Raw genomic sequence first — 144179 nt, 5'->3', positions numbered from 1 at the left:
ATTTAGTTTGGAATACTTTGCAATTTTCTAAGATCATGTTTCCAGCATTTTTCTGTGATCACAGGCCCTGGAAAGGCAGCTATCCCTAGCAAAGATGGATTTGCTATGGTGTCTTTCTTCCATCTGCTACAACTCCCGTGTATCTGTCTCATAGTGTCAGCGAGTCATGTTACCACTGCTCCTCCTTGTGTCCCACAGTCCCCTCAGTGCCAGCTCAGCCACAGGCTGCTGGGATTTGTGGCCAGTTGCTGGCTACAGAACTCACACTGTGTGTGGTAGCAATTCATGTCTCTCCTCTTTACCTAGCCACAGATTTTCTCAAAGCTTGTCAGAATACCATCTCTCTGCAAAATCTCTCTGCTCTGGCCAATGGGATCACCAGCTGGGAAGGACAATGGTGTGTAAACATCATCCTGTGTACTGAGGCTCATACCAAAGACAAACCCACTCAGTTCTGGGGTAAACACTTTTTCCAAGGTTCAGGTCTCAATGATAAAAGCAAAGCCAAGAGGTAGAAATGATGCAGTTACTTCTGCTCGGCCCTGACTGCTACCTTTATGGATTCTGTGTTCAATACAAATAATTCAGTGCCAGATTTTGTCACTGTCATTGCTGCTGAGCAGTGCAATAGAGTTGCTGCCCTGCCTGGCAGAGCAGGTTTTTCTTGCTGCCTCCACATACCATTACTCATGGGTGCAGCTTGTCTCTGGAAGGAGAGATTGCTGCTGCAGGAAACCATCCTCAGAGGAGCCAGGGTGCCTCCATCAGCAGTGCAGGAGCTGCTTGGCAGGAGTGGGGTCCAGCACTGGTCCCCCTGTGAGCCAGCCCATTTGTGTGGTGGTGTAGCAGCATTCCCCACACTCATGGACCTCACCTGGGTCTGCCTGGGCCAGTCACTGCCCCTTTGGGAGCATGGGGCAGGATTGGAGCCTTCTGGGTCAGGACCACCTTCATGCAGGCATGCAAGAGCCAGAAAGGAATAACACAAATGTGCTCATGAAGCCACAGAGGAGAAAGCAAAATTAGAGAGCCTGTGTTTGCAGTTGTCTTATTTTGGCAGCATTTTGGATGGAACCCACTCCAGGCTTAGGGACAGTCCAACACCTGGGTGTCCATTACCTTTTCTAACCGGGTGTCCAGATGAATAGTTATGTGGAAGTCCATTCCTGACACAGCAATTTCATCCTGCATTCTCCCAAAGGTACAGACTTAGGTAGGGTGAGCACAATAGATGTCTCCATCACCCCTCTAATCCTTTCAGTGCTGTGCAGAAGGCTCTCAGCAGATAAAGCGACTGCACCCAGATTTGTTTTTCAGCATCACTTTAATAAATATGAGGATGGCAGTAGCTTTCTTCCAAGGCATGCTATCCGGTGTGACCTCCTTTTTTATCATGGGCTATAAACTTGGGTCTTCATTTTGTGTCCTGTTCAGCAGTGAGCACTCTGCTGTCAGTCAGGAAGGGACGCTGGCAGGGAACAGCACAAGATAGTGCTGCTGACAGTCCTCTGTAAAGGGAAGTGGAGAGCTCAGTGCAAGCATTTCCCTCTCCTTCACTCTCAGAATTCAATGCCTTGCCTCTGGATGGGTTCTGCTGAGACCTCTCTGGGGGTGATGTAAATCACGCCAGTGCTCCCAGCCCTCTTCTGCCCGAGTAGTTGGGAAAGGGCAACACAAGCACTGTTCCCTCCCTTGGGCAGACCAGGTGAGGGTCAAGGAAACAGCAGGTAGCTCCTTCCTCACGTGGCAAGGGAGGTGGTGCAGGATGCAGGAGGGATGGGCTGGGTGCCTGGGTGGGCTAATAATGTTTTGCCTCAACTCTTGAGGCGTGAGAAAGCAAGGATTTCTGTTTCATCTGTGCCTCAGCCACCACAAAGATCCTTGAGATTCAAGAGAAGATGGTAAACAACTTAAGATCTGATAGCTCATTTTTAACCCTCTGCCCATACCATTCACTTCTCGTCAGTGCACCGGGGCCCTGCCGAGTGGGAGGGGGGATCTGGTGGATGCGGCAAGAGTGGTGTGATTGTGTTGCATCACTCCTGGAGAGGGAGAATTGCAGCTCTCAAGGACCAGTGGCACTGAAGATTTGTTACATTTACCTTTTGTCTGTATTACCAGATTGCAAGTTGCTCTAAAAGGAATGAAAAAATAAAAAAGAAAAATTCTTGAGGAGCTATGCAAGTTAAAACAATTGAGTGAGAGCAACACATTTAAAATGGAGATGTCCCCTGTTTAATCACAGGCAATGTCAAAGGTAGTCTCTGTTTGTGTTCCCTCCCTGGCAGGGAACAGCACTTACTTTTCTCTTCTGTCCCAGCTTTTCCATTTTTGGTTTACAACATCAAAGCTTAAAGAGCCATAGTTCTCACCCACTAAAAAAAACCCAAACAAAACCAACCAACCAGCCAAAAACAAGAAAAAAAAGAAAAAGAAAGAAAAAGAAAGAACAGGAAAGGCAGGTCCCAGCCTTTGTCTTTGAGGGTGCCTGTCCATTTACTGTCCACTCTTCCCTGCATTTTTAATAAAGCAGCATAAGCATCTTTGAGGGATTCTCCCTGGTGTGTACTTAGTTGCCTGATACTCACAGACCTCCTTCCGCTTTTCTGGCTGGGGTCCATGGGGCAGAAAGCAGGCACAGGCTTCTGGTGAGGATGCTGAGCCTGGATTTAGAGATCCTATTACTCTAATATAGTGGCTGTGAATACACAAAGGAAAGGTAAATGAGCATGTGTAAAGGAGGAAATTTTTTTTCAAATCATTTTGTAACCATGGTGGCCACCAGGTGCCACCAGGTGCCCACCCAAGCTGCTCAATCTCCCCTCTCTTTGCAGGACAAAGAGACAAAACATAAGGATGGCTAGTGGGTTGGGATAAGGACAAGGAGAGATCACCATCATGAACAAAACAGCCTCAACTTATGCAAATTAGTTTAATTTCTTAACAAACAAATCAAAGTAGGATAATGAGAAAATAAAACTGTATCTTAATCCATCTTCCCTGCACCCCTGACTTCTTCCTGGGCTCAACTTTACTCCCAAATTCACTACTTTCTCCCCCTCAGTGGTAATGGAGGCTGTGGTCAGTTCATCACAGGTTGTCTCTGCCATTCCTTCCTCCTTATTCCTTGCACTCTTTCCCTGCTCCAGAGTGGGGATTGTGCCACAAGAAACAGTCCTCCACAGACTTCTTCACTGTCAGTCCTTCCCACTGGCTGTAGTTCTTCACAAACTGCTCTAGTGTAGGTCCTTCAGGAACAGAGTGCTCCAACATGGGTTCCCTATAGCGTCACATGTCCTTCCAGGAGCCTGTTCCAGCCTGGACTCCTCTCTCCATGGGCACACAGGTCCTGCCAGGAGCCTGCACCAGCACAGGCTTCCCACAGGGTCACAGTCTCCTTCGGGCATCCAGCTGCTCTGGCAAGGGATCCTCTATGGGCTGCGGTGGAAATCTGCTCCACTGAGGATCTCCATGGGGCTGCAGGGGAACCTCTGTTCTGGTGCTTGGAGCACCTCCTCCTCCTCTTTGTCCACTGACCTTGGTGACAGCAGAGATGTTTCTCGCACACACTGCCACTCCTCTCTGGCTGCAGTCACTGTTGCATGGTAACTCTCCCCCCCTTCTTAAATCTGCCATCCCAGAGGTGCCACCATCATTGCTGGCAGGGATGGACTTGGCCAGCGGTGGGTCCATCCTGCAGCCAGCTGGCATTGGCTCTGCAGGACATGGGGAAAGCTTCAGGCAGCTTCTCACAGAAACCAAACATCACTACCAAAACCTGGCCATGGAAACCCAATAGATCACCTCTCTTTCTTTCCTTAAGAATTTATGAGTTTGTCCTAGCAATAATAGTGTGCTTGATCTTTCCTCCTTTATTATCAGTTTTTAGCAGATACTAAGCCTGTCTGATAAATTTAGACTTGATTCAAGTCCATATTTTAAAATCTTTTGTATTTTCTGTGAAGGCCGCATGACTGCTGTCTTTTAAATCCATTCTTGGTTTCGTGCTATAGACATCAAAATTTTGCTTATGATTTAATTCAGTTTCTGTTCCTTGTTCTCATCAGTCATTAAAAGCTCAGCCATTCATCGGAGGTTTGTCTTTTGTGATACTTTTTGGTCACAGCTTCTTTTTCTCTGAGGAAAGGGTCTCAATGAAGAGCTGTGATTTAAGAATTAAGGCGATGGCTCGGTGCAGAAAGCATTTCAGAAAGCTCTTTTGATTTCCTGTTTCCATATGAGGGCTTTTAAGGGATTTTTTTTTTGTCGAAATCCTCTATTTTTGTTGAAATAGAATTGACAACAGACTTGGTGATGCTGTCTTGATTATAGGGGAAAGTTAATCTTAATTATTAGAAAGAGGGGCATTTTGTCACTTGTGTTTGTGCTGTTTTCTGTTTCTCAGGTGGTAATTGTTCCTCATGTTCTTTTCTTGCACAGTAACAAGGAAGAAACAGTATTCAGGCAATTTCTTCTTAAACACTTTGTATCACTTATTCTATTTCCCCTTTTGTTGACTTTGCCACAGTTTTTCCACAGTTGTTTTACAAAGTAGTTTGCAGAGCTGGGAGGTATTCTTCCATAAGTAACATCATTTCCCAGCCTTTTCCAAAGCCCTCCTCCTGCTGTCGATGTTACAGATGGATGAAAGCACTGTGCACTTCATCGTCCCCTGAGCCGACCTGGTTCCCACGGCACTAATGCAAAGCTAACAGGCAGAGAGAAGTAGCTAAAAACATGAATGAGTGCTAGGGAGGAGCACTGGAGAGCAAGAAAATGAGAAAGTCAAAAGTTCAAAATGCCATTTTAGGACAATAACTCTGATATAAGAAGTAGACATATGACCCTTACAATTGTATGATATATAAAAGCTGGTGCAATCACGCCTTAATTTCTGGCTTCCAAAGGGAAAGACATGAGTGCACAGGCTATTTTTAGTTTTTCTTCAAGTAGAAGAACCAAGACTATTTGGGGTTTGTGTTTCCTTTGCCATTTCACCATATTCCCAAGAAGGCAGCAAGTCCATGGCTAGGTTTCTTTCAGCTTGTTAAGCCTAGCACTGATCTGTTAGGATTACCCCACAAAACCAATCCTATAAAATAGTGCAGCAAGACTGCAACTTGTTAAAAATACTGCAGACTCTGCTTCCAGGTAGTGGGAATACTCAAGGCTTACACCACTTGGCCAAATTTGGCCACAGCATTCATAGGGCACATCTTTTGAAACTGTACCAAACAAACAGAAACATGAAACAAAGAAGAAACATTGGTACTGTGCATCTGCAATGCTAAATATTCAGGTGTGAAGATTTTTTACTCATTATGCTGTTGTAAATCAATGGGAAATAAGTCACTGAAGTCATTCCAAGCTGAGGGAGGATACATATCCCTAGAACCTCTCTGCCTCAAAATATCTTCATGGCAAGCAAAAGCCACACGTAATAGTTAAAAGAATCTAAATCAATCTCCTTAATATTTGTTAATTATGTTCTAGGGTATATGCCAGAGGGAGGGAGGGAAGAATAAGCCAATTTTTTACTAGGCCAGTGCTTTTTAAAACATGCTTCTGAATTTAATGTAATACCCTCATCACTTGTCAGACACAATGCTGGTCACCAGTGTGACTGAGGGAGAGAAATAGATTTCACTGCTATGTAGTAGGAACTGTGCTTAGCTATTGTTCTCTGAAACAGCTGTCAGCAAAATCCCTCTGCTACACAGGGAGATTTCAACAGCTGGAATAGCTGTCAAATAATTGTCAGAAAGTGTGGTGCAGTGACTTTCTCCTGAATGGAGACAAGTATAGGACATGAGAAAAATAGGGTAGCAGGAATGGAAAATTACTGGGGTAGGACATTGATCAGTTCTTTTCTTACTCTCTTGCTAGGCCCTAATCCTGGTCACTGCCAAGAAACAGAGAGCCCAAGGGTCCTTTGGTTTGCACCTGAAGAGCAGCTTCATTGCTCTGTGTGAAATGTATCTGTCATAGCTACCGTGACATTTAGAGGCTGTAATTTCCACAGGCTTCCATGCTCAGTTGGTGCACACCTGACTGATGAAGTTCTTAACACTTTTCCTTGGCATGTGGAGTCCCCAGTCTTTGACACAGGGCTACCTGCCCTCCTTCCTAAGGGCAGCGCACACCTTGCCCCATAGGGGCTTTGCTAGCACTGCTCACACTCTTCAGTCTGTTTTATATTCCTGCAGCGTAAGACCAAAGGTTTCCACCAAAACAGTAATCCTGAACAGCTGCAACCAGGCAGACAAAATGCTTTGAAACAAAGTATAAGTCTTACTTACTCCTTTGAGCAAAGGTAGACGGCACAGTGAGCATTTCAGCATCATCAGTACAGTTTCTGCTACTGCTGAACATTGACTGCAGGAATCTAAAGCACAAAACTGCTTTAACAAAGCACCTCAACTTCAGAAGTGAAACTGTCCATCAAACTTGTTGGCGTATGCTTCAGCTGGTTGCCAAAGTGAAGCAGATGTTCACCCTACTTTCTCTAGCAATGTTTGTCTGTTTTTGCATGCCTGTTAGGTCACTGCTGGGCAGGCACTGGTGGTTCCCATGCAGTTGGGTTTGCTGGTGGTGGGGGCTCACCTAACTTCATCCAGTTAGGGAACAGTTTGGCTGTAAAAACCTTAGGGACTGACAGAAATGGCTGCTGACAGGGTGCACTGTGCCACATCTGCTGGCTCTGGTCCCACCTCTCACCCTCCAGTATGTTTGTGTCAGTTCTGTGGGGTTTCCCAGGAAGGCTATAGAGCTGCAGCTGTAAATGCTCCTTACTTGTTGTAGAGGCCAAATTGATTGCTGCTGAAGATGGCACTCATTGCCATCACAGTTTAAGTGATACTTTTGTGCACTGGAGGAGGATTATCAGAAAAAGTACAGTATTCTTTCTAAGCAAAAAACTTGGATAATTTGAAAATACCCCATTCAATGATATTTTCTCTGTACTCTCTCTTCCTGTTCTAATTACTATATATGAGATTTAAAAGATAATAGCAGGTTTTTAGTGGGTGCCTACGTGTTTCTTTCCCTGAACTTCATAGCATTTACTTTATTTTTAAGAACAGTGCTTTTCTACACCAGCCCATGCCAGATCTAAAGCTGCCATCAGTGGTCTTGATCAGCTCCCAGCAGTGAGACCCCAGCCCCATGCATTTACGAGGTGCCTGCAATGAAGAATTAGAAGCTAGGCATTCACATTGAGCTTCCCTGAAGAGAGGTCCTGTTTCCATGAGCAACAGAGGCCAAGATTGCTGTTTGCAATAGAGTGGTCACTGATACTTGACTGAGTATTTTGGCAATTGTGATAAAATTGTGCCCACAGGAAAGTGATAAAAGGCTCGATCCTTCCTATGAATCTCCAATGTCTGAGCACAGAAATACTGGTTAGGCGATTCAGCAACAAAATATTAGATTTTTAAAACTCCTGAGCAATTACCTAAAAGGTATTACCACAAACATATAATCCTTTTTTACAGATTTTAATTAGGTATTGTTTGTCTGGTGCTTTGGAAATGCAAGAGCCAAAACATGGTTCTAAAGTGTTCATTTTCTAATGGGACCACCCTGGAGGTGGCAGAGCCTCCAGGCAGGATGTTTTGCCTGCTTCCAACCAACACTGCTGGTGCCAGCTGCTTCAAGTAGCTGTGATGGGAGAGGAACAAAGCCATCAGCTCCAGCTGATCCAGAAGAGTGCTTTAGAGTCTCCCATTTCCTTCCTGCCATTTAAGTGTGGTGTTCTCCCTTCTGCCTCAGCCACATGTAGTGTGTCTCTGATATAATGGCACAAAAGCCTTAAACTTTGCTGATATCAACTGTAGATCTTAGAGAGAACTCAGGAAATGTCCTTAATTATTTAAAAGGAAAGCTGTAATAATAATAGCATGCTATCTGTGATTAAGCAAGCAGTGGCAGCATGATAGATTATTTAAAATGCATTGAAGGAGAGTGGTGGCTTGGTGGATTCTTGAGGACCATGAAAGTCATCTGATGGAACAGCTCTGGTTAGTCTGGACACTTTGTATAAAACAGCCATAGAGGAAACATTTTGCACATCTCTGAGGTTTAAAGAGAATATAATGCTTGTGGAGCTGATGATTGGTGGCAGCAATCAGAGATTTCACCCCAGTTCACCCTACTTGACTGTGTCTGTGCCAGTAGGCCAGCACGGTTTGGCAGAGCAGGTAGGTAACATTACTCAATGGTGCCATTCACCCAATACAGGTTTAGAGGGAATGATCAGGTCTGTGCCATGGACTGAATGCCCACAGCACTGGAGAACATGAAATGCCTCTCCCATAGAGCAAATCTGCTCTGGGCATGAGCTGTGGTGAGAACCAGAGCTCTGTAAGTGGAGCGCAGTAAAGGCTTACGGTGAAACCACCCTCTGGATCTGAATGGAGAGGCTGATGTGGACTCATCCTTCTGCTAAATCGGTGGTGCAGACATCCTCCCACCTGTGATGTTTTACATCCCTGGCTCAGTATTCTCTTAGGTCTGGAGGAGCCTTTGTCCTGGAACGCTAGTGCAGTGGCACAAAGGCTGTCCAGGGCTGGGTGTGTCTCTGTCATGTCTGCTGGAAATATAAATGTCTAAACCCTCACTAATAAAGAGAAGTGGAATTTGTCATCACAGCACCAGGCCCCAGCAGGAAGGGGTTGTTACCAGAACTATTGCAGCAAATGGGATTGGCAAAGGAGATAGGAGGTTCTTCATTTGAAAGTGCTATGAATACTTGTGGGTATTAAAAGAGTCTTTCATAAGACTGACATACAATGGACAGAATTAATACTCCTTCTATTACTTTCTTGATCTTTTTAAACTCCAGATTTAACCAAATTCACTGTTGCTTGTAAAAGTTTAGGCATTACATCAGATATCATCAGTGTGATGCTATTTCATTAAAAGTCTAGCAAACAGAAACCTGTTTTAAACTGCTTTGGATAAAATAATAACGATGATGATGATGATAACAGTAGTAATAATGATCATATTGGTAACCACCTGTGATTATATACTGCTGTAAATGGAGGGGAAGTGAAAACATTTTGCTCAGAGGTCCACAGTACAATATGGGAACAATTAGTTTTAGACTGTGCCTTTCTCAACAGAGGACACATTTAAAAATTTGAAGTCAGTGGCCTTAGAGAACTTTTATGCACAGCTTGTGAACATTAAGCCCCTTTTACAACATGCAGCTGGCTAGGACAGCATGGCAGGGTCCCACCCCAGTCTCTTGGGGATTGATGGCAGTCATCTCCTAATGAGAAAGGCACTGAAACCCAGCACCGATGTCAAGGTGGAGTCCCCACTGAGAATATGACATCAATGGAGAAAAAAGTTCCTCTTTTGGCAAGGTGTATGAATATAAAGGAACTTATAATTGGATTTCCTTAAAGACTTGTAGAACTAACACTCTTACAACTCTTCACATTGAAAGGAAGTTCTTTTAAATTCTGTTAGTTCTCCAGCCTACATTTTTTAGAAAAGTAAGATGTGCAGCTTCTGAAGAAAGCCAGGAACAATGAGGTGAGCCGTATTTGCATTCATGAGTTATTCTGTGGTGGCACATTGTCATCTTTTGTTGAAATATCACAACTTTCAAAAAGACTCCTTTGAAGCTAAAGAATTATATTTCATCTTGTTTTCTAAAAAGTTACACTGAATACACACTTTGAAATGACAACGTGAGATCTGACTGCCCTTTAGCATAGGTCTGTCACCTAAGGTGCCTGTGTTCAAATCAAGGTCATTGTGTTTTCTGTTAGCTGTGGATGATAGTACACATCACATCACTCTGTATCCACACCACTGGCATCTCAGCATTTGGTATGAAGTCTGCAAGATACTCTATTTGGAAGATGAACAAGAGTCAACTAATAAGGGCATTAGATCTAAACACTAGTCTCTGCTTTGAGTGGTTTCTCAAGATCAAAGTTGAGGCTGATGCAGGGCTATGTGCCATACAGAATTAATGCTCTACAAGACTGAAAAGAAGGTATTTTAAATGTCTGAGTTATGCAGTGCTGAAAGACTTCTGCTCTCACTAATCAGTGGGACAGAGCGGTCCCAAACTTTTAAGACGAAGCAATCATGGCAGAATTAGGAACCAAGTGCCACCTCCAGCCTGGAAGCAGTTTCTTTCTTTAAACAAATTGAGAACAAATAGCAACAGTTTACAGCCAATCTCAAAATGGGCATTAAGAATGTATGGGCAGTAGGAAAGCACCTCAGCTGCAAATGGACATTCAAGAACTTGCAAGGGATTGAGATCAGGTTCTCTGAACCACTCTTCTCTCTATGGTATGGTTTTCATGCTGGTCTGCACTGGTGACTAATGTAGGCACAATCAAAATGTACTTGAAACTTTCAGTGAAAAAGCCCAGTGAGCTGCTTTGCATATCCTAGATTTTAATGTACTCGTTGACTGTCTTGCTGAAGTGTTGTCTTATTAACAACGTGCTTTTATTCAGGTAGTTACCATTCTGCAGAGGTCTGAAGTCCCGCCCAAAGCCTACTGCTGACTTTTCCTTCATGACCCAGGCAGAAACTCCTGTGCTGCTAATTTCCCATTAGCTAGAAGGAGAACATTAAATTTTTGGTAAGCTTGTGAGGCCTGCTTCAATAATCTGGGAAAAAAGGCTTTTTAGCATTTCAAAATGAGGTATATAGGGGATTTGGTTTTCTTCTTTGTTATTTTTGGGCTAAGTCCTGAACCCCTTACACAGGCAAAACCCTGTTCTGGAGTACTTCTGAGAAGAAATAGTGACCAAACCAGCATTTGTTGCAATGACTTCCACAGCTCTCTGGCTATGATGCCAAATGAGCACACTGCTTTCCAAGAACATGCCCACTATCTGGCAGAAACGTCATTTCAGGACTGACTTGCTCTTAAAGAGGCATCAATTTTGCTCTAAGTGCTATTCCATTAAGAAGAGCTGCAACCGATGCTAGGACTTTATGTTAATATGGAGTCTGAAAGCTTAAAAACATAGACTGCTCAGCAATTAGGAAACTGCACATCAATTAGATCTGAATTTGGTGCCTTGCCAGCCTTACAGATTTCATATATGACCCGGAATAATCATGGGACCAAATTTGTAAAAGGGTACAATTAACCCCAGTCGAAATTTGCCTCACTTTGCCATGGCTCATCTAAGCAACAGCTTCTGCTCTATGCAAGACATCTCTGTCTCACAGAAAGAAAGAGGCATCCCACCTGGTTTTCCAGGCAAAGGAAAATAGCACACTTTTTGCTATTGCTGATCATTTTTGTTCTGTACTGAGGGAGCCTGACCCACTGGGCCAAGAACACCTTCCTCAGCCCTCAGGGACCCTGAGAGAGCCCCCTAGTTTTCTGCTGCTGGGTTTCTCTGGTTTTCCTCTGCACGTGGGCAGAGCATCTGCATTGCAGACTTTTGTGGTGGAAGGGACCACTGGGGTACTAAGCCTTTCACTGCACTAATCCCAAGGGAATCTGGCCCTTCTCTCCCAGCTGGGAACTCTTCTTCTCTCTGTGTGTCTGTTTCTTATTTGTACAGTGGAGATAACGACACTACCACATCCCACAGGGATTTTGCAAACAGAAATCTATGAATATAGTCCTTGGGATTAGCAGAAAGACTGTGATGATTGGGATCACAGAAATACTCAGATAGATCTCTTAGGGAAACAGCTGGTAAAGGTATTGGGAGGGATTTAATTGCCCTCTGAACAATTAAAATAAGAAAAGGCCATAGCTCTAACTTACTAAGTAGGAGTAAAACTGAACTATTGGATTTTACTCTGCTTAAATGAGAAAAACTGCAGATTTTGTGATTAGATAGTAGAATTCTCTGATACATTCAGTTGCTTTTATTATCCAATGGTTTACAAAATAGGAGTAATCTCTGAGACCTCTTGTAATGTGTTTAAATAAGCCTAGTACCAATTAATATGAATGGAAAAGGTTGCACCCAAACAATCACAAGCCTGGAACTGTTAGCATGGTCATTTATGGAGAAATCAGTGCTGAAATAGGAGCAGCAGAATTTGCTCGAGATTTGAGTGCATAGCCCACTAATGTTTCTGTCTCTAAAGGTCAGCTGTGGAAACAGATGTTCAAAAGAAACTGGGTAGAAACCTTATTGCAGTGGATACTAGCAGTGAACATAATTTTTAAATCCTCAGAACAGAAGGCAAAAATATTATGATTTGTGATCACAGTCCGCATTGCTCCATTTCCACTCTCCTAAGTTCTTTTACGTGCTTCCATGAGTCTGACCAGACTTTCTGTGTTGAGACACCCCAAAATCTTGTGGCATGTCTTCTTGCATGGGGCAGGGGCATCTTGAGGCCCTAGGACCTGAGCTTAGTCATTGCCCAGGGTTTCTCTTGGTATCAATGTCCCAGGTGAGTAGAGCAGCCCCGGCCATCTCCACACGCTCCTGTCTCTGCTGTGGCAGGTAATGCCATGGAGCACCAGCTGCTGGGACTCTGTGTGTACTCTTTGTTTGGGCTTCAAAAAGTGTATTTATTAATGCAATCCTGTTTGGGTTTGTTTTGGGGTTTTTTTTTTATGCTTCCATATGCTTTTATTATGAATTCTATGAGTTTGCATTTATTAGAATTGAATTCTGGTTTTGCATAATCTGTTTTTGCTATAATACTGGCATTGTGCTGGTATTGAATGATTCTTAATTCTGCCACTGCTTATTTTCTTGACCTAAGGAGAACTACAGCGTGTGAACAATGCTCATTAAACCCTGTCTGCAAGCAGTTTACCTTGCTGTTTCTGTCAGTCCCGGGCTTAGTGAGAGCGTAGGAGAACATCTGAGAGAGCACAGAGAAGTAGATAGGGACATTTCCAGGCACTGTGAAAAGCAAGATAGTGGCATGTCCCACTAAGAGGGCTGAGTCCAGGCAGTACATATAGTTGATTAATTGTATATCTGCATGATGCTAGGCACTGTACAGATGTACTGTATCTCTCTAAGCCCTCACGGCCAATGCCCCTTAAATCATCCATTCCAATGGTGTCATCCACTGCACAAGCTGGCACACATAGTTACATGAATATCAACTGACATTTCACATAAATAGGGCGATCAAAGGCAATACAAGGGTTTTTTTTGACTATGAAATTATGAAATCATGACTCCAGAAGACACCCTGTTCTTTCGACAACTGTTCCCTGAGAGATTTTGCCATCTACAAAGTGTGATTCTCTAGATACATGATGTGGAAGCAGAGTTCCCAAGAGCAGGCTGTGCAATTAAGAGCAACACATTTATCCCAGGCTTTGACACCCTGTTATGTCTGTGTGTGTGATGACTATTTCTGCAGGATGAGGGGCTCAAGAAGATCACTTCTTGAGGGATGGTGGGGGCCAGGAGCTGGACCTGGTCAAGAATATGGACAGGCTCATGTTTTGTGAAGAGTTTTAACATGAGGTGGGGAGGCTGAGAAATCTGTGCCTGGAGAAGGGCTGGATGTGGCTCTGATGAGGGGAAAACAGACACTCTGGACATCCAGTGATGCTCATGCTTAAACTAGGGTTGTTCCTTAGCGGGCGATTGCCCTGGCAGAGCTCTGGCTGTGACCACCTCGTGTCTGCACAGCTCTGTAAGGGTGAGCGTGCCTCATGCCTGAGTGACTGGCAGAAGAGAGTGGCAGCATGTCACTGCCTTCCAAGCCTTCTGGGGAACCCTTCACACGCGTCCTATTTCCTCCAGCCCCCAGACAAAGTGGCAGAAACCGAAATCTGATTTACAGCTTCCGTTCGCTTGCCTTAATAGACCAGGGTGTGATCTGAGCTCGCACGCCTTGCTGCTCATCGCATCTGACAGTCCAGACTTGCACCTCCAGGACTAGGAGTGTTCTCATCCTGCAGCCGCTCTCATTATTTCACTCCAGTTAATAATGTCTGTCTCTGTATGGGAGGCCTTTTTTTTTTCTTTTTTTTTTTTTAATGGAAAAGTTAGGAAGCAACTCAAGTCCTGTGATTTTCTCAGATATTACATTCATTATTTTCTCATCAATGTAATAGCCAGATTCTCCCATGATACGACAGGAGCATGAACAGACATTACAGCTGAACAATCCCCTTTTACAAGAACAGGCCCTTTATCACTGTCTCCTACCCCCTTTTGCAATATTCTGTGGTTTTGAGAGAAACCCAGTTTCTGAAATCTTGAAGAACTGTATTAAATACCACTATTGTGATTTCTTTTCACTGAGCATTTGGCTTCCTCTTTCTTATTCTGAAAAGAGAATCCTCAGTTCTGATATAGGATCTGCATAACATGAACAATAAGGGGAGCAGCAAAGCATGCGGGAGAGCCTTTCACAGTTTTTTTCTCGTATTTTTCTGTCTTCCTCCTCCTCCTGCTTTAGATTCTCCAAGTGTTCAGCTACTTGCCATCAAATAAACAACCCTTGTGAAGCTTTGGGCTCAATTAAAGTGTTAAATATGCTACTACAACCCTTCTTAACTTTGTTCAGAGTTGATTGTATAGATCTAAAGGTAAAATTCTTTTTTCAACCTATATATATTCAAGAGAACACCAAAAAGCATTCTAAAACGGGAAGAAAAAAGGCTGAGGTTTTCATGTTACAAGGCAATTTTGGGAGCATTAGCTAAGGAATCTGCCACTGTGCTTTACATACGATGTTATTGTGCTTAAGAAAGATGTTACCACACATGTAGCATGACTGGAAGCACGATATAAAAGAATAATTAGACAGGTACTGCCTATAATTATTTTGGTAATTTTAAACCTTTGAAAATACTCATGTATTTATATTTGTTACCTCTTCTAATTTGTCTTGAAAATAGGTCTGTTTACAACACAGAACCAAAAGCATCTGAAAGAAGGAAAAAACTCCTCCTCCCATTTCTCCCAGTTTCCACTTACATTTCAAAATCTACACATCCCTCTACTTCAGATCCCAAAGTTGGAGGTGCTAAATTTCCCTTCCAACCCAACACTTTGATTCATTTTTCTTCTGTTTTAAGAAGTAGAAGAAAAGGAAAAAAAATATTCCATGTTCTTGGTGGTAGAGGTACAGAGTGGATATTATCTAAACTTCCAGTGAATCACAGCTGACAGTGTTGCTATTTCTAGGCCAGAGAATCACTCTTTGAACAAAATGCAATTGCTGTGTCTTTTCAACCTGCGCTTCAGCAGAGTGAAACAGCAGGATTCCCGTACTGTATAATAACTGTCAGAAACAATTTCTGCTCTGTAAGTGAGGTGAAGCAAAATGTCAAAATATTTGAATACATTTCATTGAGGATATCTTCTTTTAAATTAGTGAAGGCTAGAGGAAGAGAATCCTATTCTCTTGCATAATAAATATGCATGAAACAGTAGGGCCAAGTGAATTCTAATAAAGCTGGGTCCTTGCTCGTTAATGTGTTAGAGAACAACAACAATAAAACACAATAATTATTAGTTAAAGAAATGCCAGCACTGGCCTTTTACCAACACTCCTGAACATATAAATCGCAATAAATTTAGACTGTCTGAAGATGCTGCGTTAATTACCATATTTTACAAAATGCCTTGTGTAGGGGGGAGCAATCACAGTGACCGAGAAGGATCCCAGCCTGAGTGTACACATCTCGTTATTAGTACAGCTGCTTTCCTTGGAAATCATTAGCCAAACCATGTTACCTATGCTCCTACCCAGAGAAGAATGCTAAGGAAAGTTTACTAACAAGACCTCATAATTTTTTGTGATTTTGCAGCCCAAAGCAGCTTATGAAGAAAATGCTTGAGAGTCTGCAAACACCTAGAGTTGAGATACTTTCAGTGTAATTGTTTTGAATTTGCAAACAATTCTCTTGTGCTCCCACTTACTGCTTGCAAAGAAAGGCTGCACAGGTTAACATGTCTCGAGCACAGTAATAAGCAGCAAGGTGACACATTTGTGCCCAGGAGGATGGGTGAGCAGAACACCTAATTCATGTGCCCCAAGAGCTGCCAGTCATGCAACCCTTTCAAGCAATTTAATGCAAGATTCAAGAAAGCTGCAAAGGACCAGAAGAGATCTGCAACACTGAAAGGCAGAAGCTTTATCTGAAGTCCCACAACAGTGAGGGAATTACATGGAAACATCTCAGCAGCCCTAAGATGTGGATCACTCTTAAATGCCACGGACAAGTTGGCTCCCTGCTTTTCTCGAGTCCTTGTCAATGTGAGGTGGAACACCAGAGCACTCAGGTGAATGAATGCATCCAGCACAGGGTTTTGTCCAGCTATAGCCAGTCTAAACTGATTCAGAGTAAAGCAGAAAAAAGCTTGCCAGAAGCCAAACCGCATGGCCAGGAAAGGAAAAATTATCCCCAGTCCCTGCAGGTCACCTGTGGAAATGGAAACATCACACTAATGTTAAGTAAGGGAAAGGTCAGTGAAACATATATTTGTGCAGGTATAACTCTAGAAAGAGGAATATGAATGCCCATAAAAAACCTCCCTCCAGTTTCCTGAGTAAGTGTTCTTGCTGACTGTATTGAAATGCTGAAGTGGATCCATCATTAAGGTGGTGAGCAGAAATAATAAGCACAATTTATAATGACACGGGCACACATACACACACACACACACACACACACACACAGAGGCAGGAATTCTCTGTATCAGTGAAAATAAGACTGGCCCTGAATTGATTTAGGATTCATTAGTTCACAGAGCTCATTATGCAACATCATGAGATAACAGTTCAGTCCTATTTTTGGTTTTCTACTATAACCCAAATAAAGCATTATTTTTGCTGTTGATGCTAAAATGTTCACATCTGAAAAAGCCCATTTCTAATAACTTTTTAACTTACTGTTTTTTAAAAAGTATTGATCTGAGTAGCTAATACTGATGGACTGCTATGTAATATACTGATCTTCCCATAAATTTCCACTCTGCTTGGCATTGTGATCCTTTACCCATTTAGGACCCAGGAAAAATCTCGTAGGAGATGATCAGAACAGGCTAATTTGAATTACCATATTTTTCTGTAATGGAAACTGGAAATCTTTTTTGGTAAAAGGTTTATACTTACAGAAAAACTGAAAAATACCTAAGTTGCAGGGTTTTCTACTGAATGTAATACCAGTCAATAGCCTTGTTTAGAAATGTAGACCAAATTTGTTGCATTCCAAACCTCTGCTAGAGAAGGAGATTAAATCTAGTAAATTTCTATCCAGATGCCCACTTATCAGAGGGCATTTTGATAGCAGTCCAGTGTGTAATGACAGATTACAACATATTGACTGTGCTGAGCACACTGCCAGTTACACCAGTTCTTCTGAAATGTATTACTTTTAGTACAGGGCTTTTTGTATCTATCCTATGTGTTTCCTCTGCAGGGAAAAAAACCCCAGAATTTACACTTGTTTACATTCTTAAGATGCCTGGGTGATTTTATTTTGAAGGCAAGTGATAGAAAATAAATAATGTTGTTTTCTTTCAGATAAAATCTTCCTAATTTGTGAGGATTCTGCTTGTAGATTTGATTGCTGGGCTGCATTATTTAAAATAGTGTAGCTGGAGATTACGGGTTTCTTTAGTAATACTGAGATAAAATTACAAACCATTTTGCTGGTGTTCAGAGAAGATAATGGCAGCCCTTGGTAATGTACAGTGGTCTGCCAAAATTGCTGAAAAGAAAGAGGAAATTTCATCTAATCCACATAAATCGAGTATGGGGATTATCAGGCTCTCCGAAACATGCTTACTTTAGTTCTGGCATGTGGCAGGTAGCTATCCAAGATGAAATGTGCATCTCTGCTCATCTAACCATAGAATATACAGGATTGGTCTCAATCGTCTGTTTGCAAGTATTTTGAGTAAATTCAATAATCATAATTGCCTTGTTTTCCTCATATTTTCTTTCTGTTACTGCTCAGCCTAATGTCTCTCTTCTTCTTGTGTTTTCTCACCCTGGGGATCAAGAGATTGTCTCTAATATCTTTTAATTTCTCCCTCATTACCAATTTTTGATTCTCTTCTCCATCCCATTAAAACTCTGACTAATTGAAACCTCTTCTGTATGTAATATTCCTTGCTACAGACTTCTTGTTGATTGTTCTTTTACCTGTTTACACTGTACACATCCTGTAGCTGAGCATGCACCCTGCTCACAGGCTGAGTGAAAAAAAAAATGGAAAAAAACATGTTATTTTGTAGCAGTTTTTCATTAATAAATGCCTTCTTTTATTTGAAGATAACACAGGTGATAATGGTTCTCTTACTTTTCTTCCTGGTCTATGAAGAAATTTAAATAAAACAGTTGTCTTTCAGTGAACTTTTTAACTAGTTTCAGACATATATACACAAGGGTAACACATTGCTTTTGGAAGAATCAATCTGGCATGTATTCAAATGGCTCAAATTCATTGAATAGTATATTTTTAAGGTATTAAAGAACAGGCTCCTTGGTAAGCATTAGGAAGCACACCATTTGCAGTTCAGATGTCAGTAATTTTTGCTGTTACTGTAGCCCCAAAAAACAAGCAGAGTTGCCATAAGCCTTCTAAAAGCTTAGAATTGTTTTCATTTTTACTTATCTAAAATTGTTGAGGGGACTCTGTTCATCTTTTCCAGAAAATGCTCCACCAAGGAGTGAATCAATGCTTGATGAGGTAAATGTTTTGACGAAGTCATAACCTTTTCTTATGGTTTTACAAGAAAAAAGTAATACAGACTTGAATGGGAGAGTACAATGCACAGTGAAATAAAGATGACTCTAAACAAACATATAAAGGAGAGGGTACCATAGGACTGCTGTTGCCTTTCATGTGGCTTCACAGTATCTCATAAACCCCAAGTCCCTCTGAGAAGCCAAAGCAAGAGCTGATGAATATAATTGACCCTATTGCAATTTAAATTTCCTGGCTGATGTGATATAAAAGGTTTAGATCGAATCTGTTGAGGCAAGATTGCAGGTTTGGATCAATGCTTTTTCATATTACTGTAACAGATGAGCATCAAAATTCCTGTAAATATTTCTCTCGCAGTTGCCAGTAATTATCTGTGTAAATGACAACTGAATGGCTTTAAAATAAATTTAAATCATGAAATCAGGTGCGATGTCTATGTTTCTCACTCATAATCTTTTATCTTTTGTTCTTTCCCACCCTTGTCTGTGTTTCCTTCATCACTTTTCCTTCAATCTTTATCTAAACATGTTTGGTTTTGAATGCCAGTTGCTCCTCAGGCCTGCAGTCTCTGTCAGGCCTTTCATTTAAGCAACAAATGGAGTGCAACAGATGGAAATGGGACTGGAACTACTGGATCTATAAATGAATTGGAAAACATGTCATGTTGCTTTGTGGAAGAAGGCTGGGATGAATAGTGGTGAGTGTCAAAGTGAAGCCTCTGTTTTAGAGAAAAGAATATTTAGCCTGCCCGGAACACTAAACCCTTTGCAAAACTTCAGCTGTAAGAGGGGCCAAAGTTGAGTCAGGTACATGAGTGACTCTTGTCATCTGTGTGAGGTTTAACCCATCAAGATGCAAAAGACAGCTGAGAAGGTGAACAAATTCTTTCTTCTTGAGGGTTTTCTCTGACTGACACAAATACACAAAAAAATCACAGATTCACAGAATAGTTTGGGTTGGAAGGACCCTAAAGATCATTTGGTTCCAACTCCCTGCCATGGACAGGGGCACCTTTTACCAGATCAGGCTGCTCAAAGCCCTCCCAATCTAAAAATCTGTAAGCAGCCCAAACAAATATTTCCTTAATTGTGATATATATTTAACTTGGATTAAAAACAAAACCTGCAAATGAAAAATTATCCCTAATACATATATTCTGAAAAGCAGATAAAGTAGGAAGAGGTGACAATGAAACAGAACTATCAGGAATGGCAAAAGGCAACTTAGCTATGAAAATGAGAATAAAAATGTCTCTAGAAGCTGAAATTGAATATACAGTAGACCAGCACCTGAAGTAAAGTCTCACACCCTTTCAGAAGGATTTTGTTGTAGACATAATTCAGGAAAAATGAATTCATTTGAGACACTTCCTTAATCATAAGATTCCGTCTTACAGGAGAAACAAGAACTAAAAAAATAATTAGGGGCATGGAGTGAATTCATTTACAAGGGGAAAGATAGCTAGTTATCTTTGCTAGGTGATGATTAAGAGTGGGAGAGGGATGCATAATAAGAATTTACAAATATTAGAGGCATAAATATACAAAAAGCAGATTATAAATATGCAGCAAAGTATTTTTAAATCCAAGGACCAATGTTTGGGTTGTAGGTGACTTATTTGCTAAGGGAAAAAACACATGATGTAAAGCCTTGTTCTATGTAGGCTACTGGTTCAAATCTGCCCCTGGCATGACATGACTTATAAGTTAAAGACTATTTAGAATTCTCCTTGAAATAAATTTTCTCCTGTTTCAGGAGAAAATGTCTTCATTACAAAGGCTGAAGGCTGGACCAGCACTGCTGCTTGATGACTCAACAGAGCAGCAACTGGCATGCACAGCCCCTTCCCAGGGTGGTGGAAGTGAGGTTGGTTGGTGTGGGAAGCAGAGGGAGACTTGCACTAACCCTGTGCACCTGCCCCTTCACTTTGTCCTGCGGGATCAGGATCCTGTCAGGATCTTATTTGTGATACCGTGTGCAGGTAAGTAGCGAAACGATGATTAGTGAACGTGATTTTATGGAGCCAGATTTGTGCAAAAATTGCACATATGTTAAAGCCTATGGGAAGGGTTTTGCAAGAACAGATTTGCATTTATTGCGCTCACATACAGAGTTATGGATACGCAATTTCAAACAGATGAAAAATTTTATTATGTTCCTCTCTGATAGAATCCTAAACTCTAAGCATGACACTGTTATGTCCCCATGGACAACTAGACAAGCACTAGGATTTATCAAGGGCCTTTGTGTAAGGACTGACCCAGGTGCTGCACTGGCTGATGCCTGCAGCACAAAGAAGCATTACAACCCAGTACCCTCTTCTCTTGCCTCACTAGCCACCATAAAAAAAAGTCTCCAAATCTGCAAAGTTTTAGCCCATTCTGTTGATGTAATCACAACTGAATTGCATACATACTGTTTGACCTATATGGAGAGCCAGAAGAAAGGCTAAAAAACCCCTCCAATAATAAACAGCAGTAGCAGGGGATCTGGATGCTTCTAGCAACACGTGTAAGTGAATCAGAATGCTCTTGCAAAGCAGACTGACAAATACTCCCTGTAGAAGTAAAAGCTGCTTTTTAAGCTACCTCATACTTGACAAAGGCAATCTGCTATATACACCTATACTAATCAGAGTGTCAAGAAATATCTTTCTCTGAAATTCTGCACATAATTTGACTTAGAAGCGGGAGAACAAATAAGTCATTTGCTAAATCTGAGAGATGTTTGTAGCACTTCCTTTTGCTGAACCAAAACATACATTGCATTAGGACTCCTTAATGTAGGTATTGTTTTGCTGTGGAAGGTTACTGAAAACACGAGTTTCAGAGAAAATGGATTTGGTAATAATTAAATACATTCTGTGCAGGAATAAACTCATCTCTTCTAAGAAATATAGTAGTGTATTTAATTTTCCAGTTCTCAGGTTCCTTTACAGACCATAACATGCATGCTCCTTTTAGGCAGAAATCTCTGCTGGTTTGGGTTTTACTGTCTTTAATCAAGTAAATCCACCTCCTGCATCAATTAAGATCTGAAGAATTAGCACTTAGTGTCATAAAAGTATGTATTCTAATTTCATTTACAATGCACAAATTGATGACATAAGGCAATCTGTACCTCTCATTTTCTGCCCCTCTCTCTCTCCCTCCATCCTCCCATCTGAATAATGTGGCTCAGAGCAGGAAAGGTCAGGATTTCAATACCTATGCGAATGAAGGTTTCTTTTTAGTGTGACACAAGGTCTCCTTTTCTCACGATTTGAAAATTCAGAATAGATTTTTTTCATGACTTGCCCTTGACTATAGTTAGCCCTTCTCAGTGTAAAATAAGATCTACCCATATTTGAATTATCTTTATTATTGATAATGAAAGGTTTTAAGAGGGAAGATGGAAGGGATGAATACCAGAATCCTTGACTGAAACTGGTGCTCTGAGCAGAGATTCTTCTGGAATTTCCCCTAACGTGTAGAGGATCTTTTTTTTTTGTTCGGGTTTTTTTTTGGGGGGGGGGGGAGGGGAGGGGAGGTTTAACCTTTTTTTTATCTCTCTGTAGAGTTCAGTTTATGGAGTTCAGAGAATGGGGAGATATTATCTTCTGTCCTATCTGTAAGTGAATGACTGTATCTACCGTCCGTGTGGGTCGAAATAATTCTTTTTCAGATCAGTCAGATTCTGAGTGTCTTTTGTTGCCAGATTCAGTTCTAATATTCATATTCCCATCTGTTTTTCCTTGCAAAGATGGCAGTGAACATGCATGAGTGGTATAAAAGGACATACCTGCCCTGACTTGAAAAGGAAATTGCTTCATACCAGCTGAAGATTTACTGAAGAGTAGCTTCTCTGCTGGTTTGGGGGAGGTTGGATGGCTGATAACAACCAGAAAAAAGAATGTCACTACTCGTTTTGCTCTCCATTTTATCAGGGTAATAATGCTTGTACTGTTCAAGGCTTCTCTTTCAGTCCTTTTCTGTCAATACATTTCAAATCCAGCATCTAGTGGTACAAGCCAATTAAATCCCAAATTCACTTGTCAGAGCATTCTCTCTATGTGTCTGCCATATTCTGGAGCCAAGTTCTTCAGTTTCTTGGGAATAGTCCAAGAGGAAACATTAACAATAAATAACGATGAAGATCTGTATGCTGGGAATTAAAACAATATCTATTAAAGGCACTCCACAGAAATGAACTTGAAATGCACGATGTGAAAATTAAATAAAACCTGTAAGAATATTAAAGCTCCAAAGAAATATATGGGATGACTGCTGAGAAAAAATGAAAATGAGGTGCCCAGTGTTTTTAAACTGTTTGGATTTTTGGCAGCTTGCACAGTAAGTAAAGGCTTTGAATCAGAAAAATTCCAAACAACTTTCAATTGCCCTTAAGCATATTTTGGACTCGGTTCTCAGTATGGACAAATGTCACAGAGGGGAAGAAATCTGGCTCAAAACTATGAAGTGTAAGTATTGAAAAAACTTAAATATGCAAAATGTGTGACTTTCTATTATATTTTTAACAACATTTCAAGGTTGGATACATAATTCATGGCATTTTGGATATCTTGAGAGAAAGTACAGTGTTGTAAAATTTCTGGATCAGCATCTCTTGGCTTGAGAACAGACCCATACCTCTGAAACACTTTCAGCTCCCTTAAAACTGTTCTGACTATAAAAGCTCCAATGCCATGATCCAAAGACCACAGAAAAAAAAAACCTTAAAATTATCCTTATTCCAAAATGTGCTCTGAATCTGCCCGCATTGTGTAAGGGAAGGGATTCATCCTTTATGTGGAATGGGCTGTTTAGAAATACAAGGCAACAAAGCAGCCTGCACTTCAGCAATTTCCTCCTTAAGAAGGCAGAAATCATCTCCTTGTGGAAGAGACCCATTATCTCAGAGAGTTCATTTGTTGTTGTTGCTGCTTTTTTATCACAGCAGCCGCCACAACAAAGCACAGAATGGCAGGTACCAGGACTGGTGAGCACCTTGGCTGGCTGCGCACCGCACCAAGCCGTGTTTTTAATGTCATGTTTGGACAGCTTTGTCCTAAAGCTGCCTTTGCATGTGGATGGTGTGGTGTTCATGGTGCTTTTCCCTCTTTTCCCTCTGAGACTCTTTCTTGAAGCATCTAGAAGGAAATAAACTTCAGTACTTGCAAACTTTTTTTTTCCTACCTGGTGTTTTGAATCCATTCATTTTTTTTTTTTGCTGTTGAAAATGAAAACTGAGCTGTATAATTGTACACAGCTCCCAGTCCCTGCAGTGCTGAGGTCAACCCAAGCTAAAACATGAGCTGCCTCTCCAAGCTCACCCTGGAGACAATCATCCTAAAACCGATGGAAAACAGAGCCCAGTGCAAACACTTGAGCTGCAGTCCCTTTCATCTGCTCTGAAAGGCTTTTGGCGAGATGTCAGATGGCACCTCCCGGCCCCGCCAGTGCCTGGCAGCTCTGCCGTCATGCAGGGGCTGGCTGCCTCACCAGGGCACTTCACCCTCTCCCCATACAGCCTCTGAAAGTGGGAGGCACTGCTGCCCTCCTCCCCACAGGGGCCACCGGGGTTGCTCTTCAGCATGTTCTGCTCAACAGTTGTCTCTCCACTGGAGACATTCAGGGAGGTCCTTCAGCGGACCCAGCCGTGGGATAAAAGCCACACATTAAATAATAGCTGTTACTCTCAATCCCCTACACACAGACTTTAAGGGACAAAAGAAAAGAAGAAAGGGAGAGCGAGTGCTGTGAAAATAAGTAGTGTTCTGTGTGCTTTAGACTGTGACAAAAAAATGTTGCTAGAAATGAAAATAAATAGCAAGTAATGTCCTCACCATTAGGAATTAAATATTCCTTTAATAGCTGTTTTCCTAGGTAGTCTTAGGGCAACTTCAGAGCCTTGTGGTCTTGATGTTTTACACCTATTTTTGGTGGATTAAGTATGTTCTTTCCTTCACATAATCCCAGAATCAAATCAGGATCTCAGAGGACTTCATTCACCGTGCTCCTCTCCTGGTGCTCCCTGTCCTCCCCAACAGAACAATTTACAGCTGGGTAATGCTATGAACATCTGGCCAGAGGTTTTTTAATCCAGACCTTGAGGGCAACTGAACCTCCTGGATCTACGTGTCCTCACAATTTGCCTTATTTCCTTCTGGTACTGTGATGATAAGTAGCTGCAACATCTCCAGGGCGCAGTTCTGCATGTTGTCTTCTTTCAAAGGAGTCATTGAGGGAACAAACCTGTCTGGGGCAAGAAGGAGATCACCCATACCAAGATGGCTTGCTTGACTATCTCCTAAATTACCCTCTCACCAGCACTAGGGAGTGCCAAATTAAGAGCAATGTGAAATCTTTGCAAATGGTGACTAAATGATGGAGACAATAACAATGTAAATAACTTGGTAATTTAAATAGCTGGTTTATAAATAAACCAAAGTCAATATATATTCCTGCTGGTCTCTAAAGAAATTAGACCAGTAAATTCCTGTGAATCACAATAAGGAACATATTTTGTGCTTTTAAAATAAATCTCCAAGCTGCATGATTAAGTACTTTTAATTATTGTAGAGTGGTACAGGCAGCAGCTTTATATATTATATCTCTCCAATCAATAACAAAAGAACTGCTTTGCAGGAACTGATGCTGTACTTTTGCAAGAAAATTAGTTGTACTTCAAAAGAAAAAGTCAAATGTTAACTTTAGTTTGTCCTTGATAGTCATTTTATTTGACATGTATTTTAAAATTATGTTGGTTATTTCGTGAAGAAACACACTGCTTAAAAGAATGCAGTGTGCCTTGAACTGGGTAAAAAGTTTGGCTGGTTTTTGCATTTTAGTTGTAGCTGATGAGAGAAAAAACAATGGAGAAATACTTTTCTTTGACTTCATAAGCAACATGCATGAATGCAGAGATAATTTCTCTAAACTTTCTTTTATTTAAAAAAATATGAAAGGAACTCTGAAAGGTGGGCACTTGAGAATGGTATTTTATTTTAAAAGAAACGAAAAAATGCTCACAGTAGGCAAAATCCCCATATGAAGCCTGTAGCCCGTTGCATTCAGCAGGTAGCCTGGATTGTTAGCATAATAGTAAAACTCCAACAGTGACACTTGAAGCAAAACTTTATGCATTTTTAAAGACAGCTAAAAAAAAAAACCACCCTCAACTTGATTCTTGCATTCTTGTTTTCAAGCATGGCACTGGAAATATAAGCCAATACATAGTCTTAGCTACCAGTATTAGCAGCCTGCACTTTTCTCTGAATAGCTCTGTGCACCATGAACACTGGAGAGATGTTAGTCCCGTTCAAGGTCACTGTAGACCTGTTTTTCAGAAAACCCACCTTGATTATAGGTGGCTTCATGTTTAGACAACCACATTTGTCCCTCTGTTGCCCTTTGGGATCACCCTTTTGCTTTGCTGAAATTCCTAAAACAAGTCTTTTACTCCTCCTTACCTGAGCAAGTCGTGATCATGCTATCAGAAAGGAATAGAATCCTGTGAAAATGCCTTAGTGGCACAGGAGCACCCGGCTAACATCACTGCTGACCACACTCAGAGGAGCTGGGCACCTTGGGCCTGCTAGCAGAGCTTGACCCAGACACGTAGGAGGGAGACTCATCCCCTGACCTGGAGCTAAACTGCATTATCTTTCCTTCTCTTAGCAGTGCAGTTTTTTTTTTCTCAGAAGAGAGAGCTGCTTACTGCCAGTAGCAGAGTCCGCAGCCAGAAGTGCTTGCTTTGCTTTTGATATTGGCAGGTATTTTGTCCAGGAAGCAGCCACTATTAGCTATTCATTGTGTCATTTCACACCTCAGGTCTCTCTCAAGCTCCAGCTGTGTTGTGGATTACTCCAAACCTATCGGAAATGGGCATCAGCTCATGATGGCTTCAAAGACATTTTCTCCATTTAACCATCATAGAATATTTCAGCACCTTCTTTCTCATCTTTGTCATGTTTTGCACATCTGGCAGAGTGGTTGTATTCATAACAGCTGACATTTCAGTGGCACTCCTGCACAAAGGCACCCAGCAAACTTTGCAGAAAGTGTCCAGCTGCCCCCAGGGCAGCAGTTATCTGTGGTTCCTCAACTGCACCAGGCAACATCCAGCCTGAGGATGGGCAGAACGAATTACAAAATTTTATATTGACCCCAGGGCAAACATTATACTGGAAATAAGTCTTTGGTAATTTTAATGACTGTAGCAATTCAGGAAAAAGTCTCTCCACTAGATCTCATTCTAGTGTAGCATCTTCTCAATGCTGCCCTGAATAGCAAACAGCACTGAGGAGGCGTCCTCCACCCAGCTCCTCTGTCTCAGTTCTGCTCCTGCTGTCCCTCTTGTCCCACAGGGCTCTGCATGCCCTCACACATTCCTCCCAGGGATGGAAGAGGGGTCTCCCAAATAAAAAAGGTAATAGCTGGCCCAAAATATTCAGATACTTGCTCTGAATTTCACCTGTACCTGTATTAAAATTCACTGCCCACGTAGTTCTGCCAGTCAGGAAGGTGGGATTTCTCATCAGAGGGACAACAGCAAAGTGGCACTTTCCCCAAGAACAGCTTGTATTTTGTCTGTGGGAGGGAAGGATGTTGATTCCAGAAGATACATCTGAATGTCCACAGGAGTGCCTTCCCAGCCCAGTGTATCAATCCTCGCAGTCTGATAGACACAGATGCACTGCTTCCAAGTGAAGGAGAATTATGTCCCGAGCAGTGCTGCTTGCTGCAGCCCTCCCCCTTTGCCTCCACACCCTGCCAGACAAACTGCTCACAGAATGACTCTGTTTGGTTGACAAGAGTCACTGTGATCACAGTCCAAGGTGACAGATTCCCCCTTTGCAGGGAGCCATGGGTTAAAGTACAATTGACCTTCAAAACCCACCAGCACAGGCAGTGCTACGCTGGAGTGAAATGCAAGGCTAATTTATGAATGGGGCAACTCATCAGCAGCATTTTAATGAATAAACGATGTGCCCATTCATTATTTTTCCATTTCCAAGTGTTAATAAACAGGCCGGTGATAATTAACTGAAATTCTACCTTTATAGAAAAGTGGCACTTCATAAATATCAAATTGTGCTATTATCGTACATATCTGCTGGATTTCCATGAATATATAAATTCGGCAATTACCTCTGGAACTGTTTGCTAAAACATAAGAGCAGGTTAGCGAAGAAGAGGAAAGTCATACAGCAATTAAAATTTGAGAAACAAACAAAACATCCTCCTGATTCAAGAATTCAATGACAGTAAACAGGGCAATGCAATCAGGAAGGAAAGCCCTGTCCTAATCAACAGAGGTGATTTTTCACATAGCTTGAGATGTGAGCTGAGAGAGCAGCGGGGAAAACTGCCTGCAATCAGCTGAGTGAGGCTTTAAGGCACTGAGCATCTGAAATTCCTCCTCAAGGAAGCAGAGCCTGGAGTCACACAATTGTATCAGAAGGGCAACTTCCTTACAGAGAACAAACAGAAACCCCCAAATTTTTGAGCCTTCCTAAAAAATACTCTAAAAAAATATTCAAAATTTAGAAAATGATCTGACCTTTAGCAGGGGTGGGCTCTGCACATTGCTAGCAGAGGTGGGAGCTGCATCTCTCATCTCAATGGTGTTAATTCCTATACTCTTTCTGCAGGGAGAGAGCAGGTCCCAGTGGAGCGGGAGGCTGTGGGAGCAGGGTGAAAGTGAGGAATGGGACCCTCAGGCAGCAGTCTTGGTTTGGCTGAGCCCAGTACAGCACAGTGACTGGCTAGGTTGGGTCTGAGACCCTACACCCCCTGGTCCTGGCTTTGGTTATTCAGCATCTCTGCCATCGAGTGGGGTGGTGGGGGACACCTGCAAAACTAGAGACTAGTGGCTAAGTGACATCAGGGCAGAGAGGTGACACAGGCATGTTGGACATGGTTAGGGCTAGAATTTAATGGTTGTTGCTCCTTCTTATTGCAAAGAGGTGCTGTGCCCTCCCCAGGGACAGTGCTCCTTCACCGAGTGGAAAAACCTGTATTCTCCCACTCCCAGGCAAGGGAAGGTATCCGAGGAATAGCACCGAGACAGGAGAGATGGGAAGGGACTCACATTGTTATTTCAGCTGCAAACCCAAACTCTGTCTCTGGGGCGCAGGGTGGTGAGCACAGGGACCTGCTCCTGCTCTGTATTTACAAACACAAGCTGTGCAGGACAGTGCTGTGGTCAGACCACGGCTACAGAGCACTTGCCCGTGTGCAGCAGCTATCCCCCAGCCTGGGCGACGAGGAGATTATCCTGCCCACAGCAGGTGACAGTGTTGATTCATGGCTCAGCCAGCCCCGGCTGCTTAGCTATGCAGCTGCCATCCCCCGGCTTCCCACATCTCCATACAGTTCCTGAAGCCAAGACTACTCCAGCAAGGGAATGCACTGGGCCTAGAAGGGCAACTTCCTTTGATGAGGACCTTTCAAACCTCTTTGACCTGACCTCACTGACAAAAGAGCCCTTCAAAGAAGGTGAACTGTTTCATGTGGCAGCAATTTCTCATGTCAATCAAAAAGATTTTTTTCTTACAGCAACAACTCTCTATCCTTTCCCCACAAAATTATTCATTTTAATACAGCTATCCTCCTCTCTGCAGTGAACACCCTTGGGTAGCATCTTCCAGTGTCTCACAGATACACTCTTCAATTTGAATTTTCATATTTTATTTTCTTTCAATGGGGGAGAAGGGAATGAAGTGAACTTTCTTTGATTAAGATTCTTCTTTTGCATTTTTAAAACACACAACTTCTAAAAAGCAAATTTCTGCATAAGATCTGGTGGTCTTCTGAATATCTTTTAAGAAATAGATGCTTAGCTTCCTTCCTTTTTTTTTTTTTTTTAAATGATAGAATATTTGACCTGTTGGCCTCAAATTTTTAACTCAGTTTTCTCCCTTAAAATATTACTGCAGCAGTATTTGAACTTCTATGACATTGGGAGATACAAGTGAAACAAATATTTCTGATGTTGAAGTAACTATTAAACTTCAATGTGGATCCATAACCTTGAACCACAGTTTTTCCAGGAAGGAAGTAACATAGATCCACAATCCAGAAGAAGCCATAAAAGTTTCTTGAAATAGCCTACAATAGATTTTAACCCATAGAATTGTACTGCATTGAAAGTCCATTCTCTCACACATTCTTCTCAGGCTTAAAGGGAGCCTCAACCTCCTCTGTGACTCTGGTAACCTCTATGTCTTTGGGAAGGAGAGGTTTCCTTCCCAGTGATATAAAGCATCTGTCCTGATGCTTGAGCAGGAAATACAAAAGAAATGATATAGCAAATTAGTTTAGAAGAAAAGCTTTTATCTGTTTAGAGATTTGGAACATCTCAAGAGCTTCAGCAGAGATGGATGGATGGTCAGGGAGTCAATGAGGTGGTCAAATCCACAGGCATGATTTAATCAGGCTGTCACTCCTGGCAGTTCCACGTTTTGCCATATGGCCGTCATTACCCTAAATGTGCGACTCGTGTGTTTGTTGAACTTGTTCATAAACACAGCTCTGTTCAATGCCTGCAGTTAGGACCATATAACTATTTCACCTCCTCACCTTCTCCTGATTTGTTACTCTTTACCTCTTCCTTTGCATCTGTCAGCATTTTCTCAGTTCTGTAATTATTTATTTATCCATTTATTTGGAAAGGTGGTTGGCTTAGGCATATTTTAAACTTTAAAAAACCTAACGCTTTATTAAAATGAGACCAAACTTGTCAAAACAAACACAAACTGGACATTTTTTGAGAAAGAGGATGTGTAGAAGAGCAAAATGGGTTTCCTGTCAGCTGGTGGAAATTAGCTGTGATTTGAAAAAATGGTAAGGGTTTTTATAAAATGTCCTGGTTTTGTCATGTTCTCTGCATTTAATAATGTGCTATGATCACAGCCTAGTGGTTCTGTGGGAATGCCTAGTGTAGGAGTATATAAATCACACTTTGCTTTTCTCAATGGCTATTGGAGTTGTATGGAAATCTTTCCAATAAAGTGCCTGAGAGATGCTTTTCACTGCTAGTGTCCAAGTTTTATCCATACAACTCAGGAAATTTATCCATATAACTCAGGAAATTTTACATTAAATGAGACAGAAAGTTTGATCCCAGGTTGTACCTCCTGGCCCTAATGGATCTATGTATGTGGCAGACCAGATCTATTCCAGTTATTTTAAAGAAATAAAAAAATACCCTTAAGCATGCTCTTAGAATATTACTAATGAAGAAAAAAATAAAGGTCCAAAAGAAGGGAAAAATCTTAAAAGCAGCAGATGAACTTTAATTCTGGTCTCTGAATTAGACTTTTAATTATGCCATCAAGCAGTCCTGTGCAGAATCCTGGGTTGCTGTGAACGCTGAAACCTCTTGATTGCTATTTGTGTAATATCTGCCTCAGTTATCCCCAGACACCCTGGGATGAAAGAGTGGGAGCCTCATGACTCCACAAGTCACAGTTAAAATGAGGAATATGGCTATGAGCCAAAGCTCAGGCTGAGCTGAACATGCAGCTGCAGTTTTTTTAGAGGTCAGCACTACTTTTTCCATGGCATACCAATGGCTGAGGAAAACTGAGGCTGTTTTAGTTGTTGATCTTATTTGCGTGGACTTCATGTTATGCCAAAATGTAGCTAATCTGACTGTCTCTTTAAAGGGAAAATGAACTTTTGAAAGAGGCTGTAACTGAGACTTTTGATCAGAACTGTTTGTTGTAGCTCTCATTTGGAAAAGTACAGGAGATACAGGAGAGGAACTCTGACAAAGTTTCCCTGTTTTGCAAGAAAAAAAAAAAAAAAGACTTAAGCCTGTACTTCCTAAGACTCAATCCCTCATTTTATCCCATCCCATTCCTCATAACTTTTTTAATCCACTGATGATTGATGTAAACAAGTTTTACAGACTGCAGCTCTCAGATATGCAGTTTTATCAGAAACTGTGAAAAGCAGCATCTGCAAAAGGAAGAAGGATCCAAGGCAGTGCTGTGCTGGAGATTTCCTCCTGGAGGAGCTCAGTGGCAGAGCCCGAGCCCAGCAGTTATCTGTGGGGCTTGTTTGCCAGCTGGCCAAGCAGGAGGTGATCATGGGCCAGACAACAGGCACCCTCATCCCTTGGGACAGGCCAGGACAGCACATGCTATCACTCAGGCAATGTGGGGCATGGCAGAGAGGTGACAGTGCTGGCAAAGGACGAGGGGATGTGGGGAGGATGCTGCGAGAGGTCATCCAAACCATAGGGAATGCGGTGAGGATTTGGGACGGTTGGTTGGGAGGAGGAGTGGAACAGGAATATAGGACACAGTTTCATAGTAAACTAGGCTTCATTAACGATTCGGCTCTCAGAACTGCTTGTTTTCCAACTTGCAAAGAGTCTGTCAAGTGCTGCCTTTTTTTCTCTCTTAGACTCTTCTCCTCATTACTGTGTTCTTTTCTTTATTGCCATCCCATGCTGTGACTTTGATTCTCTGCTCTGAGTCACAACATATCCACTGCTGCTTTATATTTTGAAATGTCTTCACATCAGCATTAATATAAGAATGCATTTTGGCATAATAATTGTATCCAGTTATTGCCCACATAATCAATAGTTCAGAGTTGGTAAAACCTTTGCTGACATTTAAATCAAATCATTAACCAAAGCAATAAGAACCTAAATGTATAGATCTGTAAATGTTCCTAACAGCTGCTTTATATTAAAGGGGGAAAAGGGACTCTGGTTTGGGTTTTTTTTCCTCCCAGTCCTACCTAAAGCTGCCAAATAAAATGATTTCATCCTGTTGTTCATCTCTTGAGCAACACAGGCCTAGGCACAAATTACCACAAGTGTCAGGGTGGGCTCCCAGAAAGCAGAGGGCAGCAGTGGAGGGGACTGTGGCTGTGTCTGGATTGCACTGGCAGAATGATCCAGGAGCCACAGTCACACATTACACCCCACGGATGAGCCTGGTGCTTGCTCTCAAAGCAAAAATCAAGTTGTCACAGGCTGTGTCTGTGCTGCTGAATTACACAGGGCTAGGGAGCAAGCCTGACTGCTGGCCATCCGGGCTGCTTAGCGATTAGCTGTGCACTCACACCTTGGAGAGGTCTTGAGATGCGCCGGCTTCCCTCCCTCAGGGAACACCGGGATGCAGCTGCACAGTCAGTGAGGCACACCAGGTTCTGCTGCTTCTGCCCTGCAGGCACCCGGGATGCTCTCTTCAATGCCTCATCCCATGCAGTTGCAGCAGTGTCTGGAGTTCCCGCTAGGAAAACATCACCGTCATGGTCTGCAACCCTCGAGATTCAGCACCAAATACAGCAATGACAGAGCCAGAACATCACATTTATGTCCCAAGCCTGTGGGAGCATCCTGCCCATGGGAGAGCCAGAGCCTAGTGCCTATGTGCTACTGGAAAGGCTGTGCCTGTCTGAGCCAGAGAACCAGAGAAAGGTTTAATTTAATTTAGCAGTACAGATACAGCTGCTGTGACAAGGAGTGCAAACATCTCAGGTGGAGTTATTTCTGCAAGGGCTGGTGTAAGGTGATGCACTGAGCCCTCTCATCCCTTTTGCATAGGTGATTTTTGAGGCTAGAGAGGCCTTTCTGCAAGTCAAGCTGATAGCTTAAGTTTTAGGCATTGTTAATTCTCAGCATTATGGAAAATAAGACTTACACCAGGTACCTAGGAACTGAGGAGCCTCAACTCATAGGTTACTTTTGAAATTCCTGGTCTGAATCTCTGGTTCACCAAATCACAGAATGGCTTGGGTTTGAAGGGACCTTAAAGATTCCAACCCCTCTACCCAGTAGACCAGGTTTTGCAAAAACCCCATTCAGCCTGGCCTTGAACCCTTTCAGGGATGGGGCATTTACAACTCTCTGGAAAACCTTTTCAAGTGCCTTTTTACATAATTTAATCTAAATCTCTGCTCTTTTGGTTTAACTGTTCCCTGTTGTCCTATCACTAAGTGCTCATGTAAAAAGTTGCTCTCTCTTTCTTAGAAGCTCCCTTTAAGTACTGTAATGCCTCACTGAGGTCTCCTCAGTCTTCTCCTCTCTATCTGTATGATACCTCATTATGATATGTAAGAATATCTCACTGCTGTACATTCTCCAAGGGCTGACACAGTTCTTGCTCATTCCAATATAAGGAGAATTACACGCACTAAGGGTGAAGGGGTTTCATCAATGTAAAGTTTCACAGATGTTTCAGGGGTCAAGAAGAAATCACACTGACACTGGTGCTGACACTCCCTCTACTTGCTGCCAAACAGACAAGACAGCCCAATATTGTTTTGCACTCTGTAGCATGTATTGGCTGTGATGGACATGTGCACATCCTAAAAACACTGCCATGCTTTTGAAATCATTTGTTTGTATGCAGTGCTTTAGGAAGGGTGTGTTTTTACAAGGCTGACTGAAGATATTTGAGAAAACAAAAGACAATACACTGCTTTGGTCTCTTCAAGTCTTCTTTTTATATAATGAAGACAAAATTGTTTCTGCTCTCCAAAGTCATCCTTGCAGTGCAAGCATCACACCCAAAATTCAGTATTTATGGTCTCACACTCTCAACAGAGATCTTGCCCTGACTATAGGCTCCTCTCATTCCATCCTTTCTCCACCTCTAGGATCAGCTGAGGAGTTGTTACACCACAACCCAGAAGAAAGGAAAAGAGAAGAAGCCTTCAGAGATTAGCTGAAGTTCACATCTGTATCCCAGCCAGGACAGCTCCCAGATCCCCCTCTCAGGCATCTCTCTTGTCTCTTGGCCTCTCACCACAGGGCTGCGTGACTTTTCTAAAATCCATCTTTTTTTATAGTCAAAGGCTCACCTATAACTCAGATGTCAATTTAATGTACAACATAAATGTATACCGCACATATAACAGAGAAGCACTAAGTCTAAGATTTGATGATGAGGGCGATCTGGAACATTTTATATGTGTGCTTTTAAAACCATAAGCAGACCATAAGTGGTCCTTCCCTGGTGGTTCACAGATCTTTTTGAAATGTGACTGCAGCATCTGCTAGCAGTGTTGTCTACATATATGTAAGCTTTGCTTTTCATGCATATTCATGTGGTAGGTCATTTAAACACAGCATAAACAATAACAGGCCAAGGACTATGTCTGATGGACCCCAACAGGACTAGGCTGAAAAGAAGATTTAGTGCTTCTAGTAACAATATTTTGTTGGCAATTTGACAGCTTTGACCTAAGCCAAGTGACAGCGTTAGGTGATACACAGTGTGCTGACAACTTATTACATAAAGTATCATGGTTGGCTGTCAGAAGCTTTCTTGGAATCCAGAAATATAGCCCTGGCCAATTTTTATGGCAGTGAAAATGTGTTCAGTAATTTCTACCAAGGCAGTTGTTGAGTGGCTGAAAGACAGGACTGATGGAGAGTTATTTGATAACAACAACAAGTTGTCCACCTGCAATTGGGCAGCTTTATCCACATGGTTTAGTAATCTTCTTTGGCAGTGACTCAGATGTTACAATACAGTCTGGACAATTCCCTTTTCTTTCTGGGGGAAAATACAATCCCATCTGAAAATGAATTGGGAAGGACTAGCAGCACATGGAGGTAATAAAACAATATCAGTTGGATTCTGTGCCTTAGAAATAAAGGACACCCCATTTTATGCCTTGAAACTGTGAGGATTTTGAGAGCCAGAGAGCACTGCTCATCCTTGTATAGCCCTGGGAAGCTTTAGGGTATTTGCAGAGCCAAGAATCTGGCAGACCTAGAAGTCTGTTTTTTTCAGTAATGATTTGGAAACACAAAACCACAGATCTTCAATTATTTTTTCTGAAGCTTTGCTTGTTTAAAAGCAAATAAAGAGATAATTCTCCAGTAATGTCATACAGCTTTGTGAGAAGGATTGATATGACAGGAATGGTCATTTTTGAGCTCTCCTGAACATCCCTTCCTTTGCCTCTGTTAAGGGATCAGCACATGTGCAAGAAGCTGGAGGATATGCAGTGTTTTGAGTGGGGCAGATAACTGCACTGCAGAGTGAAAGTCAGCAGCATGACTCACACCTGGAGCTCAGATAGGTCTGTTCAGATCTGGGGATTTTCTTATGTGGCTTTTGTAACAGCGGTTACATTCTTTGAATTACAGAGGTACCCATATATATTTTAAATGTAAATCAAGCATCGCATAATAGACACGTGCTCTGATTTAGAAACCTTAATCTTGTTTTGACCATCAACCTGCAGTTTCTCTTGCAAGCAGAGAACATGATCTCAGGGAATTTAACAAGTTAGTGTGCTGTATGCTGGGGAAAAAAATCCAGGAGGATCCATTGCCCAGGGATGCATCAACAGACAGCTGGTCTCCAGCTTTGGCCACTTGGGTTTGATACCTGTGCTCCAACCTGGCTGGTGAGATGTGGTGGGGAAGAAAAGCAGCAAGAACCATGGTGGAAGGGAAGGCACTGTGGTTATTAGCACTGACCTTTCCTTCATGGGATGCCAACCCATCTTGGCACAGCCAGATAAAATGAACAGGTACGACGAGTGAAGCAATCACAGACAACTGTTTTCAACTGCCTGCACATGATCAGACACACCGTCCCCTTCTTCTGGCATGTCTCACACAATCTTAATTGAGAAAGTCAGGAGCTGGAGTTGAAAATACGGTATCACATTTCCCATAATGTGCGAATTGATGGTTTCCTACAGTCAGTGCTGACAAAAATCTTCCCTTCCTCCAAGTTCAAAGTAACTGTTGAATATACAGATGGGCTGTATCTACACCTTTCCCCTCACAGCAAAAAGTGCTTCAGATAATTAAGATTTTAAACTGTATTATGAGCAAGAACCTTGGCCATTTTAAGGAATAAGGGTTTCCTTAGAAACCGTGAAAAGTAGTTTAGGAGCAGACGTTTATGAGGACGAATATGTACACCATCAATTAACACCTTGTTTCTTTCACAAGTTCAGTTATATTTACAACACTGCTATGAAGCAGTGAAAGCAGACAGTTTTGTATGTGCATCAGGGCTGTGAAAGATAGACTCTGCGCTACCAGACAAACAGGGATTCACACCATATGGCTGGTTCAGGAGTTTTGACCGATTTAGAACAAATGCATAGTAATTTCCCACTGGGGTCGGGTTAGGATGAATATTAATACAGATCAGAAATGACAAACAGAGAAATGGACAAAGATTGCCCCCGGATTACATCCCCCACTTCTGCCTTACAATGAGCTTTAAAGCAGTTTTCTTGGCAAAGGCAGTGGCTTGCACCTGATTTCCATGGTACTTTACTTACATCAGGTCCCTGTAAAATCCCACCAAATGTTTCCAATTCCAAGCAGCAGATCATCAGCTGCAGTTTGACATCCAGAGGAGTTCATAGGCTGAACATGTTTAAAAAGCAGCCAAACAAGCCAAGAGCTCAACAGCTAACAATGTTGAGGAGGCTGTAGACACTGAGCTTGGCACTGACAAACGCTGCTGCCATTCCTACTTTTAGTGCTGGTTTTATCCAGAGATTGTTTTATACCAAATGCAGTGCTGGAATACCCAGCACAATGCATCTACATATCCTGAGAGATTGCAGTTCTAATACATTACATAGAACTTAGCTGACAAGCAGAAGAGTAAACTATTGTGGAGTCGGCATAAAATTAAACCTAGTTTAGTCTTGCTTTCACTGAAGGTTTATTCCCCTTCTTTGCAAGCAGGTAAGTTAGAATATAGTTCATAATTGCCTGTGAGTCTCCTCAATTCAATTTCTGATTAGCCTGTGTAGTGAAAATAATGACTTGAGCCAAAACATGAGTTCTAGATTTGGTGCTAAAATGGACATTTTGAATCATAGTCTTCCACCTATCTTGTTTCAGAGATGTGTTCAGCTCCTTGGAAAGCAAAGATGCTGCCTTTGGAAGTACTGTTCCTCAGCTTCTGAAAGAAAGCCTTTTGGGAGATGATGCCTGAATGGTGTTGTGTCACACGTGCTCACCACCTGCAGGAACACAACAGGATAATCTCCTGCTATGCTTAGGCTACACTGATCCTCTCTATGGGTGTTCTGTTTTCAGCTGACAAGCTCCAGCCATGTGAGTGGAAATTTTTTCATTCAGTGGCTTATTTCAGGATGGCTGATCTGAAAGAATTCAATTAAAAATGACTCAGCTGATTCTGAGGACAGGTTAGTAGAATGACTGTCTTCCAATGTTAAAAAAAATAATTTATTTGAGGAACTCTCTAATGCAAATGCTCTGGAGTGGTGCCTTCATATTTGGCAGGATGAGTGGCTTTTCTACACAAAATTTTCTTTTTGCAGTTATTCAGAATATTCTCATGCAAAGCCTTTTAAAAGTATAATTAATACAGACCCCCTAATATACAAGTCTGGTTTATGAAACCGAATTGTTAAGTATGTTGACATGGGGATTTCCTTGAGACTTCTTAATTTTCTTTTTTATTCATTCTGTATTTGGATTTTGGGTACCACTCAGCTAGAGTATTCATGTTAAACCCATTTTACCTCCAAAGAGAATATAGGAAGGACTATTAATCTATGAATTCAAAACTTAAACAATAGTCCAAGTTTAATTTCTTCTTGCCCACCCAACGTACATGAGGAACTGTGTGAAGCAAACCAAGTAACTCAGCAACTACGTGCATTTTAATTTTATTTTCTATATACTTTTCTAAAGTATATTCTAAAGTATTTTCTAAATGTTGTTCACATTGGTATTTTGGTCCAAAGGCAAATTTTTGGATTTTTTCCTAGTTTGCAGGATGCTCCTCAGGGGTGCACCTTCATATTTCAAACCCAAGCTTAATTTTTCCAATACTAATTTTTAAAGTCTGATCTTGCCACCTTTGAAATAGTCTCATTAGGTAAATTGTTTATCCCTTTAAAAAAAAAAATTAAAAATTCAGAAAACAGAACTGACATAGAATTCAAGGTTTCAGAAAAAAAAGTCTGTATCAGGTTTAGATGCCAAAACAAAAGGCAATTCTGAGACAGACTTAAATTCACTATAATGTATGGTAGAAAAATCAAAAACATGGCCAAGACACAGTTCCTTTTGAGCTACAGCAAAATCATTCCTTAAGAATAAATGCACGTCAAGGGCCTCCTTCTGAATGGGATCTATGCAACTGCATCTTCTGACCCTTTGCAAACGTGAGCCCTCATCTTACAAAAAATACAGTAGGCTTGAAAATCCCAGCAGCCTATCCGGGCCGGTGCGAGGCAGGCTCTGTGAACCGCAGGACTTGCTTTTCATCAGCGAGGCCGGTGCTCACCTCCTGAACATTTCCATCAGCCTGCTGGCAGATGTGCTCCCATAGCAGCCTTGTGCTCACCCCCCCTCTTTGCTCCCAGCATTGTCTGGCAGCGCCACGGCAGAAGCGAGACAAAGATAAATGGAAGTGCAGAAGCTGTATTTACACAGCATTTAAACATGCTGTATGCTGGAGATTGAAGAGCTTGCTGATAGGTGACACTGCAGGTTTCAATAGGGAGCACGTCTAGTAGAGCTCTTCTGCCTCATTCAGGTCATGTGGCCCCCACGACTTTACTTAAGGGTTGCTGTTTTGTCTGAAAAACATTTTTTTTTTTTTTTGTGGAAAAATACAAACAATGGTGAAATCTGATCCCAGATCAAACGGCAAAGCAGGAACCTTGCTCTCCCAGAAATGTTCTTCAACTATTCAAAGATTATCCAAATCCAAATAAGAAATAAACATGAAAAGGAACATACACAGAAAGAAGAGAACCAGAAAAAAAAATTACTTTTAAAATACATTGATTTTGCTCTGTAAGCCAAAAATGTGAAGCAAAAATAGAAGCATTACATCAATTTTTCATCATTTGCCATTCAAATAACATCTCCATTTGGCATACTTTTAGACACTAGTCTTGCACTTCACAGAGTGTTAATATTACAGCTGGAAGAACATGAAGCTGCAAGAAATATTTGTAATAAAACAGATTTTCACCTAGGTAGGTCTGTTTTCAAATTCACATAACAGTGACAAAACTGGAATAAACTTCTGACATTTTGAAGACTGTCAATCCATTTTTATCATAGGATGACTTTGGAATTTTATGTTGAAGGCTGGAATAAAGGAAATATCAAGAGATATTACAAGACATGTCTTTAATGAACAATATTTTACTACATAGAAGTGAAGAAATCGCTACACTTAACCACATCTCCTTTCAAGAAGACCTTTGTTCTGTTGTGAGTCACTGACAGAGAATACAGATTATGAGTGCCAATAAACACAGTGATATAAAATAATAAATAAATTTTCATTGTAAAAGTTTATTTTAACCAGGTCTCCTTGGCTGGTGAATACAGTATTTATGGTACCAAGGCAATCAAAATCTTGATGTTACTGCTCTGGGAGTGCAAGGGATGAAGGACTATTTATGTTACCAACATCTCTGTTAGACATTAAATACAGAAAGGTAGTGGGTCATGTATTCTAGTTGTGCAAGCAGTGCCTGAGCACTTTGTAGAGGTGCATCAGGTGCTGCACCACGTGGGAGGTAAGATTCAGCTGTCTGGCAGGTGTGTAGAGGTTTGTGAGAACTGGCCAGAGTTGTGGGGTGCTCTCTTCCCTCAAAAGCAGGTTCTGATTCTCAGAGGATTCATTCCTGATGAGACTTCATCCCTTTATGCATTGGGGGAATGACTATGGACAGGGATGCTGCTCTCCCATCATATGCCGGGGGTTACACCCCCTTTGGCTCCTGCAGTTCCCTCTTTGCCCATGAAACTGTGCCTGCCTTATTGTCATGCAAAATAATTCAGCAGAAATAAAGTAAAATAGTTCAACCAGATGAAATTTAAATAGTATAAAATTGTGATTTGTGAAGCAAAACTGCTGAACGGGTAAAAGAAAAAGGAGCATGAAACATTTTGTATCAGTTTTCCCATTTCGAAAGGCTTGCCTGTAGAATGACCCATCCAGCATTCTTCAGGCTTTAATTAATTAAAAGCAGGGAGAAAGTTAGGATTTTGGCACAGGATAAATATTCCAGACTTGAACAGAAGATGTTGCTTTAATGACCTGGACACCATCCAGGAAGTACGCAAAGGCTAGCAGACACTTCTGACAGCTAATATATCTGATAAAAAAGAGCATTCTGGCCAATTAAAGAACTGGAGTAGAAATAATGGTTTGTCACCAAGTGTGTAACTGAGGCCAATTGGTCCAGATTAACCAATGGGTTATCCTTTGTAAGTGAATTTAAAGGTCACGATGAGCTGTCTGGGTAGGTAAAAGATAAAAATGTTAAATTAATATGGTGGCAAAAAAATTTCAAATGTGAGACATGGAGATAAAAATTAGATTTGCAAATCATGCAAAATCACCTGGAGTGGACTAAGCAAATTGCTCTTATGGCAGAAGGTCATTAAGAAAAAAGTGTGAATAAAAGTATGAATTTCTATCCACCGTAGAAAGCAGAAGCTTTCTTTAAGTATTCATAGTCAAATGTACTCCTGAAGGACTTTATTATAAACTACCAGCTGGGTGCATATACCTCTCTGTTCCTGGGGGAAGTGAAGTGAGGCTGTTTTAGGACAATCTAGTTTCCACCTTCTACAATAAGACAACTGGTTCTATCATTGCTAGCTGACCTATGCAATACAATTTGGCCATGAAGAGATTAATCTAGCCATAAACATTATCATTTCCATGTCACAGAATGTCCCAGGACAAGTCCCACTGAAGAGGATTCTCTTTAAAATCTTCCACTGCACACAGAGGCAAAGCTTGACACTGACTCTGGACAAAGACGGTCACAGACTTCAGGATCCCTACAAGACCCATAGGTAAGATGTGCTGCCCTTGTGCCTACGGGACATGATGGATGAAGAAGCAGCCTCACAGCTCTGGGTCTGCCAGCACTGGGGGCTCCCATCAAAGCACCCTGCTGATCACCAGCCATTCCTCAACTGTACCTCTGTCCCAGCCCTCTCCAGAAAGTGCTGTAGTGCTATGAACATTAAATAGACTCTGTCCAACAAATACTTCTGATTTCATGTGCATCTCAGCCAGCAACTGTATTCAAATTACTCAGTTTGCTGCTACTTGAGAGATAAGATTCCCAAAATAAGGCAATAAATATCCAACAGTAGCTGTTGCTTATTTTTACGAGCACCTGCAATACGAGGGCCCCACATCATCACTGCAGTGCATAAAAATGTAGATGCTTATACAGGCCAAGTCTAGGCAGCCCTGTTGAGAGGCATTTTGGTGCTCACTTCCTCATAGCTATTCTTGGTGCTTTCTCCCCACACAGAGGGGTAACCTTTGTCCCCCAACCAGGAGAATGCAGCTTGCTGCTTTTTCCAAGTCCATTTTCCAAGCAGATGAATAGCCTGGGAAGGACCCTGCTTGCCAGCCTGCTGGAGCTGAGATGGGCAGGTGGGCATTTTCCTTGTCTTCCAAGTGTGCAGGTGAGAAGGGGAGCACTGATATCCCTGAGTGCAGAAGCAAAGAGCAGAACCAAGGAGGCTGCATTTGGCTGTGCCTTTCCTCGTGGCACAGTGCAAATATTTGGTTTTTAGCCTTTTTCTTCCAGCCCTGGGTCTGACTGTGTGCAGTCTGCTGCTCTGGTCTGATTTGGGTGGCTTTGAAGGCACAGGCAACAGCAACAGCTCTGACAAAAGTTCAAGCACTGCTAAACGACATAGATTTCCATTCCTGCATATAACATTGAGATCATCATCCAGGCTGTGAGATTTCAGGACTTCAGATATGGGTTACTACAAGTATATAACCAGTGATCATAAGCAGTATTTATTTTTCTTTATGGGAGTACCTAAAACACCCAAACCACACATAAAGCAGCTATTTATTTCTCTGAGGGGCATTTAAAATACCTGTTCTTTCAGCATTTAAAATACCAGTTCTTTCATGGATTACCTGTGTGAGAGGATGAACTTAAACCACTAAAGAGTTGATTCTGAGCCAAATTTTCAATGGATATTAAAAAAGATGAACACATACCTAGGAAAGTGAGCATTGCCACACGAGGCAAATGCATGCAAATGAAGATATCCAAGTACAATGGCCATAAAACGTTGATGAAAGGTATTTTATTGACACCAATGTAACCTTGTTGAATTGCAAATTTGGACTTCATTTCCTTTTCTGTAACCAGTGCAAAAGCAAAGAAAGGCTCTGATTTCCTGGAAGCAGGTTTGTCTTATCTGTTAATATATAGTCCCACCTTTTACATTGGGCCAATATATTTATATACCCTTGGTTGGCATAATTTGGGACAAAAAGAAGGAGATATCTTGATTTTTCAGAGAGGAGCAGCTATTTTGAAGACAGAATCTAGGAAAGTATTTTATAATTTCTCTAAAGAAAATGTTAAAACAAATAATGTCTAGTCATAGCATTTGATTTTCCATTAAATTAAGGGTATTAAATATTAAATTGTCCTTCCAGTAGAGGGAATTAGAGTATCAAAACTTTTAGCACATGGCTTCCTATAGCTAGTTTACTTTGTAGGGTTTTGTAGAAAGAGAGACAGCCAAGTTGAAGTTAGCTTTTGTGTGATATTCCTTATGATGGGAACTTCAGAAATAGCAAGTAGTGCATGAGCTTAATTACAAATTTGAAAGTGACTGATCTTAGAAACAAGAGAGCATGTGGCAGCGATGGCTTGGAAAATCCTGATGGTTGCTTCAGCTCAGGCTGCAGCAGCATCCTCCTGAGTCTGCCTCTGCCTGGTGGTGTCTGTGTGCCTGTGATGGAGCTAAAAAGCTCTCCTGGTACCTGTGGAGGGGCTGGTTCCAAGGCTGTGCTCATATGCTGCCATTTCAGGGATTGCTACCCAACACTTAGCTGCACTAAGGTCCCGTTGATTCTCCAGTCATGCAGACTCTCCAGTCCTCTACTCACTTTTGAAGACTCACTTAGGGAGCTTCCAAAACTTTTACCTTAAGTCTCCTTGTTGACACCATGAAAAAGTGAGAGAGCGGACAAAAGCACCCGTGTAAAATTAAAATAAACTTATTCATATTTGAAATTTCAGTGGAACTGCTGTTCTGCTTAACAATGGCATTGTCCACTCAAGTGCTAGCATCTCATTTTTAACACACACAGCTGGCAAAATCTCTGAAACCACGGTATGTCTTCCATGAGATGTGAAATATGGGGACACAAATCTCAGTCAAACCTTCCCTCCACTAAGTAACCATAAAAATTATTAAAAACCTTTCACACGAACAATAAGCAGAGTCTTCTTAACCCAGATGACTTTCCTAGTTTGTGCCTTGTTTTCTTGCCTTTCCTTAGCTGTCACTACATCTCTCCCCCTGTAAGCAGCTCAGTCTCATTAAAAGCAAAGTGGTGAAACTAGCCACATCATTATATTCACTTAGACGGGGCTTTTGTAGCCAGCACTTACCGTTCATACCGGCTGACACTTAGGGTTTGTGAACCCCCCATTGGCACCTTCCTCCTGGTTTGTTGGTTGCTTTTTTTTCTTCTTTTTCGTGTCTTACTTTGAAATTTACATGTCTTCAGAACAAATAAAATTCACAACAACAAACTAATTAATGGATTCCAGTTTTGACAGCTACAAGAAGACAGATGAGAAAGTAACATGCTTCTGGCAGCGTGTTATCAATTGGGAGGCACCAGTGCATCGCCTCTATGTGGTACAGTGAGCTGGAACCGACACTGACAGATGACACAGCCCTTGACAGTGAAGCCTGTACGAGCTGACAGCTCCACTTGCACTCAGGCAGGTCCACGCTCGGCACTGGAACTGAACCAGCTTGATGTGCAGAATATGCTTGCTTTTATCTTCCCCTGGCGGTACAGTGGGCAGGCTGAGCAGCACTGTCAGGTGGAGCCCAGGACCTACCTTAGAAAGTTAAAACTGTGACAAGTGCTAAGATTTTACCAGTAAAAATGAATTAAATCGGTTGATAAGTACCTTTATCTTCCAGGCAGTGCCTTGCTCTCCTTTTTAGAAGCAGGGTGGCTTCCTGGTCAGTAGGACTGAAGGAGCTCAGTCTCCTATGGACTGATGGGCATCTCTGGTTGGATTCTCAGGTGTCTACTGAGGGACTTGCACTGAGCAAGTCTCTGTCACAGCTGAGCACTCAGAGCTTCCTTCTGTCACACAGAGTCTCCATGTTGAAGAAGGGCTGAACACACACTCCTGGCTTTCTTTCAGGTGGAACTCCCTTCCTTGGGCAGCTGCCTTCATTCAAAGAACCGCAGGAGCAATGCTTGCATCTTCGGGCCTATTGTCTCTCTGTCAGATTTGGTCAGAACTAGCCAAAGGTTTAGGCTCAGATGGTGCTGGGGTGTGGAGAGAGGGTGTGGATGCACATGCAATTACAAAACGTGACAACATTGACCTAATTTCCTTTGAAAACAAGGGTAATACAGCATGGGTAGAGTTCTTCACACTATACATTCAAGACATATATCTACAATCTTCAGATTAGATTGAGTCTGACTGCAGAGGCCCTGGCAGCCTTATCTAATTCTTCCCTCAGGGGACAGGGATGCTAGAGGCACATGGGTAACTGCTCCATGCCGTGGTGAATTACAACCCTACATCAGGTATCTCTTCAGAGATTACTGTGATACAGCTTTGTTCCAGTCCTCCTCTTTTAGTGTATGTAGATGAGTTTAGGAAGAGACTGTATGCTTTTAAGGGAACAGAATACTGAAATCAGTATTGTCTGATGTATTTAAGAGTATATTGTCTTAATGAGGAAACAGTCTGGTCAAATTAGTTTGAATCTGCCTAGACCTTCAAGATGCTTCTTTTTCTTCATCTCAAACGCTGTAATTTTTTTCTGATGACATTACAGAGGAACTCAGAGCCCTATTAACAGAAAAATCCAAGTTTTATGGCTCCAGCGAGGGGATTTATTGCAGCCAACACATCTCTCTCCCTTGCTCCTTTACAGCTCCATGTGGCCCTTCTGCCTGCTTCCCTCCTGTTCATTACAGTCTCCTTTGGCCCTCGAGAGCAGCTGCCAGTGCTCCCTTGGCCTCACGCCGGGGTGACACAAGCAATAACGCCAGCAGAAGCCAGAGTGGCACTGGGCATACTTGTCCGCATTCAGCAGCTGTCAGCAGCAGCTATTTGAAAGATAGATGGGGGTTTATATGGCTTTGTTTGTGCACATGTGCCTCAGAATACGGCGCTGAACTAGAAGGAACATAATTCCACTGGCTTCACTGGGACTATTCGTATCCTTAATATTATGCTCGTGTTTTAGGGACTTCGCCGAATCGGGACCCAAATTTGTGAAATTTGTGCTGTGTGCACATTTGCCTGTGACATGCTGTCATTTCAGCTACTCCAGAGCTTGGTAGTACTATGTAACAGGAGTTACATTTCACACAGTCTGTTTTCAACTGATTTAAAGTGTAAGAAGAGAAAAAAGTTCATTAAAAATTGGTCTATAAAAAAATAACTGGACATTTTTTTTTTTTTTCCAAGTGCTTTTCTCTGTGAAGTTTTATGAGGATACAATTAAGATTTGAGTTAATTTATCCAGATATTTATACTTTTGCTTAGTGCTACAGATCTAGGTGATGTATAAAAATAGATCTGGTGGAAGTCTTCAGAAAAAATTGTTAGCTCGGCCAAGGCAATGTGTTGGGGGGCAGCACTGCAGGTGCTGACAGTTCAAGTCGGGCTGGTCACGTAGGGCTGAAAGGTTTTCTTTGACATCACGGTAGCAATGCCATGACTACGTCTGAGCAGTTATTGCCAAGTTCTTGCTTTCAACATCTAACATCTACCTAAAAATTTAGCTTTTAGAAAAAACGTCAAGCATTTCTTTTCAGCTGAAGCCAGTTTAGGATGCACAGAATATAGAAAACCAGTGATTTTCACCCCAAAATTCTTTTCATGGGCAAAACCATTGTATTTCCTGGATCCAGATATGCAAACATGCATGTTGCAGCAGTTTTTTTAAAAAAAAAAACTTTACAGAAAAGATGAACTAAAGCTATGTGGTTCTTTGCTCTGTATTTCATACCAGTGAAAACTAATTTTATACAAGCAAATAAAAAATGTCACAGGTGTGCTTAATTTTTAGGTATTACAAACTCCCCCCCCTCCCCCCCAAACCTCTCTGGGGATAAAATATCGTATTCATACTGCTCCTGACTTAAGAAAAATCTTCCCAAGCACAGAACAAACATGCCATAGGTGCTCAACATTGTTAAAACTGAGCACCCTGGGTGGTCAGCTGCAAAGGCCAGTAGAAAAAGCTGTTTAGAAACCAGGCCCTCACTTCAGTCCCTATAATATGAAATTGAGCAGTGAATTGACTACCTTCCTTGCAGCAAGAATCTAGGGTGTTTGACTAATCAAAACCAAAGCTATTGTCCTTCTGTAGTTTTTAATCTTTGAGGATTTTTGAGTCTCTACCGGTTGTGAGAATTACATCCTTACACACTTACAAAACAAAGCAGGACCACTGAACAGGCAATTTGTGAACTCTGCCCATCTAGATTAGGAGCTGAATCCAAATTCAAACTAGATCCAAATGAAATATTTATGAGTATGCACAGATAGATATTTACAGAGAGAGACATGGATATAGACAAATTCAGATTATCTGTTTTTCTCCTGCATGATCAGACTGTTACCGGATTGCTCGCTTAGATATATTTTAAATGGCTTGCATTTATATTCATGGTGTTGCACATATCTGTGTTCTTGCTGTTTTAGATAGATTTTAAAATATCACACTGAAATTTTGTGGAGCCTGATAAAGTTGGATAGCAAACTTTCCTAAACAGAATAAAATTGTACTATCTAACATCATACAAGGTTATCCAAGATACTCTTTAACTCCTTTAATTACAATATAGAGCATGCAGTTCTTTTTCTTTGACACTTTCTGTGCAATTCCTCTTCAGAAACCTCCATCATTTTTATCTGCAACTCAAGAATACACAAAATATTTCTTTACAGCCTTGTTTATCAAGAGAATCTAAGGCAGGGAAAACCATGGTGAGACAAATTTCCCTGTGATTTGTGCAGGGAAATTCACTGACCTCATGAAGACTCTTGTAATTTATACTACTGAGAGCATGACTCCTCTGGTGTATCCACATTATGGAGATTAACAAAACATACTTAAATTTTCAGCTGACTATATACTGTGGTACAATCTGCATGAAAAACAGTGCATTTTTTTTTTTGCTTTTTGCAATTTTTGCATTAAGACAAAAAGCTGAATTTTGTTTCATGGCATTTTTATTCCACTGACCCCCGCATTTTGATAGGTAAACGTAGTAGTGTCTCTGGTTTGTTCCTTGCTTCTATTTCAGAGCCATTCATGGAAGACAAATCTACCAATGGCTGTTAAAAACCAAACACTTTCTTTGGTTCAGAAAGCCTCTGAGATGACAATTTGTGGTTGCTAGGAGAGTATTTTTGGTAAATATCACTATGCGTTTTCTATATTCTCATGCTTTTCTGTAGCCATCTGCCCTCCAATCTGCTGAAAAAGCATCTTGGACTAGATGGCCCTTAAATTCATTAGATTCAAAGAAGCTAGAAGCAGACCAGCTAAAGTTCTAAAAGTTGCTCTGTAAGTAGGAATGTTTGCTGATTCACAGAGTGCTTTAAATCCTGATAATGGCATTTTGCTCTTTTCTAATGATCAGGTTGGTCAAGCATAATTTACCTTTAGTGAATCCATTCTGTGCACAGATTTTCTGTGGCAACTCTGGAAGACAGAAGTGGGGAGCTGAAAGTGGTGACAGCAGCAAGGGGGAAAGAGTTTTATTCCTCTGAGAGCACTAAATACTAAATAAGAAACTAGAACTGTTTTGGGTTTTTGTTGTGTGGTTTTTGTTTTTGTTTTGTTTTGTTTTTGTTTGTTTGTTTTTTTAAAAAATATATATAATGGTTGGTGGCTTTTTAGATGAAGTGAGGAAGAGATTCTCCAGTGGATGCATTAACAGGGCTGAGATCCAGGCCATGCAGCTTCAGTTTCTACTCTGTCTGAGCAATTTCTCTCATTTCTATAGGAGTTAAACTGTACTACTAAAGGAATGAAGAGGAAAGAAGGGCACTACGGCCCCAGTTATACACCCTCTAAATTGCCCTCCCACTGTTGGCTTTGCTTGGGGTCACTGCAGGCAAGTCATTCACAGACAAGGCACTTCCTGGTTGGATTCACCCTCAAGTCTGCTCCTGAAAGGCAGGATGAAAGATTTTGTACTCAGTTTTGTAAAAACACTGCCCTAGTGAGCTGCAGTACAAGTTTCATATTAATCCAGAAGTTCAAACTGAAGAAATACCTGGAGAAAGTAATGACTATGATCTAAGATCTAATTTAAGATCTGCAGAGATGCTACTTGGCCCTGAAGACACCCAGGTGGATGATCTGGAAAGAGGTGAGCAGAGTATCTCCTGCTTTTCTCCCTGAGAAATCTGAGCCAGCAGCTGTCTTTAACAAGATTTGTTAAGCAGCTAGATTAACACCTGGGAACTCTAAGCACTACTGTAAGCTCAGTAAATAATAAAAATGAGGCTAGCTTTTTCATAAAGTAGTTCTAGTAGGAAGAAACAAGACTTTCCATTATACTTCCTGAATGTGATGCCTTTAAAGAATGGCTCATCAGAAATGTATACAGCAATCCTGTTTCAAGACATTCTCAAGAATTCCCTTAATTAGCCATCCATGTTTACTGTACTTATCCATCATAATACGTGCAGTGTTATATTTGCTATCTGTAATCTCTTTGTTAGTTTTCATTCTTCTGAAATGCATTTTCTTCCTTCAATGAAAAATACCAAAAGAGTTTTCATTCAAGAAAATATGCTTGGCATCTGAAAGTTTGGGATATGTGGGAGTCACATCCTTTTTATACAGTTTCTTTTTGTACAGTGGGAGTTTAACTCCTTACTGTCTCCAGCAAAATTAAGTCAAGTTTAGGAAACTCGTAGATGCTCAGTGCAGGGGGAAGGTTTGAAGGGAAAGCCCAGCAGCTGCTGCTCTCCAGGAAAGGGCAGATGAGAGGGAAAGGGAAGAAGCTCCATTTGTGCTCACAGTGTACCAGAAAGGAGAGTAACACTCTTACCTAACTGCAAAACAGCTGTAGAGCAGCTATAATTTTGGTGCTGGATAGGGAGGATTCCCTGGAAGCACTCAGCTTTCTGAGGCTGGTGGGCTCTGCAGGCTTAACAGGCTGCATTTTCAGTTGTTATAGATCTAAAGTCTAAGGCATAGTATCTCTATTTTTTGCATGCTTTTTGCATGGCTCCTCTTATTTTCCAGTACTTCTCTGACTCCAGAGTCAGGTTAAAGGCGGTAGAAGCTGATGTGAAAGTATTGGGTATGGGAACTGGACTGAAAATAAACAATACCGTGATTTTGTTACCTTCTTAATTTTGGTTGATCTGGGTGCCACAGGGGCTCCTCCACTCCTTGCCACCTGTAGCTGTTCTATTTGACAATCTTGTGTACTGGCTATGGTCTGTGCCACTATGCACAGTTTGCACATTAAATACATTTTCTCTCACTCACGACCCACCATCTCCCTCTCTTCACTATATTTGTTCATCTGAGACTATATGGCACAGGCATACGAGCAGTACAAATATAGGAAATGTAGATTCTTAAGCACTAGAAAACTGGCTTAGCATCCCACCAAGGCCTGGATTGCATAGAAGCAAGGAAGCTATAATGCCCTCTAGCAGAGCCTCTGAGAACACTTGCCCTGTGGCAAAGGCACTGCCATGGGGCTGATTTACTCCTTCTGCACTGGGGAATTGCCAGAGATCATTACAGGAGGGATATAAAAGAAGGCAGGATCTGGCTCACTGACAAAGAGATTTCAGGCCAAATGACTCACCTCTGGAGGAGTCAAGACAGTTTTTCAGAGGACATGACTTACAAGGAAATCCAGTAGCAGGGATTTATTTATTGTTCAGGTCCTGTTGAGCTTTTTTTAGCTCTTGAACAGCAAATCTGCATACACAAAGAACACAGAGTCATGAGGTTTGAGGACAGACTTCATGAATGGTCACTTGTTGTGGCTTACCCACAAAGGAAGAGAAAGCAGGATTTTAGCGTCTTATTGTTGCCCAGATCATAAGACCCTGGTGCTTGTTCATGTGACAATAGCAAGCTGAGCATTTGAATCTGGTTACAAACACATAATTTCTGAAAGCATCCATCCTGAGAGATAGAAGTTTGCTTCTTGTGATAACTGTCTCTTTTTTCCCTCAGGTCTCATTGAAGCTTTGCCAAAGAGTTCAAGTAGAGAGCGGTCGCACAAAACTGAGTCACCTAATGTTCTTTAGTGTATTCCTAACTCAGACAGTTTCTAAATATACTGCCAAAGAAGGGCCAAGGTGTTCAGGAAAAGACCACGCTGATAAAAGTATGCACATCCAGTACAGCCAGACACAGACTGAGGTGTAATACAATGGGCTAACTGGAGCATAACTCTGAAGTTGCATTACTTTGAAATTCTTCACATTCTGTGCAATACTCTATACCTTAAGTCATTCTAGCATTTACTGCAATATGAACTATGTATGTCACATTAAACTCCTAACTCACCCTATATATCACTGAAAACTAATTTTGTTAGTTAAGTTTGTTTGCCTGTCTGAAACTGGGAATATTATAATACGGGATAGTTCTAATGAAAAGTTTACTTTTGCCATATAACTGGTTCTTCTCAAGAAGAACCTCACTAGTAAATTAAAAGGATAGGAAATGGCTTAAAATAAATTGATATTTATTTCTATTTGAGAAGTCATATAAAAATTTTGGTAGGAATTTTGAAATGTAACATTTCCATATTCAGAACAATCTCTTTTACATGGGACAGAAAATTATTTGCTCATGATAAATTTAGGGTCTGCTTCACTAAAATATGACTTAGTCTGAATTAAACTCAAAAAACAACAGTTACAGATTGACAGCTTTTGGGTACTTTGCAAGTCCATTTTTTAGTAGCCAATTTTGCTACAGATAATATAACTGCAAATGAAACACATTTACAGAAATCCTTCTGTGTTTAGAGTTTTAAATTACCAGTTGAAACCTGGCCACAGCAGTGGATTTAAAAAAAAAAAAAAAAAAAGAAAAAAAGTGGTATTTTTCTGTTACATGCATGTTAATTGGGATTTTCCTGTCACAATGAAGAGTTATACAGAAGGTGATCTGAAGAAACTTCTTATAATACACATCCCAGTGCTTACTGATGGCACTTGCACTACTACTACTGGCCTGATTTACTCATTTCACTAGGCTTGCTTAATATTACTATGTTTGTCTGTTGTAAAAGCAAACAACAGTCAGATATAGTGCAGGAAGTCTCCTAATTAGAAAGAAAAACATATGTAAGAAATTTTAAAAATATTTTACTAATAAACTGCAGCTGCATTTTACAATTACAAGAAATTGTAATGCCTTGATTAGATAAATCATGTTGCTAGTGTAAGCACAACAAGGTGATCTGGAAAAATAAAATACAACCTCTTTCTATAAATAGCTTTTGTACTGGGACCATACCTTGTATTCTGCTAATACCAGGTAGAAATGGGAGCAGCAGTGGAGGTTGACTGGGGATATATGAGGAAGGCACCATGTTCCCAAGAAGCTGAGGAATATGTAAATGAGAAATATGCATCCTTTGCATGCTGCTTTCCTGCCAGCAGCAGCGTGCAGCATTAGGCAGGCACCTATTCTGCCTCTGTCTAAAATCAACTCTACTCAGGGTGCTCCAGTTTTGTCACAGCTAGAATTTTCAGTATTTATGGATTTGTAGGCCTGAGGAAGGATTAAGATACTTTTTTTTAGAGTGTCAGACATGAGTCTTCGTGGTATTCTGCTTGTACTAAGCCTCCAGCTGCTGTTCCAGAGGTGTGGAAATTGTTCATAGTCCTGTGCAGATTACTTAGATTCCACAGAATATTTCAAGCAACGCAAAGTGCCTATATTTAGGTAACTAAACTGACACTTAGGTGTCCACATGGAATTCTTTACAGGTGAACAAGATATCTCATCTTCCTTTGTAACCTGTGGAGTTCTACTTTTTACAGTCAACAGAGACTTGACTTTGTTCTCTGTGGTCCTCTGACAGTATTGACAAGGTCTTAACTTACTCAGATGAGAGCTTACATACCTGCATCCTACACACCTATTATCTGGAGCTGAATCCCACTCTAAATTTTGGTCTAAATTCTGGGGGTTTTTGTTCTCATTGAAACGGGACATTTTTTTACTGCTGTTTAAACTGTGGTGATGTTTAATAGATGTCTGAAGTTTGAGATTAAATAGGTCATTAATTAACTCAGCTTTAAAGTCTAGCTTGGTGGTGACAGAAACAGAACATTCACCTGTGCTACACTGGCAGGATGGTAAATGTCAACAATTTACTACAGAAGACTACAGAGAGCAAATTGAGTTAAATATGAGCATTCGGGTTCTCCTCCTGCTGATGTGCTCAGTGGACTGCTCTAGAAAGCAGCATTGCTTTTAACTGAGTTTTTACTCTTCTTCATTGCAAGAGAGCAAGCTTCTCTCAGACTAGAAGAACATGGGACTACCAGAAAGTGTAGAAAGTATTCTTCACACCTAGTCATCTGTAAATAGCTCCGGCCAATTCTATTTGTTCCTTAGCTCTATCAACACCAAAATGGAATAAAAATTTAGACAAAGACCCCCTATATATCTGTCAAAAGTGAATTATTAAAGGACTTCTTAATTTCCTTCTGATATTGCACCTTAAAAGTAAAAAAAGAGGATGAGAAATAGTCTATTTAAACTAGGTACTGACTATAGATTAGAGAAAAAACTGGGGGAAATAAAAAATAACTGAATTAGACTGAACTTGAATGGTCTTGGCTGAATGAAGAAGAAATGCCCATGGACAAATTTGGAAAGCTCAAAGATGGTGTTCAATTTATCTAAGTAACTTTGTTCACTTGGATTCAGTTCACAAACTTGATGCTTCAATAGAATATAGAGTCCCAAATTTGGATGTTGTAATGGGCAATTACCCTTGGATGCATGAAAATGAGGCAGATTTTGTTCATCCTATTGCAAATACTTAAGTATGAGAAGCTGAGTTCTAAATATTTGCCTTCCTGACTCAGGACAATTATTAGACATTATATCTTAGTGAGTATGCTTTATGGCTTGCAAATAAAAGTCATGTGTTCCAATGTATTTAATTTTACTGGCCTGACTTTCACATATTTTAAGAGCTCCCTACCTCTCCTTGGCAGCAGAAGAAATTTATCTTGCCAGAGGAATATAAAGGGCCTGTAAATGAAAATCAGGGCTCAGTTATTCTATTTCTGAATATCAAGGTCTCAGGTATTAGGCTGTTTGAGATTACTGTTACCTACCCAACCATAATGTGAAAGTGAAATCATGCAATGAAGAATGTGCTACAATGAGTAAAATATTTCCCCCTTCTGTTGTTCTATTTCGTTTCCCTACAGTTAAGAGAAGCATAAAATGTGCAATTGAATCCCGTTTGCTTGATATTAAGATAATAATTTCATGCACATACCCATACAAACAATGCTGCAATGAAAACTGAATACATTCCTGCAGCCTATGAAAACCTCTGGTAAATCGCCTTACTCTAAATTAACTAATAAAACTTTCCTATTTATGCATGCTAAAAGGGTAAAGGAGAATGATAGCAGGAAATTCCTTTTCCCTCATGCTATGGGTTTGAAAATACAGTGACATCATTCCTATTGCCAGGCACTAGAGGAGATCATAATGGGATATAATTGTTGCTTGCTCATTTGATTGAACTCCAAAACTATATCAAATAACAGTTAATTATGCACTAGAATACCGTTACAGAAGAGAACTCAGAACTGAGCACTCAGTGGAAGCAGAAGCATTTAATAATTACAAAACTCCTGTAGAAGCAAAGAGATAACTTGCTGCTAATTAGTCTGGAATTTTACGCTCACAATATCCTCAGTAAATCTAGTGAAAATTAGTTGGGAGCCTGAACATACAGTTTTACTATAGCTCCATCTGGTACGTGCCCTCCAATTATCCAGCACGTTGGCTGGCTGTTTGAGGGACACATTTGATATCTGGCCAAGTTTAAAGGTCTGCTGGAGGTAAAACAATGCCCACCCTTTTACAAGGGGATCATTGTTGCTCAACAATAAAGCTCTCTGGCTTATTTGAATGTCAACAATTCAGAAAAGTTGATGTTTGGAGCCATCAAATAAAATGTTTTTGTGAAACAGTTTATTATTTCAGTGGTAATTATTTGAATCATTCATGGTAAAGGATGTTTGCAAATGAGAGCTTGGCTGCTGTAAATTCCAGGGAGACTGAATGCTCTTTGTGCTGACAAAAAGGCCCAAATCACTGGAGAGCGACTGACTGGACAAATCATTCATCTATGCAAATGCCAGCTGAAATGGTCAGATGCATTTATTACCCTGCTCATTATAGTAAACAAGGCAGAAATCGTGACTGGCAGTTATCAACTTGCCCTGAAGTGTGATTTGTTCTCCTACCACTATTTAAATGAGAGGAAGAAAGGCACGCCACCAGGGACTTTGTCGGTTTATAAAAGAGTAAATGTCACATAGCCCAGTGCTTAAAGACTTTTGATTGACAAATGTTTTATTTGACATATCAAATGATAATGGTTTTCATATCAAATAGTCCATATTTGTTAGCAGAAATTTAACCCCTGGAAGAGTGAGAACTGATTTTTCAGAATGCTCTGAATCCAGATGGAAAGTTGGACATAGAAAGAAACTCTCTAACTGGGTGGACTGGAAAGAGTGTCATGGGGAAATATATTTTTAATGGAGGCTTCAAATGAACTGCTGTCTCAGTTGCTTCAAGAAAGCATCTCATATTGGCAAGGCTAATAGCATGTAACAGAAGGAAATAAAAGAGTGATTTATTGTTGATTTTTTTTTTAAGAGGAAATACATTTGGGAGTTCTAAACAGAACCTGCCTCATCGTTAAGCTATGTTCATAGAACTCTTACGCTTACAATAGGACAGGACATAGCCTGATTTTTTCAAGGAATGTATGAATTTGAAAACCAGAAATTTTACTGGAGAAAATAATTTAAAAAAGAAGCAGAAGATCATAGGTCAGAATTCTTATCTGTATCATAAGTGTGTCATTTCTGCTACCTTTTATTTTAACAAGCACAGGCGTGCACAGGTGATCTGTCTTTTTTGAATATGAAGCAACTTTTATACAGGTGGCTCTAAGACTCTGTAAAAATATTTTAAAAATCCTAAGTCCCCCAGTATTAAATAAGAAAGAAATGACACATGATGCTTCATGTCATTTGAAGATGATGTTTTTTTCATGTTGTTTAGCTGATGCAAGAACCAGACAGAAAAGCATGTATGCTCTATCCAAATGTGGACTGTTTGAGAATGACCTCTTTCAGCTTTATAGAAGTGGGAGGGAAAACTCTGAGGCAGATCCTTTAAACACTTTCCATCCAGAAGAGTAAACTGGATCTCAAGAATGAGATCCTGAAACTGAAGAAAAATCAGAGATCATTAGGTACTGTAAGAGGAGAATAAAGCCCTTTGATTGTGACTCTTGGGGGAAGGGGAGATACTGCCTGTATCCTATAACCAATGCATATTGTTGAACTGAGATTCTGCAACCCACACAGCCTGAAAAAGAAATGCTAAATGGAAAAGAAGCAAGGAATAGGGTATCAGAAAGATGATTTGGATTATCTAGGAAATATAATGTGATTTTAATAATGGTATGAATATGAAAAATACTACCTATTAGCCAGAATGATAGAGGGAGGAATTAAAAACAAACAGTGTCTATATAATGCTTTACAGCTCTTGTGAATCAAACATTAAGTGGTTCATTCTCTCATTAGCTCTGTGAAGTAACATCATTAATCCTCCTTTGTGATGGGGAAGCATCTGCATACATAGATAAATGATAGATATTTAAGGTCACTCAGATGGCTGCAGCCAACCTGGGTATTATTACCTAGAACATTTGATTTCCACGTGTGTGTGTGTAGCTGTTTCTGTAAGCAGGAGTATGTATAGAGACATTTCCTGTGTGCTGAAAATTAACTTGCACTGCACACCTCTGCTATCAACATTTAAAGGTTCCTGCTTTTTAATGTCATAAAAAAAATACTTGTCATCGTGGTCATCACTACCATTATTAGAAACATAGGATTTTTCATTCCAAGCTGAAATACTGAATCTTATTCCCAGTATCCAGTGTGTATAGTGTGTAGGCTGGCCTGGTGCCTGAGAGTAGTATCTTTGGCTAGTCAGGCTGTGCTGCCTTGCTTATGGAAGGAAAAAGCATCCATAAATATCCTGAAACCACAAGGATATCTGTTGAGATATACCTTGCAGACAGAGAACTACAAAGATTCTTGCTCATCACAATCCAACAGTAGTATTTGATTTTGAGACATTGTGCAAGGATAACTGTCAGAAGATAATTATTGCAAATGCAGGGAAGAAAATATTCCAAATCTTTTTCTAGCATGGCTTCCATTATTAGGGCTAAGTTCCCTCTCTCAGTCTGATGATAATACATTCTGGATATGCATATTAAAAAATTAAAAGTAATTTGTTCCCAGCATCTTCTTTGTAGGCATTTTGACATTACACTTCTGTCTGGGATACATCCAGCTCTTATTCATAGGAGTCCCTGCTCCTCCCCACTCCTATGCCCTCATGTTCCCCTTTGATCATCCTCATTCTCCTGATTTCTGACTCGGTCTCTCAGTAGCTGCTGTGTTTAAATGCTCCCATTGGTCCCCTATTCCAGCTGCCATCCATCTCCTTCAGACCTGACATGACATTCTGGAGTCGTTGCTTCTGTGTGTCTTGAGGGTGCTGTCACAAGGGGCTGATTTAACACAGTGGAAGAGGCAGACAAATGGTTAGCTGCAGACACAGGACAGGCCAAGGGAGCTTTGTAAAAGCTATAAATAGCCTTCTTGGGTTTGAGGATTTTGCAGCTGAAGAAGGCAAGGTGCTAATGAGGCAGGGAGGAGCACCTGCTCTTCGATGACATTGTTGGCCTCCACCTTTTCCACTGCAGAAGGAGTTAAAGGAGTTGATTAATATAGTTCAGGAAGGTTTCAGGATTAATTTTCAGGTACGTGAAGTAATCAACATTTTCTCAAGCAGTTAGTAGGTTCAGTCAATAACAATGCCACCTTCAGAACTATGTGTCCAGAATAAGTGATCATCAGGAAGCCAGGTATAAGCCAACACTCAGTCTAAAGGGTTATAATAATGCAACAGGGAAAAAATTCATAAACAGTGCTAAATATCTTTCATTAATGAATACTGGAAGCTAACAGCAGGCAGCAAGAACCCCCAGTCCTGTTTAATTTTGCTGGTTATTCTAAGTAACTTGATGTCCCCTGTGTGGAGGCGAGTGGGCAGCTTGTACATAAGCAGTTTTCAGTGCATCCCAAAGCCATGCAGGAGCTGCAGATGTCATTGCAGCTTCATGCTTGGACTGGTGATCCCTAGCTATGTCCTCCAAACAGTAAGTAAAGTTTTTGATACAGGAACAGAGAAATCAACAGATTAAAAAAAAAACCAAAAAACAAACCAACAGATTCAAACCAAACACCACTCTTCTCGTGAAACTGCTCTATTTAAAACTAAGAAAAAGAAATCACTCTGCCCTGAAAAACATATTCCAGTGTTCTAAGCAACTGCACATTGTTACCTTGCTTTTTGGATAAACTAATTAATTGCATTACCAGTAACTCACTGACAAATCTCATGATCTGCTGGAGGAAAAACCGCCAGGAAGAACTGACCTACCTAAGTTCTTCCTTATGCTACTTAATAATGGGTTAATTCCAGTCACTTCAAAGTGCAAAAAATCAGTATAGAAGCAGGCCAATTCTTTTATATATACTTTTAGTCAAAAACTATAGAATGGTCATAATTAGGAGAAGTCATTGGCATGTGCCTAATAGCCTGAATCTGAAGGGACAATGGAACAAATAAACTGTGAAGATATTTCTACCTTAAAAAAATTGTTCCTTACACAGTCTGAGCTGTGTCCAATACAAAGACACTATTATCAGCCTTTTCATTATTCAGAATTCTTTCAACAATTGCATTCAAATTAATATAACCATCGATTTCCATGAAAGCATGAATTCATGCTAATTGTACATTAATTCCCAGGCTGAATAATTGAGGTATCAGATGCAACAGCTCAAAAAACTAAACCTTGTTTAGTGCTTAAGTAACAAGTTATAAGCCTTATGTTGATCAAGAAAACTGTACCTAGGTTTTCATTAACATACCAGGAATCAACCCACAGCTGATAAAATGAGAGACCCTGCAGGTTTAACAGTGTGTGAAGCAGTTGTGTTTGTGAACATACCTGTGCACTTAAGTTTCTCAGAGCTGCTAATTTTATTGCTAGGAACCATCACCTCCCATTATGCTATAAAAGGCCTCTCCATAGCAATCATGATGTATGGATGTGGAAAAGGAATTTAAATTATGTCTAGTTTTTCTTGTTTGGCATCAGCTAGCATTTACTCCCACTTTCCTGTATTTCTTCCTGGCCATGCTGAATGAAGAACTTACATGTAGATGTTCTGCCCATTACAATTCCTCTGTGTACTAATATGACACTGTGTTGTTTGATATTGCTTCCCATTAACTCTCTCTTTATAAACATTACCTAGATCATGAACCTACTTTATCAATTAGGAAAACCAACCAGATTTTTGCAGGAAAATATTAAAATTTCAAAAGTTAAAAGGTTGCAAAATAAAAGGAGATATCTAAATAAACTGACCCAATTTACTTGTAACTAACAGCTTGCTTGTTTCTAACCAGCTGTAAGATGGAAATAGAGCATCCAGCCCACTAAGACATGTAGAAAATTCCAGTATAATTATTAGCCAAGAATGGCAAACCCCCAGACCCACCACAGATTTTATATTCTGGTCATTTGAATGCCAACACAGTACCCATACAAACTTCAGAAGTGACTTAGTCCAGTTGTTTCTATTGCTGTAGCGAGTTCATTACTAAGCAGAGAATACTTGGGTCAGACATTTGGCTGTGCTATTTTGTGTTTGTAGTATATCTACACCTAAGGGACTTCCACAAATTAAGGAGATCAGAAGTATTTCTTGAGTGTGTGTCTACACGTACAGAATTTACAAGCACACACACACAGTGTATGTTCTATCTGTTGGTATAGTAGGGAAAAGAAGGTAGATACAAGCTTCTAGTAAGCAGCTGAAGCTCATTAAGTCTTTCCCGAAATTGGCTGCTACAAGCTTATGTGTTTAGGGAAGTGTCAGTTTCTTTACTTACACGTTATCTGCTCAAAACAAAAAGCACAAAGATCAAAACTAGAGACTTCTTGCCAGCTTTACACACCTGCCCTAGCAAGATGAGCCCTCTTTCTCAATCCATTTCCCTAGTTTGCTCTACGGTGTGGAAAAATTCTTGAATGACAAGCTCAGATGGACAACCGGAAACCATTTATTCTCAACTCTGAGAGGAGGATAATTTCTGCTGGCAAATTGACCTTATCTGTTTGAGAAGATAGCTTCCTTTTCTGTGCCCTTGCTTGCTGAAGAGGACTCATTAGGTTAACCCAGAGGTCATTAGGTCATTAACTGCCCAAGTTGTGGTAGATTTCCCATGACTTTTTAAAGCTTGCATATGTTTAGACTTTCCAGACTTTCCTTCACTAAAATTCAGGAATTTTGTTTTAAAAGAAGGCAAAAAAATAGGATGTTGAATTCTAATAAATATTCTGAACTGTTCCATCACAAAATAAGCTTTTCAAAGTGCTTTGTATATTCCCTCTTCTCTTTTTTTTTTTTTTTTTTTTTAATAAGACACAGCAAGCAGTATAACCTTAACGTTTTATAGATACCTTTTCTTATGTTGTCTTTTGATCCACCAATTTTACTTTCCATACATGTGATATCCCTAGCAATGGAGAAAGATACTAAATAAGCATATAGTTTTACTGTTGGCAAATTTACATGGCTGAAATCAGTTTTCCTGCATCTGTGGATATTTTTTCTGAAAGAAAACTTTTGCCCATCTGATCAATCATATCAGAAGTCTAAGTTGCAAAGAACCACCTCCAGCTTCTGCACTCAATGCTGCTGATAACAATGCTAACATTGATCCAATTTGAACAGCAATAGGAACTTCACAGTACTTTTCAATGCTTTCCATGTTTCTAAGCCCTTGGTGGAATCATCTTACTGTTTAGCATCTCTAACTCTTCAGCTCTGCTGAGTTCTGATTTGACTGATCATGCCATTGTGAAATGTGGCAGTGGTGGATGAGCCACAGTCCGTTTTCTAGCCATGGAACACAGCTGACCTATAAAAATATCTCTGGTCATATGAACGTATTGTAGAGAATTTAAAATGGTTATGTGATGCTTGATGAGAGGATGACAATGTATTTTTGTGTGGCTAAATAACATATCTCTATTGAGATCAATATGACTCAGATGTGCAAACACTGAAGTACTGCACTGCAGATGTATATATTCCCCTGGTTTTTGTGCTAAAAATGCAGGGTGGACATTATACACATCTTTCTCCAAACTACCCATCCTCTGCTCCTTGCTGCCAGATAGTTCATACAGGCATTATACATTAAAATATTAAATCACTGATAAATTTCTAAAGAAAAATTAATGGCATAATAAATGATACTTGAGTTGATTAACAATTACTACCAATCAATATCATAAGTCTGATAAAACACTAATTGTCCTTCTAATTGTTAGAACTTCCTTTTCATCATGAAATTACAGTGTGGCATTGTTTAAATGTACCTTACAGCTCTCCTGTTATAAAGAAGGAATAAATTGTCCCTGTTCCTTGAGTGTACCTGCCTGTGATACCTCTCTACACTCCTAGCAGGCTGCAAGGAAAACCTAGACTAGAAACAGCCAGCAGTGCACCAGGAGCACTTAGTTTTAGAAATCTGACATTCAGAAGGTTAAAGCAGCAGGTCTGGTTTGAAGAAAGTAGGTGCTTTGCCAGAATTGCCTCTGGGAAAATTTTTTATGGCATAGATACCTAGAGCATTTACTTGTCTGCTAGAATAGAAAAATGGTGGTAGCCCAAGGGCTAAGGGAATTTCCTACTTATTCTTTCAATTGTTATTCAGGTTTCAATGTTACTGTATACCTTCCTAAAATGTTATATAGGTTTTACAGCCCTGCTCTTAAATTTCAATTGAATACAGTAACAAGCTGTGCAGTGTCAACACAAAAGCTTAATAAGATTGTATCTATCTCTGTCTCTTTAGATCTCTATATGAAGCCCATTGCTGGTTAAAATTAGCATATTATCCTTACTGGATCCTACTGTTGCTGACAAAGGATTCTGATCTAAAACTTGTCTGAAGATTCATGCACAACAACCTCTTTGTATACAGTAGATTTTGCTATCTCAGATTTCCTAATCCTCATTAAAAATCTCATAAAGACTTCAGTCAGCACATCCTTTCCAGGCTTTATGATTACTGCTCATATTTCTGCAAAAAGACAAAAAGGAAAGAAGAAAGATGTTTAACCATGGTAATACTGTATTTTGATAAATCAGTATTTTCTCACTCTTTATGCTTTTTTCATAAAGCTTAATTACGTATCATGGAGTATTTACACAGTAAGGGCAGTGCATAGCCATTCAAATGCTGAATCTGTTACTGTCATATAATTTATAAATATATAAATCATGTATACTAAGGACTTTGCAGGAGAAAAAGCAAGACATCTCCCTTGCTCAGTGAATCTATAGCCTAAATTACATGTGATCTATCAAGAACTAGTAACAAGCAGCAGAGACACAGATGAAACACAGAAGTTAACAGCATATAAAATTTAAGCACATACTTGTACTGTGGCACATTCTTCTATCTTTTGATAAAATACAAGAAAATAAAGATAAAATGCTGTAAATATGATCAACTACACAATACAGATTTTCATAAAGTACGGTAGAGAAAGAGAGAATGCTACACAAAGTATTGTAACATGGGAAAAAAACTCACAGGGTTTTTTTAAAGTATTTCTTTTCAAAAAAAGAGTTCCAGCCAACATAACAGACAAAGAATTGTTAGGCCTGGCTCATGGAAACACCTAAAAACTTATTCAGTCTCATTGGGTAAGTATACTTTCTTTTCCATTTCAAAGAATATATGTAATTTCACATATCAAAAAGCAGTAATGCTGGTCCAAAAGGCAGTGAGATGTTTTCCATGCTGGGTTAACATCGTGGGATGCAGAGGAAGCCAGAAAGAACAACTCACACCAGTGACAATGGTGTTATGCATAAGCACTCAGCACTGCCTTGCAGTTAGCACTTGGCTAAGTTTGTTGTATTAAAAATAACTCACTGATTAAAATGATTTCATTATTTTTAGAGTTCAGTTTAACACTTTAACATACAAAGCTTTGCAAAGTGATAACACAATTCAGATCAGTTCCCTGCTGGGAGCAGGACCTGGTGACTTAAAAGTCAGCTGGTTTTCTGCATGAATTGTTTACTTACAAAACATTTTCTCAAATGATATGTTAGAAATAGCAACACAGGCCTCCTTTGTTTGCAAACTTAACTAAAGTGTTACCCTGTTTCCAGTAGGGGCTGTCTTCTAAGTCTTTACACAAGGCTCAGGTAAGCCTTATTGCTTCATCAGCAGATTCTTTGTTCTCACTATAAATCCTTCTGCTACAAATGCTCTTCCAACAACCGCTTTGCCTGGAAAAGTGGATCTGGACATCTTTTGTGAATGCAGAATATAAATGAGCCAATGACCAATAGCTGGTGTGGGATCTTTACCTCCTCCAGTGGAAAGCTTCCCTCTGGACATTTTAATTGGTCATCATAATGGTGCCTTGGGATGAGTTAAAGTACCTGACTGTGGACTCAAGGCCTAGACACCTGTCTTGGAAGCCAAAAGTAATTGAAATGTCACCAGTCATATCACTCCCTTATGTGCCTTTGGTATAGACACAGACATAGTCACATTTATCCATCAACTTACATGGCCTTTCCATGCTCTATACCTATTTTTGAAATAACAATATTCCTACTGACTTCAGTTAAGATTTCCACTCATAAGCAAGACATACCACTGCTTATAATAATGAGAAAATCCTGAAGGAGAAGCAGGATGCTGTTAAGACATTAATTTGGTGATCACAAGCTTTGATTAACACACAGAAGCTAAGTCTCACCCTTACATTACAAAGAGAATGTTTCCTGTACTGCTCTACCAGTGTATTTCCCTTCAACACAGTGGACTATTTCTGGGCTATGTTTAGTTTTACTGCTGTGGATATAGAAATATGTATAAAGTGTTCATGTGCCATAGCTCGCTGGAAATTATCTGTCAGCTCCAGATGTAGATAACTGTTGAATAAAAACAGATCATCAATTGATTTTTGCAAAGGCTGTAGAATGACAATTTGACAGTAATTTGGAGCACATCTTGAATGCACATAGCATGACTTTGAGACAGCAGCCTAGACAAAAAGGACACTGTCACCCAATGTCCTCTATCCCCTTAAATAAATACTAGTCTCTCTGCAGCTTTAAAATGCTACGTGCCATTGGGCAGCCTCTGAATAATGATGGAGTTGGTTTTTTAATTTCTCCAGCTTGTTAAGGATGTCTTCACACAGAGCACATCCTATTTCCTGTCCCAAAGCTTGAGGATGGTCTATACCAAGTGAAGAGAGATGTACCTCCAAACAGTGACAACTTCCATGCCCCTTAGGCACCTATCATAGGAGTGAAGGGGATATGTTGGATCACCTGGAGGTATTGATGGATCCCTATGATTTATACAATAAGCCCAGCAGACTAGACCAAACACAGAACTTTGCCAATGCTAAATTTAAGAGCAACCTGTTCCAGCCTCTGTGAGCTGGCAGATGAGTGGACTGAGAGAAAAACTTTTCATATTCATCTACCTTTCACACTGATAGAGAATTCAACCTCCATACAGTATTAAAATAAAGGATAAGAATGATTTGGCCAAACACAGACCTCTGTACAGATGTCTCTTGCTTGCTTTCTCTTTATAGCTGACAATAGACAGAGATAGAAACTATTATGTTCCTCTTCTTAGGTGATAGATTGAATGCTAATGTAAAAGGGGTTAGATAATTTGTTAAATTAACCTATTAAGTTAAGTGGGTTAGATAAATTGTGCCTTCCAAGTATTTCCTCTCTTCATTTAATTTGAAAAGGGAGGATAGCATGAGAGGTACAAAACCTAAAATGAAAACAATAACATAAGATAAACTACAAAAAAATCATTTTCATGCCTAACCTGTTTTCTGGCTCATCAAACTTATTCATAGTCTTGTTTCCAATTGTATTTTGTATTAAAAATTCAAACTTTGAGTTGGACACTTCCTGAGAAAGTGGTTACTGAAAGCACCTTTATAAATACTCCTGTAAGTTGCATCCAATTGTAGGATTGAGGTGAGGAAAAAGGATGCCAAAAGGCACTCTACATTGCCATCACTGAAACCTGAAGAGCGTAGCTTCCTCTTCTACAGAAGCAGTGCCTTAAAATTTGGGGCTTAAATTGTTATTTTAAAATAGTACCGTGGTGTCTGAGGCACATAAAACATGTGTATATATATTTGCATTTCTGTATGTCTGCACACAGGTGTGTGCAAGTGTATGAACCACCTATAAGCCGGTCATCCTGGCATGTCTCTTGTGGAAATCAGGGTTGTGTGGTGGCTTGTCTGCCACTGCAGCTAGCAACCAAGATGTATTCTATACTAAACTTAGAGATTTCTATATTTGAAATTTATTATAAATGCATAGAATTTATATTAAAGCATTATAAAAAAAGGACCTTACATAGCAATTATCTGCATATTTTCTGTACTTTTAGAATTATATTTTACCACCTAGTACAAGTCAGCAACTCTGTTTTCTACTGTACCATTTAACATGGAGCCTTGCTGGAGACCTGAGGAGACCAGTAACAGCAATTTTGGTGATCATTACAGAATTTCTGACTGGAAGGAGTAGCTGGGAGACAAAGCACTCTTGCTTGGACGCGTGTACCAAATTAAATTATGTGATACTTCCTTTGCAATACACCAGGTAACAACCCAAGAGGCACCACTGTGCTGGAGTTAAGTACTCATTAAGATCAATTAAAAACAGCTCTGCCCTGATGACATGCTAGAGGCTCAAACATGGCATTGAAAGCACAGCCTGACTCACCTGGAGCTAGGGCAAGACACACTGCCTGGTAAAAAGCTCTGTGAGAAACCAAGCCAGGGTTCATCAGGAGCGGGTGGGCTCACAGCACCCACCTCACCATGGCCTTCATATCTGCAGAGGTAACAAGTCACAAAATAGAGTGGGCCTGAGTCACAAACCACAACACTGCAATAATTTGACACCCTGGAGGGATGTCCTCCAGAGGGACCCTGACACACTTTGAGAGGTGGGCCAGTGTAAATATCATGGAGATCAACAAAGCAAAGTGCGAGGCCCTACACCTGGATTGCGACAATCCCAGACACCTACATGTTCAGTGAAGTGACTGAGAGCCACACTGGGAAGAAAGGTGTGATGGCTGATGAAAAACTCAACATGAGCCAGCAGTGTGCACTTCTAGTCCAGAAAACCAGTGGAGTCCTGGGCTGCATCAAAAGCAGTGTGGCCAGCAGGGTTGGGGAGGTGATTTTCCCCCTCTACTCTGCTCTGTGGGAGCCACCTGGAGTACTGTGCACACTTATGGTGTCCCCAGCGTAAGGAGGACATGAAAGCTTTTGAAGCAAATTCAGACTATAGCATCTCCCCTAGGAATGCTGAGCAAGCTGGGGCTGTTCAGCCTGGAGATGATTTTGTGGAGACCTCATGGCAACCACCCAGCATCTGAAAGGGCCAACAGGGGAGCTGGAGAGACTCTGCATCTGTCCTTGTTGTGGTAGGACAAGGAGGACTGCGTACAAACTGAAAGAGGGGCAATTATGTTAGACATTAGGAATAAATTCTTAACTGAGGATGGTGAAACACCAGAACAGGCTGCCCAAAGAAGCTGTGGATTACCTATTTTTTAAGACCAGGTTGGATGGAGCCTTCAGCAACCTGGCCTAGTGCAAGGGCTCCCTACCCATGGCAATGGGGTTAGGGCTAGATGAACTTTAAGGGCCCTTCCAACCCTTATAATTCCAGGAGTCCCCGACCCCACAAGCAGCTCCCCGCAGCCGCTGCCCGCGGGGCCGTGCGGGCCCGCCCCACGCCGGGGCCCGGGCAGGCGCAGCCGGCGGCCCCGCCCCCGCCGCTTCCCCCGGCTCCCGCCCCCGCCGCCCTCCGTGCGCGGAGCTTCCGGCGGCGCCCGGCGCGGCGGCGGCTCCGGCGGCCCGGGCGGCTCCGCCCTCCGGACGGGGTAGGGTGGCGGCGGGCGCGGGGGGGCCGCAGCGCCGGGCCCTGCGGCGGCCCCTGCGGCGGCCCCGGTCTGGGGCCGGCCCTGCGCGGCGGGTGCGGGCGGCCGCGGGTGTGCGCTCCTCGTCCGCCCGCCTACGGGAGGCTGGCGGGGCCGGGCCGGGCCGGGCCGGGCCGGTGCTGCCGGCGGGGAGGGGACGCGGAAGGCAGCGGCAGCAGCGGGCAGTCCCGCCCGTATCTGCCCGCCGCTATCCCTGGGCCTCGGCGGGAGCTGCTCCCCGGGGAAGGGAACTGCCCCCCTGGGGAAGGGAGCTACCCCTGTCGGTAGAGAGCGTGGACGCCCAAGGAGTGGGAAGGGGTAGGGATGGGATGGAGCAGGGAGGACGGGAGGAACAGTGCTGGAACAGACAAAGCGGGCGGGGCTGGGCACGGGTTGTGCTCCTCTCCCCTGAGGGTCCTCCGGCGCTGCTCGGTCCCTGCGCTGTTAACACACTTACACGGCTTCAGCCAGTTGTCCGATCACAACACCACGGAAAGCAGGATAGGAGCTGAACTAGCGATACTATTTTATTTTATTTTTTAGGTGTGTACTCTGGGGTGCTTCACTTCTTGTGTGTTGTTATTTGCGACCAGGAGCAGGCTGAGAAATGTCAATTGGATGTGAATGGGCACGACTAGGAGAACACAGTTTTAAGCTGTGCCAGGGGAGGTTTAGGTTGGCCATGAGGAACAATTTCTAAACAGAAGGGGTGGCTAGAAACTGGAATGGGCTGCCCAGGGAGGTGATGGAGTCACTTCCCTTGGAGGTGTTTAAGGAAACCTGGCACTTAGTGCCGTGGTCTAGATGACTTGGTGGTTTTAGGTCATAGGTTGAACTTGGTGATCTCGGGGGCCTCTTCCAACCCAATTGATTCAGTAATTCTGTGACAGGGGGAGATAACTACATGGCCTAATCGCTGCCATCCATGCAGTGAGGGAGCAGCTGACCAGAAAGTAAACACAGAGTATGCCTGCATGGAGAAGCAGTATGATACCTAAAGAGAAAAAGGAGAAGACAAATGCACACAAATTCCTTTTTAAAAGTAGTGTGGGGAATTTTAAAATTATTTTTTGACATGAAGAGGAGAGTTTCACCACAGCTGGAAGGGTAGTTGGTCAGAATGAAGTGGTATAGGACTGGTAACTTTGGGCTCTTAATAGAGAGGGCTACCTGATGATTTATTCATGTGGAGGAACAACTTCTGTTATGTGGGGAAGCTGCTTCCATAAGACAAGGGTGGCCACTTAAGTGTGTAATAGGTGCTGAAGGAAGTTTTGTCTCCATCGTATCTCAGTGCTAAACCACATGATGTGTCTGGTCCTAGCAGGAATGAAGTCAGTGAAGTAATCTGAAATTCTTGGATTTTGCATGTTTTGGTGCTCATGAAGGCAACACAAGATTTTAGATAGATAAAATTGCCATATATTTCAATTTTTTTCAACCAGTAAAATGTTAAGCTAGAAATCTGTAAAATGGCTTGTTTCAATGCCAGAATATATTATGGGAAGAAACACAGCAAATGGTGCCTGAGTTTAAAGTATACTGTAAGAGCTTATTAATTTTTAATTAATAATAGCTTCTAGTTTCAACAAGTTGAATGTAGATGTTGGTATAATCTAGGTAATTAACAGCAAGAGATGCTAACCTGTGGTAAAAGTACTCTGTTTTAGACTGTAACGTAAGGATCCAGTATTCCCTCTGTGGATTAGTGTACAAAGATAATTAAGAGATTTCCCATTTACTGTCTTTTATCTAAGACACACATAATAAGTTGCATTAATCTTTCTTCAGAGATCATACAATCTATTGTTTTTGTTATTTATACATTCTTTGTAATTTGTCAGTGTTGCTGCTTCTTTTATAGTCAAATGAAAGAAAACTGCTCACTGCTCCCAAATGTGAGATTAGCAAAGCTGGTGTAAACAGGAATTATTACTTCACTGGCTTTAAAAATCAAACCTGGTGTATGCATGACTTGCATGTACAACATTTGCTTCTCTTGAAATAGTACAAACTCTTGCCTATCATGTGCTTTTCCAGGAATGGCTCAGGGATGTAATTTGCCATATTTCTTTTTATTTTTTTTTTCTTAAATCTAGTGTCTGTTACTTGTTATGTTTTCACACACATCCTTCATTTCACAGCCCCTTGAAATCTCAAGTATTTTTCTGTGTACTTCCCACCTTTTCTCAGTAGTCTGGTTGATGAATAACTGTCCTGTTTCTGCTTGTATGGGATGAAATTGTGGTTACTGAGGAGTTGCATTTGCCAACTAACCAAAATGATTAGGTAGAATCATAGAATATCTTGAGTTGGAAGGGACTTATCAGGATCAAATCCAACTTCTGGCCCTGCACAGGACACTCCAAAAATCACACTGCGTGCCTGAGAGCATTGTGCAAATGCTTCTTGAACTCGGACAGGATTGGTGCTGTCACCACTTCTCTGCAGAGCCTCCTCCAGTACCCAACCATCTTCTGGGTGAAAAACGTTTTCCTCATACCTAGCCTAAACCTGCCCTGACTCAGCTTCATGCTGTTCTTTCAAGTATAGTAATCATTAACTGGATGGGTTGCTTCAAAGCTGGAAAACAGATTTGTATACAAAAACTCCCTGTAAAAAGAGGCAAAATAGAAGAGATCTAGTGCTTTTGAATGTTTTAACTTAATTAGTGCTTTTCCCCATGAAATCTGTACAGAAGCTGTAAGACATTTTTCATTGTCAGGGTTTGCTGTGTTTGGAAGAAGGAAATAGTGATTTACAGTCTTAGAAGCCTTTGTGTATGTATGGCACGAAGAGAAGAAGGGTTATTCAGATTAGAAAAAAGGAGTTTGCCCATATAATTGAAATAGTTACCAATTGAATGATAGTCTGAGTAGGAGATATTGCAAATACTGTGATGGGCTCTAATGTTTTTTGAAAGAAAGTATCTCTTAAAAAAGTTTTATTCCAGGTCTAGTCCGGAGTGGTTTTCTGGAGTCCTGTCTGTCTTGTAAAAGTCGAGGTAGCATTTTTGGTAGCCATTTGAGCTGGTCTGACTTGGGGCCTGTGTAATCTTGCTCCCTTCTCAAGCCAGCACTAGCACAAGATGGTTTGGGGAGAAGAACATACTGAAAACTCCAAGTGCTTGCAAGAGTATTTCATGTCTGGCTGGGCAAGCCTGAGGACTCATCTGGCTCCCCAGCAATGCTGGCTGGAAAGGTGCATGAGATTGGAGGACAGGGCTCATGCAACCCCAGAGAGCAGCTGGGAATTGGATCCAGCCTCAAAGTGCAAAATGGGCATGTAGACATAGGACAGCAGTTCACAATGTCATTGTGTGTTCATAGCATATTGGTTCTTGTTTCTAACCAAATTTTTGGCACCTTCTGTGCTGGTCTCTGGTGGCTGCTGGAGGTTTTGGTATTTAATAGCACTATTTCAGTTAATTTAATTGAATTGACAGAAGAAAAAATTATGATGTAAAAGAAAATATTTAGAAGGTTGCTGCTTGGGAGGAGAATAAAAAGACACATAAAGCCTTATATTAGGCTTTAGTTTGGCATAATTATGCCTGTGCAAAAAAAATTTAAAAATTAATAATATACAACAGGCCAAAGACTCAGCCAGAGATTAAAAGGCATAGCTGAATGGGCCTAAGTGTATCTCTTTTTAAAATAATCAAGCAATTTGAGGGAGGAGGGAGCTTTCAACATAAACTTTTCATGTACATGAGCTCCAGAGCTGTTTATCTTGATGCTTTGCATAGACCTGAGTCTGCATTTTATCTTTTTTTGCAAAGTAAAATCCATTTAATTAGAAATGAGCTTGACTTCTGGTAGTTCCTGAAAAAAACCTCTTTGTATCATCTGGCCCTACTGATCTGTATTTAATGTAATTATTTCACTAGCTTATTATCTTTAACCTCTGAAGCAGTTTTTCATTTAACTCCATACAATTCTTAATGCTTCTTATAAAATGCCAGAAGAATTCCTATTTATATTGTAGTCCTAACAGTTATTTAATCCTTCTTTTATAATTGTTTTGTCTTACTTGTTATAAACTACTATATCTGATATTGTTCTTAACTCTCATTTGCCTCTATTTCTGTTGTTTAGACTAGTAAGTTTTCATGAAAGCTTTCTGTTCCTACTTACTTTTGACCCTGTTGACCAGTGCCAGTCAAAATTGACAAAGTTGTGTCAGTGGCAAGGATTTCAAATTTTTACAGGTTTTATGAAATCATCAAGTAGAGGGAGAGTGACTCAAATTAACATTACTGCTAGTAGAAAATCAGTGTGATTTCAGGTTATTTCCTCTGTTAGGCCTGGCTTAAACTGGCCAGCTAGCTGACGTACAGCTGGGAACCGTTGGATGATTTTGCTGCTCTCGGACAAGCTTAGGTAAGGAGCACAGCTGGGTTTACAGCAGTGCCACAAGAGCTGCAGCCTGTGGCCAGAAGAAGCCTGGAGTTTGCAGTGCAGATGTGAAGCTACATAGGTTGTGTATGTGAGATAAGTGTTTTCCACCTGATCTCATCTTCCCACAGCTGAATGATTCTTAAAACTGAGATCTGTAAAGCCATAATTTCCATGGAGCAGCCTTCAAATCATGTTAATCAATAGCATTTTGAGTTTGAAAGTGGTGTATATGCTGATCTAGCCATGATTCCAGGGCTTGATAGCAGAACGTTTGTTGAAGTTTAATGTCTTGTTGCCATATTCTTTAAATAGATGTTTCTTTTTTAGAGGGGAAAAATCCAGAAAGAGAATGTATTTGTAATCTTTACTTACATCTTACATCAAAGCATCTCTGCTTTGAAGAAATAAAATAACAATTTTCAGTTTGGAGTTGGGTTTTTTTTCCTTTTTTCTTTTTTGTTTTCTTTTAAGGAGAGGTTCAGAATTGTGCTACTTTTTTTTTTTTTCCCCCAGTGTCTTTTCTGAAAGGTGGCTTAGGTTGTTTCGGGGAAATGTGACATTATTGGTTGTTGGTGTCCGAGGAGAGCTTGAAGTAAATCCAGCATGTTGTCTTACTCATTCTGCACTGACTATTAGGGAGTAATACATGTTGTTGACACCTCCATCAACATGTGAAACTAAAAAAAAGCCAGTAATAGAAAAGGCAAGAAAGTGAGAATTGAGCAGTTCATTAATAAACTTTCTTTCTGTTGTGAGTAAAATGGGAAAATAGTGCAGCCTGTCCTTATCTGTTATCAAAAGTGCCTTCTTGCTGGATACGTTCATGCGAAAGACAGCTGTTTGTACATCTCTGTGTGTCTGTGAGTATGGGAACAAGCAACTGACTCAAAAGACATGCACTGTGGAGCTGTGTAGAGACTTAAAAAAGTTTCCATTTGTTTAATTATTTACCCTGCTTTAAACTTGTGCTTCCAAAAACTCTATAGTAAGGCCTCACTTGTACCCACTGCAAACATTAAATACATGGTTGTTTGCCTGGCAGTGTGAAGCATCGTGTTAGTTGTTACTTGAGGTGTCTTCTGCAATGGAAGGGTCAAATCTGTTGGTTCAGAGATTACCACAGTGTGTATCCTGTGGTAGACTAAGTGGCAACTCCAGCACACGCTGTTGAAGAAGCATTTATTCTATTTTGAGACATGCTTAGTCATCCCTGTTTCGGCCTCTAGCGGGTTACAGGCATTACTCCTTATTCTCTCGTAGTAAAGCTGATGGACAGGTTAATGAGAAGGCCAGTTTGTGAGAAACAGTTTGTGGTGCTGGAGGATGTGAATTCATAGCCCGAGTGTGTTGTGTAGTGCCAGTGGAAATTGGAGAATGCATTGCACATTTTGTTGTGTGTTGGTAAAACTCACAGTTTACATCACGCAGGTATGGAGCAGCTGCTCAATATGGGACAGGCATATGTAAGAGGATCTTTATTAGTAGGGAATATGATACAGCCCTCCTGTGTCCTGTAGAGAACATTCAGCTATAAATGTTTCTTCACTGTTGTAAACAGAAAGCTTTAGTAAAGTTACTTACCTTTAATTTAGCTTTTTCTAATTGTTAAACATGCTTATTTGATTGTTTTACTTGTGTCAGAGTAGGCTGTGTAAAACACATTGGTATCATTAACTGATAGTATATTTTGTGTTGGGTTTTTACAGTATGCAGATCTAGTACATTTTGTGTTTAACTGAATTGTTTCTTTAATGAAAATATTTTCTCTTGTCAGAATTAAAATGCTTTCTATGGTGACTTCTGCTTTGGATGCCAGGACTCTTTTGAGGACCTCGTTTGTTGTATGGTTTAAAGGAAGATGATGTTGTTAGTGAATTCTGAGCATCCTTCAGGAGGCTGATGACCCCTGTGTCGTTGGTGTGTCATGGACAACTTCAAATGGTAAAGGCGGTATTTTTGTGACTGTTCAGATTTGCACTCTGATAGAGAAGACAGTGGGTTAAATTTAGATTAGCAGCCGAAAAGAGTGAGCCCAAAAGCTCATTCCTTTCACTCTTAAAACCATTTACACTATTTTAAAAGAAAGTAAAGGTATTCACAATGGCTTTAAGAAGCTGTATCTTCACAATAGGAAGGTGAATCTTCAGATATGCTTTCACAGTTGTTTACAGCATGGGCCAAATTTAATTTCATACTTGAATTAATTTCCCTGAATCAGTGAATTTTTTTTTTTCTTGTAATAAATCCCTAAAGATAATGCTTATTTTGACCATTAGTTTTTTTGTTGCTTAAGGGCTGGTTTTGGCTAATGTTTCTACATAGTCTTCTCTTTTTTTAAACAAAAAATAAATGGATAGCAAGGTAAAAAAGTAAATGGGAAGCCAGACTTGGTAGATTCCAACTAAACAATTGTTTCACAATAAGATACAATAATTTATTAATATTTTAGTAGCAGTACTTTGCTTAAGATGATATTCAGAACAGCACTATTTGCTTTCTAAGAATGCTTTATATGCTGACTGTGTTTATTCATTCTGTTTTATCAGCTCTTTTTCAAAACACCAGGCAGTTAATGCAACTTATAAAGGACTCCTGACTTTTTGCATCTTCCTGAGTCCTATCTAGATGTCACCAGTGTTTCCCATGTTAACAGTTCTGAGCATGTTTTACTACATGTGCCTTCGGCGCCGAGCTAGGACAGCGACGAGAGGGGAAATGAACAGTCGGAGGGCTATTGAATCGAACACCCGAGCCTTACCTATCAATGTTGAAATAGTTCAGTATGCCAAAGAAGTGTTGGATTTCAGCTCTCACTATGGCAGTGAAAACAGCATGTCGTATACCATGTGGAATTTAGCGGGTATTCCCAATGTGTACCCTAGTTCTGGTGACTTTACCCAGACTGCTGTCTTCCGAACTTACGGGACCTGGTGGGATCGTTGCCCAAGTGCTCGGCTGCCTTTCACGAGGACACCATCCACTTTCTGTAGCCAAGACTATGTGGAACTTGCTTTTGAAGAACCAGTTTATCCCACTGCAGTGCACATTCTGGAAACCTATCATCCTGGAGCTGTAGTCAGGATTTTGGCATGCTCTGCAAATCCTTACTCACAAAATCCACCAGCTGAAGTAAGGTAATTTTTTCTTCTTTATGCTTTCCTGTAGGATGTTAAATGCTACAAATAGGATTGTTTAGTGAGCTTTACTTCCTAGTATTCATCGGTTTTGTATCTGACCCACTAAAATTTTATTTCTTCATGTTTTTAAAACTGTGGTGACTCATTTTGATAGCAACTTCAGAGATGTAGACATTTTGTAGGAATTAATGCATCTCCTAATATCAAATTTAATTTGTGTAATGATAGTTTTGGTGTTGGAATTTTTATGGCAAATAATTACTATGTCTGTATAAAACACTACTTTTGAAATGGTAGGTCTGAATTCTTCCTCCAGTAGGAAGAGGAAGTTGTGTAAAAGAGGTTGAGGGATCATGGCTGCTGTATCATCCTGCTTCAAGTAGCCATGGACTCTTTCTTCTCTGCGTGCTTTAGGTTGCATGTATTGTACAATCAGACACTGTAACTAACTGTATGGAAATGAAGCTGAAACCAGAAGCACAGAACAATCAGACAAAAGGTGATGCCATTTGTCTGATCTTTATTTTTGGTCTTGACAAGGGGTGTGAGCTGCACTTGTTTTTACAGTCACTTCAGGTGAAAGAAGCAGATTTAATTCTGATGGCTTTCCTTATATTAGTAAGTCTTGATGAAATTCCAGTTGCAGGATCAGGAGCGTGCTAACCTGAGGAATGCTAAGATAGTGAAGAAAAGCACTGTGTGTGAGGTGAGAAGCTCTTAGTGAGGAGGTGAGGAAATAGAAATGGAAGGAGAAAGTGAACAGGTCAAAGCCCATAGTGGGGAAAAACTTGGGGAAAAGCCATCAGTATGTGCAACTGAAGTATTCCATATCAAAAAGAGATTAAAAGATATCGAAGAAGTAAAGGAAGGGAGAGCTGATAGAAGAAATACTTAACAAAATGTGTTCTGTTAAGATCAGTATGCCAACAAATACTATATTGCTATGATATTCACACTTGGGTGGTATAAGCAGGGCAAGCGTGGATGTTGGGTGTTTTTTTACTGATTTGCCTTTTACAGATGCTGCTAAAATGTATATTTTTAAGTCTAACTTATTATCCCTTGCTTCCTAATACTAGGCCATTGATGTTCATTCAAAAAACCTTGGAAAATCAGGTGTCATGGTTTATATTCAAAATTCTCAGTTAATATATTTTGTATTATTCTATCATCTACTGTAGTTATGGGCAGTTGCTTGTTTTACAGGTCTATTGAAAATATATTGTATAGCTCTGAAGTAAACATCTGAATTCAAGGAACAGTGATAGGTCAAATAATAATAGGCCACGTAACTTTAGAAGTATCAGTGCTTTTGGCACTGTAATACAGAACTTATTTACAGAATGGTATGTGGTGAAGGCAGCTTTAAAACTTTCAAATTCAGAACCTAATTTGAAATGACTTCTGAGCAATTACTCTGTGAACTTCCATTTAACTTTTTTTTATTTTATGATGTAAATTTTATTTCTTTATGGTGGAGCACAGAATAGAAACTTTTGAGGAAAGCTCAAAAATAGTTAACTGAAGGACCTGTTTAATTAGGTACAGAAAAAAAAAAAAAGAAAATTGTACAGAGAGGTAAAAGGATACAGAAGTGAAAATACTAATATAAAACTTTGGTGTATTTGCCTTATGACTTCTCTTGAGGTGTGGTCAGAGTGAAAGCACAGATGCCGTCCTGCATACTAAAAGATGAAGTTTCTGTAGGATCTTGCTTTTTAATTTGTAGGCAAGAATGCCCCTTGTCCTGCTTGCATAGGTTAACATTGCTGGCTGGAAAAAGGTTGTCTCAGGCATCCTTGGAAGAAGTTGTCCGTGCTGCCTCTTCAATACATGTTAGTCTTGATGCTAGAGGAGTGTTAGGAGAGTTTTTTTCTCTTTCCTCAGCAGGACTTGTCTGTTCAGAGCTGCACCTTTAGTTTGTCTCTTTTCTTCTAAAGGAAGCAAATGTCTTATTTATGATGTCTTGAAGGGAAGATGAAGGAACCCTTTTTCTACAAGAGAACAATAGGAAGAGAACAATATTTTTTCTCTGTTCATTTGCTCACCTTTATGAGGGGAATCTGAAGAGTTGCAAGAGTGCAGTCTCTTTTCTGCTTCTGTTCTTGGTCTCCTGGTTTTGCTTCCAAAAATTCTCTGAAAGACCAGCTAAGAATTCTTTTTTTTTGAAGATGGAATGCTGCTGTAATCTCAGGTGATTCCTTGTTTAGCTAATGTTTTGGTCTTGAAGTGCTGCCATACTATTTTCTTCTGTTAAAAAAGGCCATGACCTACTTACTCAAAATTCACTTAGAACTTTGTTTTCCTTTTCTGACTGTTTTGATGCTTGGTTTTTACCAATGAAGCCTTTCAGTGCTGCTTTGTTTTATGAGCTGATGCTGTATCTGTTTCTGAACACCAGTGTAGAGAGGGCAGGTCATTAGGAAGGCCAGTTCCTACTTTTGTTTTACAAAGAAGGCCAAACTATTGGTGAAGTCAAAACTGCTGAGAGGAAAAAAATCTGTGCAGACTTGCTTAAATGCTTATGTTTAGTGGATTATACTGCTTGAACTAGGAAATATTTTTTATTTTTGGTTAGTATTTAAAACATCAGGTGATTCAAAACTTTTCTGTATACAAAAACTTGTAGGCTACAAGAATCTGTGTGAGGAGCTGGTGTATCACAGTTCTTGCTCAAGCGAATTTTACGTGTTTTTGTTAAACAGTGGCTAACACCCACATTGATCAATGTATTGCTCACTTTATGCTTCAGTTGCATGAAAGACCAGCTCATGCACGTGTTCAGAAAATGGTCTTTGGTCATATTCCTTTGTTGCTGGTGCACTGAGTACTGCTGTCACAGCTTTGTATGATGCTGTCTCAGGTGAGCTTTATTCAGTATCTTTAGTGGTGGGGGCAGATCTTCATGGAATAGGAATTGACATTTACTTCTCAGAGGGTATGTAATTATTTCTAAGTAATCCTCATGCTTAAACACAACAGTTTGAAGGTTTTTTCATTATGGTTTAACTGGCATCCAGCAACTGGAGGATTCTTTATCCTCTCATATCTTTTGTTTTAAAGACAGAAGGCATTGCATCACTTTTCTCCAGGTAAAACAGTTTTTTAAAAATCGTATGTGCTAGAGAAACTGCTGTTCTAACACATGAAAACTTTTTGTGCTTTTCATTTGTGCCTCTCATACTGGTGAGAAGTATAGGAAATTCCTCAAAATATATTAACATTCCATGTACAGATTTGTTATGTGAATCACTGTAATGCAGGAAACCCAAGAAAAAATTAATAGTTTGAGATTAGGGAAATGTTGTAACATAATGTCTCAGTTTTTGTGGTGAAGAAATCAATCCCTATTTTTGATTGTGTTATGATTATTGTGGCCCTGGGACTTTGTACTGTAGTGCACATTCTGTGTTTGTAGGGTTTGGTGACAATGCTGAGTTGTCACCAAGCTTCAGCCAGTCAGAGAGGGAGAGCTTTACACATGTGTGGTGGGGGCAAATGCAGCATGAGGAGAACCCAACCAGGAGAGTTTTCTTTGTTTTTCATGGTGTATTGGATTGATGGGTAAGATTTAGCTAGCTTCTGTGATGAAAAAACAAAGGTTCTTTCCTGGTTTTTTTTTCCCTACTTTTTTACCCAGAAGGCTTACTCTTGATGATTTCCTAATGGCTTCTTCAGTGTTAGCCCTTTTGATAGATTTTGATATTCTTAATAGTTAGTTGTTGTTAGTATTTTTTAAAATGGGAGCTATCAAGTAAAAAATAATCTTTTCAGAAGTTAATATTTTCCTTTTATTAAAATAACTTTGGTTTTTAAGTTTGGAATATGAAACAAAGTATTGGTCCCTATTCCCCTGCTGGGGTCTTTTTAAATTTAATTTGATTGTTGTTCTTGTATCATATGTTATAGTAATACTGTATATTCATGTTCTTTTGTAAAAGCTCAAAATCAGAGATTCCTAACTACTCTGAAATCAGTGGCTGTACTTGGGGTGATATTTCATAGCATATGTCCTTCCTGCTATGCAGTGATTGCTTCTTCAATAATTAGAGATTATCTTGTGATTAATTTTGCTTGTTTTCTACAGATAAGGTGTGACACATATTAGGTTTTTTCTCACGGATGAGATGCCATGATCATTTGTCTGGGACCACTTCCATTCTGCCTTGTATACACATTCCTGTTGTTTATTTCTATTTAATATGTTTAATTTCGTGTCATTTAGAATTTTGCTGGAAAATTGAGCATAGCTCAGTATTTCCAGGCTTAACTGTGTTTGCTGTATGCAAAGTTTCTTTCTGCTTCTGAAAGTCTTAAAGCCTGTAGAGGCAGAAGCTGCTAGAAACCAGAGGAGCAGGCTAATGAAGATGGACAAAATAAAAGGCTCCCTCTCCTTCCAATGGGAAATTTATTGTATTTAAGCTGCCTGGACAGGGATTAAAAATGTTTGATGGAGCCACCCCCCACTCCCCCGCCTTTAAAAAACGGCAGTGAAACCAGAAAGGTAGTGTACTGAATGTAAAATATCATGAGTTCTTATGTGTAGAGAGTGGCATTCAGATGGTTCTTTCACTCTACCTTTTATTCCCTGAGAATCTCAGATGAAAACACCCAAAACACTGCTGATACCATCAACACATTAGAGTGTGATAAGGAACCTTCGGGCCTGTATCTCACCTATGTGTAACACACAAGTTCTAGACATTTGCATCCTTACTTCAAACTTGTTTTGACATCTCCAGGCAAACAGCTTTTTCTTGTTCAGATGCCTGTCATAGAAAAATGAATCGTGGGTATGTGGAATACAGTCATTTTTGAGAAACTCCTAAAAAGCTCATGTAGGCAGAGCAGTCACTTGAAGTACCTTTTGCTATTTTAAATGTCCTGAGCATTCTTGGAGTCCTGTCTGCGTCTCTGGTATTTCAGAATTGAATTATTGGTAGAAAATTTGCTTTGTATTTTCCCTTAATAATTAGACTGCTGTGAGCTCCGCTTATCAGCGTAATCTGAATGATTCTTAAACTGTGCTCATGATCTTCCCAGTCTTCCCTGCTATTTGTGTTTTTGAGCTCACAGCTGAGATCAGGGCTGCGCTTTCCAGGTTGGTTTGAACTAGTGTGCTGAAGCATCCCTGGCATGTTTGCAGGCAGGAGACGTTTTCTTGTAGGTAATCTACAGATTTTTGCCATGCAGTTGCTTGGCTAAGAGCAGCATGTGATAATAATTGATGCAGAAGTTGCATTTTCATCAAAGGTGTGGTTATATTCTCTGAGATTCTTTATGTTCTCCTTGTTGGTCTCTATGGAGCTCTCACTTCTATTGGCTTTTAACTCAGCTATTAGTTTCTTGAGCCAAGGCATTTATTGGATTGCTTGTAGTGCTTTTTTTACTTTCTACACCTATCTCAATTTGACAATACAAGAAACCTCAGCAATTGCAAGCAAAGTTTAATCTTGTATTGCTGGAGAGAAATCTGATTACTTTTCCTAGAAACCCGTTTTCTTTTCCAAAGGCTCTCTCTTCAGAAGTAACCAGGTCTGCTCAGGCATCATCTTAACGATTAAAAACCTTTCCAAAAGCATTAGGTCAACAAAAAATTGGGCAAGCTTTAAATGTGCTATCATTTGACACAGACCTTACAAGTATGATTCTCAGCCTAGAAATCACCAGACTGTATTTTCCTTCATGATGAAGGAAGAGGAATGAGAGGTTTTTTTATATTTTTTTAATTTTTTACCACATAGGTGTATGGAGTCTTTAGTATCAGAGAAAATTGAGTTCCTGTCTTCATGAGACAGAGAGAAATTTAATGGAAAAACTGAGTCCATGACTGAATGGCTGAATGGAGAAATTCACTTAATGTCCTCCTTTTCTTCAATCACTAGAGAAAATAATACAGATGTTGCTGACTCTTATTCAGGCTTTGCCTGGCACTCCTTGCTGGAAAGACTGAGGCTTTCTAATTGCTGATGAAACTGTCTTATCAAAGCATTCTCTCTCATTGTGACATCTTTGATCAGCTGTTACTCTATAGCTGCAAGACTGGAAGACAAACAGTGTACTACCTGAATTAATTTGATTCTGCTTGATATTTTGAGAGCTACCTAATTAACTCAGGGCACGGGGCAGGCAGAAATCCTTTGACTTCTTTGAAGGTATTTATTTGGATTCAGTTTCTCTTTGTTTTGGGTTAAATAGTTTATTGAGCACTGTAAGCTTGAAACAGATGCAGGCAACCTTCTTAGGGAAACTGATTTTGATACATATCCTCAAGCCAGGATTGACTGTAAAAATGCCTTTCTTATGAAAGATTTTTAAGTGGACTGCCGTAACAAAAGAATGTTCCAGAAATTCTTGCTGAAGCCTGTTGGAAAGTTAGACTTTTGATCCTGATGTGAATTCTTCACTCCCATTCTGTTTACATGCAGCCTGTTTATGTACCACAGCGGTGATCCTAGAGATAGAGATCACTTCCACTTATAGTGGGATGGATAGAGAATAGTAATGGCTTAAGAGCATGCAAAGAATTTACCATGCCTACTCATGGGAAGGATTTATGAGCCCTGACTCAGAGCAGTGCTATTGCCTGCTCTTGTGTGTAGTGCCACCAAGGCAGAGAACATCATCAAATCAACCTGATAGGCTTGAGGTTTTCCAGATAAACCAAGAGCTTACTCTTTTGAAGTTAGATTGGTGGGCTATTGATGAAAAGTAAACAGTATGACAAGGACAGTGGAAAATTGTCACTGGGTTTGTTGCTCATCAGCATTTCGTGTGCAATGTGGAGCTTCACAAGATTGTGAAGTCATGCTGCGTGTCTTCCACTTTCTCTAGTTTATTACAGAGACTGGAAACTGGTTACTGCTTGCTGGAGCTGGTTATTGCACTACAATTTGATGAGCCCAGATCTCTAGATGCGTTATTTTTTTCCAGAGCTCTGCAGCTGCTAGATAATCCTCTCTCCAGGGTCCAAAAGGAGAAGTCAATAACAGACACATTCTGCGAAAAGTTGATGGTCCAGTGTGTGTTAGATTAGTGAAAAAATAGCCTTGAGTTTCCCTAAGGATACTTTCAGTGGGTACATGGAAGTGTCTAAGCAAAATGTCAGATGGTGATCTGGATGTGTTCAAGGAAGGTCATGTGCCTTGCCAGCACTAAGTATTTGCTTAGAGAATCGACCTATGCGAGTGGATATGATAGTGGGACTACAGCTGTTGCTTTGTCATGACTTGACATTCATTTTGAAAATTAATTAAATCTTTTCTTAATACTATGTCACTCTTACGAAAACTGTTAATTTTAGGGTAGAGCTGTCCACTCTCCTAAGTTAGTACTTTGATGTGCCATGTGCTCCCTCCTCTTGTACGTTTGTCTTTAGTTCATGGCATTTTTGATTTTTTTTCCTTTGGACATACGAGTTCTGCAAATCTCCCATACATAAGGCACTTGGAGAGCAGCATGATGTAGGATAGAAAAATTTATCTGTGCATACCTGAAAATATCCATTGTGAAAATGGAAGTTTCAGCCACTAGGGATTAATTTTCTTAATTTTCCTACTAGCAAATATCAAACTTCTAGACCTTACTTACACTGTGTGCAGCGTTTTAATGAAAATCCCTACATTTGTTTTGCTTTCTGTTATGATGGAAAGGGTTTAAGCATTTGGTTCTGAAAGCAAAGCATGATTAATTTTATTTTCTAATTTATATTTCTCCTTTTATCCCCACAAGTGTTCTGCAGTAGGTACCAGTGTTGAGCAATACTTGTAAATTTAAAGTGTCTGGTAGGAAAAGCCAAGATGCTGAGGTACTGGGAAGCAGACAGAATGCTTCAGAAATTCATGTGACAGGACAAGGAGTCTGGGAGAAATCCTTGAAGCTGGGATAGGGTGATCAGAAATAGATGGCATACATGTGGATGTGTCTGGATTAGTGTCGAGGTAAGCATATTGTCAAAGGGAGTAGCAGTAATAACTTCTGGAGGCTTTCTTCTTTAGGAATTAACTAGACTTGAGGGAGGAGAAACATGGACATAAGTGACGGAAGGATCTGCATTCACTGAGTGAGGACTCATGCAGATACAAAAGAGCATGTTTTAGGCAAGTTTGGGAGTGCTGAAGATCTAAGGAATGTAAGGCTTGGTTCCTCCAGATTACTCGGTTGGCAGTGGGTTTCCTTGTCACTTACTGGAGGAGATTTTGGGTCTGTGTGTGAAAGTAAGGATGTATGTATGGTGGTTCTGTGCATGTCCTGAGCTTCTGTCCATCACTGGACCAAAGAAGAGAAAGGCTTTTCTGTTCAGCAGTTTGGAAATTCTGATGTCTTTTTCAAAGGACCCTTTCAAAAACTACTTGAAGTTTCTACTTTCTTTGCTAATTTGTCAGTAAATTAGTTCTAAAAGGAACATTTTGCTTGCCTAGGCAGATAAACAAAGTAAAATTTAATATTTTGTCTGGTAACTTGTAATACTGTAATTTGGACAGGCTTGTTATTAAAGAGCTTGGGTGGTGGGGTTTTTTGCTTGTTTTGTAGGAAATAAGAGGTCAGATGACTCTCTTTGGGTTACATGGCAAGGTTGGTCCTCGTGTACTTACACTAACATGCCATCATTGTGAAGACATCAGCAATCCATTTGTTTCGATTACCTTACCTGTGAGATGTTAGAAAGATTTGGGCACTGATAACACTAACAAGTGACTATGAGTCTGCAGTTAATTTTGTTATTCAGTGATGCAGAGAAAATATGCTAATGTCATGAATTAATGTGTCCTGTTAAATTCATCCATAGGGTATTTATCAAATCTAAGGAAAACATAAGTTTCACAAATCATTTTTTCAACCATTTTTCTTGCTTGTTAAATACTTCTAACAGAAGATGTTGCCCTCTTACTGTGCTCAGGAATTGCTTTAGTAACTTTGATTTTAATTCCTATACTGTATGTGGTTTTTTGTTTGTTTGTTTTTTTTTGTCACAGGTGGGAAATACTTTGGTCTGAGGCACCTACGAAGGTGAATGGTCCTCAGGCACGGCAGTTTACACCCTGTATAAAACAGATAAACTTTCCCACAAACTTAATCCGACTGGAAGTGAACAGCTCTCTTCTGGACTATTACACTGAATTGGATGCAGTAGTACTGCATGGTGTGAAAGAGAGGCCTGTGCTTTCACTTAAAACTCCAATGATTGATATGAATGACATAGATGAAGATGAGGATGAAGAAAAATTTGCCTGTGGAATGGACACCCTTAATAAACAGTTCAGCATTGTTACCCTCAGGGAATGGCCAACTAATGGATATTTTGATAAGCTGCCTTATGAGGTAAGAAAAGCATTTTTATGCTCAATTATTGCTTTGATCATTAATGGTGCACAGGTGCTTTACAGGGTATTGGTCAGGATTGTTGTTTTTTCTCAGTTGGTTCCTTGCATTCCTTGTGAATCTCCTGCATTTACTGTATAGGTACACCTGAATTCTCTGTCTGCTCCCATGGGTGGATGTTAGGTATTTGCATAGTTTCTGCACTCTTACTTCTCAAGAATCTGCACATTCACACAGTTTTTACATCAGTTATTCTAACCTTGAATTTCCAGCTCTTGAACTTAGAAGCTTTTAGCAGTTTTCCAGTAGGTTTTTAGTTTTCATGCTTGACAAAGAAAATACACAGAAGAGATAGGAAAAGATTCAGTCAACATCTAGAAGTGGAAAGAGTTTGCAACAGGCTAAAAGTTTGTTTTCTTGTTTTCTCTCTTACAAAACTTATGGTGCTTTGTTCTTGATTTTATTAATTATTTTTTATATTATTATTAAATGAGCTTTTCCCATCTAAGTTTTGAATTGTGGTGCAGGTAAAATATCTTATAGCTGGACTTCTTCACACTGTTTTCTTTTTATGCTTGCTGCTTTTTATTCTGTCACTAGCACAGAAAACAGTGGTGAATAAAATGTTCTTTCAGATCCCCTGGCAGCATAATGGTTGCAAGTGTGCTCAGGGTCCGTAGATGAGTATTGTCTTTCCTTTAATTTCCAGTATAATGAAATTGTGGAGTATGATTGCTGAATACCATGTACAAGCCAGGCAGCTCTCAGTGGGGTGCAGCTGCTTAAAAAGGCTGGTACCCTGACTGGAGTACGAATTTAGAGATGAAATAATTACACCTCTCCTGAAATAAACCGTTGGCACATCGTGGAAAGGGGCCTTTATTTGCTGGTCAGACCTTTGGATTTGGGCAGAGACAAGATTATTCCTGCTCTTCACTGTGCTGCAGTCTGGCAGAGGCAGCAAGTGTTCATTCACTGTGGTAACTCAGCAAATGCTCAGAGTGCTTGTGGCTTGAACCAGACTCGCTTTTGAAAGGGGAGGGAGTGTGGTGAGGTGTGCTGCCACGGATTGGAAAGTGTTAGCAGAAATATCTGATCTAATCAAATGGTATTTCGGTCTTACCACATCTTTTGACTCTATACCCTGGTTTGAAGGCCATGATAGGATGACCATGCACCCTAGCCTGCAGAAGTTTGCTGAGCTTTTAAAGAGGAAAGAGAAAGGAAGAGAATGTAACAACTCTTACTGTCTTCTCTTGAAACCAAACCTCTTGAATTTGGTTTGGTTTTTTTTTTTTTTTTTGGTTGATGCAGTAGAATAATAAATACAGATACTAACTTTATTATGACTTAGCTCTAGTGGTATTCGGTTGTTTGTTTTTCCCTCAGAGTTTCATATATGGTGTTTCATATATTTTACTGTTGATGCTTGCATAGCAGTACTGAAGTAAAGAAAGTGTTTGACATAATTGTTTGAAAGTTTGAAAACATGTTGGTTTTAAATAATTCAAGGAAATTAATTGTAGATAAAACTTCATTTAAATGTAGGAGTTTTTCTTGTTTGAAAAGGCTGAATAAATTGATTTGTAGTATCCTAGAATACCAGAGGGATTGATTAATCTCTTTTTTGTTCCACATGATCATACAATCATGAAGGTTGGAAAAGACCTCCAAGATCATTGACTCAAACCATAAATGGTTGATTACACATATTAAAATTTTAATTTTGGAAGTATTTGTGTAGTCTTGTTACTCCTATGAACTTCTGTCTCCATGTACTCTATTGTGTTTTTCTACTCTCCTGTTTGTCTACCAGCTTCCTTTTTTATCCATTTTCTAACATGTGTGGTTTCATGAATAAATTTATATGGTCTGTCAATACCGAAACCATTTTTTTTCTTTTGCTTTGATTTAAAGAAACTGAAAATATGGGTGGAATATTCGTCAGAATACTATAAAAGACTATTTCTGTACTGGTTTTGTGACAGCATAAATCCCAGTTTCCTGCTTTCTGGTCCAGCTGGAAGGGTTGGGCATTGGAACAAAATGTTGTACTTGGTAGTGTGACAGTTTTTTATCATGTTGGATATGGAAGCACTACTCTGCATGCTTTATTTAAGACTGACAAATGTCAGATTTTTATGGGAAGTGTTCAAACTGTGGATGAAGTAAGGCAATTGCTGACTCCTGTTTTTGATTGATGTATTACATGAAGAATTGTAGGTGTATATTGACTGTCAGTGTGTAACTGTCTTAAGTTTTTATGAACATACCTGTTCTTTATTTGAGCTGTTTAAAGCTTTTTCATATTACCCGCTGTAATTCACAATATATACAAGCTGAGTGGGTTTTGCTAAGTAGGCAGCAGTTCCTCCAGCCTTTGTTGTATTTCTGGAACTTCCATAGACTATCCTTTCATAGAGTATGTTGTTCCTCAGAATGGCATTAGGAATGGTTTGCTGCAGTGTGAACTCTAAAGACATTTTAAGATTGCTCCTAAAAAAGAGAAAAATGCTCAGCTTTCCGGGGCACAGACTTTTGTAGAAGAAATTGTAAATTTTTTGATGACCTAAGTGAGAGAATTTTCCTTCCCTAATCTTGGATGGTGTTAACCAGCACTTAATTAGCTGTGAAGTACTTGTGCTATATATGTTCTCTTCTCCAGAGCTACCTTAAAATTGAGGAAGGATTTTAGAGGAGAGACTTGGTGTCCTTATCTTCCTTCCCAGTTCATTGACTAGCCTGTGCTGCTTATAAGGTGGGAGTAAGGCCTTAGTCTTGGATGGCTTTTCAGGAATATTTGATGCCTGAAGGCCTTCAAATTCAAAGCTTTTGGGAAAGCTGAGGAATACCTGCCACAGCATACATGTTATGCAGTTTGAGACTCACCAAGATGTGCTGACTACTAAAAACCCAGCTTATTTTTCTCCAGAGAGGAGAGTCAGAAGACTCTATGTGCTCCTGTCCAAAACAGATTTTTTTGGTAAAAATTTTGGTAAAGGAAGATATAAATGACATCTTTGTTATTCCTTGAAGCTGATTTTTCCGAAGGCTGCCTACAAACTTTATGGGCTGTTCGTGTCCCCAGATGTTCACTATTATGGTATGCACTATTAAATGTGTCTCCATTTGCTGGTGTAAGTTGTACTGTTGTGGAACCAGGGATGTGTGTTTTCTTAAACTGTGCTGAGAAATGTCAAAAGCAGTAGAATAGCATCTTCTTCTTGCCTTCTCTCTTTGCCTCTTTGTCCTTTACCTGAGCATGTTTTAATATCAATTCTAATTAAATGGATTTGGAGCTGTAGCAGCTCTAGCTGCAAGAATCAAAAAAATTGCAAGTTATTAATTTGTCTGTTTCTGAATAAGTGGTTTGCATAGGCCAGTGTATGTTTTTTTTTCTTGTAAAATCATTTCCATATGAACCAAAGCTTCATATGGAGGAGCTGAGGAAGGAAATTTGTAGAAAGTACAGATATTGTAGGATTGACCAGCATCCAGACATTCTTTTCTGATGAAACCAAATTGTGCATTATTGTGCTCTAGCCACAGAAAATATTTTATTAGGGGCAGATGGTTGTTGCTTGCTGTTTCTCAGAAAAAAAGCCTAAAAAGCTAGAGAAACTTGTGGTTCAATAAGTATTATTAGAAATAATATATATATATATATATATATATATATATATATATACACTTCAGTAATACGTATTGAAGTATTATTACCACTGGTAAAGTTTTTTCCCCTGTACTGAGGAGTGGAAATTCTGTCTGGGCTTATAAGCAAACTTTACAGTGGGTGAGAAGCATTTTTTCCCATCTTCTTTCTTCTAAGATGTTATATTTTTTATTTGGTAGTTCAAAAAATATGCCTGTATGTGAGATGCTGGAATCAGGGACTACCATAATAAAAATATGGATTGGCTGGGAATCAGGATCATTTTTGTGCTCAGCACACAGTGGTTTTGTGTACTTCTGTTTGTTGGATTGTGGAGAACTGTGATTTGGAAACCTTCTGGTTTTGGAGGTGTTCATTGTAGTGGGCATTGATCTCACCACGCATTTGAAGCTGGCATGTACCATGTTTGCTTGGAAATGGGAGAGGAAGTACTTTGGTACTTTTAGCCCATCATAGCCTAAAAGGCAATCAGTGTTATATAAATGATATTTTGTTTTCCTCTTTCTATTGTTTTATCCAATAAACTTTGTTTTTGCTCCTTGATTTATAAGAAAGTGTGAAATAATAATGATTATCATAATTTTTCATAAAATCACAGTAAAAACTGTTGTTTGTGAGAAACTACATTATGAAATTAGCTTTCAAAGCAGATAGCTCTGTAGCATTCTTGGAATCACCACGAACACAGCGTTGCACAGTACAGCACATCATGTCACATGCTCATTATGATATCAAATTGTACTTTATGCTAGGGTACACAGACACAAAAAGCGTGTTCCTGACAGACACCAGACTCCAGGCTAATGGTGATTAATGGTTATTAGCCTGTACGTTTTGAACCTGTTATCTTTGTTTAATCAAAAGCCAGGAAAAAAAGCACTTTATAACATAATATCATAGGACTGACATTTCGTTGTCTGCTTTCATTCTGTATATTGTGAAGTACCATAATTTCAGTAAAAAATAAAGACAGATTTTTTTGATTGAGACATGGGAGATTTCATCTCAGGTGTGGAAAGACATCCTGTGTGTTACAGAACACTCATTGAAGTCATCAATTAGTGTAAATGGACATTGTTTAATCATTTATAGTTTTATTCACCATTCCCTGTATAGCTCATAAGTTACAAAATAACTTTCTTCTCATTGAATGAAATTTTTATTTGCTTTTATCAGACATTATGTCACACTAATTGTAGATATAAATTCTGCTAATTGTGCAGCTTCTGCTGAGCTTTCAGCTCTAGAAAGCTTAGTAAGTAACCATGGGAGAAAAATCTGAGGGAAAAGGCATTAATAAAATAGATATTTAGCTGAATTACATAGTGAGGGTTAGCTGAAAGTTTGCAAAAATCAAGATATTAACTTGGGATTATGTCTTTATTAGCTCCTAGTTATTTTGGGTATTGTAGGTTTCAAAATGTCGACAGATTCCTGAATGTCAGTTGGGTGCAGACTTGGCTGGTTATAATATAATTGCAGTTATTACATGTGTGTATATATATATATATATATATATATATATATATATATACACACTCTATCTGTCTGTCTGTCTATCCATCCATCCATCCATCCTGTTAAATTGAAATGTCTGTGCTGGTCCTCTGCATCAATGTGAGTTTCAGACACCTGCAGAGACAAAAGCCTGGGCTGTTTACAGGGGAAAGGACAAGCAAGGAGAAGAGAAGATGAAAGGCTTGAAACCAAGGATGAAAGAAACTGGAGTATATCAAACACTGTATTTTTGCATTGGAGTTGAACTAAATTTTTTTAAGATATGTAGCTCTTGTTGGAAATGTAAATACTAAATCTGGAGCTGAGTAGGAAGTAACATTTTCCGTTTTGCAGGAAGTTGAATTGTTTTGTTGTTCCAAAAATGAAGGGGGGAGGAGGAGAGGTGGAAAGTAGCTGCATAATAAAGTGATGCATTGGAGGTACAATCTGTTTTGATCTCACAAAAAGCTCCATTTTCATTTTACGTCACAGATTTTATTCTGACTTTTGGCGGACTTGTCTTATGAATCCTTCTAAGACATTAAAATGAAACATGTTGGTATTTTGAAAGGACCACAGGATTCTCTTCCGTTTAAGTTAATTTGTGAGTTGTGGCTTTTTAAATTTACACTGATTCATTTCAGCAAGTTACTGTTTCCCACCCTGCTTGAAAACAGTCAATTTAAGTTATATAACTTGAGTGCAGGTACTTATATTTGCTAGAGACAGCTCTGCTAAAGTAAACATTAATTTTTAGATTTCATTTTTCAAGTGCATTTTCTGTCAGTTCCTAAGCTAAAGAAGATTTATTTATTTTGTTGGGCGTTTTTGTTATTTCCTAAAGTGAGTATTTATGTCTGTGTGTGTGTTGATCTTTCCTTGGAAAGGAAAAGTGTGATATGAGAGGAGGAATATTTCTTAGTTTCTGAGTGTGACATAAGTTCTTACAAAAACTGTTACAGTGATGCTAGTCGGAAAGGCTGGTGATTATTCTGAAGCTGAGATGATTCAACTGATACAGTTAAAAAGGGGATTTGCCGTTCTGGTTTGACTCTGGTGTAGAACCAAAATGCTCTCAAAAGTATTACAGCAAGGAAGCTGTAAAAGGAGACTGGATTATGCTGAATTTTTTATCCGTTTGCATAGTCCAGAGGAGAGGTTATAAGATAGAAGACAAAACACTGATTTTTAAAGCAGAGAGAAGAGGAATAAATCTGAAATGGGTTCAGGGTGTGGGGAAACTGGGACATTGTATGGTTTTTCCATGTACTTTGCAAATATTTCCCATCTTAAAAACTAAATATAGACAAGAAGGAGGATGCCAGTTCTGTGTTCTGTTCAATGAAAGAGCAGACTTAGTGAAAGGAAATATATAAACATAGTGTTTACATATATATCACTGTTTAAATTAGCATGGGTAAAGAAACTTCTGATTTGAAAGCTTCCTGTCACTTTCATATGCTGATCTGCTTTTTCCTTTCTTGTTTAGCATGTTGTCAAATTGAGAAGTCAGTGCAGTTCTATTTAATAGTTAATTGATTTATTTGAGAAGTTGCTTTTAAGTAAAAGGTTTTACTCTCTTTGAAGTTAGAATGTATTTTCTTATTCCTTTGCAGTTTTCCCTTAACATTTTAAGTGCTATATGACCATCTGTGACTTTTTTTTTCCTGTTTTTATATAGCTCATCCAGTTGATTTTGAGTCACCTTACAGTACCAGACCTATGTAGACTAGCACAAACTTGTAAGCTACTGTATCAACATTGCTGTGATCCTCTACAGTACATTCATCTCAGTTTACAACCTTACTGGGCGAGGATTAATGACACATCCCTGGAGTACCTACAGTCTCGCTGCACTCTCATCCAGTGGCTGAATTTATCTTGGACTGGAAACAGGGGAGCCATCTCTGTTTCTGGATTTAGCAGGTCAGTGTTAAATGTACAGAAATGTTTTGACAATCTCTGCTTGCAGAGCTGCTGCACAGTAGTTTCACTAAGTATTTGAAACTTTATTAAAAGGCAAAAAATGTGTTGGATCTACTATAAAGGGTGTGATTGTTATGATGTAGAAAAAAGGAACAGCCAAAACAGTAGAAGACACTAAATATAGCAGCAGAAGTCCATAGCAGTCTGTAGAGTCTGCATGTTCCAAGCTGCTTGTGACTGAAAGGCTTCTTCCAGGGGGAGCTGTGTTTTGCTTTCTTCTGGGCTTCTTAAACACTCTGCTAGAACTGAGCTATCAAAAATCCATCTTGCAAGGAAAATGTTTATGGTTGTTCTTTGTACAGATGAGTCATCAGTAGGACTGTATTAGAATGGCTGCAGTAATAAACTGATTGCATACTAACATGGTATGAGCCAAGTAATCACTGGAGTCCAATGTAAATGCAAATATTTTCATAAAAATGATTTAAAACATTAGCCCTGTTGGAAAACAGGGGGGTTGCATGTGCATATTCCAATGAGCTGAAAATATGACTGTGGTGTAGATCATTAAAATAGCAAATTTGCAGGGATTCTTCTCTGTATAACAGCCATGTTCTCTGCTTTCTTAAGATATCATTTCTTGCTTCTTTGCTCATTTGCATTAGTTAAACAGCTTCTATCGATGCATTTCATTTAAGCAAAAGTTGTTGCTTGAACTAAGGGGTAATCAGCAATGGCAGGTGAAAGCAGAAATTGACGGATAAGAAACAGAAATATTTAATATATCTGAAAAAAGTTGTCTGAACTCTCATTTGTTTTCTGAATAAAAAGGTTAACTCAAGTATGCATTTTCTTTCCTTTCATGCCAAGTTCCTTACCTGAGGAAGTAAAATATTTTTGAGAAGTACTTTTTCAAGATGCGAATGTTGCTTCTGTTTTTCCACACCTCCAGTGTAATGCAAGAATCCTATGCTTTTTTTGTGCTTATTGGTAGAAAAAGAAAATAGACTTTGGCTAGTTGTTGAATTGAGTACAAAAATTTCTCCTAAATTTGGATTTCATGTTAGATACTTTATGCAGAGGATAAATATGCGAGCTTTAATTGAGAATACAACTCTGAAACCATGAACTGCCTGCTTTCTGATGCTTAGCTATTAAGTCTGTCTTTTCAAAACTTAACATATGTGAATCTTTTTGGCAACTTTTTTTCATTTCCATTAATTTATTTTTTTTTTTAAGCATACAGTACCGCTAAAAAGCTTTATAGGCTTGGAAGAAATTATTGCCAGATTCAGAGACTTCTAAACTTTAGAGTTTTGGCATTTGTGACTTCCACGTACTTGAAAATGACTATTTTTACTAATTTTTTTTTCTTCAGTACTGAACTACTGTAACATTTATGTGTATGCAGTGTTTTTAAATAATAAATATTCATTATTTGTCTATTTATTTTTATACAAACATTTTCAGTTTGTATTTCTTATAAGGGATTATATTTATTTGTAACAAATGGGAAAAAAATTATTGACATTGTTGCAATTCTGAAATTATTTTAGTTTTAGGAAAAAGTGTTTCTTGAAAGGGATGGATGTAGTCTGGGAATGGGAGATGCAGTTCAATTATAAATGTCAGAAGCAAAGTTATAGGCTAAATAATTTGCACGTCTAAACTGTGCTTATAATTTTCCCTTCTGAAACAAAAGTTCTCCACTGTAACTAGTGGAGAGGTCTGGTTTTAAATTTTTTTTCTATTACAGAAATAATTTTGCAATCCTTCGTTCTGTGAAAGTCTTTTCTAGTAGAATCCCAACACAAATTTTTCTTTTGACAGTCTTTATCAGCATGTTTGTCAAATTTACTGACCTTCAGGAGAGGAAATTTTGCTGCTCATTTGCTATGGAAGTATCTATTAGTCGAGGAGACTCATTAGAACAAGATTTGCTTTTCAAAGGCATTAATCTAACTTGTTGAAAAAGGAGCTTCCTGGTAAGAGATGCTGTTCCTTGACAGATAAATCTGTCAATAAATTCTTTAGTTCTGTTACCATGGGTCATTAAGATACCACAATCTGGGGAATATTACAGCATCCAGGACACATAATCAAGAACTCAAATAGTTTTTCCTTTCGTCCAAAACCAGGACACGTATATTTAACCAGGACACATGTATTTTTGCATTTTTTTCAGCATTTGGGGTTAGTTGGCAGTGTTGAGTTCAAAACCAGTAGAGTTGGTTTAATTCTTACAGTTGTACAGTTTAAGTTATGATTTCTACAAGTCAGGGTATGTTTAAATGCTACTCTTGATTAAATCTTATTTTAGAAAATATTTTTAAAAAATGTTTTTATCTGTTGTTTTTTATGACAATCTTAAAAGTAGTAGCTTGTATAAATTTGTCATTTTAAAATCTTCATATATGCATGGAATGATTGAAAATGCTAAGAAGTTATTGGAAATACAGATCTTCTTAAAAAATGTATTAAAGTGAAAAGAAGTTAGAAGTAATTTTAGGAAATGTGACTGGAGCAAATACTGTATTATCATGAGAAGACAGAATGCTTCAGGCATATGAACATCCTGAGGCAAAGCTGAAGGTATTTTAACTTATTGATAACATCTACTCCTTAGGGCTAAAAATTACTATCATACATTTTTCATTTCAGCATATAATATAAATTAACTAAACTTTATATTAGATTGAACTAAAAGTGTACAAAAAAAGTGAAAGGAGTATCTGAGCAGTCTCAGGAGTCTGAAATGCAAAATGATGGGGAATAAGCAAAGATTTCACAGCAAGCATTACATAAGCAGCACTGCATTTCTCTTGGCTTTAGAGGTCTGGTGAAACTCTTCATGCCAGGGGGAAATATGAGTGTGGGAGGGTAGGACCTATGTAGGAAGAGTGAGGAGAGTTGATTGGAGGAGTACTAAATATTGAGACACTGAATAAATGCTCTGAGGTTTAAACAGCTCAAGGACAATGACAGTTTAAAAACTGAGTTCTGCATGCAGATTTTCTTGGATCACTGATAATGTCATTAACTTGTTTAAATTCTTTTGCTTTAAACATCTGAGGAATTAGGATTTTTGTTTACATCTGACATTTTACACTGTGAAAATGAATTAATAGTGTTTTATTTTCAGGTTAGTGATGCAGTATTTGCATGGCAAGCACATCCAGGAATATTTCTTGAACAGTTTTTTTGTTGTTCACGTTTGAAGGCTTTCATTGCCTTTAGTAGAAGTGTGTTTTGACAATGTTTAATTTGGTGAGGCTTTGCTAGAAGTCAGACTAGCAGGAGGGTCAGAGAAATTACTGAAATATGCACCAGTCACAGGAAATAGGAGTAACGTGTGACTTCACAGGGATTTTCAGTTTAACAGTCAGGTCTGTCTCTTGCTTTAATTTCCAGAGGTTTTTAGTAAAACTAGGGTTGGCTGTAACTGAGACTAAGTTATAACATTTGTTTTGCATGTTTTTCTTGAAATAGTTTTATCTGTGTTGAGAACAGCACAAGATCAGGTACTTAATATTCTACTTACTTAAATGCTGTGTTTTAGAATTGGCTTACCAAAAAGAAGGTGTAATACATGAATACATGCTAGAGTAGAAAATCGAATAGCTAGAGGAAGGGAAAGTGACTTCATTTTAAAACCAAATTACCTTACAAAGTCTCACTCTCAAGCATGAATACTAGCATGCGCCAAGAGAATCAAGATGTGTGTCCAAATCAATTTGTCTGGCATGTGGTCTCACCATTCTGTGCTGCTCCTGTCCTTCATCTCCTAATCTGTGTGCCCTGAGAAAGTGCCTGCACAAGTGTTCAAGGATGTCAGAGACCTGACGTGACACTTCAACCAACACACGCCTCTGTTCCAGCCCTTGTGTTGCCATTTGTTCTTCATTGTACTTCTACGCCTCTGTGTGCCCAGTTGTTCTCCACTCATACCTGCCTTAACACTTGTTAGTTTCCTGTGCTAAATGCTGCTGCTGTCCTGTAACATGCCAGTCTTGAAAGGTAAAGCATCGCTGTGAATTTAAAAATGTATTAACATGTCTTTAAGAAGGATATTAAAATGGAGTACGACAAACCATTTTATTAAACACAGGACTGAAATTGTAAGGCAGAAAGTCCTCTGTGAGTTTGTGCAAGTAATTGTATAGATAGAACTAAGTGAGAAAGCGAGGACCTCAAGATCTTGGAAGTGAAATGAGGAAGAACAAAATCCATGTGGGTTTTGACTTTTTGCATGTCTGGTGGCAGGTTCTGGAAACAGGAGACCTGAGTAGCAGGAGGGAGCATGTGGTTGGCTTGAAGAAGACAGAAATGGTTGTTTTTATTAAATACTAATTCTAGCAGGTTTATACCAAGGAAGGCCTGGCAAATGGGGCAACATTTTATCTGTCAAGTAGCAGAGATAACATCCCTAACATGGATGCCAATGTAAGGTAATACTACAAGGGAAAACGCTAAAGAAAAAAATATTCTGTCCAACCCTGTGTTGTTCACAAACATAGGAAGTTGCTTCCCTTTTCCGCCCTCTCTCTTGGATACCAAATTCAAATATATATCAGTGAGTATAAAACCTGTACTGAAGATGTTTAGTTGAAAAAAGATTTGGTAAAATCAGCATAGTAGAAAACTGTTGTGTTAATTGCACTAAAGGAGTATAAAACTATGTAGCTAATTGTGTTTAGGGATGATGAGTAGATGAAAGAGAACTGGACTGTGATTCCTGCTTGTTGTAGGGTCTTCAGTAATTTTGAACTGGGAAGTATAAAGTGAGGACCATTAAGCTAAGTGTAGATTTTGTAGCCAGTGCAGTTTCACCAGAAACCATTGGAGCATATGTGATGTGTTCAGTACCTGCATAACCACATGTGTAAAAGTATTTTGAGAATTTTTTTTGGGAGGTCTTGCATTCTGACATGAGCAGTACCTGGTACCTTGGATTTTCATTTTGGATCATGAGATATGCTTATGATGTACACATGAATTACAATATTGGAAATTGTTAATGGGCTAAGTGACCCTGTGATCATGATTGATTTAATATCACTATGAGCAAGTATCATCGTGCCTCCTAATAGATGTATTTGATGTTTCAGAAAAACTTCACTAGGACTTACTTCCCAAAAGCTGAAGGGGTTGAAAATAAGTGGCAGGTCTTGAGAGTAGGCAGAAGGTGATGGAAAGTGAGATTCCTTTTTTTATTAGAAACATCAATCCCCTCACCCTTGGAAAAAAACAAACCAAAACAAGGCCCCCATCCCCCCTCCAAAAAAAAAAGCAAAAACCAAAACTGAACAACTAAAAGGCCTGAAAAACTGCTGTCTAGAGTGAGGATAAACTTCAAGGGAAAAGCCCAATCCAGTGTCTAGCAAAAGAAATGTACGTGTTCACATTATCCTAGGTTGTTCAGTCATATTTTATAGCAAACATGAAGGGATGAAGAGAAATCACTTCAGACATGGTGTGTATAAAATATTGATAATAAAAACAAAACTAAAGGGATGGATGACTGCAGAACAGAGGAGAGACTGAGAACAGGAACCAGTCAATCCTTGGTGATTAAAGGGAGAGTTATATGAAGAAATGTGAAGAAATTTTGATTTGGGTAGAAGGTGCTTTTTTTGGATGTTGTTTTCAGACTAGCTAAATTGAGCCAGTCACTCAGAGGCTGTTAAGTCTCAGAAGTATGAAGACCGTGCCACATTTATTTTGAAAGCATGAGAACTCATATTCTACCTTGCCATATGGCTCTACGTGGAGATCCATGTAGAAAGACAGCAGCAAAAACCTCTATCCTGAGCAGTCTGTTTAATGCAAACAAAGGTCGGGGTGTCTCCATCTTTCTGAGGACTGTGCCTTTCTGCCCGGTGTTCTCTGCCCTGTGCTGGCTGGGGACTTCCTCAGATTCCTCTTCCTCTTCCTCTCTTTCCTACATGCACGTCTGCTCATTCTTGTACCCTGCTGCTGCATGTACCTCATCCCCCTTTTGTTTTTGTTTCATGTCTCCTAAGTAACCTTTTCCAACAAGGCAGCGAAGTCATGAAGGGCAATGCTTGTTGCTGTCACCGTGTTTGGCCTCTGCCTGTGTGTTTCAAGTGTAATGAGTTTAAATAAAATGTTATGAGGATAATAACTCCTAAAGCTGGTGAGCCTGGAGTTCTTCTCCAAGTCTTCGGGGTTAACTGAGTATTTCCCTGACCTGGTAATGTTAACTTGTAATAGGTCCTAGAAAGAGAAGCGCATTGATCTCTACTAACATTTATAACAGCTAAGCCCTATTAAATTATATGGCAGTTAAGCTAACATCCATTATTGTAATGGAGTAATTCATAAAATATTTATTTGTTAGCAAATTAAAAGCTAGGGGTGTAATAAGTGGTGACTGACAAAGTTTTATGGAAAATACCATCATTCAAACAAACCTGATAATTTGTTGATGAACAAAGCTGTGTGAATGTATTGTTAAAGCACTCATTAAATAGAGGAATTGGCTAATTGGTAATCAACAATGTATCCATATATCTCTACTCTGATTTCCAGGAGATTTCCATCCTGCATTTCTCCATAACAGTGTTGAACTCTATTGCTAGTCTAAATGTTGCTAGCACTTAAATGTTTAAATACCCAACGTTAATTGTTGTGAATTGTTGTGTCATTTCAGCTTTGACATTCCCACAGGAAGGCTTACCAGTCTCTCTGAATTCACTGTGTCCAGTATGGAAACTGCTTGTTTGATTAAACTCTGACTTTAAAAGCTAAAATAGATTTTAAATAGAGACTGGAGAGTTAGAAAAAAAACCAGTGGAGGAGTAGACTTGAAGACCATACATGGCAGAGCTCCTGTGGTTCTGGGGCTTATGTCTCCCGTTTTGTGTCTCAGACCCTGTCTTTGTTTCTGTTTGCTTAGGCTCATAGAAATGTTGGATGTTAGGGACCTCTGAAGGTCGTCTACTCCAAGCTCCCACTTGAAGTGCCAGTGTCCCCAACGCTAGATCAGGTCAGTCAAGGTTTCAGGTGACTCTTGGAAACATCCAGGGATGGAGATGCCATTCTGGAATCTCCTTTTCCCTCTGTATTACATAGGATCTGCATAATCACACTAAGGCCATGTAAAATGCAAGGTGAAAGGAATAAAGGAAGGAGATAATGAATGGCAAGTATTGAGTGAATAATGAAAAAATAAGGGAAGGAGGCAGCTTGAAAACTTGGATCTTAAAAGATGTGTTTGAAGTCTTGGGCCGCTGTTGGTGTCATTGAGGAATGTCTCCCTGAATGTGTCTTCTTCTAAGACAAGCAGCAATTTCATCCTAAGCTTCAGCATGAACAAATGCTTGGGAAGGCTTATAACTCTTCCATTGTAGCAACAGGAGTTTTTGGGCAAGGAGGAGACTTGTGTCTGTCTGGCATTTCTGTTACATCATTTATAAGAAGTAATACTGACTTCATGGTGGAAGGGTCAGAACCTGAAGCTGCTTTATCTTCATGAGCATTTTTGTAGGACAGAACTGGTAAGAGAGCAGATCAGAACATTTATTAAGAGAAAATAATTCATACTCTTTGACAGGTCGCTCCATTATTATAGGAAGTAACATGGAAAACTCATTACAGCCTGTAGTTTAAGAAACTAGTTTTTCTGCTGGGGGAACTTTCAAAATATAACATAAGCATGGCAAATGTGTGGGTTTTTTTATCTTATTAATTATCAAGCCTACAGTCCTGGTAGTTAATTTATGGTTTTAAGGTTACCTTTTAAATGAAAAAGAAGTTTAAGTGGTTTTGGTTAAAGCTTGGATTAGAGATAAAAGAACTTGAGTTTCTTACATGAGATCTCTGATAGGAAAGTAGAATATAGAGACCATCAAAGTTTCTAAATTCTGGGTCTTTTGTCATATGATATGTTAATTTTTTTATAATTCCAAATAAATTCAAATGCTCCTCATGAATTTGTGTTCTAGAGCAGCTAGCATGTGTTGATTCTTAGTGAAAAGAATGAGATATTTTTTTCCTGAAAGTCTTAAAACACTTCTAAATATGTAATCCACTGAAAAGTATTTGTTTTTTACATTTCAGATTTTACATTTTTACATTTTCAGATTTTTCTGAGATAAATACAAAATTATTCATGTAAGCTTGCAGACCATTGACAAAATTGGCTTTTGACTGTTTAAAAGATTTTCAAACATGATCAGTGTTTTGCTGTGCTCCATTGTCTCAGAGTTAATATTGAGAACAAAGTATGTTCTAACTTCCTAAACCAAAACAGAATTTTCAAAACTAGTGTCTTTTCTTTGTTGGAAGGAATTATTTCCTGGTTGACATGGTTAAGGTTTTGACAGTATTCAGACTCTCACCTGAAAGTCTGTTACTTTTTCACTTAAAACATGGGGTTCTTTTACAGGTTCCTGAAAGTCTGTGGCTCTGAACTAGTACGTCTTGAGTTGTCTTGTGGCCATTTCCTCAATGAAACATGCTTGGAGGTCATCACTGAAATGTGTCCAAATCTTCAGGAATTAAATCTCTCATCCTGTGATAAAATACCACCTCAGGCTTTCAACCACATAGCCAAAGTGGGCAGCCTAAAGCGTCTTATTCTCTACAGAACAAAAGTGGAGGTAGGAACAGCGCTTTTTAACCTTTGCAATAAGTATTTTCAATCCTGATAAAGTTGGTTTTGGGTTTGGTTTCTTTTTCAATAATGAAGAAGTAAATTAGTATTTTGAGTGTAAATTCAGAGCTAAATTCAGAAAATCCAAGGGTAGTTTCAAAAACCTTAGGATTTTCTTATTTTCAACATAGCTTTTGGCCTGTGTGTTTTAACTTACATTGTAGGCTGGTGACTTTCCACCAGCTGTTTTAAGCAATGTGGTAAAATTACAAATTTAAAGCTTTTCTTTAGCCTTCTCTAGACAATGAGCAAATATAATTGTAAAATTATTATGTTTAGAAACTGTCTTTAGTTCTCAACATTCTCTCCTTTAAAATGACTTGCTAATTACTGGATTCCTACAGTGTTTGTATATTAGCAGTATTTGAGACGCAGAACACGACTTTTTTATACAACTTCTCATTTACAGTGTAAAAATTACTTCTTTATACAGTTACTTGACTGCCCAAATCAGAGTTGTTACTGCTTGCTGCAACACAATTCTGCTCTAGGATGGAATGGAATTGTGGGCTGCTGCTGAGAAGTCTCTTGTAGTTTGCTACATTTTACAAATGTTGTATCCTTATAAGTGAAGCAGTTCGAATCAGAAGAATTCCATTCTTATCTTAGTAATTATGTTACTCATATGTTACAACCTTACTACCATGGTTTACATGGAAGCTGTCCTACTTCTGTTGTTGCAAGAGCTGTGCCAAAATGGGGTAAAACCATGTCTCTGTAGGCTGTTTCATAGCTTCCAATCCTAGATTAAGCATTTTAAGATTTTTGGAAAGTTTGATTGTGTTTGAGTTGTGGTACACAGAAGTCAGGCGGTGACACTGGATTGTGTGGGGTCTTAATCTGAAGTGTAATGAAAGGAATTAAGTTGGAACAGTAGGTCCTGTCAACTAGCTGTGCAAGGGACATCTGAAGTTAAGAGTACTGTATTGCACTCATAACCAGTTCACACCTGACACACGTGTTAGAGTTAGTTGGGTCTTGTTGTCCTTTGTTTGGGGAATGCTAAGTTTGTTTGTGCCCAAGTTCCAGCTAGGAGTCTGTAATGGTGAGTAACACAGGGCAGTTAGATTAAAGGCTAATCTACCTGATGTGAGCAGTGCTTGCTGTGGAGTTTGCTGTGGAGAGTACAGTCACTGTGAAGCCAGTACCCCTTAGTAACTTGTTACTTTGTGGTAGCTGCTCTCTGTATTGAAGCAATTATTATTTTCTTCAAACCAAAATGAAAATTGGTGAGCCCACATTTTTTTGAACAGAGCTGTATTGATGCCTTGGGTGTATCTGTTCTTTTTCTACAATACTAGTCTTTCTGTTAATCTTGGATAGATCTCCTCTATTTCATTTTGACTTTTGGCTCTAAAGCTTTTTCAGATCGAGGAAAGATCATTGCATCAGAGGTAGTGATTGTGTAATTTTATTACTTTTTACTGTTGATTGATTAAAATCTTCTTGATTCTACTCAGGTGACTTCTCAAGTTTGAGACTTCATGCTTGTAATAGTGCAGCAAATAAAATGTACTCTGAGGTGATTGGTAACTGTCATTCCTATGCTATCTCTGTGCTGAGCAGAGCTTGAAATTAGATTGAACGTAGGTGGTAAATATTTCCTGACTTTGAAGCCTTTACATTGTGAAGATTCACTTCTGCCTTTCATGTGTATGGACATGCCTCTGCTTGTAGCTGACAAGAACATTCATTCATAATCAAGTTTATTTAAGATTGTGCTTACATTTTATACCTAAGTATGAACAAAAGGCACTCTTCCTAACAAACAGTGGAAGAGAAATTTCTGGAAATTTAAATCCATAAATTGGAGACGTGCTTGGGTTATACTTGTTAACGTGAAGCCACTTCGCAATATACATTGTGTATCACAGGTCAAAAAATAAAAGGGAAAGAATGAAGATTTGGCATCGGATTTGAATTAAAGCATTGGAACTACAAAAGTCACAGATTCATAGAAATAACATTACCTTTCTTGACATGAGCTTCACTTAGTCCAAATCTTCGGTTATCTGTACAAAATAGGCTGCCATTCATGCTTCTGTACTTTTAAGCTGGTACAGAAATGCTTGTTACTAAGTGGTGGCTATATGCAAAAAAGGATGGATTAAGCAAGCATTCTGTGAAGTGATTGAGACTTCTCTAAAACTTGTCAAGGAGCTGTTTGTGTTCTTGGTTTTTGTGAAATTTCTACTGCTGTCTTCATTGTTGGAGCTTATGAGGAGCAAACAGAGGAACAATACTAGTGGTTAATTAAGAATTTGGCATTGCATTGTTGCCAACTGGATCTGCTCAGTGAAAAGAATCTGAGGCTGTGAATCCACTAAGAAAAAATGCAAACTGATAACATGTATGTGTTTATTATGGGAAAATAAGAAGGTGAGAAGAATAGATCTGATACGTTGTTCTGTTGAAGTTCTGTCTCAAAACCCATGAAGAAAAAACCCAAAGAAAAATCTGTTCATTTAATTTAGCCTGTTTTCTTAAATAATTTGGGGCTTGTTTTTTTTTTTCTTAAACCAAGCAATAAGCAAAATAAACCACTAAACTATCATGTGTTAGAGCACATCTGGGTAAATAGTACAATTTTTTCTTTTGGTTGTGGATTTGGACATGTGATTAAACAATATAGGAAGAGATGAAGATTCTCCATCCTATTTGTCAGTATGTGATAATGCTGTTTCTGGTTTTGCATTATGCTTACTAAAAAATACAGAATTAACATTTTAATAAAAGAAATGGTATTTCTCCAATATACACTCCAAGCTACGTGCCCAAATATGGGATTTTCTTGTGCAGTCTAAGTTTTGCTGTAGCCTTTCCCTTTACTTTTCTGCCTTTTAATACTAAAAAAGAGGGGAAGTCTAAATTTAAAGTATCTGTTGTACTTTTTCCATGTATATGATTACTGTAGATAATATGACATAGATATAATAATAATTTAATAATAATAATGACATAGATAAGTCCTAAGGAAACACTCTGCTGAAAAATTGACTACTATTAATGTGGGGTTTTTTAGGTGCATAGATTTTGAGAACAATGGAAACTTAATAAAATTGGTAACATTATGTTGTCTGAGCAATTGTAATTCCAGTTTTTCCTTATTTAGCTATTTTCTTTGAATAGGTTTTGTATTTTAAAATGTTGACATTGATTCTGTTATCAAAGCTCCAGTTTTTAAGTGTGTTTTTAATGAAATGGGCAAGGCTAGTGTATTGCTACTTAGTGCACTGCTACTTTGGTTGCTGTATCATCTGGAAAACATTGTAGTCTTTGGTCTTCACCCTCCTGATTTCTAAGGCCATGTGTAATGTTATTTCCTTGACATACTGAGTGTGAGGTTGTGTGTGTAAAATTGTTTTCTAATCTCTGAACTGAAGCTTCCAATGCCTTTGAATTATTTCAGCCTTTCTGTTAGAAGAAAGTCCAGTGACTTTCAGTAACTTTTCAGTTACTAAAAAAAGTGTCCTGCATGACTATTCTCCTCCCCACTAAAAAATGTGGCTCATTTTTCTAGTGCTAGAAGTTCATTAATAAATGTTCTCAAAGGTTGTTTGATATGTATATGCTTGAATAATTAGTATCTTGCTTTGAGAAACTAATCTCAACTTGTGTGCTCAATACCACTATTATACTTTTGTGCCGGTGGTTTTGGTATTTACTGATATATAACTCCTTAATGTTTATTTGTTGAGAGTGTATTCACAGTATAATTTAAGCACTTGTTGGCATTGATACATTTGAAGAATACAATGAACAGTGGAAGTATTATTGTGTACAGTAATTGGCAATGCACATCTTTATCCTTGAGCATGAATATTATCTTAATTTAATGCTTACTGTGAAGTGTTCAGTCCATATAAATAATGCAGCCAAAATTGTATTTTAAAGAAGCCAAAGCCACAATTACAGTAGGAGAACTTGTCAGTCTTCTTATTGATGGGTGTAAATTTTAATGTAAGATTATATATTTCATGTTGCATATTCTGACATCTTTCTAATGTGTAAAAAAACCCCATAAAGTTTGTATTTCAATTATATTTGAGATACAAAATAAAATACATTCAAATTAATTACAATGGACAAAAGACTTTGTTTTTCACACATTTTAAAGCAAGTGTTGTGTTTATAGATTTTTTTCTCTTGATAAGTTTGACTGAAAGAAAATTTGGAATTTGGGAAGCTGCCAGAGTGTATCCTGGAAATTTTGGATACCAGAAAGAAGCAGAGGAATTGTAGCAGTAGATGTAATAATTCTTATTTTCTTAGGCCATGAGCAATATAACAGTTAATGCTGCCATAAAATATTCTACAGAGTTTTTAGAAATAACTTATTATTGGTCATGTCATACTTTTGAGAGCTATTGTTTAAAGAGTTTTCACTTTGAGCAAAGTTCCATTGGCTTGGGTATGTATCTTTAGGATGGAGAGTTGCAAGCAAATAGTGGGGGGAAAAAAAAGGTGAAAGGCACTAGCTAGAATGTGGATCCTTGGAATCAAGCTGAGTCAGTGACAATTAATTGTGCGATACAGGGCCTTGATGGTGCTTTTTGATTTCATGTCAGGCTCACAGTGGAATCTGGTTGTTTGAGCCTGTAATGTGAAGTAAGGGGGAAGAATGAAGGTGTAAAACAGATTTGCAGACATAAGGGAGGACATAATTTGACCAAATAAAGCAAAATCAAAATACAATAATTTAATTAACTGCAGAGACTATTACTTTCATTTAATTAATTCAGTAATTGCTGTGTTGCTGTGTCCCTGTCCCTGCTGTGCCCCTGGCACTGCCAAGTAGCTGTAGAGAACAAAAAGGTACCTCTGTACATTCTGAATCCCAGCTTGCAAATTATACTGGGCCTGTTTCTGAAGAGCCAAGTTGTTCTGACTTTTGAGAGGCTGCACCTGCACTCGTTAATAAGGCTCATTCCACCTTGTTCTCCTCTTACCTCATGCTTATGAGTGTTCATATTGCATCAGTGTTTTTAAGTGTGTCGTAAAGTTTTGGAGACAAAAGTTTTATCACTGTCTCAAAAATGATATCTCAAAAATGGTCCTATAATTCATGTGCATTGGAGGGAGATGGGGAGCTGATTTTTAATGAATACATTTCAGTTGTCTCCCTTTTCATCATGTTTCTTTCCATGTTATATCTTCCAAGGTGATAGCTGATGGATACTTGGATGAGAATAGAATTCCTGTTCTAATGCTAGCTTCTGGTGTGGAGGAAAATTATTTGCTGCCATGTTTATTTTGAATCTGTAAATGAAAATTGTCTGCATTAATGTCAGAAGGCATCACTCAAATACCCTTGTGAATTTTGGTATTTAAGGACAGGGTGGAGGCCTCATCCTGGAAAGGGACTGGGTCCTACATCTCTTGACAGCATTTTTCAGTTGTTTTGGGGATGCCAGCTGAGCTGGAGCCAGGTGGTCTGGGCTAAACAGTTCCCAGAAGTTCCTTCCCACACTTAGCTCTTCTGTGATTCTCTTAGTGCTGGTGACTAAGAGAACTTAACCTAGGAGTTTTGTTCTCCTGGTCTCTGACTCTGGCCAGTTACAAGGTGCACAGTTTGAGTATGCAACACTTCTTCCATCAATAAAGTTTGTGTAGTAGCAATTTACTATTTGTAATTTTGTAGCTGTGGTACGAGGATATATCTAAAGAAGGCTGAGATTCTCTGACGTGTGATACTGTATAGGATGCTCTATGTGAGGGTGTGTGTAAGGACTTGAAATACTGTGCACAACATAACATGCTTTTCTAAGTTGTAGGGAGTTCACTTTGTTACAAAGCTCAACCTTTTTGTCTGGAAAATTTGAGAAAAGCTTGTTTAAGCTTGTTTAAGAAGTATAATAATTTCTGGGCTCAATGTGATTGGATACCTGCAGGGGATATCTCTCTCTTTGACTACGTGGGCATCTTGCTCTTCCAAAAGACCACAAAAACTACACTGTAAAGGGTGAGGTGACCTCTTCTATTTGTTTCCTCATGAAATAGCTTGAGGAACTGAAGAACTTAAGCATTAAACAAATTTGGCCACCATTTAGTTCTAATCTGACATGTGATTCCATGCCAGTTTCAATAACTGACATTTTCTGTAACATTTCATTTGTCCGAAAACTAACATATAGTGAGAAATAGACCAATAGAAGGTGAACAACTTGAATAGTTCTGTAAACATCTAGATCCAAGTATAGTTTCAAGAAATAGTGTATTATGTATTTTGTGTGTTATTGAATGTTTGTGTACTATCCCCAGATGTGGGTTTTTTCTGTAAAAAATAATATACTGAGAATAGGTATTTATCCTTAGAACTCAAAATCTTAGAAGCAGTGTGAAAATGAGTGCTTTCTGGGCAACCAGCAGTTATGAGAACTTTTTCTGAAAACTACGTCTAGTACTTTATAAGTATCTAAAATTAAAATTAATTTTGAACCACTGATGTGTTTATTAGCATGCATCTCATCTCTATAAGCCTCTCACAGTGTCTTGTATCTTTAACATAATTGTTTTGAAGTATCATAGACCTAGAAGTCCGTAACTGAAATTATTTTGATGCCTTGAATACTGTGTATGGGTGTGGGGGGGAATGGGAGGGAAGATAATCCTGGAATCATATTTTACAATTTCTTTGTTGGAGCAGATTTAGATGAAAATTTTATTTCACCATTACCCTACGTTTGGTTTTCTACATTATTAATATATTGCATTCTGCTTTCTGTAAAAAAAAAGAAATTGCTTTTGGGGACTACTGCAGCATGATTGCAGGTTTTTAGATGTGGAGGTAAGATACCTTGAAATTCGTGAAGTAGATCTTTTTCTTTACTTACAGGCAATATTGGTTTGCCCTGTTGTACCTTCTAAAAGGCATGGTTCAGTAGAAGTTTACAGAATTCTGGCTTTGCATCCAATGAGGTTTTTAATCGTTGTGGTAGAATAGCAGATGCCAAGTAATTTCTGATTTACTTTCACAGACTGTGCCAAGAAAATCCCCTCACCCAAACAGTTGATTTTTGGCTTTCTTCTAGTGCTGTGTAATGCCAAAGGGAGGAAAAAATAAGTATTGTGAATTTTTGTAGCTTTTTAATTACTTTTGACAGTCTTAACAAGATCATCTTTTCATGTATGGGGTGTTTTTAATTACAAATATTTATAGACATAGTAGCACTCAGATTGAAATAGAATTGGTTTCTTCTGAGAATTTCTTCAGTTGGTTGGGTTTTTTACTACAGGTAGTTCAAGTATGCCAAAACATTTTTTGGTGTGGTACCTGTGAAATACTATTTCACTGGCTTAAGGTGGACTAATACATCAACTATTTGAAAATAACATTTTAATTGAACAACATTAAGTAGCACTCATGGTGTGTGTGCTGAAATTAAGATGTTTTGGGCTAATCTGTTCCCACAGTCGTGTGTTTCTCTGGGTTAGTCAGCCACTTCCAACATCCCTTGCTGTGTAAATTTAAACCTTTTGGGAGCAAAAGGGAAGCTTCTGCCCAGATCATGAACAGAGAAGCCTTTCTGTGCAGTTTTAACAATATTATGTCTTTTCTGCTAAAGAATCAGCTTCTAAGAATTATGGATGTGATTGGTGAGCTTGAGAGAGACATAGATGTCATTGGCCTGGCCTTTGTCCGCAGTCCTCCAGTTCTTTTTTTATTTCAGTATCTCAGGGTTCCAAGAATTTTAAATAATTCATTCAAAAGTCATTGGCTTTGATAGTTTTTAGGAAGACAGAATACTTAGAGCACCCTGGAGAGTTGCCTCCTCTTTACCACATTTACCCTTCCGCACTGAGGCAGGATTGTGGAGGTGGGTATTGAAGGAAATATTTTTTACTAGTAAAAAATTGGATTTTTAATGTTAAAAATACAAAATTGAATCCTGCATAATTAAATTTTTTTCTTCAACAGAAAGGTTAACTGGAGAATTAGTGACCCTGATTAAAAACATAGTGAGTAAGGGAAGGGAGGAAGCAGTCTTAATTATCTGAAGATCATTTTTAGATTTCTTTGTCTTAGCATTAACTTAACTGAAAAAAATTGAAGAAACAATTGAAAAGAATGAAAGTATTTTAAAAGATGTAAGCTCTTGTTCTACTGAGGAGCTGGAAGAATTCCTAATTTATGTCAGACACAGATCTTCTGAGAAGGGGGAAAAACAACCTGTTGTTTGTCTCCAGTAAAAAGATAACAAATTTAAAAGTATCTTGTAAGATTTATCTATAGAAAATGAATTAAAAGCTGCAGTCTATTTCTTCCCTAAACCAAGCTCATAGCAAAACTTTGTTGTTTTTCTTAAGCTCTTCCTTTAATCTTACAGAATCACACTGTAGTGCACTTATTTTCATGCCTTGTATGGTAGTGCAGCTGTTACGTGATAGCCATATTATAGTGTATCATTTGTATTTTTTAAACCCTTTTTAGATTTTTTTAATCTCTGACTACCTGACAATGAAACTGCAATGAGTAAATAGTTAAATGTTCTAAGTGCATCTTTCACAGGTGAGTCACATCTGCCACAGACAGAAGGTTTTCTGTTGAGCTCAGGTTATCTGTTGGATGCCTTCTTTATCATACTAACATCAGAAATTATTTGTGCCTTCTGCTGAATCATGAATGTAAAAAAATCCTGGAAAAAGTCAAGCAAGATTCAGTCTTGCCAAGTGTATTGCTCTGGCACCTGTGTTTGGTTTCTTTGCTGGTGGGTTGTTTGTTCAAACCAGCAGTACTTCTACAACACTGAAGTCAAAACTTATGCAATGGCCAAGGCCTTTACAAAGACAGGTAGGTAGACAGACATTTTAATCCAATGCCACCTGTTTATTTGAAGTATACACAGCACATAGCTGTTTTCCAGTAAGTGTTACTGTATGTATCCAGGTGTGTATTACAGAGTGGAGGACTTCAAGGTTTGGATGGACCTGTCACCTGTCTCGTGTGGTGTAAAGTGGATTTATTTCAAGTGGTAATCTCATCTCTTGTTCAAGCCAGGATCAGCTCTGTTGATGTTCTTTCTGATAGACATTTGTTGTACCCGTATATAAAGATTTCAGAGAACCTTCAGGGCATCTTCCCTTTTTCTGAGGTTTATGACTAGCTACTATGCCTTAAAATATTTCTGAAATATGCTCTGTAAGGTTGTGTTTAGCAGCACTGTCATATCCTTCTGATCAGTTTGACGTCAAAGTCTTCCCTCTGAAAACAAATTCTTCACTGTAAGTTTTCCTCATCTAAAAACATCTTTCCTGTGTATGGAGGACAGGGCAGACCATTTTATTTGCCCACTTTGAACTTTTCCTGTTGTCTGTGGCATCTTATAAAAATTAATTATTTTGGTAGGTTTTCTTTTGCCTTGGATGGCAAAAGAAATTTAGACCACCGAATCCGTGATTTCAATAAGCAAAAGTAAATCTTACCTAAAGTTTGTTTCCAGAGTGGTTTTTTGTCTTAGTGTATTTTGGGGTTTTTATAATCGTCCACACTTCTCTCAATCCCTTCAAAAGGGAGCAAGTACGAAGCTAAACTTTGCCTTTGGTTCAGGGGAAACTCATAAAATTCCCAAATGATACATGTCTTGGCTAAAAGGCAGAAGAATGTTGTTATATGGATATTCTTTGATTTGACTGTCTCTTCTTGGCCAAGAAAGTGAAGTTAGACTCCAGGTTAAAACTTTCTTATCCAGAGTTTAAGTGGCCTCTTAGCTCCTCTTGCAAAGCACTCTAACATTTGAAAGTTGGCCTGTGTTACAGCTCCAGGATTGGGTGATTGCCTTGCTGTTCTCCTTTGCTCAAGTAGGAGTGTTGTCGCTCATGTTGTTGTACTGACAGATGGCTTGACACAGACAGGTTATTACAATGATAGTCCTTCTATATGTAGTGCATATGGATTCTGTGAGCTGCCATTCTCTCCTGCTATTTTCATGTCTTTTGCCACCTGGATTCGCAACTGACTGAGACACAGCTAGGCATGCACAAAGGGTTTTTTCATCTTACATGACATATGCAAAGCCCACCTCAGTTACAGAAGAACAGACACTGTGTCTGAAGGAAATCTGGTTTGCTGTGTGTGGGCACGTATGCGCCCCAGAAGAGGAATTAATATAGCCAGTAAAATGAATGTTGAGTATGTAGTTGTTTACTCTTGGGCTTGACTTGGCACAATTTGTGATGGTATGACATGGTGTTCTACCAAGCTCCCTTCTATTACTCAGATTTCTAGTACTTTTTTTAAAGTTGTTTTGGTTTTTTAAATAATGGTTTAAAGTAATAGATTGTGAAAAGACCTTTGAAAATGTGGACTCAGTGCATGGCAGTACAAGAAGGACTGTCTTAAAAAAGAGAGGGACTAAAAAGGTACTCCCAAGTGATCCATGACATTCCTGTTGAAGTTAACACATGGAGCTCAATTATCTATCAGGATAACTATGAATACTAGCCTTCCTCTCTATTTCACCCCTCTTGGAAGAAGTATGGAATTGATCCTGCAAGCTGTTCAGAGTGACTGTTCACTTTTGTACTGTTTGTATCAATTAAGGAAAGAGATTGCTATTTCCCATTCTTTCAGGCCAGTGTTTAAATTCCAATCTGGAAACCATTACTAAAAGACTTGGTGGAGTGCAGCAATATATTCAGCTTTCCTGTGGAGACATCTGAATACCTGCAGAAACTTTGTTTGGAGCTCTGTGTGCAGTCAGAAACTGATTTGTTTAGCTCCAGTATTTAAGGTTTGCAGACAGGGGTTTGGGAATTTTGCTTTTCATTTGTGCATCTGAGTAAGTTCTTAAGCTCATAGCTTTCACTGAGTTGAATAAGAAAGACTATGTCTTATTCTTTTTGAGTTATTTGTTTATTCCTCTTTAATGATCCAAATGAACCATTTGCTTATTAAGTGTACAATTTAAAATTAATTGGATATTTACACATTTACCAACCTTCAAATAGTCTTAATAACCTCTTGAATAATGACTTTTTAATGCTTGCATTTCATTCCCTAGTTACCTTTTCCTTCAAAAAGTGGATGAAAGTCAAGTAAGCAAGGGACAGTGACTTTGTAAGGCTTCTACCAAGATATATGTGAGGAAGGCTTATTCTTAGCATCTACTTTTAGGCTGCCTTTGAGAAATCAAACCTTGGAAGGCCAAGCTGGAATCAAGATTCCATACATGTAAAGTGTTGGGCATTTGTCATGGGGTAGCTTTACCTTTAAGACAGCTTGGAGGGAGAGGAAGTTGAAGCTGCTGGTGGCTGATGGGAGTTTTTCCCTCCTGACCAATTACCAGTCATTTTCAAGAATTGACAGCAGATCTGACCATTAAAAAGTGAATTCAACTTGTAAACACCCCCTTAAGAAGTACAGACAGAATTCTCTTGTTCTCTTTGGTTTCCGGCTTCAGACAAGGTAGCAGGCTCTGTCTTGGCCTCCTCCCCCCCCTCTCCAGGCCTACAAGGCCGCGGGGTGGAGGGGGGGGGGAGGGAGAAGAGAAGCAGCGCTGGCCAGCTGAGCTTGGTTTTCAGTTTTTGCTGCTAGACTGAAACTTAACACCATGAACTCTTGCAGTTTTCCTAAAGCTTTTAATTCTTTTACTACCTGGATAAACATACAGATTACTCCTTTTCTCAGAAAGACAGAGAGAGAGAGACAATCAACATAGAGGAGACATCATAGAACCACCAAAAACAGTGAAGAAAAGAGTTAAGTTTAAATAAGAAAGAGAGAATAAGGAGATGCTTTACAGCTGAAATATCTTTCTGTTAAAGCTATGGAGATGGACAATAATAGTATAAAAGACTCCTTTAATTCATGATAAGAGTATTAGGAGGAAGGAGATATTCAAAGTGTAACTTTTGAGCAGAAGAGAGAGAGAGTGCTTGTGATACTGTGAGTTGCTGGAATTGAGTTGAGTGAAGATTTTGAAGCTTTGGGGGCAAAGAGAAAACTGTTTTCCAGGAAGGCTCACAGAGACAAATGAAGAAGACTTCTGCCTTTGAATAACTTATCCTTAAAAATAAGATTCCTAAACTCTGTGACCCATACACACCTTGGAGATGTGAAATGGGAGGAGAAGATCTAATGACAGATTTCCGGGCAGCTGGCATTAGAGAAATAGAAAACTATGATGAAAAATAGTTTTCTCGTGAGAAACTCCGTAAGCTAACAGAAGGAGACTTCTGTTTCTCTACAAAGACTGATGAAAGACTGTAGCAAGAATTAAGACTGTTTTTAACCACCAAAGTCTATGTTGTCATGTGTACAGAGAAATAGTTAAGATGTAGAAGATAAGGGGGTTTTCTGAAGGTTTATTCTGGTATTCTCATTCTTGTAGTTTGTTAATAAACTGTCTTTATTCCTTTTAAGTCTTAAGCCTGTTTTGCTCTTGTTTTAATCCATATCTCACAACAAAAAATAAGTAGTTTTTTAGTTACTGGTTTAAAACCACGACAGCATTTATAATTGCTCCTGGGAGATGCCTAAATTAAATGGTCTCTGTGAATACCCCATGCTGTGTCCCTGTTCTGTGTCTGCCAGTCTTTCCAGGAATCAGATGTTTCTTCTTGGTGATATGGCAAAGGATCATATTTCTGCCAAATTCCATTAGAGTGTAACAAACTGAGGAAACTGAGTAAAGCATTTAACTATAAACTTTCTGAAAACAAATAAATTTATATTTAAATAAATGATACTACCCCTAAATACAAACGTTGTTGACTAGTGTTCTTGTAATTATACTTAATAGCAGTCGATTACTTTGTCACTTGTATACTGCTTGGGGTTTTTTCTGTTAGAAACTGTTGTATATCCTGTAGAAATCCACATATTTTTGTCATTAATACGTTGTGAATCCTAGTCCTGTTTTAAAACTTACATAGATCACAAAGTCCTAATGAAGTGATGTTTTAAGTATGATGCACAGGTATTTGTGATGTGAATCACAGATTATATTCTTTTGTTCACACTGTTTCCAACTACAAAACAAAATATGTCTACAGACATTGCAGAAGGATCTTTTCTGTGTCTTAGAAACACAGGTAAAAATCTGTAAAGTTTCCTTTGTTGTGGAACAGACCAGCTGTTCACTTTTGTAAGGTGCATCTGATGTTGCAGTCCAATTTCAGGCTGAGCAGTGTGCAGTACTTTCTGAAAAGAATAGCAACGTTAAATGGCAGGAACAGGAGTGTAAAATGCACATTATATCTGTTTCATCTGCATGATAGTAGTGACAAGTGCTCAATGGCTGTCAGCATCCTTGTCAGCACAGAGCCGCCTTTGACATTAAAGTCCCCAGCCCAGGCCTGATGCTGTGCAGCTCTATTGGCAGTTCCATCAGGCTGCAGCTGATCTGCGAATGTCAGAGCCTGCCCTCTTCTCCTGGTGTGTTGCCAGCCCTCTGTGTTTGCAGGCTGGCCTCGCCTGTTATTTGATCCTGCCGCACTTCTTCATCGGCTCTCCTATGGGAAATGAGCGGATAGGTCAGTGGTGTGAGGGGATCTTCAGGGCAGCACAGAACCCCATCCAAAGTGACTTGCATAAAGGTTTGTAATGATTATCATTTCTTTAAGCCAATCAATGGGTAAAGTACCCAGAGACTCATTAAGTGGCGTTTAAGGCACCTGTAAAAGAGTTTTGAGCTGTATTTCAGGAAATGTGGTGACAGCCTTTAATGTCTAATTGACCTCTTCTCTTTGTTTCACTTTCTGTATTTCCTTCTGATGTGTTCCCCCATGGCAGCAAACAGCCCTGCTCAGTATTTTGAACTTCTGCTCGGAGCTGCAGCACCTCAGCCTGGGCAGCTGTGTCATGGTGAGTGCTTGGACCATGCAGGATGTGGTGGGGGACTGTGTGTGTGTGTGTGTGCGCGCGCACTCACTTTGGAACCTACCTGGGTTTGTTTCATAAAGGTGTGTTAAATGTGAGATTGATACAAGACTGCTCTTCTGGAATGTCCTAGATGAATGCAGCTTGGTCATATATTTAAGGGTTATGTACTGGTTTAGTAGGTCTAAAATGGCTTACAGGCTTTCTCAGAATTCTTCGGCCTTTTTTTAAGTTTTTGGGCATTCTCTATATGAGTAATCACTTAATAAGTAATTAATACGACTTTCATAAGGAGTTGCAGCAACTGATCAACTTAAAATGGAAATAAGTACAGTCTTCAATCATTCTTCAGTAGTTGCACTTCCTGTGGTCATAAAAACTGTTGTAATCATTTTTTAAGGGGAAAACAATTTCAAACAAATTCTTCAAAGAAACAGCTTTTGCTGCAGCTTGATCCTCAGTATTAAGTGAAATTTAAACCAGCTGTGTCTAGGGTTTATAGGAAATTTATTTTTGTCTTTTATAAAAGTAGATCTCACTGTACCATGCAATGAACAATTTTTGGAGCTCTTTAGAAGTGACTAATGCTTGAGACAGATGCGTTATGCGTGTTAGGAAGAAAACCTTGAAACACCTCTGTATGTCTGGAACAATCCTGCACGTGACCAAGTGTCTGCTTTCCTTGCAGATTGAAGACTATGACCTTATAGCAAGCATGATGGGAGCAAAATGCAAAAAGCTTCGCAGTCTGGATTTGTGGAGATGTAAAAACATAACTGAAAGCGGGATCGCGGAATTGGCTTCAGGCTGCCAGCTTTTGGAAGAGCTTGATCTTGGTTGGTGTCCTACGCTCCAGAGCAGTACAGGCTGCTTCACAAACCTTGCGCGCAAACTCCCGAATTTGCAGAAGCTCTTCCTTACGGCCAACAGGTCTGTGTGTGACACGGACATTGAGGAGCTCGCTGCCAACTGCACACACTTACGGCAGCTGGATATATTGGGTAAGAGAATGTGGGAATAATGGCGTTTGTTTTACAGTGTCTCAAAAGCTTTTCCGTTAAAAAGGAGTCCTTAAGACAAAACTGTCTTCTAGACATATTTTTTAAAAAATTACTTCTTGAAATTGTGGTTTAGCACATAAAAAAAACAAAAAGAGGGACGTTTATTGCATGAATTCTGACTGAGAATCCAGTGGATTTATACCAGCTGTGTAATTTGACTGCTGGGTATGAATTGCTTAAAGTGGAATTTAAGTGCAAGACTTTTTTCGCTGACTTTTATTTTCATCAGTTTTTAACTGAAGCCTTTCTGTTTTGATTATCAGAAGATCCAATTTCTTAGCATTCTTTCTGCTTTTATGTTTTCATTTCTGTGAAGTGTGACAAAGTATATTTATAGCATGAGTCTGTGATCAATAGACAGACTTTGCTTTTGTCCAAGAAATATCTGTGTTGTATAATATGTATTATGTACTATGCAATACTGAATTTCTTCATCACTTTTATCAGTAAATGGAGTTATTAAAGATGAAAGGGTAATTAACAGCAAAACCTAAATAGACTTTCTAGTAAGGTGAGAAGGAAGTGATGATGGTCAAAAAGCATAGCAAATCTGAAATTCCTGAAGCTGAATCCTCTGTAGCTTCCATAGTTGATAATATTTTTAGAGATCTAAAGTAAATACACTTTGAACTTTTGAGTAAGGACTTTGAGAAGTGTAGTTTTGTATAATGCTGAATTTATTCTTTTATAGTGGCATATGAGGTTTTCTTTTTATAATAATGTAGGACAGCAAGGATGTTTGTGACATCAATGTGGGAGAAAATCCTTCATGGTTTTACCAACTTAATTTCACAGGTTAGCTGAAAAAGGAAGATTTAAGTGAAAGGGAATAAAGTAGTTGCTCTGTGTACTTCTAACATTTAATAATTGTAATGAAAGTACTATATTTAGGTTGAGAGGGATACTGCAGAGAACTAAGAGCCATCAACATGAATAATGTTCCAAGCAAGTTTAAGGATTTATTCTTATCAACATTTATAATTTACCATTTAATTTAAGTATTTACCATGTGGGTTCAGATTGACACTCCAGTACACTCCTATAATGATAGAGTTTTACTCAGTTTTGACTGAGTCACCTTCTGACCAACATGGGAAAGACATATGAACAGAAAAAGCCTTAACTCCACCTAGTATAAGTTGTAGATACATTATGTTTATGACCACCAGGGGTACTGTGTTTTGTGTATCTTTAAGAGACTGCTCTGTAGCTAAATTATCAGGGGCACACTGTCCTGTTCAGACACGAAAAGTTTCCAAATAGTGTAGGGAATTAATCTTTCAAAACGCTTATGTCCCCCTGACCACCCACTTCCATGTGGTTCTGTTACAATGGCCTTGTGTCTGCCCACAAAGTGGTCAGACCTCGTTACTGCACCAGAGGCTCTCCAAAGAATAGTTTGGCTGTGTTAAACTTGTGGATAGTCTGTTACTTCTGTGTCCTCTCTGACAGTAGTGAAGGTTTGCTGCCACAATTCTTTAGTGTTTGAATTCAGATTTGAATTCAGTTTGACATCTTAATGTGCTTTTTTTTTTTTTTTTAATACCATGAAAGTAGAAAAGGAGTTTGTTCTGTTCCCTGGGTGCTTACCAATATTCCTGAGTCAGGTGGATTTGTAGTCAAACTTTTCCAGTGAGATGTTGCGGTCAGATAAATCCCCTCATGGGGATATCCAGTTGAATTACCTGCAAAATGAATAATCTGCAAAAATAATTTCTTTCTTCCTTCAGAGAAATATTTGGTAGGGGGGCGAAAAAGGTTGTCCTCTGCTGTAAACAAGTCAGTACAAGGTGATACTATATATGTGAAGGACTTACTCTGCTTTTTTTGGCAGCAGCAAGGAAACTGTTAAATTTTTTTTGGTCTGAATATAGTAATCACTACAGTCTGTGGTTACAAGAAAGAGCTGTCAAGTAGAACCACATCGTGTCATCTGGAGGTAGATTTGCCAGGTGTTCCCATGTAAGTGCAGAAGTCTCTGTTGTCTGAACTAAAGAGTCTCTCACTGTGCAGGAGTACCAAGGAAGTCATAAATCTCTGAATGTGCTCTTACTTTGGGCATGTGATACAGGGCCATCCTCTTACTTTAAGCTGCATAAATGTGTAGTATGTTTTTGTCCTTCAGTAGAAGTGTGACAACAGGTCTGAAACTGTAAGAGGTCAGAGCTCAGCTTTGCAAGAGTAACCTTGAACAGTGGGTCTTCTCTGTGATGTGAACGAATGAGAGGTGCTCTCATTATAGCTTCTGTCATCTCCCAAGTAAAGAAATGTCTGGCTTGCCTATGCATTGTGAAGGGTGTAGAGGTCTTGCTGCTAGGTTAGCACTGTGTGCTGTAAAGGAACTTCTTTTGCTTCAACAAAGCTGTGTAAAAGCGAGATTCTTTTGCTGTATACAAGCACTTATCTAAGTAAAGGTCAGAATGTTTTCCCTTTACTGTAGTCACCAGCACTGAAGATACTATACAGGTGTCTCTCTGCAGTTGTTAGAACTTATAAACTCGTCAGAGAAAACTTCTTGTTTCAGTTATAGGTTATTTATCATCACAATAGCTTCAGGGGTGGAGGAGTCTAAACCTCTGAAAGAAAGCTTGTTCAACTGTAAGGGGTGAAAAATGTACATTATATATGGCCTGGATGCTGTTTTAAGGTGGTAAGTCTTGAGGCTTGCTACCCATCTGTCCTTTACTATAATTGTTGGGCAATTTCCTTGTTACAGAGTCAGAGGATGAAAATTGGTGGTTTTCAAGGACTCTCTATACTTGCTGGCCCATGTAAAGCATTATTGGATGTCAGGCTGTGTTTGTGCTGTGTAAAACATGGAAAGTAAATTTCTGTTCAAAAAAAATCATGGGCTGGTCCATGTCTGCTGTATCATAAGTTTGGAAGAGGAAGCGTGGTGTGTGTCACTGAATGCACAAGGATGTGTTTCTCTCGAACTTTTAGTTCTGAGCTTTCTTTTACCAACTACATCCTGAACTGCCTGCTTACAAGTATCATTTCCTTCTCAGCCCACATCTTTTCCACTGACTGGCATGGCATGTTTCCACCCTCTGTCAGAATGATCCAGCTATGATCATCTGACAGTTCTGTAGTGACGCAGTACATCAGCCAGTGCTATCAAAAGTTAAGTGGACACCTCTAGACCAGTAGTTGAAAAACTAGTCTTCAAACTGTGATCAGCATTGAGCAATGTGACAAGTCAGATGGCAACCTGAATTGACAGTGCCAAAAGCTTTTCTTGCACATCACATCAGCTGCTTAGTTTTCTTACTGTGGGGTTCTCAGCTGCTGTCAAGGGTGAAGAGTAAATCGTATTAACCTCACTCCCCAAAAGTTCCAGCTACCTCTGTCCTGCACAAAAGGAGTAGTGAAAAGTAGACACCCTCGTTACCACAAAATTCATGTATTCCTATCTACATTCCAACACCTCCTACACCTTCCTGAGCAACAGAAAACCCAACTGCCCCCTTGCCAGCTGTCAAAGTTTTCAGCTTTATCTTGAGAACATCAACACGTAGTTAGTCAATTCAAACATGAAAATGTGTAGCACATTAAAATTTTGAATTTGAGTTGTGTGCAATAGATTGAATAAAATGTAAAGATTAAAATGCTAGTTGGGCTGGTCTAGGAGAAGAAAGGAAAGAAAGTAAGAATATTTGAGGGAAGATGCTAGTTATTTTCAAGGTTGGTACTCTGAAATATTATTTGGTGTGTAGTAGTGTCCCTTGCCCTAGAAATTTGGGTTCTGCAGTTTTTATAGCTATCCTGTGCAGATCTCCTAAACAGCTGTAGAATTTGAAGACTTGAATATATAATGGATATAAATTAGATTATTTGCAGCTAATAAACATAACTGTTCTAGCAAAGAGATCATTACTCTTGCCTTTTACAAGGGTGATACAAGACAATTAACTGAACAACAAAATTAAATAGCAGATTTTAATATTTTGGTTATGTATGTATTCTGAGAAATGTCTGATTAGTCTGTGGAGGAGCAGTTGTAGTAAATAATAAAGGTCTAAAAGTCTCCAAACTCTAGAAGAAAAATGCACTATATAAGTAATTAACTAGCAGGCTACATTGTCAGTCTTTCAAAAGCAAAGTAAAATGTGCTGTATTAAAATGATGAAATTATTTTGAATGGGCTTTTAAGATAAATACGTCACTAACTGTACATTGTATAAATAAAAGTAAAACTACATATGATGTTCACTTACCCTGTGGTGTGAATAACCAAACCCCAACTGGATTGCTTTTAGAAAATGGTATTTCCTAACATAAAATTTTAAGTCTGAGGAGATAAAAAACCAGGTGCAATAAAACATGCAATTTAGGATGACCTACTTAGTTGCAAATCTATTAAAAGTCTTGGATGAAATGGTAGGAGAACTATCAAAGTTCAGGTAGGAAGGAATGAAGAACATCCTACATGAAAAAATCTGTGGCTAGGAATCTAAATCTAGAATTTTTGTAGAAACACACATTTGAATCTTGAAGCATAAAAGCTGTGATGCATAAATGAGGCTGGGTTTAGATGAAGGTGCTGATGTAGTAGCAATTTTAAGGCTTGGTGGAAAAAAAGATAAGTAGCATAGTGTTGTTCCTAGAGTCGCATTTGGAATGGTAGAGCAGGTCCTTATGGCAGAGCAGTGATACTGTCGTAAAGTTCATGGTCAAATGAAGCGAATAAATAAAGCATGTTAGAGAATTTCTTTGTAAAGCCTTTGGGACTGTTGCATGAACCACCAGACAGTTATGATGATGGTGATTATATAAGGGTAAGGGAGTTAAAAATCAGTGATTATGACAAGCTTAGTCTTTGAAGAGGAGTTAAAACTTGGGGGCATAATAGCAAAGACTGTCCTTGGGTGATGTTCAGTAATGTCTCAAAGCAACTAATCTGAAAGCCTGATGTAGGCTAATTGAAGACCACATTTAGATCCCCCCTTATGCAGAAGAGTAGTGGAGTCTAGTGGAACCATCCGGAGTCTTTCTGAAATTGAACCCCATGCAGAGAATGAAAATAGGAAGATGAACTCTAGAAAGTGGAACAAAATCACAGTATGAAGTAGTAAGGAACCATTGGCTAGAGGTGAATAATTCTGTATTTCAGCTGTGTTGGAAATTCACAGGAGCTCAGTAGACAGTCTAGATGTGAAGGCTCACTCCAATACAAGGCTATTGCAGGGGAACTGTTGTGTGTCCATTTGTGTTCTAGGCAGAGGGGATCAAGCAGGCTGCTACATCAGAGCCATTCTTTCCAGATTAGCCTGGAAAGCTGCCTTAAATTGGAATGCCAATACAGAAAGCTTTTGAACAAATCAATACATTGAACAATAATAAATTGTTAGGATTAAATGGTATTTATGCAGTGGTTCTAAATGAGCTCAAATACAGGGCTCTGGAAATCTTATTTCTGGTGTGTGATCTGTCTCTTAAATCAGCCTCAGTGCTAGAGTAATGCAGGGTTACAAACGTGGCACAGCCTTTTGTAAAGGGCTTGGGTTAGGAGCTGTAAAACAGTAAAATCATTTTTTGCTCTCTGTAAACCAGTGGCAGCCATGACAAAGTCAGTCAGTGGACACACAGAGGACATTACCATATGTTGAAGAAGAGCTGCATCCCAGCAAGGGTAGTATTAGCTTTGTCTCTCTGGTTCTTTAGAATTCCTTGGAGTTCTTGGTGAATGTGAGTTCCACTCCAATCCATAGAAGATTGGATTTTCAAAAGCTCTAGCCAAGGTTGTGCTGCTTTTGTAAGTTAGCTGTCTTCTCCTGGATATTATGGGTGTTTCAGAGACAGCAGAGGACAAGAATGTATCATCTCTTTTCACAGTGAAGTTATGTCAGTACTGTGGTGACCAAGGGTCTGTTCTGATCTGTTTGTAAGTAATCCAGGCAGAGGGGTGAATAATGCCAGAGGGTAACACACAGGTATTCAGGGTAGAAAAATCTTAAACTGAAGAACTTAATACTGAAAAATGGCAAAATGATCTTGTGATACTTAGTAAACAGGTGATAAAGCAGGAGGAAAACATTCAATCAAGAGCAAAGTAGTTGCATGAGGCAAAATAATATCAACTAAATATATAGGGGACTGGATTTGTACAAGCTACTGTTTTGTAGGAAAGAGATCCTATGGACAATTTTTGGAAAACAACAGCTCATTGCTGATGAGTATCAATCTAATGGGAATAGAGAAAATTAAGGTTTCTTAGACAAGAAATGGAGAAAATACCATAGGGCTTGTTACAAAATTACTGACTATGTGCTCAGTGCACTGTATCGTTCTGGTCATCCAGTTTCAAAAGTACTAAATTAGTGCAGAAACAACACAACAGGGGTCATTCTGAGATGCAAGGGAGTCTGGAAAACAGATTCCCTTGAGGGCACAGAAGAGATGTGCATGGGAGTATGAGTGATTTAGAAATAGTGAACTGGGAATGATCTCACTGCTTCTTTCATTGCATCTTAATTAATTGCAATTAATAGGCTGGAGTTTTTTGGGGTTTTTTTCTGTTTGTTTTTTTTTTTGACTTTATGTAGTTAAACTGTGGAACTTATGAAGGGGCTGTAAGTATAAAGAAATTCAGAAAAATAGTAGAATCCATGAAAGATAGCTTTAGAAACACTAAAATTATAAATTTTGCCCATTGGGACAAATCACCAGTGAAAAGCTACATTAAAAAATATACTTCTTTTTGTGCAGGGGAGGTAAGGAATGTAGGGAACATAATTATCCCTGACCCTAGACAAGATCCTGAACTAGATGGCTTTTTGGGGTGCTAGTTAGCTGAAGATGGAGCTGTGTGAGTTGAACTGTCTGCCAGCAGTTTTCTGCAGTAGTGTTGGATATATAAAGTCTCTAGAGGGAAAGCTTGATGAGCAGTTTAGCCTTCTGTAGACACCCAGGCTCAGTTACTTGCCAAGAGTAACTTGCCAGGCTTCCAGCCTTTCCTGTAAGGCATGAATCTCCTCTGGGTCCAGAGTCCTGTCTGCCAGCTGTGTGTGGATGTCCTACATGGTGGAAGGTCCCCAAGGGGCACCGAGTACTCCAGACAGCTGACTCACACCACAGTGCCCAGTCAGATGAATCAGGTGCTAAGCACAATGGACTGGACTGTCTGTATGTCCATCAGCTGTAATGGCTGCATGGATTTGTGCTTATAAACATCAATTTATTTGGTTTCTGACTGAATCCTATGCTTGATTTGACCCTGTGTGACACTTGGGAGTTTAGCCACTGTGGTCTTGTTTTTAGCAGGGTTTAATTAGTGTGTTTTATACATACATGTATGTATGATCAGCAGTCTCTTGAACAAGTGTCCCTGCATGTGTGTAATACCCACATTTGCTCTAGAGCCCTGGGAGCCTTGCTGATGCCTTTTGAATTGGAGTAGCCCCCAGTCACTTTTCTGCTGTGCTGATGGTCTCTGTGCTCAACAGGAAAGCCATGAGAGCACGACTGCAGCATTCCATGCTGCTGCCTGAGCACAGAGTCTGGTCCCTGGGTGGTCTTGTGGCTCTGGGTACTTGGCTTCTGTAGCAAGAGATTCCCCTTGACGTCGTTAAGCTGCCCCCTGTTAGGGAATGATGGTGACTTAAGCAGTTAAGAAAATACTCTAGGCTTTTTAAAGGTAAAAGTTCTACATGCTCTCTGAGAAGTTTTTAATTTGAAAACTAATTTAAATAATCTAGATAAAAGTTGTGTTGTAGTAGCATTTTTTCATGACATGGTATTAACAGCTTAAATCCCTCCACTATTCTTGGTAACTTTACAATTCTGTTTTGTTTTCTTTTTGAACAGGAACAAGGATGGTGAGCCCTGCATCTTTAAGAAAATTGCTGGAGTCTTGTAAAGATCTTTCTTTACTCGATGTGTCCTTCTGTTCACAGATCGATAATAGAGTTGTGCTAGAACTGAATGCCAACTTTCCTAATGTGTTCATAAAAAAGAGTTTCACCCAGTGACTCTCTACATATGCTGCTGTGGAACTCGTTTGACAGAGTTGTTTTCCTGTAAATTTGTGCTGATTTTTTTAAGGAGAATTTAAATCTGCTATAAAATAGTGGAAACTAGTAAGTATCTACAAAAATGGGTAAAATACATTTAAATGTATTATGTTAAAGTTGATATTGTACCTAAGAATTATTTTACTCTGTTAATTGGTGGTACTGCATGTTTTTAAGTACTAGCCATATGTCTGGCTTTAATGAGAAGCAAATGAATGTCTTCTTAAATGTCCCTTCACAGGGTGTTATACACAACAAGCTATGTTAATATCCAGGTGAAAGCAGAAGTTCAATATTTATCAGTAAGGAAAATATGGGTGCTTCCTTTTCATGTGTTTGTGTGTGTATATATAAATGTATACATATGTGTTTGTATATACATACACAGATATTGTAGCATTCTAGTTTGGTGCAGCATAAGATTTTATGATCAGCCCTATAATTAGTTATTTGAAAACCAGTTTAAGTGTGTATAAGAACAGATAGAAAAGGCACTTTATCTTCTTTGAGTTTTGGCAGTGAATTGTATCTGACACAGTTTTCTCCCTTCCTTCACCTGAAATAGAAGTAGTGGTGTTTTACAGTCCAGCCTAAGCAACACAACAGATAAATGCAAGAACCTGGACCACCTGAACTTAGAGCAGAAATGAAAGATAAAATTGACAACTGCTTCTTGATATTGAGATACAAAGTTTAAGCCAGGTACTTAATGTCATAACTGGTAATGTGTAAAAAACTCCAGAGTAGTTTTCTTTTTCAGGTTTCTGTCATGGTCAAGACTTGATTTGTGATACCTTTGGTTATTGTGCAGAGTACCATGGAAAGTAGAACTTCAGAGTAATGCATTAGCAGTTGTCCTTTCACTGGCATCAAATCTACTGTCAGGTGTAAAAACAAACACCCTTGTTCAGTAAAACAGCAATGAAAATATTATGGGTTTGAAACAAGGGCAATATGATTTGATAATTTTATGATAGCCAAACTTAGTACTGGATTTGTTTTGTTTGGGTTTTTGTTTTGTTTTTCCAAGAGGAGTGTAGCTCCAAGTACTGTTGCACTCCCTCTTTAAGACTGCTTAACCTCTGAAGAAGGAAAGCTGTGTTGATGGACAATTTCTGGAAGTTTCTTCCTTTTGCACTTTCTTGGATGAAGCTTTTCTCTTTTATTTCCTTGAATACCACTGCTAGAGTGTGTTGCTATGTACAGCTTTGGTTTAGAATTTTACCTTTTTAGCCATTGTTGATGTATATGGACCATAGAATATAGGCTGTCTTTTGATACTGGTTCTGTTATTCTTGTGTTGATGGCACTTACTACCTTCTGGAATAAGAAGAAAAATACTTTGCCTGAGAGAAGTACAGTATTGTACTGAAGATCAGTGACAAAGAACACTTCAGTTCATGCAGTAAATAACCAACTCCTACTAGAGGACTGCTGCAAATCGTTAAAAATGTGACAATCTCTGTGACTCCTGAATGACTGCTTTGAACTCTTTGTGCTGGTGCCAATACTTTATAAACCATGTCATAAAATAGCTACAGAACATTTATATGATTTTACTGAAAGACATAGTTCTTCAGATTTTTAAATTTTGCTAAATCTCTGGGGAATTCCAGATCCAAAGAAGGGCATGCACAGTTGGCTTTTTGATTTTTTTCCTCCACAGAGATGGCACTATGGGATTTCCAACTAGTTTATGCCATTCCATTTTTTTTCTTCTTTAGAAATCTAGGCATTGTCAGAGAACTTTATATTGATTTACTTTTTTTTCCACACTGAAAGATGTCAGCTTTGGTATGATTCTCTGTGAGACCTCATTTCTCTCAATCATGTTTGGGTTCATTTATTTTTCTCTGAAATTTTAACTTTTTTTAGTCTGTATTTTTCATTTGTAACTGAGTATTAAACATTATTCTAGTTACAGGAGAACACAGGTACAGATAATGGGAGTTTACAAAGAAAAGAATTTCAAAACAAATGTTTTTGTTGTAAAATTTCACTTCTCAGGGGTTGTTCTGTGTTTAACTCCTTTTTTTTTCTATAGAGATCAGTTTTGTTTGTTTTTCACTGTAAATAGAATGGGATGTGGATGAAGTGATAGCCATTGTGCCTTCAAACTGGTAAATTTGGTAGATAATACAGTTTAACTCATCAGTGAATCAAATACATGTTTTTGTAATCATGTACGTGTAAAAAATTTCATTCTCTATTGCTTTTTATGTAGCGTAAAGAAGGTTTAAATTGAAATTTTGTTCATACTGAAGGATTTTTTTCTTTCTTATGTTGCATCTTCTGCTTGAAATTGTTCTTTTCAGGAACTCTTTATTGTCACTTGGAAGATAAAGTGAAGTTGACTTTTTATTTGGGTTGTTTAAAACTTAGCTATTGCAAACATATAATTAATTCAAAGAGCAGAGAAATGATTGGAAATGAATTCCTACATAGCTGTGACTTCCTATTTAGTTGTAGGCTTCAACTTTCAGTTAGAGAGTAAGAAGCTCTTTTAGCTATGGCCTTATAAGTCCAAGAAGTCTTCCAGCAAAACAAAGTTAGACCAGACTTGACATTTGTAATACTTGTGGGATAAAGAAACAAACTTGCTTTTAGACCTTCCTTATATGTCACAAAGAAGCAAGAATAGGTCGCTGTCTCTTTAGTTCTGCTATCTTTTTACTTAAGTGTGTCTATTTATTTATACATATGTATGCATAAATTATATATATACACACATATGTTCATGTGTATATATATATTTTTTTGGATGTGTGTACATACATAAATGTATATGTATAAATCTCAAAGTGTTTCATGTAGGAATTACTTTTGTAAAGTGAGTGTAATAGCAAAAGATGTTTCCTAGCAGTTCTGCTTTCAACTGTTCCTTTACTCTACCTGAAGACTGAGTTCATCTCCACCCATGCAGCAGGAAAAGCCTGGACAGGAGATGTGCTGGATTTCCAATGTTGCTTTTCCAAGTGCCTTTTGGTTTGTCTGCTCATGAAAGGTGTTGCAGGGTATGAAGAGTGAATGCAAAGTCCGGTAACTACTGTGGACTGTCTCCTTGTGAAGCAGTTGTATAGAGGGAAACTTATATTCTAGTTTCATTTAATCCAAAATGAATTATATCAATTCCTCCATTCGAGCAATGTAATTACTCTTGAATTGTGTTGTCATCTCCATCACTAGACTGTCCCTCAGTCATGTTATCTAAATTCTGCTATTAAGGATATTAATTTTTTTAATCCTGTTGTTGGATTATCTGTCATTCTGAAGCTTTGTAAAAGATGTGCTTTGGCAACAAATATTAAAAAACATGACTAACATGTCCAAAAAAAGGGGTTTTCTCTGAACTGCTCCTGTTTTTAAACTAAAGGGGGGGCTTCCATATCCTCTGCATGAAATTGATGTGGGTTGGCCTGAAGGTAAAGATGTAATTCCTTGGGTAATTTTAAATGATAATTTTACTATTTAAAGCATCTTAACTCTTCAAGGCTTTAATTCAGTAGTGTACTTACTTGTATTCATAATTTTGAGCTGTCTGTTACATAGCTCTATGAAATAGATGGGGTTTCTGTTCTTTAAATTGTACACTCATTAAGTACATTAGTGAAGCCTGACTTATATAGAACAGTTTTGCGTGGGAGTTCGAACCTTATAATCCCCCATGTACTTGGAGGGCCAAGTTTCAAGAAAAAAACCCCACAAACAAACAGCAAAATCTACCTAAACCTTTGTATTTCCTTAGAGCTCTTATGCTAAGTTTTCCAGATACAAGATGTTGAATAATCATGGTACACAGTGAGTAGAATTCACCTCACTGAATGTTAGTTCTCTGAAAGTTAGACATCTACTTCAAGGGAGAAATCCGGGCACCTCTAGAGAGCTATTAATCTCCTATAGCAGACATTTAAGGAAAGTAGAATGAATCATGTTCTAGAGAGCCTCTCTGGAGACTGTGGAAGCTGTGATTTAGCTCAGGTTAGATACTAAACTGAGATTAATTCCATCCAGTGCTGTACTACCTGTCTTGAAAAACAAGATTGAAACAACACCATCCATCCTTAAACCTTCAAACCCTCCAAATTCCAGAGAGAAGCAAAAAAAAAAAAAAATTCTGACAACCTTGAGGAGTTTTCTTAGTGCCAGAATTTGCATTTGCAGAATTTGCCCCATGCCAGTGCCTGTGGTATATAATTTGTTTTATTTCATTACTTTGGCTTTTGGCTTTGGGTTTTTTTGGAAATGCATCCTCTTTCCCTGTTCCAACATCTCATGTACCTAACTGGCTGTATGTATAGTTCTGTAAATACATGAAGTGAACAGGCAAACATAATTAATGAATTCCTACTATTTTGGTAATCTTTCATATTGCTATAATTAAGACTGAGTAGTCTAACTGCTCTACTGTCATCAGAAATGTCACCCACTGTGCATCTGCAAAAATTGTGTGCCGAGTCCTGGTTCTTACTGTGTGTACTTATTGCATCTTACGGGATATATTTCCCATGTCACATCAGCAGGACTGCTAAATTTACAAAAACTAGATAAAATGTAGCATTTTATTATGGACTGTGGGAGCGACTTTATAGATATGATTTACTTGTTCATTATTGCTCTTTAACAATGATTCTGTAAGTTGTAGCTTTTGAAATTACTAGACTAGAAACCCTGGTTTAATGTATCTGCACATGCTGTGTCAGACATAGTCAATGGTTTTTTTTCCCAAATGAAGGCATTAGTCCTTCCCTGAGATGATGATTTCTGTGATTTTTAGATCTCTGACTTGATACTGAAATGCAAGAAGGTGCTCTGAAATAAATGTTACTGGGCACAGGACAAGTTGTGGTAACTGATGTTTGGAAGGGAAGAGGAATGAGTGTTGCACGTTACAGATCCTCATGAGCTTCAGAGAATGGCATCGGCAGGAAGAGTCTCTTTAAGAAGATTCAGCCTCTGTAATAGGAGGCAGTGGTGAAATTTTCCTTTTCAGCTAATGGACTGAATACTGTTCTTTTTGTTTGAGTTACATAGCTCTGGTTTCTCCTTGTCTTGTTTTCATTTAAGGATGGTACATTGTGCAGTTAGGACAGATGTCCTAAACTGAAAGGCATCCATTGTGAGGAATGAAATTTTTCTGTTCTGTGTTTTGTTCACCTTTTCTAAAAATAAAAGAATTAAAATATCCTCAACTATTTGAAAACTCATTTTCCTTAGATTTTGAAGAAATGCAAATATCAAGAAAGTTGAGAAAAGAAAAAGGGAATTTAATCAGATTTATCTGGAAATGCATGTAAAGGTAGCCAGAGCTATTTATAGATGTGAGGAAAGTGCCTTGTTCTAGATCAGCTCTTACCTTTCCAGAAACATAGCTTTCCACATAGTATCACATGCTCATACTTCTAAATCAAGATTTACCATTTAGGTGTTCTTAATATTGACCTTTCATGTGCATGTTTGTGCAGTAAGTCATGATGTCTCTTCATTTCATTTTTATCAACTACATAAAAATATTTTTTTCTTTGCTGTGAAATCATGTTTTTTGTTATTTAATGAAACTATTTCATTCATGTACATAGAGGTGCATATAAGACTTAATTGCTCAGGTTTTTTGCAGCTAGTCCTTTTCTGAGGACAAACTGCAGTTTAGGGGTAAAATGGTAAAAGTAAAGAGTAAAGTCTCTGGAGAAGGTTCAAGGGAAATCTGATCCAATGTATAGGTATACCTGATGGAGTGGAAGAATGAAGTAGAGGGAGCCAGATTCTTCTCAGTGATGCCCATGAACAGGACAAGAAACCATGGGCACAAACTGAAACACACAAGATGACACATTTTATGGCATTTACAGGTTGCCTAGAGAGCTTGTGGAGTGTCCATCCTTGGAGATACTTGTTGTCCTGGGCAACTGGCTTGAGCTGGTGGAGGCTGGACTAGGTGACCTCCAGATGTTCCTTTCCAGCCTCATCTGTTCTTTGTTCCATGATCTGAGGTACACCTGTGGTTGGTTTCTTTGCTTCATTGTACTAATTGCTGAAGAAGGTGGAGGGAGGAGAAAATAAAGAACACCTATCCTAAGGAACTTGTCATGTTGGCAACAGACACAAGAATCTTGTATGTTTCGTTTTTTTTGTTACTTTGAGCGGGAAAATCTAAATAGAACTTAACTGGAATCAAATTTTGGTAATGTTTTCAATGTGCAGATCAGATGCAGGGGTATCATAAAAACCAGACAACTGTTTTATGGGAGTATGATTGTCATTCCAAAGCCTGAAAGTTACACCAAGGACTAAGAAAACCCTATTTTTGGACATTGGCAGTAGTTTCTGGATAGAAACTGAGTTGTCTATAATACACTAGGAGTAGTTGAATTTGTATATCTTTAGTATTTGTTTACATAGACCTTACACTGAATTAGGATGGCCATGGTTTAGGTGACAGTTCCTCCTTACTCTGTTGGAAACTGAGTACAGCAGTTACCTGTTTGTAGTGTCAAACACACATGTTTGAGTTCAGGTGAGAAAGAGGACCAAGTTTATGAAAAACTGAGATATCTGAGTGTTTTAGGGAGGTACCATGTATAATTGTGGTGAGTTCCCATCTTTTGTATTTTTACTATTTTACCATTGTCAGGAGTTGTTGTCTCTGCTCACCATCAGAAGATGGGCTCCCTTTTATCAGACCTTGGTCTCTCCAGATTTTTCTTGAGTGCCACAGATTTTTACACATACCCACTGTTCTGAAATGAGCAGAGAAAATAGCTGGCTTGGTTAGGATTTGGAAACTAATGCTAGTCTATTCTTGAAGTTACTTTGGAATAGTTGCTAAAAGTAAATTAAAATAACTAGGAATTTATGTGTTCACAGGGAGATCTTGCACTTTCTTACTTAACTTTGGCATACAGACAATTACAGATGTCCTTCAGCTGTCATAGTAAAATCTGTGTGATGGTGATCTTCCTGGATTTTGTTAGTGAACATAAAGCAACTGCAGCTCTTCAGCATCTTTTGCATTCATGTCCTTGCCAGGCAGATGCTGGAGTTGGGGATTGTGGAGATTGGCCTGATCTCTGGAAGTGAGGTGTGTAAATTGCCTGGGGAAATTTCCTACTCACCTTTATTCATATGTGCTGATGAGAAGGAAGGACATCTCCAGACTTTCACATTTAAATACCTAAACCCACCACCTGGATTCATTTAAACATAATAGGTCTCTCCCTGGCTCCCCTCACATAACCAGCAACAAAATACTCGCATTATATTTATGATTTAATAATGTAAGCTCCATTTTCTGCCACAATATGAGTTTGAGTAATGTAACAAGAAACTCCTATTGCATTACCTTTTAAAGAAACTAATTTCTGTAAAGGTGGAAGAGCAGCAATAGAGGGAATAGTTCCAGACACTATCTGTAAATACCTGTGCTGTGCATGCTATGCCTGTAAGCACCAGAAGCAAGTTATGCCTTATTGTAACAAGTTGAGAAGGACAAAAGGGATAATTGCCTCTAAGCACATTTTCTGTAGCTGGAGGATATTTATATAATTGAATTTTAAATATCTAGAGTAGATATTAAAGTTAGGACACTAGTCTTCTAGGGTCCTGTCACTGAGTAGATAGGTTCTTCTATAGGGTAATTCAGATCAGATTAGTCTTCAATTGAGGTCTTGAATTGACCTTTGGAAAAGCAGAGGTCTGTGTAGACCAAATAAATTTTCTGTTGGAAGCTAGCACGAGTGGGTTCAGAGTAAGAGGTTGCTTATCCCTTGGTGCTCTCTATTAGTCCCCTAGTTTGACTTGCTTCCACCCAAGGCCACCGCTTGCTTTGCTTTGTTAGTTGAACTGGATCTCCCTACAAAATATCTTGGTTAAATCTAGAAAACTGCTTGTTTTCTAGTAATTGTCCTTTTGGTTGTTTGGTGTTTTTTTACCCTCCCAATTTGGCTATTAAAGCCAGCAGAAGGAAGGGGGCATTTAGCGTCAATTAAAAGAATAACAAGCAGCAGGTGGGAGCGTGCTTGGTTGTGCAAATGCTTTAATTCAAATTAGCATAAATGAGATTGATTGTGATCCAAAGCTTCTTAGTTTTTACATAGTTCATCTCAGTACTGTGCCACAAAAACATTCCAAGTGAAGTTGTTTATTTGCACCTCATGATGGCGGCTCAAGCCCTAAAGTGGAAAATACCACTGTGAACATATGAGAACATTCAGCTCCTAACTGGCTTCAATAAATTCCCCCCAAAAAATCCTTCCTTCCAAAGAGATGTTGGAAGGTTTAGATTAGAAAGGCTAATAAAAGCATATTTAAAGTATGGTGAAAGCAGTGGTTAGCAAAACTAAGCTGGAAGGAGGGCAGCAGTTCTCAGATGTGTTTTTCAGGACTGCTTTCCTGATCTTAAGCTGCATTGGCCCATGAAGCTAACATCCACTCCTTTGGAGTCCTAAATGTGGTCAGTATTCCAAGAGCTCTTCTGTATGTGCAGTCTTAGATTCCAAATCTGTTTTCTGTGCTCCTATTCAGTAATTAGCCCCACTTTTAGTTTTGTGCTCCTCTTAGTATACTAGCAGTGTTTATCTTAATAGCTGTATTTGTTTTTAATATTCCTCTCTGAGACTCATGCTTTTCTTTTATACTTAGGCAAGTACTTGATTACGTTTCAAAACAAGATTTTTCCTTTGGTCTGTGTTCTGCTTGACTGAGATTAAGCAGAAGGTAATGTTATTGGTGTAGTCCTTTTTGGATTTGGCTACTGTATCTCCTTTCTGTGTATAAACCCAAAGGTGTCTGCATTTGCAGACACAGCTTGGGCATGGATACCTGCCTTCTCCCCATTTGACGCATGTTTTGGGTTGAATTGAACACATACACACAAAACAGAGACGTTAGTCCTATATTCATGAAGAATTTAAATTATTACAGAGAAATCATCTAATGCCTTATATTGCTAATTCAAAGATAAAATCTTCCTATCTTTAAAAGTTAACCAATTATTTCTATTTAGGAAATTAAGCCTGTTTTCTTCTGCTGTGTTGGATAATTTAAAATGTCATAATACTGTGTTGTGCAGTTTACTCCATTACTGCCAGTATAAAGAAGTTGAAATTAATGTTCTCCCTGAGTTGTCAGTGTCTGCTAATTTAGAGATGACAGAAGTGTGTTAAAATATATTCAACCTATAATATTTATCTTGCTTTGCACTTAATTTGTTTCCCTTTAACTGTGTTGCAAAATGCCAAGTGTACATAAAATAATGAATAAATAAAAAATAAATTATTTGTCTACATTCATTGACCTTTTCTGCATTCCTTTTTAAAAACAATGTAATACAACACAATATGATGCATTCCCAGGAACAGTTTGGTTATATTTTTATCACTGTTCATTTTGAAATAGGACACCCTGGATGTTTTTTGGGATGTGAATTCATAACCTAGCTTTTTTTTTTTTTTTTTAATAGAAAAGTGTGTGTTTAATGGTTAGCTTCCTCTAGTCCTGTGAAAGCACATGGAACTAGGTGTATTACACAAAATAGATGCTTCACTGCCTGAAACAGTTTGTGGTACAGAGCAAGAGACAACAGATGTATGTAGACAGATGGGATATAAAGCAGAATATGGAGATTACAATGTACCAAGAGAGACCTCCAAGAAAAATATAATTGTTGAATTTCTTTCAAGGATAATTTCCTAGTCTAGTGCAAATTATGTTACCATAAGGTATTTCTTGATCCCTTTAATTATGTATGTACTGGTACAGTTACTTTTAAATGTGGAACTTAAGTAACATCATAAATTCTGAATTTAGCAAAAATGTTAAGAGTTCTGCAGCTTTTAAAGTGGGCACCAGAAGGGGACAGGTTATCAGCTGGACTCAACTTGTCAAGAACAGCCCACATGTTGAATTGAAAATGAGCAACTGTTTTGCTAAGAGTTTGTCCTCCTTTTGATGAGTTATCTAAAGTGGTTTTATGGGTTCCAAAGTTAATGTTCATTTAATCAGAACCCATTTTCTTCTGGACAAATTTTTTGAGTGTTAGGTTCTCCTGATAGTGCTAATTGTTCAAGGCAATTAACTTAACCAGATACAGTGCTTTGAGTTTTCTAACATCTCTAAAGAAACTCTTAATAAGACTTTTAATCTCCAGCACCTCCTGAAGGGTTCTGCTTTTGTATCACAGCTTTGCCTCAGGCCAGTATAATTTCAAATGTGCTAAAACTGTCTTCTAGCATCAGCTTAGAGCTGCTGGTGCTTACAATTATCCAGTAGTGTAAGAACAACTGGGTATTGTGCATCTGGACAAAACACAGCTGACTTTTGACACCTGCTAAAGTACAGTTTCAGGCATTGTTTCTGAAGGCCCTGTTTCTCATGATGCCTGTTTCACAGTATTGAAAATTCACACAAAAATCTGAAATGTGTCAGGTGTTTGTCTTTCCTCTGTGTGACACTTCTGATAATGCGAACAGTTTAAAAACCTACACAGATAAAGCCAGACTTCAAAATATTTTGGGATTTGTGGACTTTAATGCCTGAGAGTTTGTAGTACCCTTCTTTATTTTTTATTATTCTTCTTTATTATTGTTTGGCAGATGTGCATTATTATTTGGACAATTTAAGCAGTTATGTGTTCTCCATGCCCATACTTTTACCTGCTCTGTGTCCAGATGGAGGGAGGAAAGCTTAGTGTTCTGTGAAAACATTAAAAATGCAAACTTATCTCTGTTACTTTGCAAGGCAATTGTCAATCTTGACTGAAATTTAAACAGATCACTGCAGATCTGATACCATGCATGCTGCAGTTGTTTATTCACTGGTAAAATCAAGTGTCATTATATACAACATATGCAATTATTATTACAAATAGATATTAACATAATGCTCTCCCTCACAGGTTTTTAGAGCTAGAAATAAAAATGCCTTGATGTCATGACCAGGCAGTTTTGAACTGAAAAGTATCTTCAGAAGTTAAAATAAACACAGCAGCATTTTTGTAGCAAGGTCATGTCCACCCCTCTGGATGCAAATGCACAATTTCAGGTCAGACTTCAGGCCAATAGGTCTCTAAATGCAGCTGGAGCCCAGTGGTGCAGTCTCCATCATTTCTTTGTGAAAAAGATGAATCATGCATAGATTCAGCCTTCTTAAGTGGCTACAAGCTCAGGGCTCAAAGTGCACCACAGACAAAATATTAAAAAAAAATTTAAAAAATTTATATAATAGGTGTTAAATTGTCTGTATTTAAAAACTACACTGAATGTGATAGAAAGATGTGACTGGCAACCTACTTAGGTTATCTTTTCTAGTACTCATGTCTAATAATAAATATTAAATTACTGTAGAACAGAAGGCCTAGCATAGAAGAATCTAGAAGAAAATCACTGTGTTTGGGATAAACTTCAGAAAACTTACTGTGTGGTACCTCTGTTTAGAGAAATCTTCATTGTGTTCTTGTCATCGTTTCTGCTTAGTAGTTGCAAAGGGTTTGTCTGCAAAATTATCTGTCACAGGGAGGGTTCATTGAAGGTGATGACATGCTACTTTCAACATACGTCTATTTTTTTCCCCCCATAACATTCATGGATAGACTTGATAAAATGCATTGCAGTAACTTTCATTTCCCCAGCAGATATCTTTTCTAGGAGCCCTACCTAGTGCATATAAGATGCTCCTCTTTTTAAAGTGATTGTGGAAGGGACAAAAAAATGGTGAGACATAACCTTCAGGTGCCCCAGATTATGTTTTTATTAGTGCTGTGGCTGCTGCTTGACCCAGCTGCTGCTGGGGAGGAGTTTTAAAACTGTTCTGATTCATTTTCCATTTGTGTGTCACACAAATGGAAAATATTCTAGTATTTACTGTATCTGTTAATAATAAGACTCATGGAGAAAAATGTTACGCAAGAGCAAATCACTATCTTTGAATTGGCTAAGAGAAAGGATTTGTAAGATCAAAATATTGTGGGCACTGATCAAACTGAGAGATCTACAATGCTGGTCTGCTTTTTTTATATCTATACTTTTAAATAATTCAGTCTTTTCAGAGAATTATGGCAGCTTTCAAGTTAAAATATTGATCGATGAGTGTTCTGCTGCTCTCCAAAAGGTATAGAGACTTTCACATCTGTGTCTCCTTCGTTCTTCGTTCGGCAGATCTTTGTAAAAGAGGCACGGGTTAAGGATCTCCAGCTCATGATCGAGTGCTGTCTGTCACCTGATGGGAAGAAGTCAGTTTTGAGGGGGTGGGGTCACAACCCCTCTTTTTGCCTTTTCCTAAATATACAGTCCTTAGGCAGTTTTTACATCTTTCATTTCCCTTAAATATTGTAGGAGACTAAGGGAACGCATACCATCTCCTCTCTCTTTGCAAGGAAGTACACATACTGCCTTGCTCCCGAGCATATCTCTTTCCTCAGAACAGCGCTGTCTCCTTATAAAAAACACTTTTCCCCAGAAGTCTCCTAAAATAATGAGCTTAAATTTGGAAGAGTGAGGGAATTCCAGCTTCTTGCATCTTTCTGTCTGCTGCTGAATGATTCATATCTGTTGTGGCTCTGTTCACACACAACAGCAGGATGTATCCAGGAAAGGCAGAGGCTGTTCCCTCTGGCCGAGAAATAGCAATGCTATATCTTGTCTCAAAACAGATATGAGAAAATGGTCCATATTCCCTTGGGATGCTCTTCTGTACTGGGTAACAGGTTGGAATTGTAACATTTCAATGAGGCTGTTATTCGTGTTTTACAACACTCACAGCTGCTGCAGCCGCTGCCTCTAAGGACTCCTGCAAACTCCACAGTGTGTCCTTCTTACCCCAGACTCTCTGGTCACTGCTGAATTTTACCTTAACTAGAAGTTGTTCAGCACATGTAAATGATGGGGCTTTCTCCTGCCCATAACAGCCCGTGGCCACGTAGGCTGAGTGTTTAGGACTAGCAGGAGCCTGCTACACCTAGCCTTATTTCCTCTGCTGAGAGTTAGGTCCAAGTCTGGCGGTACAGCAGTGCTGGAATGTGGGAAGCCTTGGATTCAGGCCAAGGGGAATTAACTGAAGGTGCAGCTGAGGTTTAGCTGCTGGATTATGTGTGTGTTCTCGGGGTAAGCCCCCTTCTGCCCTTTCACTAGAGATACAGAGGCAGGAGAGCAAGAGTCACAGTACTGGGCCAGGCAGGGGAGAGGGAGATTGATTTCAGCCTTGTGGGTAGAGCCTGTGGGAAGTGAAGGGGTGTGAAATTGAACCTATAGATGTAAAACCCCAAGTGACCTGTCCCCTACTGCGGTTGGGCCTGCATTTCTGAATGGCCAGCTGGAGAGGAGGCAGGACCAAAGCCGGAAGGACTGAAGGCCTCTCTGCAGGTCCTCTCAGACGCTCATCTCTTGGCTGGCTACACAAGGCATGTGGGCAGGCTGGGTTGTCTGTCCTCTTTCTTGCTTAATTCAAAGAGCAAGACATGCATGATTAAATGAGGGACCACTTTAAGCTAAAGGCCTCGATTCCATGCAAAATCAAAAACCTCTGGTTTGGGATATGATATATATACTGAGCATGTACACAAAATTAGTATGCAAAAGGCCAGTGTTCTCCAGCTCCTCAGACCTATTAGCAAATAAATCAATCCTTACTTATCATCTACTTTAGGAAGGGTCCTTAGAACACAGCCAGATTTTCCCTTTAGAGGCTGAACCTTTGTTATGATTTTTGCCTACTGTGAGCAGAGCTATCTCCACAGGTAGTTCGGACACAGACTTGGTCTGTAGCTGAAGATGTAGCCATGGCTTACCTTTCCAATTCCTGCTGTACCCACAGCATTTCGTTTCTGTTATTTGTACAAGTCCAGCATTGATGTTCAACTGGAAAACAGGTTATTTTCTCCCATGTCTGCTCAGTGCTACAGTATTGGCTGTCTGTAGTGTGATTAGCTCTGTGCAGAATGCTTATTTCTTTCTAAAACTTAATCTGTCTTGGGTGTTTTGTTTTGTTTTGTTTCAGCTCAATTTGCTTGTTGAGTTAACAAGAGACTCTGAGATCGTGATATGTCACTTATCAGTTTTCAGTGCAATGAAGTCTGCTGTAGCAGAATGTCTGAATGTCTTGGGTTCTTGATATTCACAATATTTTAACATTTTCAGCACCTACATACACAGCATGGCAAGTGGTAGTTACAAACCAGCAGCACTGAAATAAACACAAGATGTAAACCTGTGTGGTCGTACCAGCCCGTGCTGCTGCGGGGCCTGGGCCCATACAGGGCCGAACTCCTGACACCTCCCAGAGGGCCTGGGGAGGCCATCGTGGGCCTGGGTGTAATGACAGCACTCAGCCAGCACAAGAAAGGCCCTACTGGAGACCAGGGCTGTCCCCAGATCTCTCTTCCTGTGAAATGGGAGATCCATCCAATGGAAGGAGAGTTTTGGGGTTGTTGTGGGTTTTCTGGAGGCGTTTGGTGACACTGGTCTGGCACATGAGGTGGTTTGCCTTCAGCAAGACCAGAATTCAGCAAGAACAGGACACCATTTGGTGAAATGGCAGGATTTGAGTCCCCTGCCTTCCCAGAAGAAGGGAGACTGGCAGAGGTGTGCTCAGGGTCCCAGGACCTGCCCCTCTCCCGCTGCCCCGGCTGTGCCCTCGCTTGCAGGGGGATGTGCGGTGTGCAGGGAACAGCTCCTGGCGGCTGTGGATACCAAGCTTACCTCCCTGCAAGCTTGAGGGCAGGAGCAGGAGCCACAGCGCTCCCACACAGCGTGGTCAGAGCCCCACAGGTGTCCCCCTCCGTGGGACCACGCGGGTCAGCTTCTGCGCCACCGAGAAGTGACAGAGCTGTGTCCTGTTATCCAACATGCCTGAGCTGGGAGAGGGATGGCCAGTCTGAGGGACTGCACACTTCCCCAGCAGGAGGAGGAGGGGAGGCAAATAGCATCTCTCCCAGTTTTCAGGGGCTTGCAAATAAACTATGGATTTGCTGGGTGGTGGTTTTTTGTTGTTCTTTTTAATCCCATCCAGACGACAGGACAAGCAACACTTTTAACATGGGATTTAAATGTTTCTGTATGTATATTTAAAACAACAATAACAACAACAATCCCCCCAAAAACCCCCAAAACCACACAAACAATGCAAACAAACCAAAACCAAACCACTAAAAAACAAAAAAAGGAAGGGAAGACGACAAGCGTACTCACGACTTTGTCATCCCCCTCCCAGAGGCACCACGGGCTCCAGCGACCTCTCTGACGGGTGTCCCTGAGGCCGTGCTTGTGCGCAGGGAGAGCGAGGGCTCTGGGAGCGGGGAGGGGACGCGGGAAGCGCCCCTGCCCTTCCCGGGGGAGTCCCCGTGGCGCCGCCGGCCGCTGGGGGGCGCCCGCGCTCCACGCGCGGCCCCGGCCCCGCTCCCGGCCCAGTCCCGGCCCAATCCCGGCCCCAGTCCCGGCCCCAGACCCGGCCCCAGTCCCGGCCCCAATCCCGGCCCCAGTCCCGGCCCCAATCCCGGCCCCAGTCCCGGCCCCGCTCCCGGCCCCAATCCCGGCCCCAGTCCCGGCCCAATCCCGGCCCCAATCCCGGCCCCAGTCCCGGCCCCAGTCCCGGCCCAATCCCGGCCCCAATCCCGGCCCAGTCCCGGCCCCAATCCCGGCCCCAGTCCCGGCCCAAATCCTGGCCCCAGTCCCGGCCCAATCCCGGCCCCAATCCCGGCCCCAGTCCCGGCCCAATCCCGGCCCCAATCCCGGCCCCAGTCCCGGCCCAATCCCGGCCCCAGTCCCGGCCCAATCCCTGCCCAAATCCTGGCCCCGCTCCCGGCCCCAATCCCGGCCCAGTCCCAGCCCTGCTCCCGGCCCCAGTCCCGGTCCAAATCCCTGCCCAATCCCGGCCCCAGTCCCGGCCCAATCCAGGCCCCAGTCCCAGCCCTGCTCCCGGCCCCAGTCCCGGCCCCAATCCCGGCCTCAATCCCGGCCTCAATCCCGGCCTCAATCCCAGCCCAAATCCGGGCCCCAGTCCCGATCCAAATCCCTGCCCAATCCCGGCCCCAATCCGGGCCAGCTCCCGGCCCCAATCCCAGCCCAAATCCGGGCCCCAATCCCGGTCCAAATCCCTGCCCAATCCCGGCCCCAATCCCGGGCGCAATTCTGTCCCAATCCCTGCCCCGCTCCGGGCCCCAATCCCGGTCCAAATTCCTGCCCAATCCCGTCCCCAATCCCGGTCCCAGTCCCTGCCCAATCCCGGGTGCAATTCTGTCCCAATCCCGGCCCCAATCCCGGTCCAATCCCGGCCCCAATCCAGGCCCAATCCCAGCCACACTCCCGGCCCCAATCCCGGTCCAAATCCGTGCCCAATCCCGGCCCAATCCCGGTCCCAATCCCGGTCCCAGTCCCGGCCCAATCCCGGGCCAGTCCCGGCCCAATCCCGGCCCCAGTCCCGGCCCAATCCCGGCTCCTCTCCCGGCCCCGGCCCGTGGCTCCTTCCCCGGAGCGGAGCGCTGCCAGCGCTGAGCCCGGCCCTCGGAGCGGGGCGAGACGCTGCTCGGCGGGAAGCAGCAGTAGGACCCCCGCCTTCAAACACCGTCCGAAGCCCAGCGCTGCCTGTCCCCCGACAGCCTCGACCCTGCGGGAAAGGCGGTCCCCAGCCGCAGCAGCGGCCGAGCCGTGTATCGGAGGCAGTGGGAAGCCGTCTCGCCCCTTTGTACATCTTGCGGGATTTCTCCTCGCACAGGCAATTGCCAAAGGTTAGGAAGGCGTCTTTAGATCCCCTATAATCCCAGTTTAAATATTAAAAGTATAAGCAGCCTAGGCCCAATATTTACCTATGTAACTCCATAGATTTCCCTCCAGACCAGGATTTCTAAGAATTTAAGGGATGGTTTGCGTTTCTTCCTTCCCCCCCGCCCCCCCTTCTTTACTTTTCCCTCATCCCTTCGTATTTATTTAACAAACTAACCTGAAAAGGAGGGGGGAAACGCCAACAACAACAACAAAAAGCCGCAGTATTTTTATGACCGAGAAATAACCAGTCTCCCTGTCTGTAACGTGAAAGGAAGAGGCGAGATTCCATCCCCAGCACCCCCTTTGTCACCGTCTGGGTTTAAGTGGCCGCCACATCAACACAAAAGGCCAACACATACACACATCCCAAAACTCGACACAAAACCTCAGTTGGCTCAATAGTCAAGATGGGTATTTTGATAACGAAATAACCTCCCTGCCCTGCTGGGGTCTGGGCTCCTCTTTGTGCCTCCACCGTGCTTCAAGCGGCAACCGCCAAGGAAAAGGGGGGGAAATCCCTCAAGAAAGTGTTTAAGATAAAATTAAATCTCAAACGGGATTAAGGTTTTAATTACAATTCCCTACCGAAGTATCATGTTTGATGAACTGATTCTATCAATTAATAGTAACCTTAACTTAAAACATATGAAATAGCTTTGTCTGAAGTATATGTCAGACTAATTTTTTTTTCCTTTTAGAAAAAAAACACAGAAAAAAATTATAAAGGTAAATGCTACAACCACAAAGTACTAAAGCACTAGCAGAAGAAATTGTAAAGAAGAAACGTGTTTCTTTGGCTAGAAATTATTGCTTGTGAACGCTTTGGGAGTGTTCTATCTGCTGGTGGTGGTTACAAGAAAAATGGAAGTTCTTTTAGAAAGGGAAAATAGATGTATGTTTCTACCCACCAACGATATCATTTCATAATAATTTTGGCCCACGCTATATTAAAGAGAAAAACAAGGTAATTGGAACATGCATCAACAGTTTTCCATGAAATAAGAGTTAAAAGAAGTAATAGAACTAATCACTGTCTCCTCAAATCAAGTAGAAAACATTTCAATGCACTAATTAGAGTAATTAGAATAATAAGACTGCCTATATGTGGTAAGACAATGTGTACAAACAACTTTATTTAATGTATACTGGTAATCAGCGATGCGTGCGTGCTTGAATGCTTAGTGCAATAAAATTCACCCCCGTCCGCCCAAACAATCAAATACAAATTAGTTTAATGATTGTGCCTGCTTGAACGTCTTAGAAATCCACAGGCAGAGGGAAATAAATAGCACCATCCTTGTTTGTACGTCTCCCCTACTGACCAAGGAGCTGATGCCTCCATGGACTTGGCAATGAATGACTGTAGACATGAATGAATCAAGGAGGGAAAGAGAATTAATGAATGAATCAGGCTGGCTAAAAACAAGTCCTAACTTTTAGACGAGCGCCTCTTACAACTCCCGGGACGGGAGGAGACGGGACGAGGAAGAGGAGGGGGAGAGCGGTCTCGTCATCACTTTTACAAGCTGCCTCTGCCTGCCAGAATTTACCGCCGTGCGAAGAGGAGGGGGTGAAACACCGGCCGCCAACTTCCTACCGGCCTGCTCTCTTTTTAATCCTTAAAGCTGACATCTGTGCGGACAGGCCCAGGGAGGCGCGGAGCTGCACAGCTCAGCCCGCCCGGGCGGGACGTGCAAGACGACCGGCGGAGCTGCAGCCGGGCTGGAGCTGGATCCCAGCGCTGGGACGGCCAGCACCGCCCCGGCCCTGCCGCAGAAGTGATGGGGTTCCCCGGGAGGCCCCCACGCCCTGCATCCCCACTCGCGGAGGGAGGCAGGGCTCCTGCTCCGGGCCGGCAGCGGCTCTGCCCCGGCAGGGGCACGAACGGGGCCAGGCAGACACGGCCCCAAGCAGCCGCCTCCCTGGGGCGAAGGGGTCCCGGCGCCCCCTCCCCAGCCCCCCGGGCCCCGGCCGGGGAGGCAGCGCCCGCCGCCGACCCGCCGCTCCTCCCGGCAACGCCGGCACGGTTCGGCCGCTCTGCTGCCGCTGTCCTTGCCTCGTCCCTGTCTCTCTTTGCCCACCGACGGGAGGGCAGGATCAGACCCCTGCGTCCCGCGGGGATGCTCGGGTCTGGCGGCTGCGGTGCCCGGGTTGCGGGGGGAAGGGGCTCCGCGCCGGCACCGGTGGCCTTCCCGGCCCCGGGGGCCCTGCGTGAAATCCCGGCATACTCGGGCCACTTGGCCGAGTTTCGGAGGTATTTACAGGGAGTTCGCAGGGAGAGGTAATCGCTTCGAAGGAAGAGACCCACAGCGTGGGCCAGGCCACGGGCTGAGGCCGACCGCGGCGTGAGAATCCACGCGCTGCCGCTGGGACTCTCTTGCCGGAAAGCCCACTTGTTTGGTCTATAGTTTGATGAGAAGTCTGAAGACGAGTCTTTCCTTTTTGTTTTACCAATTCCACTAAAGCACGCTTTGGCTTTTCTCTAACTAATTTTCCCCGGAGAAATGTCCGCTCCCCCAGCATCGCCCTTCCGAGCCAGGGGCAAACTGGCTTCTGCGGAGGATCTTCCTCCATCCCCGACGGCAGTCCGGCCATGCTCCGAGCACAGAGTGCCAACTTCGCGCCCGCAACTCTGAAAATTTGTTTTTTTAATCTTTTCTCGACATTTAAAGCCAGAGAGGCAGCCCAGGCCGCGTCCCTTCCGAAAAGCGCAATAAACAGATATCCTCCCGCAGGAGCAGGGGAGGCGGGAGCGCCACGATTCCCAAGACAGACCCCAACGCCCAGGCTCCGCTCCGGAGGCAGCAGAAGGCCGCCGCTGTCCCGTCCACCGCCAAAAAGCCGCGGGCAGTTTCCTTCTTTCCACACCCCCACTCCCTGCTCCTCAAGACGATGCCCACGCCCGCCACTCTCCCCCAGTACTGCATCTAAGGCCAGAGGTTTAAACCGGACTAAGGCCAGCTCTCCCGCCCGCCGGTGACCGCTCTCCCCCGCGCCTCATCGCCCACCGGAGGCCGTCGCCTCCCTTCCCCGGCCGGGTCACCCGTCCTCTATCCCCCTCACCGACGGCACAGCAACAAAGAGCCACCAAACCTCCAACAACGCGGCTCGGGACAACCCCGAGGCCTGGGGCTGCCCGGCAGGCAGGGGCAGGCAGCCGGGGCAGAGGGTTTTTCCCCATCGGATCAGCCGGAGGGCGGGGAGCAGCCCCAGGCTGGGCCAGGTCCGAGGCCGCGGGCAGAAGGCCGGGAAGGCGCAGGCAGCCGGGACCGTCCCGCCCTACCCCCGCGGCCCGGTGACGGGCAGGAGCGCGCTCGGGAGCCGGGGCACTGGAGAAGGGGGCACGGGGGGAACCCCGAACTGCCGCCGACAAAGCCCGACGGAGAAAGACACGGCGGGGCGGAGCCGGGGCCAACCGCGGCCTCTGCACCCGCCGGGGCTCTCACAAGCTGCCCAGCCCGAGAGTAACACCTGGCCAGACACCATCCCCGCCTGCCCCGCAGCCTGGGGAATTTGTAGGATTATTTCCCCTTCCTCCGCTTCTCTCTTTCCAAACCCCGGCCCCCACTGTCCACTCTCAAGAGAGACGGCGCAGCTGGGCGGCGGCGGGAGCTGCCCCGGTCGGACAGCACCGACTACTGCCTCTCGCCCCTGCGGGGCTGGAGACACTGGGGGTGACAATCAGGACTGACAGACTTAAGGATATACAGCATCCTCTCGTCTTCCAGTTTCGGCCTCCACCAGAGAGAGAGCGAACCGAGCAAACAGGGCTTTTGTTGTTGACATCTGACCTACGACAGAGTGTCCCTGCTGGAAATGAGAGCGATGGAGCCCAAAGAGCTGCCGCGCACTCTGACATCCACCTGCAGAAAGGAGCATCCTATAACTGCTCCATTTCCCCCTCTCCCTTCCCTTAAAAGAGGGATCGAAGGAGACAAAAAGAATGACCCCCGAACCCGGCTGGCCTCCCCACGACAGGTCCAGAAGAACGAGCGAAGCCGCTCCCGTAAGGTCAGGCTCTCGCTGGGCAAAGAGCCCCGGAGGAGCAGCCTCGGGCCCTCGGCCGGGGACGGCCCGGCCCCGAGCAGCGGCCGGCAGCGCCAGCCCGCCCCCGGCTGAGCCGGCCATCCCCGCGGAGCCGGGCCTGCCCCGCCGAGCGAGGCTCCGTCCATCCGAGTCACCTCCTGCCCACCCGACACCGGAGCGCTCCCCGACAGCGGGGCCCTGTCGCTAAAGGCGAAATATTCCCTGGGCGCCCACCCGAGTGTCCTGCAGAGGGCAGAGGCTGCTCGCTTTCCGCAGCCCGTTCCGCGGGCTATTGACCAAGGACTTTTAAATCCATACCCAGCTTCAACATTTTACCCGTCAGCACGTCTGCGGTCACAAAACACTTCTTCTTTCTGTCACTTCTCTTCGAAACTATTGATAAGATCATTTAGCTGAATCTGTTCGGGATGAGTGTAATATTGACTAGAAGTTAGAAAAGATGATTAAATCTAATAAGCCTAGAAACTATCGTGAAGGAAGGGAGGGGTGGGAGAAGAGCAGGTTATCACACTTAGGAAACCGAGGCAGCCAAAAAGGTCCTGAACACACCGCCGGGCGTGCGAACACTGCGCACTCGGATGTCGCTTGCCAGCGCCAGCCCCGCGGGTCCCCAGCCGGGACCCCTCCGGGAAAACCGACCCGCTCGTCACCGCACGGAGCCGCACCTGACGTGAAAGCGGGGCCACGGCCGCGGGGCCCGGGGCCCGGCCCGGGGGTGCGCAGCCCCGCTGGGCAGCCGAGCTCTTCCTTCCTACTGCAAACGCT

At 40.3% G+C, this 144179-nt stretch overlaps 1 protein-coding gene and 2 long non-coding RNA genes across 5 annotated transcripts; 1 reads left to right on the top strand and 2 right to left on the bottom strand.

The window, feature by feature from the left end:
- Nucleotides 1–54630: 54630 nt before the first annotated feature.
- On the bottom strand, nt 54631–66933 carry LOC111925698 (uncharacterized). Of its 3 annotated transcripts, none has more exons than XR_015283052.1 (3): nt 66724–66933; nt 65890–66000; nt 54631–57698 (listed from the first exon to the last, which is right to left on the bottom strand). It is a non-coding gene; the product is annotated as an uncharacterized LOC111925698 (long non-coding RNA). The 3 variants fall into 3 exon arrangements; XR_015283053.1 differs by lacking the exon at nt 54631–57698 and adding an exon at nt 60475–63580; XR_015283051.1 differs by lacking the exon at nt 54631–57698 and adding an exon at nt 61992–62170.
- Nucleotides 66934–66948: 15 nt separating this feature from the next.
- On the top strand, nt 66949–127811 carry FBXL4 (F-box and leucine rich repeat protein 4). The gene is made up of 9 exons (XM_086876608.1): nt 66949–67063; nt 73274–73440; nt 74046–74633; nt 83612–83957; nt 90809–91053; nt 99464–99677; nt 113463–113534; nt 114238–114550; nt 122417–127811. Exons 3-9 carry the CDS (start codon nt 74125–74127, stop codon nt 122578–122580), a joined length of 1863 nt encoding a protein of 620 aa, XP_086732734.1. The 5' UTR covers nt 66949–67063; nt 73274–73440; nt 74046–74124; the 3' UTR covers nt 122581–127811.
- A 1430-nt stretch (nt 127812–129241) lies between these two features.
- LOC147654744 (uncharacterized) lies at nt 129242–137893 on the bottom strand. Its single transcript, XR_015283050.1, has 3 exons — nt 137796–137893; nt 134029–134829; nt 129242–129356 (listed from the first exon to the last, which is right to left on the bottom strand). It is a non-coding gene; the product is annotated as an uncharacterized LOC147654744 (long non-coding RNA).
- Between the last annotated feature and the right edge of the window lie 6286 nt (nt 137894–144179).

This window comes from Cyanistes caeruleus, chromosome 2 (assembly GCF_971803275.1).
Source record: "Cyanistes caeruleus chromosome 2, bCyaCae1.hap1.1, whole genome shotgun sequence".
Taxonomy (NCBI): domain Eukaryota; kingdom Metazoa; phylum Chordata; class Aves; order Passeriformes; family Paridae; genus Cyanistes; species Cyanistes caeruleus.
Note: the sequence above shows the minus strand (reverse complement) of the source record. Positions and strands in the feature narration are given on the sequence as shown.

Excerpts from the sequence above, each read along its gene's own strand:
- FBXL4 (XM_086876608.1), top strand. The coding sequence starts at position 74,125 with ATGTCACCAGTGTTTCCCATGTTAACAGTTCTGAGCATGTTTTACTAC. Across the intron at positions 83,958-90,808 it reads TTGATAAGCTGCCTTATGAG|CTCATCCAGTTGATTTTGAG; the intron begins GTAAGAAAAGCA and ends GTTTTTATATAG. Across the intron at positions 113,535-114,237 it reads GCCTGGGCAGCTGTGTCATG|ATTGAAGACTATGACCTTAT; the intron begins GTGAGTGCTTGG and ends CTTTCCTTGCAG.